Raw genomic sequence first — 144,179 nt, 5'->3', positions numbered from 1 at the left:
GAATCCCATAAAAAAAAAAAAACAAACAACAACAAAAAAAAAAAAAAAAAACAAAGCAAAAGCACATTGCATACTCAAAGGAATCATATGAACCAAACAAACAAACAAACCCCACCCTGACTTAACACAATGAGACAAAGAACCTCCATCAAACTCATTTTGTGCTAGCCATCTAGTGCTGAGAATGGGGCTTACTCTTAACAGTGGTTTCTTTTTCCCTGTTGAGACTCCCTTGAACAACACTAATTTTCATTTGTGAGTGATTGTCAATTAGAGATGGCTTCTCTTAGGGATGGAGTTTGTGTGTCCACTTTTCCTTCTAGCTCTGGAGTTCTATTTAGTGCAGACCCCTGCAGGCCCTGGGCATAAGGCCACAGTCTCTGGGAGTTCATATGTGCATTGGTCTTGTTGTGTGTGGAAGGCCTTGTTGATTCCTTTCTGTCCTCCATTCCCTCTGGCTCATACACTCCTTCTGCCTCCTCTTCCAGGAGATCTCCCTGAGTTCTGAGGGGAGAGATTTGATGGAGACATATCTTTTAGGGCTGAGTGTTCCAAGGTCTCTCACTCTCTACATATTATCTGGTTGTAGGTCTCTGTATTTGTTCCCATCTGCTGCAGGAGGAAGCTTCTCTGATGGTGACTAGGCAAGGCACAGATCTATGAATATAGCAAAATGTCTTTAGGAGTCAGTTTATTGTTATGTTCCTTTACCAGACAGAAGTATCTGGTTTACCGGTAGGACCCTGAGCTATCTAGTTTCAGGTCCTTGGCCACCCAATCAGTGTTAGATATGAGTCCCATCTCATGGAGTAGGCTTTAACTCAAATCAGATATTGGATGGAGATTCCCACAAGTTTTGTTGACACTATTGTGCCAACATATCTTGTGGGCAGGTCATTCTTATGGATTGAAAGGATTGTAGCTGGGTTGAAGTTTCTCCTTTGGTAGTGTGCAGAGTACCTTCTAGTACCATGAATACTAGTCCACAAGGGTGAAAGCTTTAGGCAGGCACCAGCTAGATCTCTCTGTGTTCAATAAGTAGGTGTTGTCTTGAGCAATAAGACTTTTCCATCACTTTGTGAAGAGCCACCAATAGCCTTGACAATAGCCTGGGTTGTTTGAGGATTTCCCCAAGGGATTCCTTTGACTGAGAATTCAATTGTATGTAACCAATTCCTGGTAGTAGAAGCTTCATTTGGTAACAAGAGATGTCCAGCTGGGGCTCTGTCTCCTCCATTATTTGGTGATTTCATTCATATTACCTTCATATATGTATATAAAATAGTATATAAACTGTATTAGGTTCCCATATGATCCCTTAAACAGATCTTACTTTTAGCTGCCTCTCCCTGTATTCCCTTCCTCACCCCCCTCTTCCCTCTCCTTCTCTGTTTGATCCTCCCACTTCAGTCCCCCTCCTCACCCAAGCAAACTGTCTTTTCTAAGTTGCCTTGCTAAGGAGATCCATCCCTCCCTCCTAGTCCCTTACAGTCTACCTAAACTCTGTAGTTATATGGATTATAACTTGCTTATCAATGACTTTACAGCTAGAATCTACATATGAATGTGAATACATACCATATTTGTACTTATGGGTCTGAGTTACCTCATTTAGAATTATTTTTTTCTAGTTCCATCCATCACCTGTGATTTTTCATGATTTCACTTTTTAATGATTGAGTTATAGTACATTGTATAAATATGCCATACTTTATTTATTCATCTATTGACTGATAGCTATATTGTTTCCAATTTCTGGCTATTATTAATAGAGCAGCAATGAACATGGTTGAGCAAGTGTCTCTGTGGTATCTTTTAGATATATGCCCAAGAGTGGTATAGCTGAATCTTGAGGTAGATAAATTCCTATCTTCCCAAGAAACAACCACACTGATTTCCACAGTGTTTGTACAAGTTTACACTACCGCCAACACTCATCAAATTTCTTATACCTTTTCCCCTCTTTTCTTGAGCAGAAAAGACACACAGAAATGTGCAGAAATTCTAAGTAAACTATTGATTATTACTAAGTAAACACAGCTATGTGTGCATTACCAGGTCAAGAAGTAAAACATTGCCAGCAGCCACAGCTCTCTTACTTTCCTTCCATTCTTCTGCATCCTCCTTCTTCCTTAAAGGGGCCACAACTGTGAATTGGAACACCATACATAAGTTTTTCTGGGCTCTGAACTTTAAATGCATAGAACCAAAGTGTCTTACTTAGTGTTTCTATTGTTGCAACAAAACACCATGACCAAAAAGCAAGTTGGGGAGGAAGAGGTTTGTTCAGTTTACACTTTCACATCGCTACAGGAAGTCAGCACAGGGCAGGATCCTGGAGGCAGGAGCTGATGCAGAGATCATGGAGGGGTACTGCTTCACATGGCTTTCTCAGCCTGCTTTCTCTTAAAAGTCCCAGGGATGTTACCACCCACCATGGACTAGACCTTCCCTCATTGACCACTAATTGAGAAAATGCCTTACAGCTGGATCTCATGAAAGTATTTTCCTTACTGAGGCTCTTTCCTCTATGATGACTCTAGCTCTTGTCAAGTTGACACACAAAACCAGCCAGTACACAGATCAACATGTACTTTTTTGGTAATTGGCTTTATTCATTTGACACTATATTTGAGAGAATCACCAATGTCATGTATAATAGTGGTTAGTTTATTTCCATGGAGTAGAGCATTCCATTCTATGAGCAAGCAACCATTTATAATCTGCTCCAATCTCCAGGGCCAGCTGAACTGTTTTTTATCTAGAAACTGTTACAAATGAATAGTGCTACAATGGATGTAGTTTGTGTTTGTTTTCAGTGAACTCAGTTCCTCAGTTCTGCCAGGAATGGACTTTGTACAAACTCTGTTTAGGTTTAATAGATGTGGCAGGTATCCCTTCTCACCCATGGTTGCTCCATTTTCATCCCCATCAGCAGTGTCTTTGTAAGAGGTCCAGCTTCCACATGCTCACCAGCATTAGGTATGGCCTGACATCATCCATTCTTGTTTTTAAGAGAACAAGGTAGGACCTCTTTCTGATCTCCATTTGTGTCCTTGATGACTGACAGGAATAAACAACCTTTTATATGTTCACTGATCATTTGTCCTGGTTAGTTTTTGTCAAGGGAAGAAGGAACCTTAATTGAGAAGATGCTTCCATCAGACTCTCTTGTAAGCAAGTCTGTGGGGATATCTCCTTGACCTGTGATTAATATGAGAGGGGTGTGGTTGCTGCCATCCCTGTGCAAGGTGTTCCTAGGTACATAAGAAACCAGGGTGAGGAAAACATAAGCAAGCTGGTATGTGGATTTCCTATGGCCTCTGCTTCAGTTTCGGCCTCTAGATTCCTGGCTTGAGTTCCTGACTATAGCTATAAACTGAAGTAACCCTTTCCTCCGCCACCCTGCTTTTGGTGGTGGTTTATCACAGAAATACTAAGATTCACTCTGCCATCACCAGGAACCAGCCTATTCATGACTGAGCTTCTGTTTTTTCACTTGGGCTCCCTGTTTTCACTTGTGCAATTCTTCATAGCTCCGAAATAGGTCCCTTTATAGTTATGTGCAACATGAATCTACTTTCCCACTTTGTGTATGTCTGACTTTTCTCACAGCTGTGACAAAATACCACACAAAAGCAACTTCAGGGAAGGTGTATTTGTTTTGGCTCACAGTTAAGGAGTGCAATCATTTTGGCGAGGAAGGCGTGGCTGCAGGAGCATGGAAGGTCTGGTCACGATGCAGGCAGTGGAGAAGCAGAGGATGAATGCTGGTGCTCAGCTCCCTTTCTTCTTTTCACTCAACTTGGGGTGCCAGTCTCTGGGCGGGCAGTGCCCTTATCTGGGATAGCACTTCTCACCTCAGCTAAGCCCTTCAAGAAGTGCCCTCTGGGACACACTGCCGAGGATGACAGTAAGATAAACCCTGACACTCTGTACCTGTCCTTTTTACTTCACCATAATCTTTTGATGAACTAAGAGTTTTAATTTTGATGAAATTGAACTTACAAACATTCTTCATTTTAGTAGATTTTGTGTCTGATTTACAGTCTTTGTCCTTCCTAAAGGGCAAGAACTTTCTTCTTTATAGTTTCACCCCCACACCCATACAACACACATACCCATTTTCTTGCCTCCTCTTCCCTTCCCGCTTCCCTTTTATTTTCTTTCTTTTCTTCCTCCTTTTAAGAGGCTGTGGCATCTGGTGTTCTAGGAGGTCTCTTATCCAAGCATCTGTTGCCATGCAGGCCTGACTTTGCTCAGTTTCTGAGATCTGGAACATTCAAGCAGTTATATTTTAAAAGCTTTAGTAGTTAAATCTACAAACCACACAGAGATTTTGCCTTTGTTCTTCTGTGAGGCAGGGGTTGAGCTTTGCTAATGCAGATACCCATTTATCTCAGCACCATTTACTGATAAGATTATCTTTTCTGAACCTCTATGAAATACTGTGTTTGTCATAAATAAAGCACTTATAATGCACAAGTCTCTTTCTGGATTCTAGTGTCCTCCATTTGTTTCTTTGTTGTAACAATGCCACACTGTCTTAATTACTGTGGCTTTATGGTATATATTGATATCTGGTTGAATTAATCCCACAACTTAACTTTGTTCTGCTTTAAGGCAAGTTTGGCTATTTTAAGCCAGCAATAAGTGAATAAAGGCTCAGTGAATAAAGGCACTTGCTGCTCAGTGAATAAAGGCACTTGCTGCCAAGCTTGAAGACCTGAGTTTGATTCCCCAGGAAACATACAGTGGAAGGAGAGAAGTGATTCCCACAAACTGTCCTCTGACATCCATGTGCACACTGTGATATATGATGTCCACACACAGTAAAATCTGAAAAATCTAATGTCGTCTTATTTCAGTGTGATTTTATACCACCCAGCTGAAACCATGGCGTCTTCCCTACATGTCTTTCTCTGAAATGCGTGAAGTGTGGTCTCATAGCCACACTAAGCACTCCCTGTATGTGGTCCAACCACAGTTCTTCTCAGCCTTCCTTCTTTATCTCCAGATGTCACTTTCTGTTACATCAGACCACAATATCCTGTAAATGTTTCTCACAAATAACCTCTCTTATGTCAGTGGATAAAGTATATGTAATCTTACTATTGCTTTAGGCACTGTGTTAAGTTCTTTACATGTGCAGCCTTACTGGAAACATCCAGTACACTAAGAGATGGATGCCATTTATTCCCATTAAAGACTGTTAAATTTTGCCATAGAACTTGGAGGGTCTAAACTGAGTCTGACCTGAAAGTCTCTTCCCTAAAGACTGATTTTCATGGTATGCAAGCTTCCAGGAGAGGGAAACAACCAATACTTTTATCCAACTATGCTTCCTATGAACTACAACAGCCAGCCTGGAAGGATAATTCTAAGGGTGCAATAGTGGTGCACATGCTGTGCTGGTAACCAACAATGCTCTAATTATACTTAAGAGACACTTAACAGGAGGGAATGCCTAGAGAGGGAAGTGCTTTTCCCTCTTCCGCTGGTGAATGGCAGAGAAAAGATAATCACTGATGTCTCTTAAAGTCCATGCTCCTCTTGCACACACTTCAGTTATAGCACCTAGTAAATGATAGTCCCCCCTGTTGCTTAATATGTTTCCTTCCTGTTTCCATTTAACTTTCTTCACAGGCTCGTCTGTGATGCTAACTGATGTCTCTTAAAGTCCATGCTCCTCTTGCACACACTTCAGTTATAGCACCTAGTAAATGATAGTCCCCCCGTTGCTTAATATGTTTCCTTCCTGTTTCCATTTAACTTTCTTCACAGGCTCGTCTGTGATGCTAACAGCTTCTACTTCCCCTTCTCCTCCCCTCCCTGCTCCAACCCAGTCTTACTTCCTCACTGAAATGGTTCTCTACAAGCCACCTGTCACTTGTACCTTGCCATTTCTGATAGCTTGACTCCTAAATGTCACCTAAAGACTCGCATGCTATAGGGTTGGTAGCCAGCCTGTGGCACCATTGGACGGTGCTGGAATCTTTAGGAGGCAGAGGTGTAATAAAAGAAAATTAGGTCATGATCTTGAAGAAAGCATTGGGAAACCCTGTTTTAGTGCTCTGAAGCCATCCTAAGGTGAGCAGTTCTTCCCCAGTAGGATTATGCACTTACTGCCACGATGTACTGTGTAAAGTGATGAGGCTATGTAACCGTGCACTGTGACCTCTGCAACTATGACTCAAAACAAACATATAACTCGATAATCTCGGAGTTTTGTGTCACAGCACCAAAAAGCTAATGTGAAATATAGCACACCTATAGTTTCCTGTTTCTCTTCTCCGGCATCTCAGTTAGCTTCTACCCCACCTCTGAGGGGTTCACATGTTTTCAGTCACTCCTTCCGTGTCTGTCTTTACACTCCTTTGAATTTTCTTCTGCATCCTTGACTACTCTGTTTCAATGCCCCTCTGCTGGCTTCACGCCTTCTCTCCAAACAGGAGGTATGTACAACCTAAGGTTTGCTCCTTGACCTGGATTTCCATCTACCCACACAGGTCTTGAAGTGATGGCATAGTCACATGGCCTTGCATCTCATGTTTTCTGAAGTTTCTCAAGTTAATAGTTCTGAATCTGACCTCTCCCCTCAGCTATAGACTTTTAACTTCCTCCTTGGCCCTTCCTTTTGGATGTTTTCTTTTTGAATTCTCTACAAAACAGAGCCTGAGCCATGGGTTAAGGCACTGACAGTATGGATGGAAGAATTAAGTCCAAAGTATTAAGGACAGGAAGTGAGGGAGAAGGGTCCAGCTGACCCTTCACCCTATGGTCATCTACATCACCCTCTAACTGCTAAGAGACTCAGAAGGTCACCTAAAATCTTGGAGGGATTTGTTTTTGGTTTTGGGTTTTGTTGTTGTTGTTGTTTTGGGGGGGTTGTTTGTTTTTGTTTTTTGAGACATTACACCTTGGAAGAGGGGAAGTGAAGAACTTACCTGTCTGTCTCTCCTTCAGCTCTTGTTTTCCCTGTTCAGGACTCATGCTGGGATCTAACTTTATACTTCCTATATGCATAACCAACCCTTGCCTCCTCTCAGGGAGCCACCTTGTGGCAGTGTTTCATTGAAATCTGAAAGTGGAAGAGTAGCCTGAAGCTGCTGTAGCAGCGCCCCCCACTCCCCCATGGTGAAAATGGAGCTGGCTGATGTCCATGGACCTGCGCAGGTGTTCCTCTGGTCTGGGAAAATGAGTATGGCAAGCAGATCTCTCCACTCCTTTCTCCCAACCAACCTGATCTGCCCCACCAACGCCACCAAAGACTGCCTCATCTTAGGAAATGGCACCATTGTTGCCAGTGCTAACTCTTAGCCAAGAAATCCACCGTGATAGCCTGTAAACTGGTCCTCTTGCTTCCAAGCTTGTCTTCCTTTGATGTATTCTTCAAGCAACAGGGGAAGTGTAAAAGTGGTCTTTCCATAACTGTGGCTCTGTCCATCATTTAGTTGTCTGCTAAGAAAGGCTTTTCCTGATTTCTTTGTGAGAAGTCACCCCTCCTCTGACACTCTTCCCACCCCTTTTCTTTCTTGCTCTGGATGTGTCCATTGAGAACACCCACACTCAGGCCAAAGCAGGTATGTGGGAGGCACCTTCCCCAGGTCTTCATGAGCCTCTGCTGGAGGGATCATTCTGTGGTTGAATGTGGCTCCAGCACAGACACAAGTTGTAACACAGGTAAGAACACATGGTGTGTTTCTTGAGCCTACACTGAACTAAAAGCTGCTTCTAAGAGGAAAAAACCTGGCTTCAATGTTTATCCCTGGAATCTTCATTCCCTGGGGACGGAGCAAGAAAATGGAGAAGCTGCAAAGCTGACCTCAGCTCCTTTCATGACTGAACCCCATCGGTGTGTGTCTGCTTCCACTCTGCCAAGAGCTCCGCACTCCACTGCCCTGTCTCTCCTCCTCCTCTGTAGCTCTTTGCTAACCTCAAAGCCATCTCTTTCTAACACTTTAGATATTTTTGTTTTAATGGACACATGCATATATAGTGGTTACTAGTTCCCAGGTATGGTGTGTGTGTGTGTGTGTGTGTGTGTGTGTGTGTGTGTGAGTTTGTATGTGTTTCTTTTGTGTGTACGTGTGTGTTCCATTAACACTCACAGAAAATCTTATGATGCAGGAATTTCCAAGGTCTCAGTCTCCAGAGTTGTAGGGACTTGATCACAGCCCAGCTGGGTTACTTCTCCAAGGTTATGCAGTTCATAAAGGACAGAGATGAGAGTACAACCCAGGCAGCCATGGAGAATCAGTGCTCTCAATCATCGCACTGTAACTGTCCATCATGGACAAACACTTATGATCCTCAGTTGGGGTCCTGAGGATTTTAGAAAGAAACAATGCCTTCAGGTGAAGGAACCAAATACTCACCCACAGTGATTCAGGTAACAGGTGGCACGTAAGGCGGGAGCACCACTGCCTTCTGTAAGTTCTCTATCCACATCAGGCTCTGTCACCAAGGAGAGTGATTCATAAAACCCACACAAGCAAGGGTTAGAGTGTCAAACAGCTCTAACTTGAGAGGAGCATTCAAAGGATCACAAGTAATTCTTAGGTAAAAGAATTACTCTGTGCCTGATGTGTGAAGGGCTAGTATACATCTCGTCAAAAATCCTGCAGAAGAGGCAATATTAACTCTCCTTTAGGGATTAGGAAAATAAAGTATCAGTGGAAGACGACTAAACAACCTTTAAGTCACATGACTGGAAAACTATCAAGTCCCAGCCTGTTCTTAATCCAACATTTGCTCTCTTCCTGCCTAACAATGTTGGATAAAGCAAGGTCAATGCTTTTAGCTTTGTCTTCTTTGTTCTGGGCCAGAACATCAGTTCTGCAAATGGAAAAATGAGAAAAGAATCTTCCATTTCCTTACCCATGAGTCAGCCAGTCCCCCAGACTTTATCATCTTCAACGGTGTTTTGCGTAAGTAATCTAGGATTTAACCTTCATTTTTATTATCCCATCTCTTTTTTGCAATTTGCTAAGTGTTGAAATTCTACCTCTGAAATTCATCATGAGACATTTACTTCTGTCCCTTTCCATCTGAAGCTTCTATATCTAGACAGGTGTCTATTGTCCTGGCTACACTGACAGTGTCCTCATAGCATTCTACCTCATGCCACCATCTACCTCCACTTGGAAGGTATATGCTAATTAAGATATGTTTTCCATTGTGTTTCTGTGCTAGTCAAGTCTTCTGGATGGAATTGATGCCACGCTTTAACTCTGTCACTTATTCCAAGAAACAGAAGAACAGGTCACACCTTCCCATACACAAACATCTCAGTGACTGCTCCAGCATTGCTCAACCTCTTCAAGTGGTCCCCTAAATCTCAAGAAGACACCCCCCCTCTGTTAAAATTAGAGCAGTTCATCCCTTCAGAGTCTTAGACTAGTACCTGGCACATATTATGCACACAATGTCTCAGTGCTAGCCTTTGTTGTAGTCTCCATTGTTGTTGCTCTAGTCAATACTCTAAAAACGCATGCCTCCTGATTAGGTAAATGGGATAGGAAAGAGGTTTCATATCAATGTGTGGATCCCAAGAAACTTCTAGAAAGGAAGTTTTCAGAGGAAAAGTAATATGGGTTTACAAACCCTCTTTTCTGCCTTGAAAATAAATGTTATTACTATTACTGACACACAAACAGGCTAATTGCTAAATGGAAATAAATTTTACAATAACAGTATAAAACACATTTCATACATATTTTAAAAAATGTTGTTAAAAGTAGAAGACAGGTCTATATGGTTTCTTGACCCCTTAAGGTTTTCTTTTTCTATAACTTAGCAACAAGTATTTAAAAGTAGTTGGTGTTTATTTAAATTTTCAAGTCTCTTCGCTAACCCAGTGGAGAATAGCTTCCAAAGACACAAGAAGAAAAAGAATAATGATAAATTGATCACTGGATAAGTGATCTAGGAACTGAATCATTAGACTTGATTCATTAAATCTGTCTTTTCATGTGTATCAGTCCCAAGGCTTCAGGCCTAACAGGGTTCAAGGCTGGACTTTTCTTTAAAAACTGGTAGCCAGAGATATCCATCACAGAATTACTTGTCTAATGCTAGGGACCTAGGACAGCCATGTCATGGAATACCATAAGTCATTAAAATAAAACCAGCTAAGAAGTATTAAGACATGTTTAACAATATTAAAGACTTACATTACAAGATTAAGAAGAAAGGTCAAGGCATCTTATGAATGATATGCATTAAAATGTTTCTCACACTAGTACTCATTAAGCTCCTTGGGCCAGCATCATTCCCTGAGGGACAGGAGAAAGTTGAGGCAAAGCTCTGATTACAGCACAATGCCACTGAACCCGAAGGTCTTCCTACTAATCAAAACAATCAGGATGAGAAACACCCCAAAATAGTAATAATGCACACAACTGCAGGCTCTCTCCCTGATCATGTAGACTTTAGACTGCATTTCTGGTGCTTTTTAAATAGCACTCTTGTTTTCTTCTAAAGTTTCCCTGGGAACTTTTCAAAGGCAGCTGCTGTGGCCTGCATCTTCACAGCCTCCGTGCCTTGCGTGGGTCACAGGCTCAACTTTCCTTTGTAAGCTGAGACTGTCACCTCTGACCAGAAGGCTGTGGGTGGGCTGGGTACTGGCCTTGGGGTTGTTGTTGTAACTCTTTTAGTCTGGTAAACTAGCACTTAAGTGTTTCCCTTTTCTAAATCCCCAAATGACAAGTATCTTTTGTGGTGAGGTGATGGTTCAACCGTCACTGCCAACAGGAACAGTCCTGGCAACACTTATTTTTAGTTTACGGTCTAAGCAAATGCCAGACTGTGCATTTGAGGACCTTGGGACTTGAGACTCTTGAGTGTAAGTGTGGACCTTTCAAAGGAAAGGGAGAAGACTAACGGAGAGGTCTCTGGGGATGACTACCAGCCTTTCACCACAACAGCCAGACATGGAGCTGTGATGTTGAATAAGAAGGCTTCATGTTGTCACACACACACTCTACAAACACAGGCATGTTGAGTGCATTTGGATCTATGTGGGTCCTAGCAGCCACAGAGAAGAAACTGCAACAGTAAGGCAGATGACAAACACAGCGACTGGGACAGACATCTGTTACCAAGGCCTGTTCAGCAGCCTGCCGCTCTTCAGCTGGCACAGCCTGTATAGTTCAGTAGCGGCTGTTCTTCTCCTTGCCATACCTGGGCTAGCAGGCAAGCATGTTATCTTCTGCTGCTCAGATCCTTGGCATCGTATCCACTAATGCTTCCCAGGGATGCAATCCTGAGTGACTTGACCCGTGGAGTCTGGATAATGTGCTATGTAAAATCAGGGACTTCAGGTTTTTATTTGACTATATGAGCTACTGTATAGTGTGTTTAATTTTTATTTATTTATAAAAACTCACCAAAGCTTTACTTAGAATCAAAGAACCCCCGTGTGGTGGTTTGAACGACAATGCCCCCCCACCATAGACGTATATGTTTGAATGCTTGATCCCCTAGCTAGTGGAACTGTTTGGAGAGGATTAGATGTGACCTTGTTGGAGTAGGGATGGACTTGTTAGAGGGGGTGTGTCACTGGGGGTGGACTGTAAGGTTTCAGAAGCCCATGCCAAACCCAGTCCTTTCTCTCTCTGTCTCTGTGTCTGTCTCTGTCTCTGTCTCTCTGTCTCTCTGTCTCTGTTTCTGTCTGTCTCTCTCTTTCAGCTTGCTGGCTGTGGATCAGTATGTGAAGCTTCAGTTACTGCTCTAGCATCATGCTGGCCTACTTGCTACCATGATGATCATGGACTAACCATCTAAAACTGTAAGCAACCTCCAAATTAAAAATTCATTCTTTTGTAAGCATTGCTCTAGTCATGTTGTCTGTTCACAGCAATTCAACAATAACAGACACCATCTAAAATGAGTCAACATATTTCACTATGTAATACAATAGTTGCCTGCTCTAAACAGATGGGCCTTCCTCCTCCCCGGGGGAAATAGAGTTTCTGAAACGGGAACTGTGGCATAGTGGGTTGGATGAAATCATTGATGATTTTTTTTTCCTTCTCTTTTCCAAGAATGCAAACTATTTACAGACTAGAAGTATCCAGGCATACCAACCTCAGAGGCACACCCCACAAGAAAGATCAAATGCTACCCCACTGCCTCAAGTCCCTGTGATTCCAGGATCTGCTCATCCTAAGGTTTCCCAGCTATGAACTAGATTCTGTCAATGGCCTCTCAGAGACTCACAATCCCTGAGAGAGGAGCCCCAGATTCTAAGAGGTATTCCATGTAAAAAGCAACATTCTCAATGGGACTAAGTTTTGTCAAAGTCAAAACAAAGCTACGGTAAGAGCTAGCTGCATACAACACAACATGGCTCCTTACCTCACACAGAGATAGCAGAAACTTAAATGCTAAGAGGATGGAGTCTGACACTATTGTCCCCACTGTCATTGTTGCTGCTACTTCATAAAATGTTATACTTGAATCTTCACCAGATTCATATTTTATAACCTAATCAAGGTGATGGCACTAGGAAGTGGTGACTTTGGGAAGGTGATTAAGCCATGAGGGCTTGCTTGTCTTAGAGAATGGGATTAGTGAACTTGCTGGCTGGTTTTCATTGCCAGCTTGCCACAGCCTGGAATAACACCAGAAGAGAGTCTCAACTGAGGAAGTGCCTAGATCAAGTTGGCCTGTGGACATGCCTGTGGGGGGATTTTTGAGAGGATCCAATCCATTGTGTCTGGCATCATTCCCTGGGCAGGTAGACTAAGCATAACCAAACAAGTAAGCAGTCAGCATGAGTGCATTTGTTTCTTTCTGCTCTTGACTATAGCTGTGACATGACTAGCCACTTGAGTTCTTGTTTTGACTTCCCCTCAAAGATGGATGTCTTAGTTAGGGTTAAGATAGCTTTGATGAAACGCTATGACCAAAGCAACTTGGGAGGAAAGTATTTATTTCATTTACAGTTCCATATAACATTTCATCATCAAAAGCAACTAGGACAAGAACTCAGACAGGGCAGGAACCTAGAGGCAGGAGCTGATGCAGAGGGCAGCCTGCTTTCTTATAGAACCCAAGACCACTAGCCCAGGGATGGCACCACCCACAATGAGCTGGGCTCTCCCTCATCCAACAGTAATTGAGAAATTGCCATGGGCTTGCCTACAGCTCATCTTTATTTGCTTTGTTTTGTTTGTTTTTTGAGACAGGGTTTCTCTGTGTAGCCATGGCTTTCCTGGAATTCACTCTGTTGACCAGGTTACCTCAAACTCAGAGATCTGCCTGCCTCTGCCTCCTGAGTGCTGGTACTAAAGGTGTGTTCCACTACCACCCAGTGGCTACAGTCCCATCTTATGGGAGCCATTTTCTTAATTGAGGTTCCCTCCTCTCAGATGACTTCAACTTGTGTCGAGTTGACGGAAAACTAGTCAGGTCAATAATGGACCTGAAATTGCAAGCAAAATAAACCTTTCCCTCTCCTACATTGGTTTTGGTCAGGGTGTTTGTCACAGTCAGTGGTAGAAATGAAATTATAGCAGTGACCTTATCAAAGCTCCAGAGAGCTGCCTTGCTGTTTCTACCATGTGAGAATACAGTGAAAAGGTACCATCTAAGAGAAAGTGGGCTCTCACTAGATACTGAACCAGTTGATGCCCTGGTCTTGAACTTCCCAACCTTTATGACTGAAAGAACTAAGTTTCTATTGTTCATAAACTGGATATTATGTCATATCTTCATAGTATAAATTTATTTTTCAAGACATCACTTACTTATTTTGATACATACCAGAATCTCAAAAGGCAGGAAGGCCTGATCATATTAGTTCTACTTGTGGATGTGGAAACAGTCACACATGTCAGTAGGAGCATCTTAAGTCCTATGGCATGTTTCTCTGAATAACAATGATAACCACAGGTATGAACTTACCAGGTGTCTCTCTCCCAGAATGCCATCAGGTCACAACAGTAATAATGCTTACTGCATCTTCCCTTAAAAGCATCAGATTTACTGAAGTGGATGTAACTGTTCACATTTTAAAGTTCAAAAGATTTGAGGGTCAAAATGATTAAGGAACTGTACCCCATAAATGGCAAGTGGTAGAGCCAGGTTGTGAACCGGTCTGACTCCAATGTCTTGTCCTAGACTAGTAAGTTCTATGTCCATTGGAACATTTGGAAGGAAAATGTCACTAGAATAAACAGACAAAACTCTTGGGCCTCTTTCTCCTTCTCATCTGACTCCCTACTTGCACCTTGTTTTCGTCTGAGAGTAAATGTGTCAGCTCCTCTAGGAGTGAAAGCGGTCCCTCACTTACCTTTCCATCTTGGAAGGGAAAAGGGAAAGAGCTCCAGGGAAGAGGGTGTCCAAGTCCAGCCCACAGGTCCAGATGGCTTAAGAACTTGAATAAACACCCAGCCCTGAAAGACTAACAGAAACGCCAGGCTGACTGGGTGACCTCTACTCCGTTTCCGTTCATGGAGACAACAAAAGCAGCAGCCTGGGAAACGCCAAGGAGTTAATAAATCAGCTGCAACTAGGCCTGACTTCCTTCTGTCATGTTCACCATGCCATCACAGCAGTCTCCCCTAGCAATGCAGATATGAAAATGTGACAGGAAACCCAAGGGTTGAGGCTTGCAATTTATTTCCAAAGTGGTGTGAGGCAGTTGGGGAGGGAAGGCAGACAAACAGAAGATCCGGGTTCTGATAAAGCTTGGCCTCCTTTAAATGACACCACAGATATCTGAAAAGGGCTTTGCTCATGAAGAACGTGAGGCTGGGCGGTAAGTTCAAAGACCACAGTAAAGGGCAGCCTTTACCTTCTTCAGCACTCTCCCTCTCCCGCCCCCCGCCCCCTTCTTGTGCACAGCCCTCAGCCACTACACATCTACTATACTTCGGGGTAAAACTCTGTCCTGCAAGTCACTGGCCTTTTTTTTTTTTTTTTTTTTTTTTTTTTTTTTTTGTCAACTTGACACAAGCTAGGCTCATTGGGGAAGAGGGAACTCAGTTGTGAAAATGCTTTTATTATATTGGCCTGGAGGTAAGCCTACGGGGCATTTTCTCCACTAAGATTTATTTTGGAGGCTCAGCACACTGTGGGTGGTGCCACCACTGGGCTGATAGTCCTGTGCTGTACAAGAAAGCAGGCTGAGGAGCCATGAGGAGCAAACCAATAAACAGTGTTCCTTTATGGCTGCTCCTTCTGTCCCTGTCTGCAGGTTCTTGCCTTGACTTCCCTTCATTAAGGACTATAACTGTAAACTGAAATAAATCCTTTCCTCCCCAAGTTGCTTTTGGCTATGGTATTTATCACAGCAATAGAAACATCACCAATACAGGATCTTACATTTCCCCATGTTTGTTCCCTTCCAAGTTTTAGTGACTGATAACAATGAACTGATTCATAACTTAGATGCTGCTGATCAAAAATGACTTAATAAGCCTGCATCCTCAACAGAAAGTGGGATTTTGATACAATTCTGGGAGCCTGGAAAGATGTAGATGTTTAATGCTCACTTTTATGCCAGTCTGCTCAGCTCTTACAGAGCATCCTGTGACTGTGACCTATGTGTCTTTGGTGTTTAGCTACTAGTGAGTGGCCCTTTTGTAGTTCCACACACAAGCTCAGACAATGATATAGTCAATGTCATGAAATCAAATCAGCTTAAACTGATGGTTAACCAGGTGGAGGACGGGTGTCCTAGAGATCACCCAGAACCTGGGTAAAATCTGGGTGACACAGTAATAAAGTTCCTTTACATTAACCCACTAACATCTGCAATATTTCTCCCTGTAACACAGTCTAGCATACCCTGACACATAAACCTAGTGTTCTGGCTCATATTTGCCAGCATTATCTGGGGAGAGAGAAGCTCAGTAGTGACAATGCTTCCCTCAGACTGGCCTGTAGACAAGTCTGTGGGGGGCATTTTATTGACTAATGATTGATGTGGGTGGGCCCAACCCACTGGTGGCAGTGCAACCCCTGGACAATAAGAAAAGAAGCTGAGCAACTCAAGGGGAGCAAGCCAGTAAGCAGCACTCCTCCATGGTCTCTGCATCAGTTCCTAACTCCAGGTTCCTGCTTGATTTCCTGCCCTGACATCCCTTAGTGACGTCCCTTACCTGAAAATGTAAGTCAAAAAAGTCTTTTCCCCCCCTGCTTGCTTTTGGTCATGTTTATCACAGCAACAGAAGCACCTAGCAACCTTTGACCTCATCAAACCATAATGAATTGTGTCATGTATTTGTTATATGGCTTTGAACAAGTTTTTAGGCTTTTCCACAATGAGTTTCACTGTCATCCTCTGTTGGACAAGGCCACTGATTTCTTCTATGTATAAGATTTTATATAGCAACAACCCAAACCTATAGGGTGCCTGCTTTAAAAAAAAAAACAAGTTATTATATGCTTAGACATACAATGAGGCTATTTGACACAAGCTAATCCTCTCTCTGCAGAGAAGGATCAAGATCAGGATTGCACATTCCTGGTTTTATGCACACATTTTAGATTTGAGGTTGTATTAAAGAGTCATGCGACATCTCATTGTATCGTATAACTGTTCATTCTAGTACCTCTCAGCTTCAAAATGGTCAAATGAGAGCTACTTAGTGTGGGAATCAGCCAGTCTTTCTCAAAGTTGTTATTTGTTTACTTCCTTATTTATTATGGTTTTTTTTGGGGGGGGAAGAAATCCCCAGTTACTATACGAAGACAAGAAGGTAGCATCATCTAAATCAGTGACTTACAGTTCTCATAAACTCTCCCCCCATGTGTGTATGTGTGTGTGTGTGTGTGTGTTTGTGTGTGTGTGTTTTGCCACTGTCTACTGTTTAAAGATATACCTCTTAAAAGTATGTGAATTGTGTTTCATATATTTTTAAATGTCTCATAAATTATTCTATGTGTTTAGACATGTTATGTATGCAGGCTGTAGGCAATGTTGGGAATGTGTGTGTGTGTATACTTATATATGTACATACACATATATGTACATGCACATACAGAGAGAGAGAGAGAGAGAGAGAGAGAGAGAGAGAGAGAGATTACAGATATCCTAACAGTTACCCTCAGCTACTCTAGAGCCTATTCATAACTACCAGCTAAGAGGGTGAACTTAAGAAATATAATTTAAAAACAAAATGAAAACCCACTGAATCCTATATTTGGTTCCCATCTCTTTCTTCTTTACAACCAACCTCTTGATGTGTGTGATGATAAAACACAATTGGGACTACAAAGAAAACAAGAAAACATTAGAGAAACAACTGTGAAAAAAAAATGCTTTCAGGATTGGGTGTGGAGGAGCAGTGTAGTGAAGGAGTCTGTTAGCCCAATATTGGAGCTAAGTCTCCAACAGACAAAAGGAACCAGATCTTTGTTCCATGGCCTCACCTGGTCATTAGCTGGAGTCTTTATGAATGTGGTGTCTTGGGATCTAGAGCTGGTGACAGAGGAGGCTCCCTGGCTACCTCATCACAGCTACTCTGTGGACAGTAACTGGAGAAGGGCCTGAGTAATGTCTCCATTTGCCACACTACACATTTTCTCCTAATTCCATAAATCAATTTGTCCCACAAAGGTTATGAAGACAATATTATACCATATAAATGACACTATGAAGTTTCCTTGAGAAACAGGCTATCTCTGATCCACATGGAAACATAATTACATTGACTAATGGGAAGGTACTCCCAGGCTATGAGACTGTGTTTAGTTTGAGTAGAACACCTTCTGCAGAGGGAGCTAAAAACATATTTCAAATAAGATCAGAGCAGTGCTTGCTGCAGGGGTCTGGCCACAATCTATAATCTATATCATGTATCTTGAATACTGATGACTCACTAAGGGGGAGTCAACTGTGCTGAAGAAAACAAGGCAGTAGAAGGGGGAAAAAGGCCTAGGGAAGATGACATGGAAGGGAGATGAGCCACCTACCCGCCAAGTCATACCTGAGCATCTGGATCTGGATCCCCTTCTCTTAGCCTAGGCAGTGAGAGTATATTAAGCACATGGCACACATAAGAGGCTAGGATGGGTCTAGCTGGTGAGGGATGTCTGGGAAATCTAACCTGAGAGCCAGGCCGTATCTTTTGTTGTTATTTTTGCTTTGTTTTGTTTTTGTTGTTTTTTGAGACAGGATTTGTCCATGTAGCCCTGACTTCCCTGGAATTCACTCTCTAGATCAAGATGGCCTTGAACTCAGAGATCCACCTGCCTCTGCCTCCCAAGGGCTAGAATTAAAGGCATGTACCATCACTGCCCAGACAAGCCAGACTATGTCTTATTTTCTTATTTCAAACACTGAACCAGTTATTCTCCAAAGATGCATCTTTGGGAAGCCACCACAGTGGTTTCCAAACAGCAGAGGAGATAAAAAACTAAAGGAACACAAAGGGCAGGCCTGTCCCTAGCCCTGCACTCAGCCCTCTTCATTTGCCTTCCACATCAGAAGTTTATATAAAACTACACTGAAGAAAGCATCTTTGGTGAGACCAGATGAACAGATAAATACAGTTCCTAGTCCGACTATGAATCTCACAAGAGTTTATGTTTCTAGGAAAGCCAGTCAGTAGCCAAAGAGAGAGGTGGGAAGAGGATAGATAACACATTTTTCAATATACTAATAAATAATGGACATTATAACAACTATATAAATAGATAACAGAAAAGGATAAGATAAAAACTAAGTATAACAAAAAAACGCTATGATCCTTTTTCTTCTATCAAAGAATTATCTTGACTTATCCTTTGTGAAAAGCCACTTGTTCATTGGTGGATTCTCATAGTCTTTCTTGTGATAAAAATGATGTTAGTAAAAGAAGGAATTCCTCACATCTTGTGCATTATGAATCCATCTCCTCACATTTCTCCAGCTTCATGTCTAAAATGGTGGTACTCCCCACCCTCACCAGTGAACGGGGATGAGCACAGAGATGGAGTGAATAGATTACTAAGCTAGAAAGATAAGGAATAAAGGCCTTTCCCCAAAAAATATGTGTTCTTTCCCTGGCTTCCTTTAAACACAAATAAAATCCAATTTTATGGATAGGCAAATTTCCAAGCTAAAATCCAAATTACTTTTCAGTGTTTGAAATTAACCAGGTGATATTATCTTGCTGACAGTTGGAAATGCTATATAGTTTAATGTCGAAAAACAGTCATTAAAACCAAGCCATTGGCTGTCTAGGAGAAGAAGCAGTGAAGGACTTGTCTAAAGGCATCACTCTTTAGCTGAGTAAATGGTCATTGAGTCGGGGTATTTCAGGTTCCCAACAAGCAAAAGTAAAGATCGCCAACAGCCAGGAAATAAGGAAGTATGAGACAGAAACCAGATGTGTTGGTGTCACTGCTGTGACTCAGCTTCTATTCTGAATGCTGATAAATAAAGAACAGTTTCCAGGTAAGCTATGTGTGGTTAAGCCCTAAACTCGAACATTAAGTATAGCCCTCAGGTCACCAAAACAGTATTGCTCTAAGCCACAATCATTTCATATGTATTGGAAAGAACAAAATAAAAGGAAATGAAAGTTGGAAGCATGACAATAGGGGATGAACACACATGGGCTTCCCATGCAACCCCCAAATGCAGTGCGACAGAGGAGTTCTTCTGTTTCAGCAGCTCTTCCAGCTTAAGAAACCCACTTTCAGTACTGTTTCTCCAGTGTGTTTCCCCGCCTACCCTCCACTCACACCTCTCTCCCCCACTTTCTTCTTCTAAGTTCCCATAGGTCAATCTGCCTTTCCAACCCAACCCCACAGGCATGTACAGGCTTGGTCCAAAGACTCCCTTGTGAGCAATATTTTTTTTTCTGGGGGCAGTAAGCACTGACTCACTACCTCCTTCCTACCACAGTTTCCAAAACAGTTATTGCACCTTTGTCTCTATGCAGATCTCAGTCAGTCTGGGCCACCATGTATGCAAACAGCTCTGACTGGGAAATCCCTCCTTGTCCTCCAAACACGCTCTTATTTTTTTAATTGAGAATTTCACACGTGTACACATGTATATAATGCAGTGTGACCATATTCACACCTGCCTCCCAACACACACACACACATACACACACACACACAAGCCTCTCTTGTCTCTTTCCCACTCTAGCTCACTCTCATCTTCCCAACCAGTCCCATCCCTACTTGCTCATCTTTGTTTGTTTGTGCAGGTCTCATGCAGGTAACCATAATTCTGTAAACTTATGATGTACAATGACCATGCCACACCCAGAAGACAGATTTATAGTACTCCTTCCCATCTGCCGGCTCTTCCAAATTTTTCATGGCAAATTCTGCAACATTTTCTGAGCCCTGGAGGGGACAATATGGAAGTTCCATTCAGAGCTGAGCACTCAACAGTTATTATTCTCAGCACTTTAACCATATGAGTCTCTGTGCACTGGGAGGGGGGCAGCTTCCTTGACTGTGGCTGAAGCAGTATTAGTGTAATGGGTATAAACATACACATTTAGATACACATTTAGAAGACAATTTGAGGACGTGTCCACTTAATAAAATGTAGTGAGATATCCACCCTGCCTGCACCTGTTGCACTGACCACGCCCATTGGGATGTGGGCACAGGGGCAGATGTCACCTGTGGGAGGCTAGGTCTGGGGTCCCAGACCCAGCTCACTCTCTTGGTTCCAGTAGGGTCATGGAGAGCAGCCTGGGTGCAGACCCTTGGAGCAGGAACTTTTGGGTCATTGGTTTTTCGTGTAAGTGACTTCACCCAGAATAAAATATATAACCCATATTTTACCCTTAACCACACTTCTGACACCAAATAATCATGCACAGATTAAGAGACATGGGACAATGATAAAATATAGGTTATATATTTTATTCTGGGTGAAGTCACTTACACAAAAAACTAATGACCCACAATAAAACATCAGAAGTATGTGCTGCCTAGGACCTGTGACCTTCCTAGCCATAGGCTTTTGACGGGTTCACAGAGTGGCCCTCTTTTAATTCTTCTGCTCCAATCTTCTGGGAAAAAAAGCAGAGCTTAAGGAGTCCTTCTGTTTTTTTCTGCATCTTAAACTTTTGGCCAGCAAAGGAAAACACACGTTTGCCACTCAATTGAAGCTCCAAGTTCCTTAGAGAAATGACATCGAAAAAGACAATGTACCATGAATTTCTTCATCTCTTCACCATGTAGGCAGGGGAAATATATCTGAAAGACACACTGAGACTTGCTTTAAGTCAGGTAGCTGAGTTCTATTCCTTTCCCTGTGAAAAAGAGAAGAGACTTAGATGTGAGTAGTGTTAAGGGAAGGAGGAAATTCATGTCTTGAATGCATAGGACATGAATATAGTCAAATCATCATATTAAATGTACATAGACGTATGCCTTCTCTTACCCAAATCCATCCAAGATCTAATCTTTAAGATCCGGCAAAGTAAGGGTCACCAATTTGATGCTGGTACCTTGTAAACAATGAGGATGTAATTCGGCAAGCTCAATCAGGTTCTATCCTTAAATGTTCCCAAATCCTTACCTGTGTTTGCCCTAGTTTGGGTCTTCAGTCCCCCAGACACTCTTTTCTCTGGACTGATTCTTTGGTGACCTCCTGGGGTGGTAAATTGATCTCTGGTGACTCGATGAGCTTGGAATACTCTCACTGTATCCATGTGTCTCTGTTCAGGATCCAACCCCCTGTCAGTGACTTCCAGTGATAACCCTTGCATGCTCTAGCTTTCACATCTACTGTGAGCTCTAGGATTTGAATACAGCAGGAAGCATACTGTGTCCTCAACTATACGTAGGTGGCGATCAGTTCAACTCAGCCTTTCATAAGGAACACATTAAGAACTTCAGTTGGTCACACCTCACTTCTCAGAGGAGGGATGCTTTATACTCTTCTGGAGCCAATCCGTTTAATTTTTAGAGAAAATGTCGTCTATAGGATTTAGTAAAGGATTCTTATTCATGCCTATCACAAGCCACTGAAATGGGATACTCCTCACTTTAGCCATGATTTGGCCTTCTTTGGACAATTCTGTCACAGTAAATATACCATTTCTTTTTACAGCTATCGTTTTCTCAATAAATGCATGTTTGTATATGTCTTCCAATAAAAAGTGGCTCACAAAATACAATATATTTTAAAAACTATAATAAAAAAGAAGTTTTGCCTGCCTGAAATGCCCTAATTTTCTATGCCACTCTTCTTAAAATGTGGGTTATGTATGACCTTATATAAGGTCATGTAACTGAATGTAGGGGGTTCTGAAAAATCTGGCAAGAATCAAAGGTTTCTGAACATGTCACAAGCAAAAGTTAATTCAAAACCAAACACACTGTGAATCCATGCTGTTTCTGGTGATGCTGACCCATGATGCATCCCATGACTTCTCTTGGTTCTGAATACCCAGTGTGTATACCTCACAATGTGTAGGCCATCTCATCACACAATGTCAACAAGCACAGCCTAAAAAGCCCTGGCATAGATTCAAGATGTTTGTTTGTGATGAATGCTGGCTTCTCCTAGGATCATTTTCTGCTCTTCTAGAAATGTAATGGTTTAGTTATAAAAAACAAAGACTTCCTACTGTCCTGCCATTATTCCTTAGCATATAATATCAGATTCATATAATTGAATTTTGATGTTTGGTTTCTTAAGAACTTCAGTTTGAATCTTTGATTTAAAATTTATTTTATAAAAAGAAATCATTAATTTTGATTGGGATTCTGATGGGATTTTCAACAATTTCTAAAATGACTTTGAGCAATATTCTGCCAGTTTATACCACATATTCACAGAGCTACATTCTCAGCATCTGTGCTTATACAACCAAAGTGTCAATCAACTGTGAAGAACATTGATATTGCTCTATGTCCTGCAGCATCAAATTTCATCCAAGATGTAATTGTTATGCAAAAGCAAGTAAACATGTCCATCTCATTAGCATGTATATTTTCATTTATCTTTAGTAAATGGTAAAATTTTAGGCCTATGAAATAATTGTTTTTAAAATAAATTTGTTTATGACTTATTTTCAGTAAGTTATTTATATACCTCTACACCTGAGCTTACACAAAAATTGCTTGGGTTAAAGGATGTTATAAGAGTAAAACAGTTAAGATTCCCTGCTCTGTTGGATGGCCATAACTCTCAGAACATCTAAGGAAGGGGAGCTAAACAAGCAAGATAAATCAATCTACAGTTTTGTATTTTCTTGGTGGGTCAACAGAGTCTTTTGCTAACAAGTGAACACTCCAATAGGTTAGCTGATGCCCAGATCTTAAGCATGGCAAATGTGTATTTCTAACAAGCAAGAACCAGGTCAGGAAGAGGTCTGTCGTCAAAGGGGAGATTGGCAGGTGGTTGAGGCAGGAGCACAATGGGCAGATCCCAGGAAGAGCACCAGCAGCTGCCTGCTGGTTGGTAAGTTCAAAACATCAAAGAAACCACACAAGTGGTGACACAGGGTGGGGCTGAGGTCAGGGAACCAAGCTGGGCTTTTACCTGGACCTGTGACTTCTGCTTTCAGTGGCCTTTAGGTAGGAAAGCAGGAATGGTCTTTCAACATTTCATAGAACCCAGAACACCCAAAATAACAGCTCTGAATCCTCACTTACAAATAAAACACAGGCAGAAGTTATGTTTTCAAGTGAGCCTTTAAAGCAATAAGGTGGGGGCAGAAGGCTGAGTTCTATGTGAATCCAACTCTTCCATTAACTAATGGTGTGACAGTGGACAATCCAAATTTCTCAGGGCCTCAATGTCCTTCTAAGAACCAAGAAGGGTGGGTTACATATTTCTGGAGGATTTTGAGCTTTGTAAATGCCCAGATCATGAGCACATAGGAATATCTGCATGTACACAACACATCAGGATGATGCTGCATCTACAGTAAGAGAAAAGTTACAGTAATAATGGTCACAGCCTCTCTCTTCTTCTTAAGCTGGCTCAGGGAGAGAACACTTCCCCAGAAACCACAACTGTTGAAACTACTCCAAGGGGCTGACACTTAATTCTTATTTTGTAACCTCCTGCCTAGGGAGCCCAGAAGAACAGATAATGGGGGCACTTCCCCCAGATTCCAACCACAAACTGAAAAAGGGAAAACCTCACTACTCAGGACCTCTGTAGCAGAAGGTAACTGTGGCCAGAAACAAGAAGCCTGCCTGTGGCTGGCGGGTTCTCAGCTCTGGCTTGAGGATGCAAGGGGTTGCCCAGCAAGAGTTTTCAATTTTCCCAGGATAAACCATGCTAGTGATGAAATCTTGGCTGTGGCTAGCTTCCCCTCTACCCACAACCTTCTTCCCAAGACTGCATTCCATCAACAAGTGGAATTTTCATAAATCTTTGAAAAAAAATTTCCCACTCTACGTTCTAAGTGACATGCAATCTTCAAATTCTTCTATAAGTGACCCCCTGGGTGTCTATGCACCAGGCTCTGTGCAGTGAGTCTGAAACCCCATGCTAAACACTAAACATGACCAAGCCATATGAGACTTCACAGTCTAATATAGGAGACTAAAAACATGCAAATAAAAGCAAATGCAAGTATTAACTCTAATGGAGAGGGTATAAAAAGAAATAGGACACACTGTTGATAGAGAATAAAGAGGTAGGCTCAAAGAGATATTTTTGTGTGGTATTAGAAAAAGTTTGCCCATAGCCCTTGACATGAAAGCTGAGACCTGAGGATGTCCAGGAGCCAGTTTTACAAATAAGGCTCAGACAGTTGTAGCATCTAGAGTGCCAGTTTGTGGAGAAGAGGAGACAGCTGATTTCCTAGATGAGGGGGAGTCAGTTGGCAGAAAGTGCAACTGATTCCAGAAGCTGAACAAAGTCCTCTCTCCGTGAAGCAGAAGAGGAAAATGAGAGAGCCCAATCTGATAGATCTAAGACCACACAAAGATTCGTGAAAATCCAGTGTTTTCAGGTAAACATTTTCCTTCTGAATTCAGTAAGGAAAGCATTAAGCATTTCAAACAAGGGAGCAATATAATCTTATTTCTATTTTTCTATTTATTTTTTGGACAATAAACTAAAAATTGGAGTAAGTGTGGAAACAAAAAGGTTAGGTGGAGAATTAGAGTGTAAGTCAGGGAAAAGGTGATGGAGGCTTGGACAGGTTCATGTCTTAGCCAGTGTTCTGTTGCTGTGAAGAGACACCACGACCAAGGCAACTCTTATAAAAGTAATAATGCATACAGTTTCAGAGGTTTTGTTCATTGTCATGGTGGTGAGCATGGCAACCCACAGGCAGACATGCTGCTGAGGAAGTAGCTGGGAGTTCTACATCTGGATCCCCAGACAACAGGAGAGAGCCAACAAGGCCATACCTCCTAAGCCTCCTGAAGTAGTATCACTCCTTGATGACTAAGCATTCAAATATATAAGTCTATGGAGGCCATTCTTAAACAAACCTGTGGTGATATCTTGCTTGTACAAATAAAGCCTGTCTGAAGGTCAGAGAGTGGAGCTTGCCACAAGCTAACCATAGAAGCCTATTCCCATATATCCCCAAGACAAGGCAGTCCAGTCCTTCAGAATATCCTGGTTCACAGAAATGCCTGTCAGATATGATAGGCCTCTATGGTTAGCTGAACTTCATTCCAGGAGTTGGAATCCAGCCTTTTACAAGGACTATGGGAGTTTGCTAGAGGAAGAAGTCACCAAGCCCATGGGCATCCATGTTCACCATGAATATACCTCTGTCTGGCACAAGAAGTTCAAACAAAAAGATAAAACTTTCACCAGAAAAAGAAAAACTTTCCCTTCACCACAAACATTTTCTCTGTAATTTTTCTCAGGGTGAGATGGTTCCTAACTTAGGCCCTTTAAATGCTTTTCCAACAGAAACCTAAAATTTTGGTTTTATTCTATAGTTTCTTAGGTCGGGATTCAGGAAGATTATGGGCTTTCAAATCTCAGCTCCAAGTCTGCCAAACTTTCTAAGCCTTAGTGCCCTTATTTATGACTTCAGGTGTTTGCGTGTTTTTAGGGGCTGGGAAGAAGCTCACTCAGTGAAGTGCTTAATTCACACGAGTGAGAACCTGAGTTCTAATTCTAGGACACACAGAAATCCAGACAGATTGGCACATGCCTGTGATCTAAAAGCTAGGGAGATGGAGAGAAGGGGTTGCCATTGACCTGCCAGACTAGCTTAATTAATAAGCTGTAGATCCCAGTAAAATACCCCATCTTAAAAAGAAACGAAGGAAGGAAGGAAAAAAAATACTGTTAGGAAGCTTAATCCAGCCCCACTCCTCCCATTCCAGACCCTGCCCCCAAGAAAGCCACAGATCTGCCATGTGCTCTCTCCCTCCTGCCTTCCTGAGAGTCACCTGGGAGAGCTCTGCTTTGCTGTTTATTAAATCTGGATTTATTAATTCAGTTTGATTTGGCTTATTACATTATCAGAAAAACCCAATAACTGGGGATACAATACTTTTCATTTATATACATATATATACATATATTCATATATGTATATATATGTATATATATGGAGAGAGAGAAAGAGAAAGGAAAGAGAGAAGAAAGAAGAGAAAAAGAGAGAAAGGAAGAAAGAACAAAAATGTGAAAGATTTAAAAGACAGGAGGGTGCTCTGGCTATCTGGCTGGAGAAGAAAAGGTATCATCATAGATATTGTTGGACTTCTCCAGCTACATACCCTAAAAATCAGCAGGCCAATATTTATGATAGCATTTGACTTGTTATTATCCATGGTCGTCTGCCTGGTCCATGCTAGTCAACAACTCAAGGTCTGGGGAGGCTGTAGGCATAGGCATAGGTGGGAACTTATTACTGTTGTTTAATTACATTGGCATGGTGTCACACTGCCTTCTAAATATCTATGCTTACACCTATAGACTAAAGCTTCTCCTAGCTTTAATCAGAGATGCCCCTCTTTACACTGAACAGGGAGCAGAGACCCATGGCTGCCCTAAATGTTAAGAATGAGTGAGAGCTGGGTGTTCAGCCCCAAACAAGGCATTTACAACGTCCCTCTAAGGCTCAGGGAACATGTCTAAAGAAGGAATTAAAAGGATAGAAGAGCCAGAAGACAGGGTGAAGACTTGAAAATGCCATCCTCTGGGCTTTAAACAGTCATTGCCAATGTAGATACAACTATGTGAAATTTCTTTGAATGCCTTTGTGATGTCATACATGATGCTAACTGGTGTCCTAAGGAGATGCCACTCAGCTGTACTAAGCATTGTTCTATGTGCAATGACAAGATGTGCTATGCTGTGTCCTGCTGCATGTTGTTTATGGTAGGAGAGAGGTGACAGTGCCCCCCCCCACAAACCTATGGACATGTCTTCCTTTCCTAATGAAGCCTCCATTTATCCTCCCTCTTGGGAGGAGGGGCCCAGATCTGCCCCACTAGAGACTGACAGGAGAATCCTTCCAAGTACCGTGATGACTGACCTCATGGGCAACACTGGGTTTCTCATTTGACAAGACAGGAACAACACCCAGGACTGTCCTGGTGTACCAAGTGCATGCATACTCAAGTAAGCTCACTGTGTTGTTTATTTGTTTGTTTCCTCTGACGTTTAGGCATTTGCTACATTTTCACCTGTTGAACAAGCTATGCAGGCTTAATATAGAGAAATGTAACATAGAAAAAGAACAATGGGGGTTGAAATAAAGCATAAACTGTTCCTTTAAAGGGAAAGTTAGCAACTGTGAATACTCTTCCACTCTTGTTTATTTAGTTATGTACATCTCTAAAATGGGATTCCCTTTGTATGAATGGTGTTGATTTCTTTAAAACTAGTTCTGTTTTTAACTGTTCTTCCTATTGCCACTTGTATTGGAAATTGTCAAGTAGCTGTGTTAACTTAGCAGAGAGGGGGTAATGTCTCATTAAAATGTGGCTGAGACTCTTGGGTTAAAACTTATTTATAGAAGTTCACCACAGTGAATGGCTCTTGATAACAAGACATATACATTCATGGCCCACAGCAAGAACATGAGATAAATGGCTCCCCCTTCTTTAATGTATACAAAAATACTGGCTGAGAGGCATCAGCTATGCTCAAGCACAAGATTAGAGAAATAAATGTCATTCATTTTAAGAACTAAGAGCCAAAGCCAGAGAACAATCTTCTGGGTCAACAAAACTCACCTTCATTTGAACAAAAGTCGATGGCTTCTAGAAGATTCTACTTAGAGCCATGGGTTGCCTGTGAGATTCTTTCAAAAACTGGACAACCTGGGGTTGGGGAGACGGCTCAGCCAGTGAAGTGCTTGCTGTGTTTACCTGAGGACCTGAGTCGACATTCCCAGCACCCATGTGAAGAGCCATGTATGCCAGTGTGCACCCGGTGCTGGGGAACTGAAGGTAGAGGGATGCCTGGGACTTGCTGGCTAGCCAGTCTACCTGTGTCAGCAAGCTCCAGGCTCAGTGAGAGACTCAGTCTCAAAAACTAAGATGGAGAGCAATAGAGGAAGACATCCAACATGGAATTCTACACACAAGTGCAAACATGTACACACATGTGCCTACACACTAAACAATAGCAACAAAAACACACAGCCCAATGTTGGTGATATCTGGTCTTATAGTGTTTGAGTTTGTGAAGTACAGTGACTCTGGTTCATGAACACTAATGTTTTGCTGGAAAAAAAAAGTCCACATCAATCATAAAACTAAAGTCTCTTTTCTTGAGCATATGACTGATTAATTGCTTATCGTCATTAAGCAAGAAGAGTCACACTGGGAGAATGCTTGGGGGAAAACACATACAACAGAATACAGAGAGTCAGTGATTTAATTATTTCTCACATTCCCCTCTCCTTTGTAGTTAATTATACAACACCCCCTTCTCTACCTTATCTCTGTTGAGGTCATATCAGCTATTATCTGCCCTCTAGTTTATTTTGAATCACCTGAATAATTCATTATACCAAGCAGTTTATCATCTTTCTTCTATGTCCCATTGCTCAAGATAATTAGTGATGAAATATTTCAAACCCACAGAATGACAAAGAGGTAAACAAAACCACCTAGATTTAACAAAGGTTAGCCCTCTTTCATAGTTGCTTAATACATTTTTAATAAAGCTCCCCAGTCACTTCTGGCACATTTAGCCAGAATATGTGGTCTTCTGTACATAGTCGTGTATGTGACTTATATATTTCCCTGAAGTAATTGCTCTATCAGTCAGCTAATGGTCTTTACTGTTCCAGTATGGCCCACTTCATAGGGCAGGGCATGAAGCTGAGGCTTACCTAGTTGCAGTATGGCTTCGAGTAACACAGACTCAAGCTCCAATCCTTGCTTCCTAGCTGAGAAAATGCAGACAAGTGTCTATGTCTACTTTCTCATGTTAAGGGGTGAGGTAAGCAAAGCCTTAGACAGTGTGGGGCACATGGTGAGTATTCATTAGCAGCATGCATGTCTGTTATATGAGTTGAATATTCCTTGTAAAGTCCTAGCTGGCCCAACTGAAGCTGTGCTGGCCAAAAACTAGTTCTCTTACATGGAAATTCACCAATATATTATCCTGGTAAAATAGCAGTCTGTTACTTAATTATCATCATCATCATCATTTTAAACTTGCAAGTAACTTTTCTCCACGCCTCTGATTTCCAAAATGGATGGGATTTTTATAGTGTTTTGTTGTTGTTATTGATGGTGGTGGTGGTGGTGGTGGTGGTGGTGGTGGTGGTGTGTGTGTGTGTGTGTGTGTGTGTATGTGTGTGTGTGTGTTCATGTGTTCAGCCAGTGTGTATTTACCAGTAAGGCTAGAGGTCAAGCTTGACTATTATTACTGAGGAGCTGTCTACTTTATCTTTGAGACAAAGTCTCTTATTGGCCTGGATCTCACTCATTATGCCTGTTTCTGTCTTCCCAGTGTTGAGATTACAAGTACATGACACCATGACCAGCTTATTTATGTTGGTCCTGGGGATCAAAAGCAAGTTTTCATGTTTGCAAGGCAGACACTTATCTACTGCACTCTCAGACCATGGATTGTATAGTTTTAAAACACTAAAGTTCATACAAAGTCTAATGAATCCATGAGATAAGAGAAGGGCTGGCCATAACCATGAAGAAAAGCCTCCAGGAACACAGACACTATTTAACTATCTACATTTCTCTATCTTCCCTTCTTCCTAGCCTTAGAATCATCTATTATTCATCATTAAAGCAAATTGCTTCTGAAAGATCATTGTTTTTAATTCCATAGTTCTCAATAATAGTTAAACTTCAAAAATCACATGTGGTGCTTTACAAATGCATGTGAACATATGCACATGCACAAGCTACCCCCCCTCTGCCACCGTCTCCCACACACCACATGACCTCATTTATCCAAAGCATTCTAGATCTCTGAGAGAGATGGGGTAGGCAGTATGGAGGTGGGAAGGGGTGGCTAATGTTTTATCAAGGCAGGTTTATAAACCTAGGATTGAGAACCACACTGGAAAAACTACTTGAGATGGGATCTTAATATCTAAGGATTTCTTCTTGGGGATTAAGTGGAAAGTCTTCTGTTCAAAAGGAGTAACTTTGTAGGTGGCATGATGCTAATCCAGATCTTCTGCTGAAAATGACATATTCCATAGGAATGAAGCACACCATGGTCCAGCCAAGCACTATATAAATCAAAACACATGTCCACAGCTGGGACAAGAGCTTTAGGACCACCTAGTTGGATTCTGTTGGAACGAGTCTGTGTGAAACCATGCCAACATAATAGTAAACAATCTCCCTAAAGAAGTTAGATGAAGGGGAGCCAACAAACCAAACATCAATAATAAAAACTTCCATGGGATTTAACTCAGTTTTCCAGAAAAAAAATTACATAATATACACACTACAAAGCCTTGTGAACAAACACTGGCATGTATTAGAAACTGGAACTGAAGATGTTAACATGAAGACCCTATTTTACTTGATCATTGTTTCCAATTTTTCTCTCCCTTCTTCTTTATCCCCAGGAGTTATATCTTATCTCAGGTATGAGGTAGGGATATGTTTACTGATTGATCTCATAAGCCATGTGTATCTGCAGCTAGAGACCTTTTGAAAATCACACTTCTCTGTATTTATTGTGGTTTCCATGGTGAGAAGAAAATAGAAGGAATCTGTGTTTAACAGCAAAGACAATAAAGGAGCCACAGATCTCAGGCAGGCAACAGTGGAGTGTAAGCTAGCTTTCCTTTTGTGAATAATGCTGTGTAACTTGTACCAGCCAGATGGTGACCCTGGCAATATGTACAGGTAACTGTACCTTAGGAAGCTGAGTGAGAACTTGGGCGTTCTTTTAGGTTCTTGTTGCCAAGTTTTCTATTCAGTGGACCTCAAGAAATAAGATAGCTAAGCAAGGATTTCAGGCCTATTCAATTTAATAATCAGGTTCTAGCCCAGGCCATAAGCCTGGTTGATTTCTTTTATCAAACAGGTACCTGGAATTTGGATAACCAAGAGACAATGATGGCTCTGTCCCTTAGATTGGAGTCAAAGGTCGTATTCTAAAATACCCTGGATAGTGAGGTTGTCTTGAGGTTGTCTTGTGTTTATGGCAGACATTTTTAAAGCTGGGCCACTCCTACTCTGAAAAATTTGAGATATCACCTTCATTATTGAAATAGCAGTGTACTTTCCAAGTCTTTATTTTGTCACCTTGCATTCTGATGTCTTGGCTCATGTCAGTCACAGCCTTGTGACTTCCCTCTTTATAGAGGCACCAAGTCCCAAATGACACATTCTCACCACCATCTGACACAAGGGTGGCAGTCTTCTGGGTCAGCCTCTGACGGTACCCTGTTCTCAAGGCCCTGGAGACCTGAGTGTGGGAAGAATGGTAAGGGCAGTAGTTTCTAGCAATTTGTTTCACTTTACTTTTTGAGGGAGGGAATTCCCTCAATGTACTTACTTAACACAAAAAATGGTCTTGACACTAGACTCACCCTTCATTCTTGATGGTGGTACTTTTCACACAACTTTTTATAGCAGTAGATTCCTCTCTGTCTAAAACATGGAGGGAAAGCCCCTGATGCTTTAGCATCTCTGAATGCTGTCTTAGGTGACTCAGGCTTAAAGCCACATCCTAATTCAAAGGAAAGGGGCAGACAGACCAGTTGGAAGAAAGCACCATTTATTTCCCAGACTTTCTAGGCTCAGTAATGAAGAAAAGGTAACAAATTGATAAAAATCTTGTAACTTCCAGTCCCCAAGAAGCAGAAGACATTGTCAAGGAAAAAAAAGAAACTCTAAAAAAAGAAAGTGTGTGTGTGTGTGTGTGTGTGTGTGTGTGTGTGTGTGTGTGTGTGTGTGTGTTAGAAGACAACTCGTATTGCTTTTCTCCTTCCACCATGTGGCTTCAGGGATCAAACTCAGGTGATCAGACTTGGTAGCAAGCACTGTTAACCATTGAGACACCTTGGAAGCCCAGAAGAAACATTTGATGGGACAAACCAAATAAAAAAATGTATTCTATAGATTTTCCCAGGAGGGTGGGGATGGGCAGCTGTCCTTAGCTTGGGAACTATCTAATCAGTAAGATCAACAGTTACTCAGATAAAAACCCAATTCTTCTCTGCCTAAATTTGATCCTGTGGATGGATTTTATCCTAAGGGTGATTTTTAATTCCTTTATCTCTGTCCTGAAGGTTCATACAATGACACTCCCCACCTCCATCACCCTTTACATGAAGGTTAAAGTACATTTAATTAATTCAAGGGCAGTTCAGAAGGAGAGGAGGTAGCATGCTAGTGCTGGCTATCGGTTCTCAAAAAATTTTATCCTTTGAAATTCTTATTTACTTTGGAATTTGTGGACTTTCAAGTTGGTAATTGTCTTAGTTAGGGTTTATATTGCTGTGAAGAGACACTATGACCACTGTAGTTGGATTGTTTCCTTCACTGTCTAAGCTTGGCTGTCCTGAACCTGGATCTGTAGACTGGACTGGCCTTGAACTTAGAGATCTTTCAATTACATCTTCATCAGTTTTCTGTTTTTGGTAGTTTCCTTAATGCCTAAGCTTAGCTGTTCTAGAACTTGCTCTGTTGACCAGGCTCACCTCAAATTCAGAGATCTGCTTGCCTCTGTCTCTGGAGTGATGGGATTAAAAGTATGCACCACTATAGCTAACTCTGAGTTTTCTTTAATCCCTTTTCACAAGTTGGAATTTTAGCTAGGTGGATTCTTGCCCTGAGGTCACACTCCCTTTATTCCATTTCTTAATCTGTTTATATCCTGGAACACAGGATTTAATTCATTTCACTCCCTGATGCTCCCCTTCTTTTCAAATTGTACATTTTGTATTTTACTTTCTCAGCTTACTCCTTTTTGTATAAACCCTCATTAGAGTTACCACTCACAACTACATAACAGAGTCAGTAATAGGCTATGTTGACATTTCTCTGTCAATAGAATTTATCCCAAACTCTGCACTTTATTCTCAGGCAAACTTTCCAAATAAGGGCAAAAAGCAGCCACATTCTTCACCAAAACATCACAAGAACAGTATCTTGGCCACATACTAACCACTTGGGCCAGGCCCTCACAGTTCAAATAATCCTCACCATCACTGTCTTCCATGTTCCTACTAGGGTGGCCCATTATGCCCCACTTAAGGCATTCAACTGCTTTCCTAACTCACAGTCCCACAGTCCATATTCTTCCAAAAACATGGTCCAGTCTATCACAGCAGTAGAGTTTCCATTGCTGTGAAGAGACAGCACAACTACAGCAGCTCATATAAAGGGAACATTTAATTGGGTGGCTTACAGTTTCAGAGATTTAGTCCATCATAGTGATGGGCAGGCAGACATGGGGCTAGTGAGGGAGCTGAGAGTTCTACATCTTGATCCACAGGCAACAGGAAGTAGAATATGACACTGGGTGTAGTTTGAGCATAGGAGACCTCAAAGCCCACCCCCACAGTGACACACTTCCTCCAATAAGGCCATATCTATTATAACAAAGCCACACCTCCTACTAGTGCCCATGAGCTTATAGGGGCTATTTATATTCAAATTATCTAAGTAATAAAGGGTTACTGTTGTTTTTGAGAGAGTCTCTCTTCATTTATCAGGCTGGATCTATCTGAACTCATGATCCTTGAGCCTCAGCCTCCTGAATGTTTGCATATTTAGTAATAGAGTTTTGTTTTGCTTTGCTTTGTTATATTTTAAGAAAAGATCGCATTCTGTAGCCCATACTAAACTAGAACTCACTATGTAGCCCATGCTGGTTTTGATCTCTCAGTGATCCTTTTGTGTGAGCCACCATAACTGACATTGACATATTGTATTCTTAAAGTCCTTATAAAGCATAAGCAAGCTGGACTAACTTAGGAAGTAGCAAAGTTTGTCTATAGAAACCATCTCTTCATTGCCCAACATGCACCTCTGAAAAGTTAATTCAGGTGGTAAGTTGCCTGTATGAGATAGTTTTCCTCCATTCTTATCAGCCAAATGACTTTGCAAAAAGACTTCTCTTCCATGTACTTTAATTTTCTTGTCTTTAAAAATGAGCAGCTGGTCAACTGAGCCATCGTGCCTCTTCTAGATATATTTCTAGGCTTTGTACCTAACTGTAAATTTGACAATCAGAGAACTTGTGGATGTCAAAAGGACTTAAAAATGATACTATTTAACACTTAAGAATTTTACATGCATTGATTGATTTAATGTCCTCAATAACTCCATGAAGTAGATTTTACAGTTATGACCTCTACATTTTAGATGAGGAAAAGGGCATAGAGACTGAGTTATGACCTGTGTCATATGGAGCTGGAGTTGGACTATGTACGTCTACCCACCAAATACACTCAATACAGGATAATTAGCATATTCTGGGATTAAGCTCTTAACATTTGCAAACTTAGAATGCAAAAGAACTGTGTGCGACTCAGTTTATCAATCAGAGGACAGTATCTGCTGTGAATCATGTCCAAGGCTACAGTTGCCTCCTCTCCTCTTAGCAGATTCACTCACAGTATCCAGGGCACAACAGAACCATGGAAAAACCCAAGTTCTTTGGAGAAATGGTACAAACTGGGATGGCTTGAGTTCAAAGATAACATGATCAGTTTGGGGTGTCTGTCATCTACTGATCCATCTGTGTAATGACATGCTCTGAGGTGGATGAGGGAATATACCAGACCAGGAAGAGAAAATAACCCAGAAGATATTTGAAAAAAGAGTGGTCTCCAGGGGATTCTCAGCTCAGCCACTGTTCTGACTACCAACCTGGGTCTCTTAGAAGCACGTACCTTTCACTGAGCCTGATTCCAGCAGAGCAAGATCTTGGCAAAAGAACACCAACCACCCTTGCTCATTGTAAAACCAGGCCAATCAAGAATCTGCAAACCAAACACAACTCTGTTTGGAAAGTGACTCGCTAGAAAGTGACTCGCTAGGCACTTCAAGAGAAATGATGAGAAGTTGTAATGCTGTCTGGATTCTAAGTCCCTGACAGTGAGGACCACACCCTGAATGGGACCTTTCATCCTCTCTCTCTCTCTCTCTCTCTCTCTCTCTCTCTCTCTCTCTCTCCTCCTCCTCCTCCTCCTCCTTCCTTCCTTCCTTCCTTTCTTCTTTCATTCTCATATTACCATTGACGAGTTTTGTAGAAACAATGTTCAGTGTCATTCAGTTCTGTACCCTTGGGCTTTTTCAACATTAATCCTTTGGCATCAGGGTGGAGCTGCTGGGTACAACACCATATAAACTCTGGTTATTGCTGCCCTTATGCAACCTAGCACACCTCTAAGTCAACACCACTCTGAGGGAAAAACAACAAGGTAGTGCCACTTGATACAGTCCAGGCTGCTGGTAGGCACTGACACATACTGTTGATAACTCAGAAGGAATTCTAGATACTAATTTTTTCTTTGATCCTACCAACCCATATACTACTATACTGACTGAAACACCATGTTTCTTGAATTAAAACACCCCATAAACTGTATTGTTTGCTACTATAGCATTGGTTTTCTGACTTTATTTCAGTATCCAAAAGTTATGAATCATCCCTCCTAATTTCTGAGTCTAAAAAAACAGATTTTTTTTTCATATAATCTCCCCTTTATGTGGATTTATTCATGCTGGAGCCGGATACATTGGCAGGCCATGGTTTCTCTCTGAAGACTACATTCCCTTGCTGTTTGTTTGATGATAGCTTTTCTTATAAACACTTCCTGTCTGCCGTCCTTTTTCTCAGCTTTGACCACAGCTGAGTCACTCTGGTCAGATTCTTAGCACTTAGCCTTCACAAGAAACAAGAGGCCTATTTTCTTGCCTTTCTCCTCTCTCATGGACCAGGGCACTCCTAATGTTCTGCTTTCTTTTGCAGTAGAGTTTAAAAACAATGCCCATCCCAGTTCTTGGCCATTTTAATATTGAGTAATGTCAGAGATTTCACTTAAACCCCAGTTCAGGAGCTATCACATTCTTGGCACTTTATTGAGTGCCAGAGATGCTAAGTGAAGAATCTTGATGTATTCTCAGGAAGCTCACAACATGGTACATAAGAGAGGTTATCAGGATGGGAAAATGGCTCAGTTAGTGAATTCTTGTCATGCAAGCATAAGGACCTGGATCTGAATCCCAGCACCCATATATAAGCCAGGCATGGCAATACATATCGGTAGTCACAGTGCTACAGGAGGTGGAGACAGACGGATTACTGAGTTCCCTGGCCAGTCAGACACAAAATGGATAAGTTGCAGGTTCATTAGGACCCTGTTTAAATAAATAAGGTAGCCAAAAAATTAGTGAAAGCAACTGAGGAAGACATCTGATGTTAACCTCTAAACTCCACATCCATAAACATGCACCTGTATGCATATTTGCACACATGAAAAGGTACATTCACAGGTGTACAACACATACACACAGGTTATGCTTAAACATAGCTAGAAGTACTCTAAAGAAAGGTAAGCATGACATTTAGTTATAGGAGCAGAGGAGAGTCTAGTCCCACCGGAAAGATGCCATAATAAATATACCCTCAAGCCAAAAGGGGTCATAATTGGCCTGGACCTATGCTCCAGTCCTGGGGCTGGAGCTTAGGTGCAAACAATGGATGGGTTAATGTGAGTGCAGACAAGGGGCATAGAAAGAGTCAAAGCCAGGTCAATGAAGGGTTTTGCCCTTTGGCTAGAGAAATTTGAAGTTTGTCTTAAAGTAGAAAGGAACTAGCCAAAGAGAGTGTTCTATCTAATATTTGTCAACTTGATACAAATTACAGTCATCTGAGAAGAGGGCACTTCCATCATTATCCTGTGGCTATGTATACATATAGGGTGTTTCTTGATTATTGATGTGGGAGGATCCAGCTACTGGGGGGGGGGAGCAGTACCATCTTTAGACAGGTAGTCCTAGAAGGCATAAGAAAGCAGGCTGAGCAATACACGAGGAACAGATCGGTGGGCAGCACTCTTCCATGGCTTCTACTTCCGTTCTTGTCTTGAGTTCCTGTTCTGCCTTCTCTTCATGGTGGACTATAAATTGTAAAGTATACCTTTCCTTTCCCAAGTTGCTTTTGGTCGTGGCATTTATCATAGCAACCAAAAGCACACTAGAATGCATTGCATATGGCTGAAAAGGATCTAATCCCTGCACTAAAGGAAGATTGTGAGTCCCTATTAGCACTATCTTACATTACTTCTTGCCCTCAGTAGCAGCATCCCAGTACTGGGAGAGTCTGAGCAGATAGGTTGAAATGATGCCAATTCATGGAGAAATTCAAGAGACAGCACTGACCTTCAAGCTCTCAAGAAACTATGCTAACCTGGAACGGTGGCATATGCCTGTAATTCCAGGACTTTAGAGAAGGAGGCAGGGGAATCAGAAGATAAGGGTCAGTGTTGGCTACATAGCAAGTCTGAAGTCAGACTAGGGGGCTCCATGAGATCCAGTCACTAGGAAAATCAACAAGATCTGTGCTTGTTCTGTCCTGTCATCTACTGTTACAAGCACTTTCCCACCAGCCTGGTCTCATAGCCACATCAGCTCCAAATAACACACAAAGACTTGTGTTTCTTATTAGCTAGCTTTGTCTTAATTATTAACCCATAATTACTAATATATGTGTTTCTACATAGTCTTATCTTACCAAGAATGCCAGACTCATGTGTCCTCTCCTCCTGAGATCACATCTCTACTCCTCCCTACCTCTTCCAGAAGCCACCACCTCTCCTAGTCCCACCTATATTGCTTCCCTATTGGCCAACAGGGCTTTATTCATTAACCAATAAGAGAAACATATGTACAGAAGTCTTCCCCCATCAGTCTACAGGAGGTCAAAGGGCAGTGTCCACTCTGGAAGTTTCCTGGGACAAGAGCACTTGTACAAGGTCATGGAATGAAGGACTCAGATGATGGAGAACACTGTAACTGATATTTGTAGGTAGGATGAGGCATGGGACAGATCAAATATATTAGGGATGATACAAGGATCACTATCACTATACCTGTTCCATGACAGCATCATTGTGCAGAACATTATAGTATTTCTAAACTGAAGAAGTTGAAAAAAAAAGATTCAACTGCCTAAGCATGAACACAGTACACAGTGTCAACTTTATAAACCAATTACCAGCTTTTATTTTTTTTTTCCTACCCCTTCTATATGCCCGAGTCACCATTAGACATTCTCCCTTTTAGATCCTGATGTCCTGAGTTAAGGATGCTTTTAAATGTAAATTCACTATAGAAAGAAAAGAAATGAAACTCCAATAACCTCAAGCCATGCTCTAATCACATCCTATTGTGACTTGTAAGTACAGCAGAGCTCAGGGGCACCTGAGTGCATAGGCCATGGCAATCACTTAGGCAGACAGCTAGATTCCTAGCAGCTCCCCATATATTCTTCTTATGTATTCCTCCAACTATTAGTCTCCTTATTTTTCCCTGAGAAATGTTAATTAACATTTATATAAGTAAGTAAAGCAAATATCAAATAAATAAAATAAAATAAATGTCAAATTAATTAACAGTACAGAATTTAGGGCTGTGTTGTCCTTTCATCTGATGTCACAGCATAGTAGCGTCCCTGCTCCCCAGCAACATATAATATTTCCCCTTACATACATATTTCATGATGGACTTTTTAGGAATTTAAAAGGAATTTAAAACTCTCACTCAAGTTAATATACTTAAGTTTCATTAGTGACTTTACTAGTCAGGATGTAGTGAAGGAACCACAAAAGCAACTTCAAAAATTACCAGCTCAGTCATACTGTCCAGGACCTCTGAGCCTAAGAAGTTGTTGGCTTTACTATATAACATATACTTTCCCCCTTTTCGTTTGCATGTATGTAGAGTGGTAGGTGTGTACATGTGGCCAGAGGTCAACATTGGCTGTCCTCCCATATTACTTATTCTTCACCATATTTTTGAGGTAGTCTCTTATTGAACTTGGAGCTCAATTAGGCTCCAAATTATTCCAGTGAGCCCTCAGAACCCTCTGGACTCCATTTCCCAGCTCTCGAATCACAAGTGCATATATAGCTATGCCCAGCTTTTTTTTACATGAGTGCTGGAAAATTGAAATCAAGTCCTCACATTACTAACTGAATCATTTCTCCAGACCACGATTACGCTCTCAGGATATCATTTAGCCCCAGTACTCCCATTGAGCCACAGTTTCTATATTATGATTAGAGACAGACTCGGGATGCTATCTGTTGAATATAGGTCTGGTTTGCAGTGCATTTCTGAAAACATCCAAGAGTATTCCTCTTTTGAGACAGGGTCCATGTTGTCCTGACTGTCCTAGAACTCTCTATGTAGAACAGTTATCTCAACCAATAGAGATCTACCTGCCTCCCTCTCAAATGCTGGTATCAAAGGCATATACCATCAATCCCAACCCCATGCAAGAGGATTTTTAAAGCAACATTTAAAACTATCTAAAGGGTAGTTTCTAAGTAACTTTCTCTGGATATTTTCATAATGAAAATACTCTTGAAAAAAACAAAAACAAAAACAACCATTATCCTAATTTCATATCTTCCAACTTTAGGTGGCCATGTATTAATTTTAAACCATTAAAGAAGCCACCATTCTTTTCATTTGGTGAACAAGCACCACACCAACACAAAAGCCAATCATGCTTTGCCCTTGAGCATTATTAAACAATGACATAAAAATGTGGGCTGCTGATAGAGAAAACTTTCCCCATGAGTCATTAACCAGCCTCAGCCAACAATCTCACAGTTCCAGCTAAGTAGCCCGAAGCTCTTCACATTCAGTTCTGCTTCTTTGGTGGCCTCTGTCCCCAACTTCTGGTTAGGAACTGAAACTGGATTGATTTTGTTGTTGTTGTTGTTTTATTTTGTTTTATCTTCTGTAGGATAATAGTGGTGTTAACAAACACACCCTGTGTCAACCGTAATGAAACAGGGAGCTAAGTCCCAAGGTGTGCTATAAAGAACCCTTTTCATTATCAGTCCCTTTCCATTCTCTATCCCATGGTGTCCCAAAGGAGCCAATATGTGCAAACCAGACCAGAAGAAGAAAGAGCCTATCATGAATAAGGCTCTTCCCTCAAATCCTTTCAGTGCACTCTGATGATCCAATGTGGCTAGATGTTTCTAAATGTGGTTGCCCAACATGACTCCCTGAAGAGGTTGGGTTTTGTTTTGAAAGATAGCCATGTCTCACCTTAGATTTACTTCCAAAGGTGAGGCTCTGAACTTCTTTATCAAAGAGAACAATACAGAAGCAAATGCTGTGTTCTCTTTTCCCTAGCACCATGGGGGAAGTTGGTGGTTAAAGTTATTAGCAAATGTTAAATGACATGAACTTAGGATTAAGCAAATCATATAAAAATAAATACTCGGAGTTATTTAATTGTTTTGTATTAATTGTGTTCTTGATCAGTTTTACATCTATTGGATCTTTGCTTATATGTGAATACTAATTTATTTGCCCTATTACACATTCAGTAATGCCATGTTGGGAGCTTGAAGGCAGACATTTACACTATGGGAATGAGTTAGTGGAGGGAGTACATCAAGGCTTGAAATGTTGATTGCCTCTGGACTTAAGAAAATGCAATAGTGGAGAGGCTACTTTAAATTCCCTTTCCTGGTAATGAGATTGATGACTATCTTATACACCATCCTAGAGCCTTCATCTAGTAACTGATGGAAGCAGAAGCAGATACCCACAGCTAAACACTGAGCCAAAGTCCTGGAATTTAGTTGCAGAGAGGGAGAAGTGATAAGCAAAGGGGTCAAGACCAGGCTGGAGAAACCCACAGAAACTGCTGATCTGAACAAGGGGGAGCTCATGGACCCCAGACTGATAGCTGGGAAACAGCATAGGACCGACCCAGAACCCCTGAATGTGGGTGTTAGTTAGGAGGATTGGGCAATCTATGGGGCCTCTGACAGTGGAACCAGGATGTATCCCTGGTGAACACACGGACTCCAGGAGCCCATTCCCCATGGAGGGATACTTCCTTAGCCTAGAGACAAGGGGAGGGCCTAGGCCCTACCCCAAATGACTTGACAAATTTTGATGATTTCCTCATGGAAGGCCTCACTATCCCTGGGGAGTGGATGGGGGAGGTCAGTGGGAGGGATGGGAAAATGGAAGGGAGAGGGAACTGGGACCAATATGTAAAATAAGAACAAATTTAAGTAATAAAAAAAGAAAATGATGAGGCCATCTGAACATCAGGCTGAGATACCGGAGTCCAGTTGAAGAGAGGGAGAAGAGATTGTATGAGCAAGATCATGATGGGGAAACCCACTGAGACAGTTGACCTGAACTTGTGGGGACTCAAAGACTCTAGACTGATAGCTGGGGAGCCTGCATGGGACTGAACCAGGCCCTCTGCATGTGTAGCCTGTTCAGTTTGTGGGACCCATGGCAGTGGGACCAGGATCTATCCCTAGTGCATGAGCTGGCTTTTTGAAGCCCATTCCATTTAGTGCGTATGTGTGGGGATGGACTTAGTCTGGCCTGAAAGTGCCAGGCTTTGTTGACTGCCCATAGGAGGCCTTACCCTTTCTGAGAAGTGGGTTGGGGTGGTTAGGGTAAAGGGAGAGAGGGGGAACTGAGGTTGGTTTGTAAAATGAATAAAATAACATAAAATATACAAAAAAGAAAGAACATGATGAGTCAACTAAGCGCCACAGCTTAAACTTGAAGACGACATTTGAGGAAATTTTCTTCATTGTCAACTTCAGAAGAGTACTCTCTTCATTGATGAATAGAAGTCTATCAATCTTTCCTGCTTCACTGACTAGCTGACATCCTTGCCAAGAAGGCAAACACCAGCAGATATTCCTGCCAGGAGCCATAGTCACTCAGCAGATAGAAGGCGCCTAGATGGGCTGAGTTCTGAACATGAGTTCTATAAAACCAGGGACACAACCTGTGAGAGTGACCAATGCAAAATGCCCGATAAAGAGAATTGCTCACTCTACTATTTGTAAATTCCATTGGCAGCATCTTTCTTCCCTAGAAACCTGCTTGCTACACACTTGGCACCAGACTGCCAAGCCAAGAAGTGAAACAAGTCTCTGGCTGCCTCTACGCTCTAGATCTACACCCTCACCTCAACTCTCCACCAACAAAAACACAAAACATTACATCAAAAGGCTGTTTTCCTTAAGACTCAAAGTAGACAACTTAATCTGCTAATCCATCCCTCTTTACTGAGACTGTCTGTCAAGCAAAGGATGGCTTTGGGTTGGTCTGACCCCCCCCCACACACACACACACGTGGGAAAAAATGGATAGCCTCGGTGCCATAGTCCAATGAATACCCTCGCCTGAATGTGCCCCCATTTGTGAGTGGAACCATTCCACAGGCTGGGGTCCTGGGCTGAATACAGAGAAGAAAGCATCCAGCAGCCTGCTTCCTAACTACAGATGCAATGTGAGCAACTGCTTCCTGCTGCTGTGGCTGTGCCTTCTCACCACAGCCTTAACACTATGAGCCAAAACAAAGCTTTCCAGCCCTAGGGGGCTTGGTCATGTGTTTTGTTGCAGCAATGAGAAGAGCAACTACTGCTGAAAACTGATGCTGGCTGCTCAAGGACTGTGAAGTTGAGGAATCTACAAAGAGAACAAAGGAACTGGAATATCCCTGTCAAATCTTCAACTTGTTTCTGATTCAGAAAAGTGAACTCTTCCCCTTCCGATGGATGAAGTGCAGGTTAGTATCACAGTTTCCACCACATTATGTTTTTATTTAAAAATATTTTAATTTACATGTATGTTTGTTATCTCTGCTTTAATGTTTGTATCTCTGAGCACTGGTAACCTCTGGGGCCAGAACAGAGCATCCCATCCTTGGAGCTGGAGTCACAGCTTGTTTCGAGATGCTCAATGTGGGTGCTAGGAACTGAACTCAGGTCTTCTCAAAAGTAGAATGCATTCTCCACTACTGAGCATTCTTCCAGTCCCCACATTTATTTTAAAATCTCCATTACTTGTGGTTTGAAGATATTTTTGTAAAGGTAAATTAAAATCCTGTTACCTGTTTGCTAACTTTAGGCAAATGTCAATGACCAGCCGTAACTAAGAAGAGGTCCCTGCAGCAGAGGAAAAGGAACGGGAGTGAACTTTCGCTTTTAGATAGCTAGTGCTGCCTCTAATGCATTGCTGACTCTTAGTTATTACCCATGTGCCTACTCAAATGTTTATATGTTCACGATATCAGAAAATAAATTGCATGTTCAATATTTTTCAGGAGCATTTTGTGCATCTCATTTTCCTTCTTACTTTCTCCTTTATAATCTGCGCCCTCCTCTTTTTAAGGGTAGGAGCTGAGGAGATGACAGTGGGTAAGTGCTTACTGTACAAGCATGAGGACCTGTCTTCAGATCAGCCCTCGAGTAAAGTCCGGGTGCAGTGGTGCAAGTCTGAAACCCCAGCACTGGGGGCCTGGGAAGGGGGGGCAGGGAGACAGTCATTCATCAAACCCTCCAGCTGAAATAGCAAGGGTCAGTGACTGACTGTCTCAAAAAAGTAAAGTGGAGAGCAATGGAAGCTGCCTGATGTTGGCCTCTGGCCTTTGCAGGTGCATATCTGAGTACCTGCTTACACAGGTCAGCAGAATATCTTGCTACTATCTGAGCATTAGGGTAGAAGTCTCTGATTAAAAAGTCATCCTTTGGCTAAAGAAGCAAACATTTTCATTTATTAAAAACAAAACAAAACTGCTACAGATAAAAGGAGTCTGCTGTGAAAATTTTAAAATAATATTACAAAAAGACTTTCCTAGACTCCCAGGAAGATATAAACTGATGTTACCACATTAAATATCCACATATCAGTCCACCAATAAAGAGAAACTAGCCCCCAAAAATCTGGGTGCATAGTATCTACCTTAGCAAATAGTGCTTTAACGTAAATATATAATACATGCTGGGAAGAATTGCTCCAACAGAAGTCCCCCAGTCCTTACAAAAGGACTGTTTGATGAAGGTCAGCCTACAACATGGGTCCTGGTGTTGGGGAGTCAGAGCAACCTAAGAAGCCTGGAACATTGCCAAGAATGAGCCTATTATGTAAAGATCTATCAAGAAATTTGCAAAACAATTTGAGAAAGTGGAGATATATTCCTATCTATGAAGGTCTGATATTTTCATTAAAGTGTATACTTTCAACCACAAAGATATTTATTGTGCTATTATTATTATCATCATCACCATCCTTATCAACACAAGATTTTACTGTGTAACTCTGGCTGGCCTGGAACTTATTGTATAGATCAGGTTGGTCTCAAACTTAAAGAGATCTATCTACCTCTACCTTCCAAATGCTGAGATTAGAGGAGTGCACACAATGCCCAGTTTAGTTTTTAAATGTTGTTATTTCTTTTTCTGTAACATGTTTTTCCTCAGCAAAACTAAAACAAAAAAACTTTTTGACCACTGCCCAGCAACTTATCTCCTAAATAAAAACAGATGGTCCTTTTTTTTTGGTTTGACCCTAACCTTTATTTTATTGTTATGTACATTGGTGTTTTGCCTGCATGTATGCCTGTGTGAAGGAGTTGTATCCCCCGGAACTGGAGTTACAGACAAGCATGAGCTGCCATGTGGGTCCTGGGAATTTAATCTGGGTCCTCTGAAAGAGCAGCTAGTGTGCTCTTAACTACTGGGCCATCTCTCCAGTCCCAAGCTTTAAATTTTTTTTAAAAAAATTATGAGTGTTTTGCCTCTATGTATGTCTGTGTGTAAGTATTATATGCTAGACATATGTACCTTAAATGCCAGAGGAGGAAATAAGGTTCCCTGGAACTGGAATTACAAATGGATGGAGCCATCATGTGGGTTCAGGGAAACAAACATCCATCCTGTGTAGGATAAGAAAGTACTCTTACCTACTGAGCATCTCTCCAGACCACTTAACAATTATTAACCCATACCAGCTATCTCCCTTTCAACTGTGAGAATGTTAAAGAGGCACATCATTCATGAATATAGAATTCAGAGACTGCCATAGGAGATGCTACTGGGTAATTCAACAAGCTGTTTCCATGCTACCAAAGAGAAACATAGCCCTACTCATAAAAAATCTTGTTTACATGATAGTCTAAACCCCAGAATTTTCCAACAGTTCTATGCATTAAAAAGAAGAATCTGAGGCCTGGGCAGTCTACGGGACCTCTGACAGTGGAACCAGGATGTATCCCGGGTCCACAAAAGAACTTTGGGAGCACATTCCTTATGGAGGGATACTCCCTTAACCTAGAGAAAGGAGGGAGGGCCTAGACCTTGCTCCAAATGACTTGACAGATTTTGATGATCCCTCTGGGTGGAGTGAGTGGGCAATGGTGTGGGAGAAGCGGGGGGGGGGGCAGATATGTAAAATAAGTGAGGGGGGATCGATATGTAAAATAAGAAAAAGTAACAATAACAATAACAACAACAACAAAAGGAATCTGTTTTGAAGCACTAGGACCAGGCTATGGGCTGGAATCCTGCTATTGTAATGAAGGGCGCAGACCCTCACCCATGACAGGCTTCATAAAAAACCCAGGAAGATGTAGGCCCCTAAACTCAGCAGGACATGCTGAGCCCGTTCCCCCCCCCCCCTTCAACCTTGCCCTATTTTCTGGGAAGAAAGTGCCAGATACCCTGTAAGTGTTAAGAAACCAATCAGAAGTTAGCTGGTGGGTTTTGCATGTGCTTTACTGATAACAGTGGAATGCAGTAGGTAGCAAAGGCCCTTGGATGGCTTCCAGGCATAGCAACCTTCCTGCAGCTGCAGCTGACCCATCAGTTCAGGACAGGTTCACCCAGTACGGAAGTGCATCATTCCTGAGACTGTTACTATACAACTAGCAGACCTCCAGACACCCCCTTGCTTCACCCACAATATATGCCCTGTCCCACTGAAGCTTGGGGCCCCTCCTACTCCACCCTCTATGTTGGACAGAGGAGGACTCATTATTAGAAAGATCTGCTTTTGCACAGTATCTGATCTTTTAGTGGTTTTGGGATTCTAGACTTTGTGCATAGCAGTAAGCTGTGTCATCTTGAACAAGTTATTTTCTTTTGTGACACTCTGGTGGTAGGTAACACCTTTGTTACTGGTTGTGGTGGATATCTATGAGTCAATAGTAAATCTACAGGGTTCACAGCAATGCTGTGAGCTCAGTAAATCATCCATTGCCTTACCAATAAAGATTTGGTGTCATGATGAAATACCCATGTACATCATACTGAACTTAGTGACTAAGTCCACTCATTTTGCAAGATGCAACTAAATAACTTGAGCCAAGTGCACAAACTTGGCTTCCACATTGCAAAAGCTCATTCTGACACAACCCCAACACAGAATTTAGCATTAAAGACAGTGAAGGCTAAGATGAAAACCTAAGAGCTTGTGGTGCAGTGGGCAAAGTCAATCGGCACCAACCCTAAAGACCTGAGTTCCATCTCTAGGATCTACATGGTAGAAGGAAAACTGACTCACTAAAATTGTCCTTTTACCCCCATCCATGTACCATGGCTTGCATGTACCCCAATAAATAAATAAATGTGAAAACAAGCAAAACCAACTCAAATCCCCTAAACCTTAATTTTATTTGCTTACATAAATTTGCTCTAAAATGAAAAACCCCAATGGTTATGACTGCCTGAAAACAAATGTAAGTTGTTACTGTAACCCCAGCATCCGAAGGAGGAGGATACCCTGGGCTACTTAGTGAGTCAGTCTCAAAAAGAACAAAAATTTATCAGATTGACCCTTGATAACAAAACAATAGGAATAGAGATTCCTAAAATATATATTTGCATACACAAGTTACGATCTGTTCCATGAATGGGGCAAAGGCCTAGAGATTAAAATAAGAGACAAGACAGTGGATCATTTGTTCAATGGCGATGTCGGAATGCCAAATGCCACTTATTGAGGGGATGGAACGGGTTTAAATACTGATTTACAGCACAATAGAAAATAGCAGGATTTCCAGGCTTGCTCCTCCCTATGAGGAGTGTGTCCAGGTGTGTGTTATGGAAACAGGAAGAGTACCAGTAACAGCTTTGGGCAAGGAATTCCAGCCAACAGCTTCAGGCTTGCTCAAGGTGCCTCGGGGATCCATGTGGGGCCCCACAATACCCCAAATAATTTAGAGGTCGGAGAAAAAGCAGAAGTGTGGAGAAAGTAAAAACACATATCAACTAAGCAAAGAACAAGTGTTTATTCCTAAATGAAGCTACCTTTCTTTAGGACCCCGATTTGACCAAGACATTTTCACTGTAATTGGCAAGGCAGAAAACATTTTCCCCCTGGAACTTAAGTTATTGAAGTCATAGCTACTAAGGTCTTAGAAAGCAAAACGGTACACTTGATTACCAAAATTAGAGAAATAAGAAAAAAAAAGGAGGGGGTGAGGGTTGTTGTAAACAATAATTTAAAAATCTGCCTCAAATGTCACTTCCTCTATTAAATCTTCTCAGTTGCACACATGCTTTGATTATAGAACTTGCTAAATTATCTCCAGGAACACATATGCCACTTACTGTTTAAGCTGACTTCAGGTAAGGGCTGTTAGGCAGGCACATAGATATTCACAGGTGCTAAATGAAGAATGTCAATATTCACATTTTACTTATCATTTCACAAATGTCAGGTCATACTGTATTGAAATAAATAACATTGATTTGTTTTGCCCCCAATAGTAGGTTGCCTTATTCTCTTCTTGTTGCTATAATAAAATACACTGGCCAAAACCAGTAGGGAGTAGTAGAGAGAAAGGGTGATATTTGGCCCATGATCCCAGGTTATAGTCAGTTATGGCAGAAATGTCATATCACATGTAGCTTTGAAGATGATGTCTTAGTTAGTGTCCTGTTGCTGTGAAGAGACACCATGACCATGGCAACTCTTATAAAGAAAACATTTCATTGGAGCTCGCTTACAGTTCCAGAGGTTCAGTCCATTATCATCATGATGGGGAGCATGGCAGCGCGCAGGTAGACGTGGCGGGGGAGCTGAGAGTGCTACATCTTGACCAGAAGGCACCTGGAAATTGACTGAGTGGTATGCTGAGCAGAGAAAATCTCAAAGCCTGCCCCATGGTGACACACTTCCTCCAACAAGGTCATACTCACTCCAACAAAGCCATATCTCCTAATAGTACTACTGCTACTTATGAGATTATGGGGGCCAGTAATATTCAAACTACCAGAGTCACCACGGTCAAGGTAATTCTTATGAAAGAAAGCATTGAACTGGGGGCTTGTTTATAGTTTTAGAGTGTAGTCCATTATCATTAATCGTGGGAGCAGGTGGCATGCAGGCAGATGCTGGAGCAGTGGCTGAGATCTACATCTTGATCTGTTGGCAGAGAGAGAGAAACAGACAGAGAGAGAGGCAGAGAGACAGAGAGACAGATACTAACCCTGGCTTGAGTTTTTGAGACCTTAATCCCCCCCCAATATATTAGAACAAGGTCACACCTCCTAATCCTTCTAATTGTAGCAAAGAGGTCCACACCCTGGTGACTAAGTATTCAGTTGTAAGAGCCTATGGGGACCATTCTCATTCAGACCACTACAGATGGCATCCACAGTTAAGAGCAAAGCTCAAGGAACTACTGCATGCTAGTGGTCAGCTTGCTTTTTCATTCAGGTTAGCACCCAGCTCATGAAAGGCCATACATAGCCCACATTTAGAATAGGTCTTCCCACTTCAGTGAACCAACTACAAAAATCCTTCATAGGCATGCCCACGGGACAACTAAATCTGAACAAGCCCTCATTGAGACACCCTTCCCACGGTGTTCTAGACTGTCTAAAGTTGACAATTAAAATGAACCATCACATCTATAATGTCATAGATTTAAAATCATCTTACCATAATATCCTACTTACTGCAAATGAATGGCATTTCACTTTTCTTTCCTATGCCAGTTACTATATCAATGTCACTCAGTCTCAAATTTACACTTAAATTCCTCCTGCTTTACAAGTCTGAAGCATACTTTCTGGCATTTTTCCTTTACAATAAACCTGAAGCTAAAGTTCTCCAGAGGAAGACATCAGAAGGATGGCTGCAGGATCCAGCTGCTGCATGGCTCATTAGTAGAGAAAGTGATACTAGCTCCGCAGGGCCCAAAATGGCAGCCCTAGCTTGGCGTGGTGATCACCAACTGATGTTCTGCCCAGCACATATACCATGTGCTCCAGGTTCCTGCCCTCAATTGTGTCCTAGAGGATTGCTTACTTATTAGGTGGCTATCTACATATCTGGTCTGGGTAAGCTAATGAACTCTGTCATCAACTAACCTTTAACTGATTGGAGGCCCACAAACTAAGGTAACTATTTTGGGTTCTGAACACAGACCAAATTGGGGTCTGAACACAGACCTTTCTGATTTTATTTTAAAATTGTTTTTCTTTTTGAATATGAAACAGGATGGTATTATAGAGCCCAGGTTGGCCTTCAAGTCATGATCCTTTTGCTGCCACTTCCCAAGCACTGTGTGCTATTACACCTGGCTAAGTTCTTGTTTTCACTCTCATCTTGTTGCCCAGGTTGGTCTCTAATGTATATTACATACTCCGGTGACATTCCTGCATCTCCATCCTCAGTAGCTGGGGCTACATGCAAACACCACTGTATTTGGCTCATCTATGTCATATTTTTATCCCTAGAGGTGCTAAGCCCTTAAAAAAACATTGGTAGTGGGAAACATTTACTCTGTTTTCTCACGTTACCTCTTGACCACACCCCCTCCATTCCTCCCACTCCCCATCTCTTCCACTCCATCTCAATTTCCCTTCAAGAAAAAGATCTCCCATGGATATAAACCAAACAGCATAACAAGATGCAATAGGACTAGGAACAAACCCTTAAATCAAGGCTAGATGAAGCAACTCAATAGGAGGAAAAGGGTCCCAAGAGCAGGCAAGAGTCACAGACATGTCCCATTCCCAATGTTGGGAGTCCCACAAGAACACCAAGCTATACACCATAACATATGCAGAAGACCTAGCTCAGACCCATAAAGGCTTCTTGCTTGTCACCTCTGTCTATGAACCCCTATGAGCATGCTTAGTTGATTCTGAGGACTGTGTTCCTATGGTGTCCTTGACCCCTCTGGTTCCTATAATTCTCTGTCTTCCGAACGGTCTCCAAGCTTCACCTCATATTTGGCTGTGGGTCTCTGCATGTGCTGGATGATGCCTCTCTGATAACAATTGGACTAGGAATAATTTCATTGCTTTTTTCCCCTCCCTCCCTTTCTTTTTGCTAGTCATGTTTGGGTTTATCCTAGGTCTCTGGGCTATCCAGGCAGTTATCAGGCATGGCCTCCCTCTCATGGTATGAGGTTCAAGTTGGACCAGTCATTGGTTGGCCATTCCCGTAAGTTCAGTGCCACCAATACCCCAACACATCTTAAAAGCAGGACAGTTTTAGGTCAAATATTTTATGTCTGGGTTGATGTTCCTGGCCCACCACTGGAAGTCTTGTTGGCTTACAGAAGATGGCTGGTTCAGGCTCTGTATCTCCATTACTAGGAGTCTTTGATAAGGTTTCCCTTGAAATTCCACAGAATTTCTATTGCACTAGATTTCCACATTCTCAATTCATTATCTTTCTCAGTATTCTCTACCTCCATCTCTCCCTGCCCACTGACTGATCCATCCTGGTCCCCACCTGCTCCACAGTTCATCCCCTAAATCTATTTCCCTATGCCAAGGAGATCCATACATCCCCCAAGCCCCAGAGTCCTCATTGTTTCTTAGCCTGAGTCTGTGGATTTTAGCATGATTATGCTTTACCTAACAGCTAATGTCCACTTATGAGTACATATCATGTTTGACTTTCTGGATCTGGGTTGCCTCACTTTCTAGTGGTTTTTATTCATTCATTCATTCATTCATTTTATTTCTATCCATTTGCCTGCAAATTTCATCATGCTTTTTATTTGTTTATTTTTTAACAGCAGAGTAACAGTACTTCATTGTGTAAATGTACACATTCTTTATCCATTCTTTGGCTGAGGGACGTCTAGTCTGGTTACTATGCATAAAGCTGCTATGAACATAGCTGAACATGTGTTCATGCGGTAGGATGGAGCATCCTTTGGGTATATGCCCAAGAGTAGAAGCCCTTAAAAAATGTTAAGCTTTGTTTTTTTCTAAGGCTTTCATTGGGCATTATGTGTAAATCATGATACTTAATTCACTACTTCATATATTTTATTGAAAACAAGACAAAAAATCCCTCAGTCTCTCTTGTGCAACCCCCCACCCCAGGGTTTCTCTGCAGATTTGGAACCTGTCTGAACCTCATTCTGTAGACAAGGCTGACCTCAAACTAACAGAGATCTGGCTGCCTCTGCCTCTTGAGTGCTGGGCTCCTGTGCAGTCTTACTAGGACACAGAAAGAAATTATAGTGATACAGGAGGTACAGGAAGTACATGAAGTGACTCCTGGAGAGCTTCAGCAGAACCAGCTCAGCCTATGTCAGAATTCAGGAGGTTGTGTAACATGTTAAGCTTTGTACCACACAAGCTCAATCTCTGGTGCAGCTTGTCTGAGATCAGCTCTATGTAATCTCCAGTCTGTGTGTACAATCTGTGACTGTGCAGGAGGCCTGCAGTAGAGCAGGATATACCTCCCACACAGAGCTGAAGAGATGGCATAAGATAAGCATCTGTCAGACAAACGAGCTTTCCTGCCCTCCATAGATAAGCGTTATTAGGGTACAGAATAAACTTACTGCCAAAGCTCTAGTAATTTGAAGCCAGGCTGAACCTAGGCTTAAATTACTCCTAATGAAAACACGCAAACTTGAGTGCCCACTTAGAAAAGGATGGACCCACGGAACTGAAGCAACAGCATTGGGGAGGGTGGTCCCACAGAGCTGAAGCTATGCCGTTGGGAAGGGTGACTATCAAGCTTCATTCTATAGCTTCCTAGTAAATAGTATTCTCTGCCAAGTAGACTGATGAGCCATAGAGAGAAAGTTAAGCATGGGCCAGATGCTTGTGACACACATGCCTTTAATCTCAGCAGAGGAAGGTGTATCAGCCCGGTCTACAAAGCAAGTTCCAGAACAACTGAGCTATAGAGTAAGACCCTATACAAAGTTTAACATACAAGTAATAATTTAATACCTTATGTTCACACAATTTATGATTTATAAAGGCCATGAATAACATTATTTGCCCACAACAGACAAGATCTACCTGTCTGTGATAGGAACAAAAGAGGGTATCATAAACAAAGAAACATTTAAAATATGTTTTGATGCGAAAATCTTGACTGATTGTGCTAATATTTTCTCTTAACAGAAAGAAGCCTATATTTTCCTTAAATTTATGTCCTCTATGGTATAGTTTAAAGCTTTGACAACATTCACTTTCTCAGGATGAAAAAGGTGGCTTGGACTTCCTTGAAAACCAGAGAAATGACTTTAAAAAGTAAAAATAAACTATAATATATATATATATATATATATGTATATATATATGAGAGAAGCCAGTAACCCTCCAAAGCTCACCTCACATGAACTTTGTACATTTCAAGTAAGGATGCTTAAGAGTTGGCTCAATGGTTAGGAGTATTGGCTGCTTTTGCTGAGAATCCAGGTCAGCTCCCAGCACTGACGTGGCAGCTCACGATTGCCTGAAACTCCAGTTTCAGGTGACCCCACAGCCTTTTCTGGCCTCTGCAGACACCAGACATGCATGCAGGTGGGGAACTCAGATGCCTGAAGGCAAGTGGGTTCATTGTCTATAACTAACTAGATAAAGCACCCTGCTCCCGTTGCTAATTCCAAAACCAATGCAGATATCAGAAGAACAAATAACCAGACAGAACTATTCAAAATAACTTTATTAGACTATTCTCTTCATTTATAAGCTTAAACGCGTCCTGAAACATACTACTTGCTGTAGCGCTGTTCAGCACCTCACTCCTTTTCCTATGGCAATGGTGAGCCACCAGATACTGTGTCTTGGAAGGGAAATTCCACTCTGTTTATGGCACTGTCATGGGAAGGGTACACCTACCTTCTGTTCCTAAAACACACAGCTGCCTGACATGGTGCACACGCCTCCTCTTCCCTTTTTAAAAACCCCGAGGTAAAGCTGATCCAGATTCAGTCATGCTTCAGTTAGCACAAACCTTGCAGCTGTTTCCTGCTACCTAGCATCCTCTGTTGTAACCTACATGGCATCATGGCCAGTCTATCTTAAAGTCATTCTTTATCATTACTCCCTTCTTCAGAAATCTAGTGTTTACCATTCATAGCACTGGTTAAAGTGGTATTTTTAGCTGCATCAAACAGTTCATTCATTTCTTCTCTATGCAAAGGGATCTCAAGCCCATCATGACGCCACCTGGCAGAACAGAACATGGTAAACCACATGATTTCACCCCTACTCGAATGACAATATATTAACACATAGCACCACCTACCTTTCAGAGAAAGGGGAGAAAGCAAGGCTTATTTTCCAGAGAAGCCCATGTGGTTAACTTATGGTAAAGTTAGGTTCAAAGTGGAAAAAAAAATTAAAAACAAAACAAAGGAAAAATTCAAGTTCCATTTGTTATTATGTAAACACTGTAACAATGTTTATAAATTACCTGGAAATGCTTTATTCAAGCCTGGCCAGCAGTATCCAAATGATTTAAATGCAGTACCAAATAATGGACAAACTGTATTATTCTTAACTACTAAGCACAAACTACAGTTAGAGAGAACAGCCCATTTTTACTAATAGAAGTAAATATTCATTGATACTTTTTCAATTAAACATCAACTAAAATGAATGTTGTTTCCCCTCAGAATTTTTTCTATGGTTAGATTGCTTCCCTTGTTTAAACAGGAAACAAACAAACAAACAAACAAAAAAAGTGACAAGGTACAACTTTCTTTTTTTTTTTTTTTATTTTTTTGCCTTCCAGTATATCAGTCTGTTATAAACAGTAGTGTGGTATGGGAAGGGCTTGCTAATGCACATATATATACTTCAGACCACGTACACAAATTCCTTCAAACCAAGATCACTCTTTGATTTCATGCTGTGATGGGGGATTCTTTCCATAAATGACAATTTTCTTACATGAGCCCAATCATCTCAGAGATACTAGGGAAATTACTTTTGATCAAAAGGGGCAAGCATCTGTACCAATTGTTACCTAATTATTAAAGGAGTCAAACCATGAGAGGCAACTAGGTTTGTGTTGTTGCCCTGGCATCAAAATGGCTTTGGTTGAAACAGTCCCTCTGTGCACGGTATGGGTGAGGATCAAGGTCCTTCATGTCTACAGGAAATGAAGGCACTATGCTGATGACACTGCCCACAGAAGACAGAGTACAAGTAAAGAGTTATTTATGGCTGTCTCATGCTTTAGTCCTCAGGTGTAAAAATTATAGAAGGGGGCTGAGGAGAGGGCCCAGAGGCTAAAGCATTTGCCATGCATGATGAAAAACCCAGGTTTGGATCCCCAGAACCCTCGTGAAAGCCAGACACAATAACCCTACCTGTTTTCACATGGGGATGAGAGACAGAGACAAGAAAATTGCCAAGAGCTAGCATGTCAGCTAGCCTGGTGTACACAGCAGGGAACCAGAGATCATGTATCAAACACAATGGAAAGCAAGAATCCACACCCAAGGCTGCTCTCTGCCTTCTACACATGCACCAGGAAACACATGTCCACACTCACACAACCAAGCACACATACATTACCCACACATATGACCTTGAAAGTAATGCAACTTATAAAAGTTATTTTGAAAATGGTGTTTGGTAATAATATTAAATTAATTTGAAGAAAGTTTTGAAGAGTACATTTTAAAATGGCCTGTTAAAACTGAATAGCTGAATTAAGTATTTTCTTAGCAAGTGATATACTGGGGCACTAATTAGTTTTGAAGGTTCTTTTGTTAGGACTATAGTTCATCATGTCATACTTAATACAACTTGTACTGTATAGTCTTTCTTCTGGTGGATTTATGTCAGCTGACACTAAGGAGAGCCTTTCTGTGACTAGTGAATTAAATTACCATTCATTACCATCTAATTTAAATTTCGTTATCTTGCCAGACTTGCCAACTGAGAGAAGGTGTCCTAACATTAATGATAATAAGGGACAATTTGGTTCAACAGATGGAATAAAAGAAGGCTATTTCCCCTCTGTTCTGCTTCTTAGGTCTTCTAGTCTTTTGAGACAGTGTATTACTCTGTAGCTTAGGCTAGCCTTGAACTCAAGGGAATCCTCCTGCCTTGGTCTCCCAAGATTACAGGTATGAACTACCATGCTGAGCTTATCAGCTACTTTTCTATTTTGCATGTTATATTAAAGTGAACTAGATTTGTTTTATTTCCTCACATTTGATTATACATTACAAAGTTGATTACAATGCTTTAAGAAAAAAACACTTTGCATTTAAAACAATACAAACTTACAATGTGCACAAAGAAAGAACACAACACATTTCATTTCCATTTATTCCAAGTCAGCAGGAAGAGCTCACTGCTAAAGTTTAGATCAACTGTAGGTTTTCATGCAAAAACTTCTTTCAGTCCCCTCTGTGAGATGAGTCTCACTGTGTAGGCACACTAGCCCAGCATTCAAAGTTCCCCTCCTTTCTCAGTCTCTGAAATGCTTGAGGTGACTGGTGTAAACCCAGTCAGTCCCCCAACTTTGATGAGGTAGGGTCTCTGAACAAACAACTCTTGTTATTTTCCCTCTTTCTTCATTTTTATTTTATTTTTTAGAAGTTCACAGTGTCATAGACGTGAAAAATAAGACTGGAAATATATATAGCTAAGACACCTAGCTTTATATACACAAAAGTTTAATAATGTTGTCACAACCCCTAGTAAAATGTAATCCTTATTTACTAATCCAGAATAAACTAACTGTACATATTAAATTTTTCAAGTATATCAAGAGCACTGGTTATAAAAAAAAAAAAAAGAGAGAGAGAGGTCCCAATATGGACAGACATCTCTTTGAAGCCCATTTATAACTTCAACACGATTAAAGTAGAGTTCTATATATTTTGTTTTAATTTTACAATATCATACATTCACTACTATTCCCAGATTTCAAATGAACCAAACATTGGATGTGGTTTATATCAGTTTAATACCCTTCTATACAGCACCAGAGGTAAAAATGGATCTGACTAACCAAATGTTCTTTATTAGTCACAGTTTATCATCACACATTTCTACTTAAAATAAACATACAGGGAAAATGAAGACAGCTTAGGCGAAAGGTTTTCGCCTTATATAAATAAAGCATTTTACCTACTTCATACTTATACCCAATTGCATACCTGGTTAACAACTACTCAGTAAACATCTGGTCTTTGAAGACTATGCAAGTCGCATGGGATTCTCTAGGTTTTCTTTGAAACTTTCAAGAAACTTGGTGGCTAGTTCGTCATCAACCACTCGGCTGTCACTTGACATTGTGACAGTTATAAGCTGGTGCTGCCGCAGCTGGGGGTTCCCCTCTTCGTCCTCAGCGAGCTTTAGCACTGGTCGGAATCTCCCAACTGCCAAAATACATGCCTGAGGAGGGTTGATCACTGCAGCGAATTCATCAATGCCAAACATCCCCAAGTTGGAAATACTAGAGGGGGGGGGGGGAAAACTGCTGAAGTTAGCAAGGTCCAAAATATATATATTTGTACTTTATTTAAAAACTGTAGTGTTCTACTGAACCTTAAAAATGCTACTTAAAGACAAAGGATATGTCTAGCAGCATACACATGAATATTACTATTTATTTTCAGTCAGTACTAACTGGATCCTAATCAGTGATATACTGCAAGGAAAAGAAATATAAGGTGTGGCTAGCGACAGAAGGAATTCAGCTGTTAGGATATACAGATGAACTGATGGTCTATGCAGAAGAGCTAAAACTCAACACAGAAACACAATTAGTAAATGAATTTATATTGCCAGGCAAAAAGTCAATATCATTATATTATATATATAAATTATATATTATATGTAAGTTATTAACATTTAACTGTGAAACCTGAAAATAGTATCATTTAGCATAATGCCACAAGAGAGATATTGAGTGTAATGAAGATCTATGACTTCTACAGAGAAAGATATAAAACAAATGAAAGAAACCAAAGCATGCAGACACACTCAATACTGGTTGAATCACCAAATTTAATGCAGAACCACAATCAAAATCTCAGCTAGGCATATGTTGTGTGTCTGTCTGAAAAGTGACAAAGGGACCCTAAAATTTGGGGAATTGTTGGAATATGAGGAGCCAGAAAAGATAATCACGGGTGTGAACTAAACTGGGCAGTTTCCTTACCAAACATATGATAGATGTGTTTTAGTGCTGAGCAACAGCCAGGCAAACAAAGAAAACACAACATAGAAGCTAAACAGGACAATCAAGTCACCTTCCCAGTGCTAGTGCTATGGGGAGAAAACTTTCAGTATACAATCCTGGGCTGATTTCATGTGTTTATGGGAAAGAAAGATCCTTGACTCCTACTTTAGACGGCATGGAACTCTAATTCCAGATGCACCGTGATCTAGCTTCACATAAAAAGAGAATGGCAGTGTCTCTCAATGACAACCCAGAAGAGCTTCACTTGGAAAGATCAGTCAGAGTTCCCACCAGAAGAAAAACATGGGCATGGAGGAATTCTTTAAAATGAAGAGGCTCTGTTTGTGGAAACATCACCAGGAGAGCCAGAGGCATGGGAGGGATCTGAGGCCACCTATACATGCATTCCACGGAGGTGGTGCATCCTCATGTGCTAAGTCCTACAGACTGGCTTTAAAAAGCAGATGCAAGACTTAACAATGATTTTATCTGATGAACTACAGGTAAGCAAATAACAGATGGATAAAAAGGTGTTCATCACTGTTCATTGGCATGCTCCTGACCACAAAAATCATCACTAACCATCTCTCTCAAGCAATGGTAAAATTTAAAGCCTAACATTAAAATGCTGTCAAGAACATAGAGCATTAGGACTCCAGGCAACGAGAACAGAAGTGCAAATCTGTATAACCAGATTGGAGAATGCTTTACAGAATCTAGCAAAGCTTATAACCCAGAAATTCTATTTTTAGGACCACACAATAAAACTATGCACCATAAGACAACGGTAAGCATGTGTATGTTGTCATATTTGCAAGAGCACCAATCTGGAAAGAACTTTAATACCTATAAGGAATAAGACTGACATGGATACACTAACACAGAGGTTACCATATACTACAGCAGTGAACAAACGACTGCTTCAAACAGCAATCACAGTGAAACTCTCATGAACACAACACCAAAAGGCTAGACAAAGATTACTGTATTTATACAAAGTATCATTTATATGTCTTTTAATTATACAAAGATTAAGCACCAAAGTGAAGCTATGCTCATTTTCACAATGACGTTACCTTTGAAAGAGGGATGGCAGGTATTACAGTACTTTTAGAATTTGCCTAGCAGGCTTTCTGACTTTTGTCATACCCCTCAGCCCTCCCCAAAAGAAAGAGAGATGACATTAGTTAGGAAGGATAAAAAGTGGCATTTGGGATATGTTCTGTAAAACTTTTTTCTTTCTTTTTTTTTTTATTTTATTTTATATTAGTGACACTTAAAATTGGTATTGGCAATGAAATTATTTAGGTGATAAAAATTAATAATAATAAATCACAATAAAGGAAATGACTATTGTTTATAAATCTACCTTGCTTAGGAAGTAACTAAAATATAAAAATTTAAGAACTGGGGCGTCATTTTATGATTGCTAAAAGCTAATAAAAAGTGTTTATTTAACAACCAATAGCTGTGATAGGAAAGCTGAACTACTTTGAGCAATACTTCCACATGTCCTGGTATTTAAAGGGTATGATACTGAGCCTGCATTTTTAAAATATCTTAAATAAATATACAAAAAATGGATGACATGGACTGAGTAAGTCTTGTTCTATTTGCTTGATGCTACTGATAATTCCAAACTTAAATCTTACCTAAAAGATCCTCCTTGGTATTCCTCAGGTAACAATTTTCCATCTCTTGCTTTCTTTGACAGAACCTGAGGGGGGAAAAAAAAAAAAAAACAGAGCACAACAACAAAATCATGTTCTAGTTAACTGTGTCACTGGAAATATTTATACAGGGTATACTCTCCTAGTTCAGAGCAAGTGTTAAATGTTTAAGCTCTTGTTTAATGCAATTACAGAAAGCTTGAGAACAGACAATCTGAGAAGTGAAAGCTCAACGAAGTTCCTTGAAAAGCTTTCGAGCTCTCAGTTTGCCATGTACCAGTGCTGTGCAATGGTTCCCTGCTTTCTACACATAACACTTATAAGCTGCCTATAAAGCTTTTTTTCTTGTACCACAAAAATATTAAAGTAAACATTCTTCTCAATCCAGTAGGTTTTGGAAAAATTATAGTATTGTACAAGCCTTGTTGATTATAAGGAAAAGCCTGCCTCTGCCTTTTGATAAAGAAATAAGCATAGGACCTAGGGTTTGCTACTATATATAAATATAACTACATATAATAATACTAACTACATATAATATATATGCAATATAGTAACTCTCTGTAAAATATATACAAATGGTGCAGTATACTCTGCACATGTGAATTTAACTGAAACTTGCCTTTAACTCCACACTGACATCTGAGGGATGACTTGGGGTCAAGAAGTAAGTAGCATAGGTTTACTTAGCCAGAGGTCCACAGACAGGTTTACAGGGATCCACAATCCCTTGAAAAATTATCAGCAAGTTTTATTAAAGAAACAAATTCATTGAACAACTAGTGCATTCCAATAAAATTGGACCCATGGCCATGGATAGGATAGTTAACATCAGATAGCAGAGAACACAGAAAGGTCAACAAATGAACATGTTGCTTTGCAACAGGGTCATGGAACACAGGACAGGGAAATGTACAAGCCATTGATGCTACAGAAGGCCTGTGATGGTAGCATTGGAACTGATACAAACACTGAGAAAAAGCCAGCCAAGTGAGGTTCCAGGAGAAGCTGTACATTGCCAGCCTGAGTCCTGGGCCAACCTGCCCAAGATCCAGACCCCCCTCAGAAAGTGGTTCCCGCCTTCCCAGGCAAAGAGTGCCAGTCTCCTCAGAGTCTAGCTGACTGAAGCCCTGATTTCGCATTGCTGCATGGCCTTTACTGTTTCTTTGTTGGATGACTGGTAATTCAGGCCTCTCTGTTCTTATCTTTCTGTCTGAGGATCTCAATCCTGAGCCACTAGATTGGTCTAACAGCTAGAACACTGTACTTGCATGGCTGCATTCCTTTTCTTTTATGTTGCCAGTCAAGTCATTGCCATATATGTGGTGTAACTTGATTCTTCAGGTATTTCCACCTGTTCATTTCTTTAATATGGATATGTTTTTGTTTATTTTTTTTAAATGTTATGATTTAGAGGAACAATGGTATCATCACTACCACCAAACAACTTAGTGGGAAGTGTAAAGCTTAGCTGTTGTTAGCACAGGCTCTACTCTAGAGCCCAGCTGATAGGGTTGAACAAGAGACTCATCATGTCACAGCACAGGGGCTTACACAAATTATTTAAATGTATTCCTTATCAGTTTCTCATATTATCTTGTCTCTGATAGGATGTCTTTAAAGAGAACTAAAGAGAACATACACACACACACACACACACACACACACACACAGACGCGCGCGCGCACACGCGCACGGCTTATAACAAAAGCTGACACACAGGTCTAGCATGGTGGACTACAATTTTTCTTCCAGCACTTGGGAGGAAGGCAGAGGCAGGTGGATCTCAATGAGTCCAAGGCCAGCCTGGTCTACAAAACAAGTTCCAAGATAGCCAGAGCTGCAGAGAGAGCACCGTTTCAAAAAAAGGGGAGAAAAACAGAATGCCAGCTGCTGTTATTACAGTCACTGTTATTACCTTTAGAATTCTAAAACAAGATTGCAAAGCACTCATTTAAGAGATAGCCATATTACTCTATATAGTCACAAAATGGTTTTGCTTATAGAATTAATATCATTCTAAATGATTTCTTTGGTTCAAACATAAAAGCATTATACTTCTGAACAAGACACGGTATAAAAACTTCACATATAAATAGTAACTGTAAAGTGCCATTCTTACAGAACCAGAACTTAACTTGCTTACCTTTCCCAGGGGGTAAGGAGTCATAATTCAACAGGAGAACACAGGCAAGTGAGTGCATTGATTACCAGAGAGCTACAGCTGAGTCCCCTTGAATGATGAGATTAGGCACAGCTTCTAGTTTAGTGCCTGGCTAAACCAGAGTGGCATGCTGACCTGGGCTGAAGCAGCTGTACCTTCAGGCAGAGCTCAGTAACCCCGAGAGGTGCTGGGATGACTTCCTCATCTCATCTCTTAAGCCAAGGTTCTTTCAAATACAAGAACTAGGGAATGCTAGCATAGCTATCTTAATGATGTGGTATTATATAGTAGTAAAAATTGTCAAAATGCTCAGAACCAACGAAGCCTATAATAGTTAAAGTTTAATGCACACAAAGATGGGGGAATCCCAGGTCTACAGATCAATAACTTCTGCCTAGTATTTTAAAAATGTTATTTCAACACTTGATCTCATTTCACCTTCACAACACTGAAGTACATATTTCTCAATAGTTCTGAAAACCATGGATGAATAAAGTTCATGACCAGTATTCCCCTTGCCCTGTAGCTTTACTTTGTGGATGGCATTTCAGTCACCCTGTGGTTAACCTACAGGCTGAAAACAGTAAATGGAAAATTCTAGATACAAATAGTAACTTTGAAGTTACATGCTGTTTTGAGTAGCACGATGAAAGAATGGAGCTATCAAAAGCACGTACTGCCTCTCTGGTCCAGTGTTTCCATGATGTATATACTACCTGCCCATAAGACACTGAACAGCTCTCTCCACCAGATCCATACTCACCACATGCTCATGTTCACCTAATTCATACTGTACTTACAAATGTTTCCAATGGGCAAGAGTAATGATGCTGGCAATTTTATTATATAATAGCATTATAACTGTTCTACTTTGGTGTTAAGCCCATCTGTGCCCTATTCATCAATTAAGCTTTACACAGGCCTGTATGTACAGGAAAAATACATGAAGATTGTTCTGGGGCATCTATGAAGAGGCCTTGGAATGCATCCTTTGTGGACAAGAAGAAACAACTTATGCTATATTCAAGAAAACCAGTCCATTAACTTTGACTTTTAAACTGGCCTAGCTAGTACAACCTTCAAATTAAGAAAAATAGTTGTATTTTAATCCATATAAGATATATGCTGCAAATCTTTTCAAAGAATAAAGAACTAAAAATGTTAGACCCACTAAATTCATCTTTAATTATGTATAATTCTAAGAAAGATTTTTTTAAAATGGCTTTATGCTTAAAAACAGCCAACTTACAATGTTGACTTTGGGCAAATGAAACTGTGAGCTCCCCAAGGAAGTCTTACCTCTGCCTTTTATATAATGTATAACTTGTTCTACCAATAAGAATAAAATATATCCTTGCTACAGAAAAAATGAAAACAATCAATCAAATGAGTATCGAAGTTTCAATGTGAACACTTCAAGACCTGTGATACCTGTGCCAAGAAATGCCCTTAGGAATTACAGGGCTCAGAAAATGAAAAGCTGTAGATTCCTTTCAGACTAACATGGTTTGATCAAGCAAGACCCCCGAAACAGTGTTCCTGGTGATCCAACATCCAAAACAGCTGGGACAAGGCAGCCTTGCAGACTACTACAATTTCTATGTCTTCTCAGAATTCCCATGGTATTACAGCATCCCCAACCATCAGGAAGCAGTTTAGAAAGAACACCCAAATTTCCAAATATAGTCTACAAATGTTTGTTTTCATTTAAATGTGGCTCGTTATAAATGGTTAGTGATCACAACCAATCTCTTCTTAAAGGTAAAAAGGGGATTATGGTATAGAAATGAATACTTTATTTTGGAATGAATTTTCATTTATCAATACAAATTTAAGGTCAGTTTTGTGATAGTATATTTCTCTTGTTTAGGTATTGTGTTTGCATAGATCATTTAAAAATGTAATGTATAATTAAGTACAGATTGTAGATAGTTACCTATAACAGTCAAAACATATAGTCAGGTTTGTTAGGTATTTATAGATATATAGAGATATATTTCAAATGGATAGACATTCTTTAAACCTTTCAAAGACCTACAGAATATGGCATTTAAAATGCTTTAAGGTTTTTCTTGACAGTGAGACATAAATGCTCCCGGCAACACCACCTGGGTAAGAAAGGAAGATGGACATTGAAGAAACTCGGAGAGGATCGGGTTGAATTTCCTGGTGTTCATCTGTCTAGGTTGTAAGTTATTTCTCCCTGAATAAACATCTATTCGGCCTATTTGTTTATCCTGATCCTTATTTACCGCAATAGAGTTTACTCCCAATATGGCAAGACTAGCCATTTGGGCAAGATACTGCTCTTGTCTGGACTGTTTGACTTTATGGTGTACTGGACATGAGGACCCACAGGAAAGTGACTGCTGAAATACGACGGACGTTGCTACAGGGTTTCTGTTTCATGGAAAAGCCAGACATTCTACAGAACACAGAGAAAAGTGACTGACAAACTGCCAACACAGGTGGGACAGTTTGAAATTTCCTGCTGAGTAGTCTGCTGGATGGATAAGGCAATTTACAGAAGAACTTTGGATGACTGTCCAGGTATCGAGATGTCTCTGTCATTTCTAGAGTTTATATATTACCCTTATATGGTCTTTGATGGATGTAAAGACAGATAGCTTTTTATGGTTATAGTTTTCCTTAGGATTAAAGGTAAGTTACATATAAGACTTTAGACTCACAAAGATAGGATGATGGAATATTTCCTTTAATTCTTGCTAAATGTTAATGGACTAAATATTGTTAACTATAGTTCTTATTTGATAACTGTTTTGTCATATGTAATTAGACTATGTTAAAGTTAAAGCCCATCTTTTTTATTTTAGACAGAAAAGAGGAGATGATAGGAGATGTCATTCTGTAAATATGTTTCTCTTATTGGTTAATGAATAAAGCCCTGTTGGCCTATAGGAAAGCAAGTTAAGTGGAACAAGGAGGATTCTGGGAGATGTAGTATTGAGGAGTCAAGATGTAGGACGTGAGAGAAGAGGTTCAGACCCTCTCTCCGGTAAGATAAGACCACATAGAAACACTTAGATAGATATAAATGGGTTAATATTTAAGACAGAGCTAGCTAACAAAAAACTCTAGTAACAGGCCAACAGCTTTATAACTAAAAAAAAAAAAAAAAAAAAAAAAAAAAAAAAGGTATTACAGTGGCTGTCAAAGTTTACCCCTATGTATCACTACTTTGTAATGTGATATGCTTTAGTGACAAAAATTTCTTCATATTGGAACTTCAAAAATTGCTTTTGAAGAGATTCAAGAAAGCTAAAGTATCTTTGCCTTGGCTTCAGTGGTCTTAATTTATAACTTTAAAATTTACCTGAAATAACATTGTTGTGCTGGCTAGTCTATGTCAACTTGTCACACAAACTATAGTTATCTGAAAAGAAGGAATCTTAATTGAGAAAAATGTCTCTATAAAACCTTGCTGTAAGGTATTTTCTTAGTAATTAATGGGAGAGGGCCCATTGTGGGTGGTGCCATTCCTGGGCTGGTGGTCTTGGGTTCTATGGAAAAGTAGGATGAAAAAGCCAGTGAAAAGCAAGCCAGTAAGCAGCACTCCTCCACGGATTCTACATCAGCTTTTATTTGCAGAATCCTTCCCTGTTTGAGTTCCTGTCCCAATTTCCTTCAATGATGAGCAGTGCAGTGCAAGTGTAAGCTAAATAAACTCTTTCCTCCCCAACTTGCTTTTTTGGTGTTTCATTGACGCAACAGAAACCCCAAGATAATCTTTAATACTGAATTTTTCATTTTTAAAAATTAAGGTTTTTCCCAGAACATGAATGAAGTTGACCTCTAATTTAGCTATATATTATTTTTAGAATTTTGAACATTAAATTTCTTTAAAATAGGCAATACCTTGATAAAAACTGAAAGCCTAAATATTTAAAAGAAACACTTGAGATCACTCCTCCTCCTCACAAAAACCACAGTGCAACCTAACCATGTCAGGAATCTCGGAAGGGGGGGTTGAAAGATGGCTCTATGACTAAGAATGTGTACTGCTCTTGTAGAGGTCTTGGATTCATTTCCAAGCACCGACATTCATAACTATCTACAGCTCCAGTTCCAGGGCATCTGGATACCTTCTTCTGGCCTAAGGGCATCTGTACTCACACATGGACATACCCTCCCTAACATACACACATTAAAAACAAAAAAGCCTCTCAGCAAATGCCAAGATGAAAGTCTAGCAAGTACACATCTGGACACATACCTTCACAGAGTCAGCAATCTCCTGTACACCCTTAGCAGCTGCATCTTTTATGATTGGTGTAATTAAACCTTTGTCAGTTGCCACAGCCACTGAAATGTCCACAGAGGGCAGCTGCTTTGGGCCTTCTCCATCCCAGCTGACATTAACCCCAGGCATTTGCTGCAAGGAAAGAAACATGCCATGAAGATTAAAGTAGTCAGAGAAATATGACTTATATTGTGCATGTGAATAGAGCTGGACAGGAGGAACTACATAAGACTTTGCTTTGGGAAAAAATGGCTTGGATTACCATTGATCACTGTTCATGTTTGGGAAGAACAAATACTTTTCAGCAGTATGACTGAGACAATTCTGATGATATACATACATGTTTTGAACTACATGACCAATATGAACTTGAGGGGGACAATGTAGCAGAATATAGTAGTGACATTCAATTATTTTCATTTGTCATGAAAACTCATCTTTTTAGCACAACTCTGTAATATATATTAACATGTCTTTAGTAAATGAGTCCTCTAAAAGAAACTTCCCAAGCATCACAAACAGGAGATAGACATTACAGATGCACGGGTATAGATTTAACATTAAGAGAACTACTCTGAAGGATGAAAACAATATACAAAATGACTAAATGCCTGGAAGGTGTGTATTAATGTTGTCAAGTATCACAGGACAAAAGCAGGGCAGAGTACAGAAATCAAAAGCTAGCTTCTCTTCTCATAGATTCTCTGCTTTCTTCAGAGTAAGGCTGGTGTCCAGGGTGCCATTTAAAGGAAAGAGCAGCTTGCCTATGCTGTTTCACTGCACATGTGCCTCTGCTAGGATGCATTTCTCACTTACATTTTACTCCTTTACACTGTAATTAGTCAGTCATCCTTAGAACTTCTCTGTACTATCCATTCACAGCAATGTCACAATGTTAAAATAGTACAACACAAAGTCCTAATCCCTCAAAAGATCCCAAATTCTTCAGATCACACAAAATACAGAAAACAAGGGGCCAGAGAGATAGCTCAGGGCTTGATTCCCAGTGTCCACATCAGGTGGCTCATGTCACTTGTAACTCCAGCTTGAAGGGATCTGAAGCCCTTCTTCAGGACTCCATGGGCATACACATGTGTACAAGCCCATATACAGAAACACACGCACACACAAAGACACACACAGGCACACAAGTAAAACCCCCAACATGGAAGACTCTTGGAATGATATTTAATTGATAACTACGTAACGAAGACCCACAGGATATGATCAAAATTCGGTTCAAAACAATAATCATAACCTTAACCCTCTTAACAAATTACTAAAATGAATTCCACACTCAAGTTTTCCAACACAGATCTAGTCAAAGGAAGAAACACATAACACAAAGTAAATGGAAACACATGTCTGCAACAACACAAGAAGGGCATTTAGAACATCTCAGACAATATCAAAACTGAGGAATCACAGCAGACACTTAAGGCTAACACGTGTGGGAAATTGCACGAGGAGGGCAACTTTCTGGGAAAATACTTCAAAAATAAAGAGAAGGGTAAAATTCAGGCAAACAGTAACTATGAAGGTAAATGAGACAGCACCAAGATCTCATCAAAATCAACTAGATTCAGTGAATTCTATAAAACTATAAAAAGAAAAGCCCCTTTAATTACCTGAAATGAGTGCAGGGAAAGTTAAAGCAAAGAGCCAGAATTCATTTCATAAAGTCCCGACATGGCTGGAGAGTGACATGACAACACAGGACAGAGCACCCGCATTTTGCATGTTCAAGGTCCTGGGTGATCCAGTACCCAAACCAAAACAGAACTCCATAAAGTCACAACTGCAGAAACCATGAAGGCTTTTGTTTATGCGGTCACTCATCATCACTGCTAAGACTTACTCTTCATTTAGTACAACAGGGGACGAATTAGCGTTTACTGAATAAATGATCTTTATTGTGCTATAATTACTTTGGGAGTCCTTTTGATTTTCAGTTTCCTGTAAAGCAAGCAAAATTAAGTAACAGGATATTTTTTAGCAATACAATTATACACATCTTAAGCCAAGAGACATTTAGAAGCCATAGTTATCTTGCTTTGGCCACTTACTTTAAGAGTAACAGCTGCTGCTTTGATGATAAAGTCATTCACCGAGACTTTAATGTCATCTGAAAGAAAAATAGGCATATGATTTCAACTTGCAGATTATGGACAAGTCTTGTGCAGAGTGATGAAAAAACACCAGATCAATATTTGCTTCATGAAACGGGTCTCATCACTTCAGCAAAATGTGCATTACACGAAGTCCTAACAGAGTAGAAGTCATGGATGCAAAACTCACTATTCTAGGGGCTGAGGGACAGCAGCAGTAACCTGCTCTTCCTATGCTCAGAACCTTGCATTCCATTTTCAGTGCAATTCTTCCCATCAGAGCTCACTTCTAAGCCTTGATTACCATTTTGTGAAGTTATTCAGAAGTCATGCACAAAAACTTGAAGAACACATTATAACTACAGTCAAATAAAAGGCTCAACTAGCACTCCACTCAAGAGCAAATAATCTCTGCATTTGTGCACAATTTTTTTTTCATTTCCAAATGTCTTTAGTCTACGCACATTTTATAATATATTGATTATACTAGAAGAGCAGTGTATGTAAATACATCAAATAATTATTATATTTATAAAAGGCACTTAAATTTCCTTTTTTACTAACTGAGTATACAACAAAAATAATTTAAGACAAGCACGTTTAAGCATTAAACAGGGGCTTAAATGGAACCTGCTTTTTAACTCAATTCCAAAGATGAAGTGATGCTGACACGGGTCCAGTGCAAATGCTGAGGGCCTCTGTAAATTCATGGTAAATCCATGTAGCTAAATTTCCTTGCAGTATACATAATACTTTAAGGGCAAAGCTGGGTCCCTCCCTTTCCATGTCACTGATCATAACTAAACATCTGACTTTTCCCTCTGCTACTGACACTGGGTATGATGGCACCTGAGAGGGTAAAGCACACCACTTTCTTCCAAAAATTTGTAGAAAGACTTAAGGTCATGAGCCAGTGAATAATATATGAAAAGAAACATGTATCCTGCTACTGCAGCATCATGGAATTCTCTGTGAACAACAAATAGCTCACTACTAATGTATAAGGAGATTTTAAACAGAGCTTAGGCAAACTGCACTGGCCCGTACACTACAAAACCATGCAGTAAGGGTCATCAGTCTTCTAGTCACATAGCCAGAAATATATAAACGTTCTGTCTGGTTTGTTTAAAGTCTCTCCTAGGAGTAGAAATCTAAGTGCATTTCTAGTATTTGGAGATACTATAAGGATAACCACAGGCTAGACATTTGGTCTGCAGAAATCCAAATATACGGTAGTCACATTGGGAACTCATTCTGTTGGCTTCACCTAGCCCTCTCGGCTGCTTCTATAGGCAACCAGTGACAACCCACAGTCCTATGGCCATAAGCCCCAGCCAGTGACACCACCTATGTCCACAGCACACACCTAGAATTCTGTCCTCACTGAACTGCAGCCCTCAGACCACCCTGCACATGACCACTTTCTTCACCTAGAACACTTGCACTTACTGGCAGTCCTCTCCTCCTACTTCTGGTGCGTTAACATGATGATAACTTCCCCCAATTCCATTTCTAACTTTCATGTTCAGACTGTATATCCAGCTTGACATAAGATGCTTCTATCTCTAAGGCTACAGGTTTCTCAGATCCAACGTGTGCAAAGATGACTTCATCAACTATTTTTATTTTCAATTCTTTACTATGGGAAATTTCAAGCACTGATGATAGTTACTAAACACATAGTTAAAAAACTGCATTTGGTAAAGTTCACCTATAAACTTATGTGAAGAGCTAGGGATAAAGGGTAATCATGAATCTCTGTGGGCTACAAACAGAACTTAACTGAAAATAACAAACAAACCCCAAGTATCAGTTAAAGTCCCTCTTAAATTCTATCAACATTAAAAAAAGAGAAACCTATTCTACAAAACACTTTCATAAAGTAAAGGAGGAAGAAACATTTTCCAACTTTTTTACAAGATCTGAAAACAATCCCTGGAAACCCAAGGAAAGAAAGCAGAAGGGCAGTATTTATTACCAGCACATGTATAGTTATATAATAAATATAATTATATATACACAGACCAGCTTGGAACTTACAGTATTCTTATCCCAGCCTCCTGAATGCCACTGACACCCAGCCAATGGAAAGATTCTTGACAAAATGTTAATAAACTCAAAGAGTACATGAAGAAGCTTTGTGTGAGGAATATTGGGTTGATTTATCAATTGAATTTCAACCAATGTAATTTGGCATCTTAACCAAAAAGGAAAGGTTCTCTTAAAAGATGACCAAAAACTTTATGACAAAAATTCAGCATCCATTCATGCTTAAAATTCTCAGAATACAGACTGGGAACTTCCTCAACCTGAAAAAGATCTATAAAAATAACTTACTGTAAATGTTAAAGAATGAATGTTTCTCCCCACCTAAAACACAAGAACATGTGAAGAATATGTTTCTATACTACTGACATTTGTCATGGTACCAAAAACCTTGGCCAGTGCAATAAGTAAATAAAAAGCAAATAGATTAGGAAGGTTGAAATAAAATCTTCATGCTAACAATCCACACCTCTCTGAAACTTTATTTTGAAATGTGTTTGGAGAGACAATTCAATTTAATATCAGAAAGTATTTTCAAAAATACAATTAAAAATTGCATAAAGAAAGGTAGTACCCACATGATGTGTAAAATGAAATGTACTAACCACCCAAGGCACTCTTAAATCAGTTAAGGGTTTTGTTAAGATTGTTGTTTGTCTACCTAACACTATTAAAAGAAATTCAAAATTAAGATAAGCATTTAGCCTGAGCAAGTCAACCATCTATCCTTACCAAAACAAAAAAAACACAAACCAACCAACCAATCAACCAACCAACCAACCAAAAACCACCAAGTTAAGGGAAACAAATATATTAAGCTTATTTTTATTTATGAAAATAACCGCCAGCCTGTAAGTGACACTATAATAGTACTGGTAGGGTGAGTGTGAACTGGAAACATCACAAAGGAGATTTTGGAAAGAAAGCATGGAAGAATAGAAATCCTTATTGTACAAAGTAATAATCTGTGATTAATTCAATATTATGCATCCAATCTGTTTCAATTAAGAAAAAAAACATTGCCTCCCCAACCTATCCCTGTGCTAACACAAGCCAGAGTAGAGTGCAGTCAGGTTATGAAATGATTAAAAGAGATACAAGGTGCATTTTATAAAAGACTTGATCGTCAGATTAGCATGCATTCTGCATTAAGTAAATTCAACTTTACTGACCTTTGACCAGATCTCGTCTAACTTTTAAAACTGCTCCAAGATCACAGTCAGCAGTAGCATAGGCATGAGGCACAGTGCTTTTTGATTCAGTTAACCTCTTGGCAATAACTCTCCGAATGTTGCTGGCAGGAATTTCAGTGAATGTACCCTACAAAGAAAAAAAAAAAAAAAAAAGCAATTTGTCCATTAAAACATAAGTAGAATGGAAGAAGAAAAAAAAAATAAATAAAACTACCTATTTGAAATCCACTCTTAGAGACCTAATAATTTATGACATAAAAGATTAATTTAAGAAAAGTACTATTTGAAATCTTTATAGAAAGGGAGACTGTAATAAATCAAAGTATCTGGCTTGTGTTTACACAACTATAGACAGAAAAAAATAGAAAAGTTTAAATTTCAGTTATGAATAAGACATCTTCTATTACCATGTTTAAGACAGCTAGAAATAAACAAACCCACCATCACCACGTACTTATGTAATATGTACCATGTGTGTACACACAAGTATATATAGGCAAGTTGAGTATGGGAACAACATATACATATGTACAATGCAAATATGTGCACATATGCACGGGTATGTTGAGTATGAGAATACAGAAAGAAATCTCTACCTATCCATCCAGTCAGTCTGAAGGCAGTTTTTGTTACAAATGCTGACTATCAGCAAGTCTTATAAAAATGGTATTCTGTAGAAAAAGGTAACACATTACATAATGGATAATCAGTCACAGAACATGCATTTCTGTCATGTAAAAATAATCAGGAGTATCTTATTTCCTAGGAATTCAAAATATAAAGTATAAATGAGATAATAAAAATCTTTCTGAAATTTTAATATAAATTTTCTTGTAACGGCATGGGCATCCAATTACATTTAATCCCTTCCTCACCCTTCATTCTATTCTAGGATGGAATTATAGCCACCAAAGGATGATAATAATAATAATAATAAACACCAATAATTTATTTTTCCTTTACAAAGGATATTTTAAGGATACTTTCTGTTAAGAATACATGCTCTCCCTTACCAGCAGGAAGTAATTTTGAAAGAACAACGCCCAAATTCCCAAATATTGTGTATAAATGTATGTTTTCATTTAATTGGACTTTGTTATATAAAATAAATTTTAAAAAATACAAAAAAATACAAAAAAAAAAAAAAAAAAAAAGAATACATGCTCTCCATATCTCCATATCCTGTGATTATTTGAAAGATTTATCTTCCTACTTTGTGTAACCTCCTACACTCACCCTAAGGAAGATCTGACACCATCAAATTTTTATGCAGACAGTACAATGTTAATGTGCATTAAAAAAGTTGTCTGTGAAACTTAGTCCTCAGTTCTTTCCAAGCATGATAATGAAAAATCTTCTCCATTAGTGGGAGCAGTATGCGTTTACTTCCCTGATTTTAAAGGGACACAGAAAAGAAAAACAGGATAAACTGAAGAAGAAAAACACAATAACTGCCACACTGCTTGTCTCCGAGGAAGAAAGTGGACTGTGTCATACGGTAAATTCTAAGTAGCTCTTCATTCCCTCAACAGAAAACAAATATGCCCATAAAAAGGAGCTAAGAGTCATGGCTACAGCATACATGTACTGTCGTGAGGGATTAGAATTTGTGGTAAAATGAAACTGAATCACAGTTCTACTTGCAAGTCAGTACCACACAAACAAATCCATTTGGGGTACTCTCTACATTTACAACTTGAAGCTACTGTTAAAATGGATTGATTAAAAAGTACTTATACAAACTAAAAAGTACTTATAAAGCACATAGTACCTGTTTTTATTTTCTTTCTCATGTGTATCTAAATCATAAAACCTTACTGAGAAGACCTTACCGCTGCGTTAGGTTGCCCAGGGATGGACATTGGTGGGATCATTGGCCTTGGGTAAGATGGTCCAGCTGTGGCCTGAGGAGGCACAGATGCAGAGAGAGTGGGGGCTGGTCTGGATTCTGTAATCTTGCCCATCTGTTTCAGTTCAACTAACTTGAGTGCATCTCTGGAAATGAGAGGAATATAGACAGTCTTAGAAAACAGTGCTGAGGTGTGAGAGGAAGATAAACACTAAAAACAAATACTACAAAATCTAAGCAAATCTTTCCTCTTGACCAGCGGTTCTCAGTCTATGGGTCTCAATCTCTTTGGGGTTGCATATCAGATATTACATTACGATTCATAGCAGTAGCAAAATTACAGTTATGAAGTAGCAATGAAATAATTTTATGGTTGGGGTCACCACAACATGAGGACTATATTAAAGGGTCGAAGTATTAGGAAGGTTGAGAACTACTGGTCTATTATGGTCTTCTGATTCTTTTTAGATATCCAGTGGATAGTCAAACATTTTCAAAAGCCAATTAATAATTTAAATTTATAATAATTAGAACTCATTGGGCATATCTGAGATAATTTTTTCCCAAATAAAGCTTCTTGCTTAGCTTAGTAAGTACCTTATTCAACATGATGAGTAGAATTCTGTGATAGGTCTACCAATATGATCCTAGAGTGTACCCCTCAGTATTGGGTAAAGACAGTAATTTTTATTAAAAAAGTAAACTTGTCTTTTATTGGGAGACAAGTGTCACTAGTTAGATGAGTTCATGTTAGAGTTTTTACATGGCATTCAGAAAGTGCCATGTACATAATACCTATGGCTTTCATAAAAATACTTGCTAGATTATTATCACTTAGAATGAAAAGTAATGATCTACTTACAGACCTGTGTTTCATACTACTTTGTAAAACAAAGGTGAATTTGTTTACAAAGAGATATAATTAAGACTATAATATATGTTTAGTCCTGAGTTTAGTTTGCTAGGTTATAGACAGCTGTCAACTTGACACAGCCTAGAGTCATCTGAGAAGAGAGTCTTAATTAAAGGATTGTCCAGGTTAGACTGGCCTGTGGGCATGTCTGTGGGGGACTATTTTGATTATTAATTGATATAAGAGAACCCAACCCACCATGGGTGGCACCAGTCCCTGTACAGGCGTTTTTGTGCAGGTGTTCTAGGAATATTTTAGATGAGAGATCAAACTGACAAAGCAATTAAAATGCTTCATCATTCTCGATTCCTAAATCTGAAAGAGTGGGGGAAGAATAGGAAGGTGAGCCAACCAGTGTTACATGTTATATAACTCACATCAGTTAGGTGGGAGAGGTATTACTCCTAACTTAGACACACGTAGCCTCAAAACAGTTAACTCAGAATCTAACTCAGTCTGTCTCAGCACCCACTCATTCCAGGTGCTGGGAGAAAATGTCATTAAACAAGACTCTTCCCACCAAGTTTTATTCTACAGAGGAGTCATCCATCAGTCACATGAACAAACTAGAGCAACGGAAAGGCATCCTTAAAAAGGAATACAGCAGAGTAATGAGACAGAGCAATGAGTGAGAAGACTGGTTATTTTAAGACAGACAGCCTGGGCAGATTGGACGTTTATGAAGAATGGTGTAGTTAGGCAGGTTAAAGGGCTGGGAGAAGGCTGTACCTAAGCAGGAAACATGTGGCTTCCAAGAAGAAGAGGTTTCTGAGAAGGAAGGCCAGAATGGAAATGTGGTGAGCAAGGTGGGGAGGAAGGCAGCTAAGTACAGCCAGGGCTGAGACCACTTGTGTATGCCCAGGTTCAGAGCCAGCAACAAAGCCTGTGTATGGTTTCTACCTTTCCAAAAACAGTGGACATGCTAAGCAAATTAAATAAAGTGAAAGCAGAGCTGTCTCCCAAGAAGAGACTAGCTAAGAATTAACCCACAATGAGCAGAATGCTAGGGCTGAACAAGGAATTGGAATGTGCCTAATCTAAAATTACCAGTAGGACCTTCTGACAAGGGCTCTTTACTCACTCTACACAAAGTCACAGAATAGCTGTTGGCAGCACTGCTTCTTACAACCTGGAGATGGTGACAGAGTGGCAGAGGAAGTGAAGGGGACAGGTGTCCAATGGAGTTATCTGTGGACCTTTAGGGTTTTGTTTTTTAACCAGCCTACTTCTACTTGGAAATCAAATTTAACCCATAGTATTTATAACCTAAATCCAAATTGTGTCAAAGTCAATGACAGCTGACACAATTCCTGGAGACTGCTGTCATGAGCCCAAATGCCAGTTAGATGAAAATGTAAGCACCGGTACAAACTAAAACCTTATAAGTTACAGTCCAACGTTATAGTCCCTTCCCATTTTATGTCAAACAATTAAATACTTATCTAGAAAAGTGCATTATCCCCAAATACCAGACACATTTTCTCACACAGATTTTTCGTTTTCTCAGTCATCAGATGAAAACAAACACAAGGACATAATAAACATCTAAGTATCTGATTCTCCAATCTAAAAACAAGGGTGGTGGTGTTAACTAGACACAGCCCAATCTCCTTGTTGGCGTGACTGCTTTATCAAGGAAGGTGTGATTTGGTTTTACACCCAAAGTAATTAAGATGACTGGGCAAAACAGTGTTTGGTGAGGAATACAAGTCAGGAGGAGCCATTAATCATAAAAAGTAAGCAGAAAATAATTCTGACCAGTGATTGGTTGCAATAAGCTTTTATTATTGATCTTACTATTATATATAGCTCATGAAGTGTAACTGTTAACTGTTGTTTAGTAACAGCCAACAATTTAGCTGTGATAATGCAGCAATGATTTTTAATAATTTCTGCCCATTAAAACAATCAGATTGAATTGGAAGCATTGACTGGGCATTAAAGACTCTAAAATAGAAGAAAACAAGTGAATTGCTTGGAAAACTATCTCAAGTAGATCCTTTCCCACCCCTCAGCGGTAGTTAACTCTGGTGAGTCATCAACTAATTTAATGACTATTGCTTAAAATTAGACAACTGCCAACATGCCAAGTTTTGATGCTGTGGTTAACATGAACAAAAACATTAAGTCTAGTTCTGATTTAATAGTTAGATGTACCCAAGGTAAAATTCTAACTGCTCATAAGCTCCTGAGTGTAGCCTGCCACTTGTCATGAAACAGTCACACAGAAAGGTTAGCTGATGACTCTATGCTTCTGCACAACATGTATCTGGAACACTGCCTTCGTTTTAAGATGAGATTAAAAGCCAGCTCTGAGCCTGTGCTTTTCTCCACAGACACAATGGCTCAGCAGTGCTGCTCAGTGGCCAGGACCACTACCATAGCACTTGCCCTGCATCCTCAACTGAGGAGGAGCAGATGGGAGATGGCACTCATCATTTCCAGGGCATGTGCTAAGGCATACTGTAAAGCCTTAAGCTTTACAACTGTTTCAGAAAAGGGCATTTCTGCTGAAGTCACTGGGACAATGCCTCTCTAAACTTCACCTTAATGTCAAACAGCATGCAAAATCAAAAACCCTATATAGTACATGCACTAGGGATCGTTTTTTTCTCATGAAATCTGTAAATGTTCATATTCAGAAGACTCAAATTGACTTCCTTCTGGTAGAGAAGGCAAAAAGGTTGGGGAAAGAACTGGGAAACAGTGGGAGAAAGAAAGCAAAAGCATTCTAAGCATAGCTCTTAATGAACACTGTTTCCTTAGAGCATCAAGAAGATAACTGTACTAACACAATTTTAAATCAATTCTTGAAAAGAGCAGAAAGTTCCCTATCTTTGTTTTACTGCTGCCTTACCATGAAGCTGCTTTCCCAGAGGGTCTGTAGTCACTAAATTCAGGAATCTTTCCTCTGACCCTGTGTTCCTTGATTTGTGGACCATTTCCCAATACTCTACCACAGAAATTTAGTCTTCTAAATGATGCAGCTGCTGATGATCTCTAAGACAACCACTGCTTCATGACCTACTCAAACTATCTCCTTTATCTTCATCATCTGATCCCTGGAAGGCTTCTCAGTGCTGACAATAAGCTTGGACATCAGTTACTCTGCTAAGGTGAACGCTTCCTCAAACCCCTTATTCAGTCTACTTATGGAGCCAAGTTTTCCATTACCTAGACCAGGATCCCAGACACAAACTAGCTGTCTCTTGCATGCCTTCCAACCACGTAAAGGGCAGTATTCATTATCTCCTGCCTGTATTACTTGATGAGACTTACCTCAATTGATTCCCTTACATCAGAGGCTTTATCTGCTGCAATTTATACTGCACAAACTTGACATGTTGATCCTTCTCAGGAATATCTATAATTATTTTGCATTTCTTAAAACCTTCAGTGGCTAATGAATTAAATGGACCCTTTATCTTATCCCTTAGATAACAGGCAAGGAAAATCTGTCTTATGATTGTTGTCTTAATTCTTTTTTTTTTTTTTTTTCCTTCTTTCTTTTCTTTTCTTTTTTTTTTTTTTTCAATTTGGGTTTTTGAGACAGGATTTCTCTGTGAAGCTTTGGAGCCTGTCCTGGAACTCAATTGGTAGACCAGGTTGGTCTGGAACTCACAGAGATCCGCTTGCCTCTGCCTCCCGAGTGCTGGGATTAAAGGCAGGCGCCACCACCTCCCAGCATCTGAGTCCATTTTTGTAGAGTTCTACTAAGGTACAGACTGGTCGGTGACTAACAAATTTATGATATAAAATAGTGAAAACAAAAAAGGCCAGAAGCACCACTTGATTTCTGTTTGTTCTACCTAAATTTATAAAAATTCTAGCCAACACCATCATTTCTAATCAATATTCGCTAATCTTAGAGTAAACACAATTCTAAAAACCTGAACTCAGTCCCAAATATTCAGCAACTGCCAACGGTGGCTCTACATGTGGTCGCAGGCCCATTTGATTAGCCTTTGTCGTAACTTTATTAGGCTAAGTCCCAGTAGAGAAAGGCTCATCTGTATTAATAGACTCTTAATTAATAGATAATTTTAAACAAAGATGCACCAATTTCTTGAGTGGAAAGTCACCCACATACAGATAGAGATTAGGTCTTCCTAAGCTAATTCAACACATCCATAAATGTTCTCCCCTCAGCCCACAGAACCCTAAGAACTTCTTTATATTCAGGAGGAGGATATACCAATACAGCTACTTTGTTGAAAAAAAAAAAAAAAAAAAAAAAAAAAAAAAAACAAGGGAAATCTGATGTGTGTGTCAGACGTTAAAGCATACTATAAATATTTATAATTAAATGGTATCAACTCACAGACAGATCAATGAAAGAGAAAAGGGAATCCCCAGAGAGAGTTAACTGCAGATGGAGACACCTCTGGAAAAAGTGAGCAGTCTTAAGAGTGAAGAATTAAATTCATTTAAAAGTATATCGCCATCCTGGGAAATTTAAATGGGATTGGTGATGATTTTATGCAGTTGAAGTATGTTTCTCTGCTCTGTGATCTAATTTTCTACACTATCACCTGTTCTAAGGATGTGGCTTAGTTACTGAATAAGACCTAATTCTTAATAATGGTACAATTATTAAGAAAACAATCCACACTAATAAAAGCAATTAAAACCACAAAAGAATAGTGTATCTCATTTTAAATTTCAACATAGAATAAACTTTTCAAATCTTTTCAGAACAAGATGGTGAAGGGATTGATGATTACAAAAGCACACACATACTCTTTAGTGAAGATCCCTCGAGGGCCTGTGGCTGTGCCCTGGCTGGCATCCAATGAATGCTTTTCCAGAATGTTGCGGGCAGCTGGACTTAAGCGGAACCTAAGAATAAAAACATGAAGATGAATGAAACTAATTAATTCTTAATATTGATTCATATAGATCTAAATGGCAAGAGTTTTGCTAGTAATGGGAAAGAGAAATCTTAACACTGAAACTAAAGTGACTCTCAAAGATGGCCACAGTCGTATAAATTAATCCATATCAATCTATTTTATTGTCAAGATACTTTTGTAAAGCAGTAAGTAGCTAGCAATTCAAATAATCTTTAAATAAGGGTAAACGTTCACTAGGAGAAAGAGCATCCAATTTGACTGATTACGTGTCGTATGTCTCTGTATCACGGATACCAAGAGGGAACCAACCACGGGCGCCTTCATACACTTAGCACAGTACAACGATAAGCTAACTTTCTACTCCAAGCACTTTTCAGTATGCAATGTAGCAGCTCTGAGTGCAAGGACGCTGCTGTGCAGGCATCATGGCCAATTTTACAGGCAAAAAGCTGAAGTAGGTCCTGGTCCTATAGCTGAAGTGTAGACTCTCTTATCAAGACCTTTAAGCGAAGTAGCCAGACAAAGGAAGTAAAATAAGCTGGGTCAGATGTCTATGTACTCAGACAAAAGAAGTAAAATAAGCTGGGTCAGATGGTTTAAAAGGAGAAAATAGAGGGGTTCAATTGTGATGCTCCCTAGAATTTTGAAGAAGTCTTATATTACCAAGTCTTTATTATTTAGATTTTTCAGGACTCTGAATAAAACTGATTGATTGCAAAGCAATTTTGAAAAGTCACAGTGCGGTCAATACTGTGTCGTTCCATGGGTCAGGTGGTTTTAACAGGTCATGGTAGGTTCTTAAGAGTGTCTAATCATGACTAGTCTTAGCTAGACAGAGCACACCCAGTGTGTGCTCTGCAATGAAGAGAGGGCTGTGAAGTACAACACAGGTGACATGGCTTCTGACTGTTACAGGTCAGAGAGGTGAAAACAGGGAGCCCGGGCATGGAAATCAGAACTACTCTGTGGTAAAGGGGACTGAAAAATCATTAGTGATTACCCAGATCCGATCATTACACACTGTTCTTTTTGCTCAAATCATCACAGTGTGCTTTGTAAGCAGTAAGGCTGGGGTTGGGACATGAACACCTCAGTTTGATCCCCAGTACCCACATCAAAGCCTAGTGTAGAGGTGCATATTGTGCACCACTGGCGTTGGTGAGGTGGGGTCAGTGTTCACAAGTACCTGTTCTATCACAAATGGTTGGGTGGGAAAAAATCTACCCATCAGGATCTCAAATGCAGAACTGTTTGAACAGGAACACATGCCAAAATGACAACTCCACCTCATATCAATTATACTCCAGAGACTAGAATTCACATTTTAGTAATCAGAATTCTGTGAATGGGAACAAACAAAATGAAGCTTGGTCTCAAGAGTGTTATTCTGTAACCTTATTCAATATTAGGCAAGCAAGGCTTTCAGAAGGCCCAAACAAAACAGGTATTCACTAATATTTATCAAATGAAGAAAGATGTAAAGTAATCATTGTTAGCCTTCATTATCCTAAGAGGAAAAAGTGCAAGGCTAGCAAATCCCAATGAGAATGCTTGGACAGGATACAGATTTCCAACCTCAAAATAATCATAACCATTTTTACATGATAATAATCATGTCTGATGGAAAATACATGCATACTCACCGTGGTGTCCCTACTGTGTGTTCCTTCCTGGCAGGGCTCGAAATCTGCAGCTGTGGAGAGGGCTGAGGAGGCACTGCTGGCTGTGAAACCGGAGGTGGAGCACCCACATCTTTGGGAATTTCCACGTGTTTCCAATCTTCTCCTTCTTCAACCATCAAGCCAATGAGTGAACCCAGCTTTATGTTTTTAGCTCCTTCTTCAACCTATTTAAAAAGATAAATAATGGTCAGAAATGGAAAGACCCAGGATCACAGAAAGTCACTAGTTGTGTTTGTGAGAAAGACTGAGCAAGACAGGGGTTCCTCTTCCAACTTCCACCTTCTGCCCCTGCACCCTCCCTCTCATTCCTCCTCCTCTTCCAGTACTAATGCTGCCTTGGGAAACGAGCAAGACCCAGGCCCATTGCTTACAACCTTCAAAACCAAGGCTCCCCTTACTACTTACTACTTCATGGAGGCTGTGGTTAGAGATGGCAGTTACTTGTCTTCACTAGTTTCTATAATAGTTTTGGAATTTTAAAAGCTCATAAGGGATTAACATATCCAAATTAGTCCTATCTACTAGAATATAATTTTAAGTAAACCTTTCCCAGTATATTTAGTCTGTGGGGAGAAAGTGTCCTATTACACAGATACAGCTAGTTAACAATTCTGGTTAATTTAAGGATAGGTTATCTCTTTCCCCATAACTTAAGTCTTTTCTGGAATATCTACTTAAAACCCAGAAAATATCTCATGAGTTTTTCATGAGTGCATCAGTGACACAGTGATGTCCTAATGAATGAAACAGTTTTCAGACAGTATCTGTCAACTAAAAATCTAAGTTACATAAAGACTTCTTTATTTAAGACAAAAATATTCTAATCATGTCAACAGCAATTAATTTATTACAAGATGACAATATTGAGTAGTTTTGGTAGTGGGAGACAATGACATTCCTTTAAGATTTCTGCCTCTTCCCTCACCAATACTAATATTCATTACAGGTTAGTTTCATGAATAGTATGATAGGCTGAAAGATGTTCACGGATGTAACAAATACCATGACTTGTGGAATGTGTGACATTTCAAAGTAACACTAATTTTGATGTCTATTAGTAAGTACATTATCCTTAAATTTAAAATAAGTATAAATTCTATGGGTTAGGAAGCTTTCCAAGCTTAGTAATTACCAGTGGAGAAATAGAAACAAAGGTTTAATGAAGGCTTTCATAGATGTGTAAGACTGGAGCAAAAAAAAAAAAAAAAAAAAAAAAATAAATAAGGAGGTATTTATAAGCTTTGGAAATATTAATTTTTTAAAATTTAGTTGCTTAGCTGTTTGTCATACACTAAAACATTTCACTTCTGTTGATTATTAATTTTCCTTATAGCACTTTTTATTTGTTAAGATTTATTTATACTAGTTTATGTGTTTGAGTGTTTTGCCTGCATATATGGCTTGCCTGGTGCCCATGGAAGTCAGAAGAGGATGTTGGATTCTGATGGGTGATGTCCTTCTGTATGCTATGAATATGTATTTCTCTTATTGGGTTAATAAAACACTGATTGGCCCATAGCCAGTCAGGAAGTATAGGTAGGACTACCAGACTAGGAGAATGCTGGAAAGAGGAAGGCAGCAAGTGAGTCGCCATATAGCCACCAGGAAGGTAGGATGCCTGGGCATTCTCCAGTAAACCAAGGCCATGCAGAGATACACAGATTAATAGAAATGGGTTAATGACTAAGAGAGAACAAGTCAATAAGAAGCCTGAGCCATCAGCTAAATAGTTTATAATTATATAATCATTAGTGTGTTTATTTGGGATTAAAGAGCTGCAGTACCAGGCAGGACAGAAACTTCGATTACAGGGTTCATTGGAATTGCAGTTATGGATGGCTCAAAGCCACCATGTGTGTGCTGGGAAATGACCTTGGGTCCTCTGCAAGCCCAACAAGTACTCTTAACTGGGGAGGCATCGCTCCCGCCCCACCTTTCCTTTTTCAAAAGATGAGTAAAAGCTGTAATGGGTTTGTATCTTTTCTTTTCCTATCTGCTGATGAACTGTTAACTGAACATCAGAAAGTAACAAATAAAAAGGACAACAAAATAAGCAGTGTTATGAAGTATACTTCCTTTCAAAACTGAACCAGATAAAAATCAATGTCTATTTATGCCACATCCCCAAAACAACCAAAATTTCTACCCCTGCCCCAAGGAACGTAACAAAACAAAAAAGCCAAGATTCAAATAAAGAATGTTTTTTGGGGGAAACTTCCACTTTGAGAATATAAGTAGATTTCTAAAAGTTGACTTGGACAATATCCTAACCCTGAAACTGGCACCTCACCTCTTGTTTCACTTACTACAAAGCACTCCACACACACCCTACCACAATGACAGGGACATGTTCAGTCAGTTAGTAGCCAACTATATCAAAATATCGAATAAAATTTACAGTACTCACGTTTTTCCTCATTTAAAGGAATGACAATATGAAACATATAATGGAAAAGGACAGACAATATGCCACTTTATAATCGACTATATAATAGAAGTTAAAGAATGGTCATAACAGTTTCACTTAATGCTGATAAAATCTTGAAATGACATTTACACATCCCCTATTCCCTTAATGCAGTAAGAAGTATTCTCCAGGCATGCCAGTTTGGTACATTTACTTCTGCTGCAGTTAGCAAACAGTTAAAGCTGGTTCAGACACAGTAACAGAAGCATAAACAATATTCTGCAAAAACCATACTAGCTTGTTGCTGTAGCAAAGCACTCAAGGTCTGAGAACAATAAGCACCCAAGATGTTCTTACTGTCTTAATCAAAAGCCTTTATTGCCCTTATGCCGATGTGTTTTAATAATAAGTCAAGTATTTTTACACTCTGTTCTACTTACAGCTGATAAATAAGATCCCGACTCTTGAGTCTGTTCAGGTCAACGGTCTTCCCTCCCATGTACATAGCTTCCTGGGTTTCAACACTGGTTCTATTACAACAGCTAGTAACAACTGGCTATGTGAGCATAGTAATGATTATTTCACCATGCCTGTTTCTTGATCTGTCAAGTGAAAACAGCAACAGGAGCCATTCCACAAGTTTCTTAGGAGGGATAAATGGAAGTTCCAGATGTAAGGGATTTAGAACAGTGCCTATCATTTCACATAAACAGCAAAAGTATAATTTCTGTTTACCTTCAAGTTATTAATTTTTAAAACAAATATACCCAACAAGGATCAATATTAGACTACAAAGTAGTAGTAAGGATTGGAAAATCATGCCTAATAGGTCAGCCCATACTCAGGAATATAATAAGAAATAAACTGCCTCCTGATAAAATTCAAATAGAGGTTGAATTGCATCCCCCAGCCTTGGCTAGCTCAGTACAGGCTTCTCTCTCTCTCTCTCTCTCTCTCTCTCTCTCTCTCTCTCTCTCTCTCTCTCTCTCTCTCTTTTGCTCTCTCTCCCTCCCTCCCCTCTCAACCAGAGATACTACTTAAGCTGATACTAAATATGGCAAATGTACTAAATCCAGCTCAGGTAGGCTTCTAACAGAATCAAAGGACAGGATGCTGAGATTAAGAAATAAAGTGTGTACAAAGGATGCCCAGCTGAAAGAGTACTTCAGAGTCCACTTCATCGAAGCCACTAGGTAAAGGCAAGTGTGGTGGCACACCTGTAACCCAGCATTCTAGATATTCAGCTACACAAAGAGTCAGAGGGCAACCTGAGCTACTTAGGACCTTCTGTCACTTACAAAAAACAAGTACAACAAAAGCTAATGATAAATGCTATCTTTTTAATTTTGGCATTACAAAATGACCAGCACACCAAGTAATTAAGTATTTTTATTCTTTTGAAACTGAACTGACTATTGAAGTTCAAACAGCAGTTACAGCAGAGGAGTTGAGTCACATAATGGATATATTGGCTCAGGGTCTGTGCAGTTTGAAATAGCTCTTACCCTTTAGTATTACCTTCTTAGTTTATATACACATAAACCCCAGCTTAAAAGGACATAATATAAGAAGTACGAAGAGGAAAGCACATCAATGACAGCTAAAATGTAGATGAGACACTGAATCCAAGTAATAGCTACCTGCCTCCCCAGTGCCAGGCAGGGTTCTATTGATGCATTCAATGCACCTGAGAACCCAGGAGGTAAATCAGTTAAACAGACAGGAGCCTGAAGCCCAAGGTTACAACCTGCTCAGGATGCCACAGCTAGGATTTAAATGAACTGACCATAATAGACAGGATGACTTTAGATCAGCACCATGCCCACACTTCCTGTCATCTCAAGTTGGTGCCAGCATCTATATAGTGGACATAAATGACTTAGTTTTTAACTAACAAAGGACATCCTCAAAATGTATCACTAACCAATTTCAATATGAAAAAGATTAGAACTGAGAATGTCCTCCATTTGGCAGAATTTTCTCTGAGCTTTCAGAGGGCACTTTCATAATTACAAATATCATGATTTACAGGGATTAATCCAAGGTTACACAGGTTCAAATTCTAAGTATAAGCCTTCAGACTCTAATATGCATTTATGAAAGTAACTGTGGGCAATTTAATGAAAACAGGAAAGGGTAAAATAACAAAGTTGAACTGAAAAATACAGTCCTAGGAAAATGGCAATGTCAAGGCTTTAGAGAAACAGCTGACACTGTAGAACACAAACAGTGTGGAGAATAACTGTTCAGTTCTTTTTAATATCCAGATGACCAAGTCTTTTCTTAATTGCTTTACAGTTCATGCAACTTTGTTTTAAGATGGTGTTTCTATATATATAGCCCACCTGCCCTGGCTTCTAACAAGCTATGCAGGGAACTATGACCTTGGATGTCTGATCCTCCTGTCTTTGCCTCCCAAGTGCTAGGAGTACAACCATGCACCATCACAACTGATGGTAGTGTTGCTTCCCCATGACTACACAGTATTTAATATACATACATGCATTCTTAAATAAAGACTTACTGTTATGGAAAACTATCAGTGGAATCAGTGAGATGGCTGAGTAGAGACACAACCAAGCTTGGATTTCCAGAGCCCACATGGCAAATGGAGACACCCAGCTTACACAAGCTATCCCTTGACTGCCACGTGAGCATCACAGCAAGTGCTCATGTATGTACACTCACAAGTACACATACAGAATATAAATTTTTAATTTTAAAATATTAGAAAGTGTAGTTACATATTTGGATTATATGCATATACGCAATGTTTGCCATTGGAAACTAAATATTGTGGAAGCAGGGTCAGAGAACTTCTAATAAATCCTCTTAATATGCCATTCTAATCCCAATCTGCTGAATCTAACCTGAAGACTAAGCTGACAAATTGATTTACATGTATAATAATTAAAATTTTCTGCACAACTTACTATGATTCAAAGGAAATTTAAAAGTCCTTGTACTAAATGAAATAAATTGGAACTAGGCCACAAAGTTATTCACACAACACTATTTATTCTTAATTAACATATTAGGAACATTTAAGCTTCTTCTGGTTCTAATTAAAATGTAATAAACATTTACATTTCAATGTAATTTAGATACAAAAACTATAACACTGCTTACAAAGATAAAATTGTGTGACAGAAATTTCCCAGCGACCAAGGAATTACATTTCCAAGAGTGAACAAGTTATACTTTGTAATCTTGCCAAAATTGTGACTTCCAACTACACTCTTCTGCTTTAATGATAATAGTTGCAGGATGTATTTATTAGTACCTCTACCTTTAATAAGCTCAACCATCTCCTAGAAAATCATTTTATTATGTTTACTAACACGAGGATTATTCCACAATGAAAAGCAAAGGCACAGCTCTTGCTTGAACAGAGAAGGATGGAAGGAAAATAAGACTGGAAATACCACCTTAGTGACTTCTGCTCCCATTTGCCTGGTAAAACTGTACACTGGCAGCAATATACTTTTACTATTCCTATTACTCAGAAAGCATTAGGATGCTACTAAAGTCACAAAGACCTAAAATCTATGTACAATCCTGCCTCTGGTGGGAAAAATAGCAGTCACTAAAGCAGCTGCCAACTGTATCTATTTCCCACCTCTTTTCAGGGCATTAGGACTAGAAAAACAGACACTACTGACCCATTGGAATGGCTAGCAATTTGAAATGCATTACTGAGCAGTTAAATGGAAAGTGCTATTATCGTGGAAAACTTACACAGCCAAACAATCAAGAGCTGCAGCCAAGAACAGACTGCCAAAAGCACACACTGGAAAATGTAGTTGAGTTTGAGGCATATGGTAAATCAAGCAATCTTTTTCTTCTGCAAAACGCCATAAAATTATTAAGCAAATTACTTTCAGTATGGATTTTTTCCAGTTAAAAAGACAGAAAAATATTTACCCTTTAATTCACATTTTAAAGTGCATTAACTGTATGTTTATCAGTGTGCTTTAACTGGGACACTAATAACATACATGGCAAGAAATGAATGTTGGAAATACTACAGTGTTAAGAAATAAAACATCAAAGGCTAGGAAAAATAAGCACCAACAAGATCATTTTATAGTAGGAAACACAAATGACAGAAAGAAGGTCTATTTCACACAGGAGTATAGAATCCTAAAGTACTGTGTATGCGAACAGAACAGACAAAGGCCAGGTTATACCTAAGCTTCACCTAGAGATGAGCTAGGGTCTCAGACCCAAACTCCCATCAACAAAGAATGGCCAACAGAGAGGCAGCTGGCTTGTGCAATTCAAGTGGTAGAGGGTAAAATAGATGCTCATTGCCAGTCATAATCAACCAATACGACATGGGGCTAAGAGTTACCAAGAACCAAGTAAACAGTAGCATGGACAGATGCAGCAGTACTACTGGAATTCTGTAGTGAACATTTATGTATGTTCTCACTTAATCTTCCCCACTTCCATTTTCTAAGAGAAAGACTCCAACAAAATGAATTTGCTACTCATTATACGTCATGTAGAACTGGCAGCATCTTTCAGTTACTGTCAACTGGCAGTGATTGTGATGCCCACAGTTTCAGCTGCTATACCAATACCATACTGTCTGCTGTAGGGACATGGTAATGGGCTCAACAATGAGCACATGGCACAGCTCAAAAGCCATGCTTTACCCACACACAGCTTTGAGCTGGTTATCTGCCTTTTTATAAATGATCTAAAGTTCTATCCTAAAACCATCATATACATGACAAACATATATATGTGAAAAAGGCCACTAAAATTTGCCACTAAAACATTGTAAATGTGATTTTAAAATATATTATACAGTAAATAACATGATAAACAGGAGGGACTTTATGCAGGGAATTTACATGAAGAAAGACAAATCACGTCTTACCACTATTTTGGCTAAGATGCCATCGTCATTTGCATCTAAGGTGACCACAGCCTTGTCTGTCTCAATTTCACATAATGAGTCTCCAGCACTCACAGCTTCACCTAAAAAACAAAACCAGGTTTGTTTTGTTGTTTCGCTTTTTGAAAAAAAAAATTTTTTAAATTACATTTTATTTATACATGCATGCAAACCATGGCTCATGTGGATGTCTTGTGTCTTCTAAAAGCTCTATGCTAGGTATATTTGCTATAATAAAAATGATTACAAATATAGACTGAATATAAAAATTAATTCCTACTAATAGAGATAATAACAAATGCATTTCTTCTCTGGGATCAAGATTCCATGTCTCTTTATTTTTTCTTTTTGAAATGAAGCTTTATGTTGTCTATGCTAAGTGTGAGTAGACGAGGATAGTCTTGATTCCTGATCTTTCTTCCTCTCAGGTGCCCTTCCCTTTTTTAAAAGCATAATTGACTACTGCATTAAGAGAGAAGTTTTATCAATACAATACTTTTTGGTTAACACTTTAGGGCAAATTCAGAAACCCTAATAGCTCTACATAGTACAAGAAAACAAAACATAAAAAGCATAAACAGAAAATAAAATACATTTCTATGCAACAGAAAAGTGATGAAACTCAAAATATAGCCAGGAGCCAACACTGCAGGTTTCTGGGCTGAGGAGCATGGAAAGAGATGCTGTGGGGCTGCAGAATGAGCAAGCAAGGCTTGTTGACAGACTATGACTTTCATCAGGAGCTGAAGGATACGAAATGGGAGGACTGAAACATATCTCAACAACATGAGCTATGGCAAGCTACCCCTGAAGACAAAACATGAACAAAACCCAGGCAGGAGGGACGAGATGGAAACAACAAAAAACTGCCCATTCAAAAGCAAATCACAAAACAAGGTTCTCAAGCACATTAAGAAATCTAATGTAATGAAAACATGATACACAGTAATTGGAACAGAAACCAAATTTTAGAAAAGATACTAGAGCAAAAATTTTCAAATAAATATTTTGAGGTAAAAATAGCCATTACAAATACCAGGGATTTAAAAAAAATTGCAGAAATGAAACAAAACAGTGTCAAGAAAAAAGTTAAAAATTGTGAAAAGAACTCAAGCCACTGAACTAAGGTCCCACTGAGACACAGCAGAAGCATGGTGATGAAAGAAGCACTAGCGGCACTAATAAGGCAAACAGAAAATTAAAGAAGGAGTAAGCAGGTGAGGGACAGTCTGGGGCTGATGTCTTTCTCAGGAGTTTCAGGGAGAGTGGCTAGAGAACCATTGGGAAGCAGGTGGGAAGAGGCCGCTTCTGAGATGTTCCCAGTACTAGACCAGTGAGTGTAGGGTAAAGAATTCTGAATGGCTGCACTGATTAGAACGGGTACATAAAGGAGTCGTGTGGCATGGAGGGAGGCTCCAAATAAGGGAATATGTATACATAAAAATTAAATAAGTTTCAATTTTATAAATGCTTTACTTTGATGAAATATTCAGCAGGAAACAAAAGTATATTAGACTGTATAAACAGGAATCCACATTTGGGTACATAAAGGAGTCCTGTGGCATGGAGGGAGGCTCCAAATAAGGGAATATGTATACATAAAAATTAAATAAGTTTCAATTTTATAAATGCTTTACTTTGATGAAATATTCAGCAGGAAACAAAAGTATATTAGACTGTATAAACAGGAATCCACATTTGATAACCAGAGAGACTGCACACTATGAACAATAGAAGAAAAAAAAATTTAAAAAGCTATCAGAGGAAAAAAACAGATTACCTCAGTGGAATGACAGACTGAGAGCACACTTCAGCAGTTGCACGATCAGAGGACAAGGAAGTAACATTCACACCGAAGGAAAAAAATCTTCTACAATCGTAGATGCAGCCAAACCATAAATTAAGAATTAACTGTGAAGTATTTTTAGGGACATGCAGTGTAGGAAAATTTACTAGTAGTGATTACTTACAAAATGTAGTTCAAGAAAAGCAGACACAAACAGGGCAGATGGACAGGACGGATGGACACAAGAAACAAGTTACCACTGAAGACGCTAATACTCATTGTCCATTTAAAAATGTAGCACTTGAGGATTTTAAAAAGTAAAACCAAACTCCAAGAGATAACAGGATAGATAAGGGGAAGTTTCAGTGGGCACTAATTGCTGGTACAGTTAGAAGATAAACAACTCTAGATCCAACTGGCAAAATTTAAGGGTTTAAAATCTAAATACAATCTACAGGGTTCAAAACTCAGGAAAAACAGAAAACAAAATGATTGTCTAATAGAAAGGGGGCATATAAGGAAAAGTAAAATGAGAATAAAACAAGAAATATCTGGCCAACAAATATTTATTGAAAAACGTGTTTATCCACTGAGGATGCTGTAGTGGGAAACAAGAGCAAGTTTGTGTTTTTGAGCTTCTCACCCCAAGAAGCTCGCTGTGCACCTAGCAAAAACACAACCGGAGATGGCAGTAGGGTAAGAAGTCAGAATGCCCCGAGAATATTCAGGAGGGTATCTAATTCAGTTTCTAGAAGGGATGAGAAGCTCTCTAGAATAAGAGGACGTCTCCTCGAGTGGACAAGTGCAAAGGGCAGTGATGTTCTACTTCCAGTGAGACTTTACCCCAATGTTTCTGTTGGAGCAATGGGAGAAGTTACTAGACTAAGCAACTTTTCAAATACTTCTTAGATGCAGACAATAAATAAAATAATGTACTATTTTTCACACTCATTTAAATTCCAACAACCTTTAAAGAATCGTGTACAAATCTACTTTGGCATGTGAGTTTCTGAGTCACTCACTGACTCACCTCTGCTTTTCTGATCCTTTACTAACTTGAAGAGAATCACAAGCTACCCCAGAAAATGCTTCACTGCAGCCGCTGATACTTTCTCCTAGTCACCAGTCACAAGGTTCTTCATGACCCACCATTCCCCAAGTCTCAAGCAGTACTCCCCCACTTAACCAGATCAAAATCCTTTAGGAAAAAAACTGCAGTACTTCAGAAATCATTGGTTCCTCATAAGGAAACCATTAAATTGTTCTTTACATTTACTTGGGTATAACATCTGATTTGCAGCAAGTTTCTTTTCTTTCTTTGTGAAGCCACATCTCTATACACATAGCAGATTAGGTCAGCAATACGAGCATGCTGAGAAAGCCAAGAGAGCATGTGACCAACAGAGCAAGACACAGGAAAGCCAGGCAGTTGTAGAACCGCAGAAGAGTTTAAAATAATTACCACACGAGGAAGCACTGTCCATAATGATCATGAGACTAAAGCTCTAGCAACAATCACTTTGAGCGCATGCAGGACATTTGAGACTGAGTCATGAGTCCCAAAGATCCAAATCCAGGGCTCTAGTACCATTCAGCATTGAGCTGCTTGGCAGAGTGATGAGGAGGAGCTTTTGCCAACCCTGCTCAAAGTTTCTTCCAACCCCAGGCGCTAATGGTACCCACCAAGTTACACATCTCTCCAACTCAGGAGGATTCTGAATGTAGCTATGAAAAGCAAAATCACAGACCTGGGAGTTTTATGGTAACAAACTCCCATACACCTTTAAATAACATATGCAACATCTCCTGCTAAAAATAAAGATACAGATATATTGCTAGCTAATAAGTCACTAATAGAGAAGTAGCCTCCCTCATTCCATAGTCTGTCATTTAGACACATCATTCAGCAAACATTCATGTACAATGTACATACAAGAATGGAAGGCACTAAGAAAGCACTGGCTACAACAAAGGGTTCAGTTCTGCCCAGCAGTTTATGCTCTAGTGGATCACTGGTTCCACTGGCTGAGGTTCACTGGTGGGTTCTCAGCACCATATGGTTGGCTGTAGAAGATAGCAGCTCTTCTGCTTCCTGTACCATCTCCTCCTGGTCCATGTCAGTGTTGGAGGTGGAGCGGGCCCGGAGCGAGAGTGCGGACCCCAGGAGGGGCCAGAGCAGAGGCCTGCCCGGGAGCCGCTCCCCGGCACCGAAGCCAGCATCATCATCCAGGTCCTTTGTCCAGATCAGCAGCTGACAGGATTGAGGAAGAGGTCCACAGAGATAACCCTCTCTCTTAAACATGTCTCAAATACATTTAACTATGATGTTTATTTTATATACAAGCACAATCCCCTACCACCTACAAAACAATTTTGTTCTACCAAAAATGAAGACTAGACATGTTCGAAGATGTGTGTGGAGGACAGCCAGCTGTTTTCTGTAGAGCCAGTAAGTTAGATTTCTATGACGATGAAGGAGAATGTGTTCTTTAGTGATACAGTGAGTAATGGAGACCACCAGTGTGATAAAAGGAGCCAATCAAAAAAGCCCATTTTTCTCCTATGTTCTACAAGAAATGTCGAGAAAGGCAAAAGTTTAATGACAGGACAGGCTGGCAAGAGCTGGTGAGGAAGTGGTTGCATCAGACAGCAGGTATGTGGGAAAATCGACTGTTGTTATGGGAGTGTAAACTACCTCCTTGATAAACTGTCAAGGCAGTGCTGCTATACTGAACAACAGTCACTGTAATTTACTTCCCAAACTTTTCCACTTTAGCACTGCAAACAGAAGCCACGGCCTCTGCTACACTACAAACCATCCTGACAACTCTGGTGGCACCTACTCGGAGAATGAAGATTCCCTTCACACAGAGTCCTTCAGAACCCACCCCTGCTTCAGAATTTTACACAGTAGCATGACCAGTTCCAGATGTCAGTCACATGAGGAAAGGAAGGGCATGAGCATGGATCCTGAAGAAACACATCCCCCACTTTGCCTGAGCAGACCAGCTGCTCCCAATCTTTGCACCATTATCTCAGATTGGTTTTCTTCCACAGAACTGCATCTCAGAGCAGAAAACAGACTTTTACACCAAATGGGAACCAAGAATCTTATATATACTTAATTTTTTGACAGAAGAAAAATAAACTATGCTCACTTTATACACACACACACAAAACAAAAAAACAAACAAACAAAAAACATTAAAACATATTCCCCAAATAGGGAATTTTCACTCCAGCTCAACTCCTCTTTCAATAGACTAGAAACGTGGATACATTTTCAAAGCACCAACTCTAATTTTATGGTATTTCTATTCCAGTCTTACAGTGAAATTAAATATTATAATATAACATACAAAACCGTTCTGACTCACTCATTAAAACAATGGAGCTAATGTATATGCTCTTATCTTACTATTTTTGTAACTTAGAAAATAAATGAAGATGAGTTCTACTAGAATTCTAAAGCCAAGATTTCATTCAGTTAACTCATTCCCAGAGTGGACCTCAGAGTGAACAACCATGAATCTTAGGGCAGGCTTCATCTGGCTACATCCTCTAGCATCTAACACACATGTAGTCAGACATGGCTGTAATTACAAAGCCTCAGACTTCAGGAACACTTATGAAGATCACACTCTGCTTAGAGGGTATCAGATCATTATCTAGTCTTTCCTTGCAATTTCAACCTCCTTATATGTTTTAAATACTAAAATAGTTATTTTAAATTATAATGATTATTGTCAATAAAGATCTATCGAACAAAAACAGTGAATAAAAACCATTATGTCAGAATATAAATTTGTTTTCAACACAAAAGGAGTTAATGAAGTTATTATAGATGTATTGCACTCAGCACATTAGATCATATTGTCAACAATCTCTAAAGGATTCCTGAATTACCAAGAAACAAGGATTAAGAATGGTCTCAATTACTTCCAATATATTACTAAACAACACCCCAACACACACAAGCTGGCTTAATGCATGATTTTAAAAGCAAACAGCAGGGAAATATGTTTCAGAAGATTAAAATATATCATCGCCTGTCATACATGAAAGGAGTGCATTGTAGAAAAGCAGAACAGATGGCTGAACGGCACTCATCCTGCCTCTTGATCTCACTGTCCAGCTCCGTTGGGAGCACCTCACCAGACTGCCAGTGAGCCGCGGCACTCACATCTACAGGCCTGTAAATCATCAGAGGGTGAAGAGACTTCATCTTTCCGAATCATTGTTTAGGGGTACCAACTTCCTGCAGTAATGGATATGGAAACAGACAAGGCTCTACGTCATGAGAGGAAGAAAGCTAAAATGAACTTCCAAGGATCACATTACTTGTAAACGTGGGACTTCCTTAGTCACTGATAATTAAACAATGGTAGTAGGCAGGCAGAGCCAGTCCCCCAAGCGGTTCAGAGAGACATTGGCTTTGGTTTACATGGGTTGGAATTCTAGAAGGCACTACTAGATGTGTCTTTGGATGTTTTCTGTCTTTTGTCCTTTAGCCTTACTGGATGTCATCTTAGCCTTCTCTTTCTAATCTCCCACTGCTTTACCTCCTTGTGTGGCATAGAACTCGTTATTCAGTTCACACATGTGTTCAGTTATGTGATCACACTTTCACCCAACCTTCAACCTCATTTTCCAGTTTCATGCTCAATACTTTTCTTGACTAGAACTTCCATTTGGTCTTCTCACTGCTTGATGTTTTTGCATAATGTGTCAATGTTGTCATTTTTAATTCCTTCTCTTATATGTTTAATAAATTCAAATTCACATCTTTTGAGTTTAGTAATTCCAGCTAGTGCAGATGCTAGGGGCGTAGCCTCTGCTGGTTGTGCTTCGGAGTTTCACTCCTAGATGACAGCTTGTGTGCACATCATCACGTTTGGGACTGAACCCTCAGCAAATGGTATTGGACCCTGGAATCCTACATGAATTATAGGCTATGTCCTACCAGGATGGCTTTGGCCAGGTAATTCAAAGGTATCCTTTGCTTCAGCCATTGATTTTTCCCTCACAGAGTTCCATTTGTAAATTTAAACACCAAGAACTCAAAAGATTAGCCCATTAGAGGAAACTTAATGGAAGAGGTGTTCTTATTCCACACAGATTGCCAACCCAACAATAACTGTGTTATCACACAGCACTGAACTCTATCCATATGCTAATGACTCAACTTCTGTCAGCAACCCACTCCTTATGTTCTATAACACACTGAGCATCCTGCCTTCAGAGTCTAACAAGGACCTCAAAACCACCCATACTCAAGCCTGAACTAGTCTCTGACTTCCCACCTCTCCACCAGCTCAAATCTCTGTTTCTTCCTCTGCAGTTCCAGAGCCACAGCTCAGGCCCAGTAGGGCACACTGCTCCATTTTTTTGTTTCCCGCTCTGGGTGGACTCTTGGGGGTCTCTCTCTCCCTCTCTCTCTCTCCCTCTCTCACCCCTCCCCCCTCTCCCTCTCAAGTCCATTTATCCTATAGGGACTAGCTCATCTTTAAAGACTTCAGAGATTTCTCTTTCCAGGCTTTTGGCCCTACCCAAGTGCTCACTAATTAACTGCTTATAGCAGCTACCCAAACTGCTCATAACCAGGGAAGAAAACATACTACTGCAAAAACCCATTCCCCACAAAGAAAAAGAGCTAAGCAATGCTACCAGTCAAAATAATATCCAAGACCCATCAGCTATAATATACCATACTCCTTACCTCCATTCCAGCCTGATCTTTATGACTAAACTTCTGTTGTGAGGCCCATTCTGTCATGCATCTTCTTGTCTTTCCTAGCGCCCAGGTTTTTCCAAAGAAAGGCAGTCCTGCCCTGAACCACTGAGCTCATTTAGCAAGCTCACTTCTGGCATGAATCACATGGCAACCATTGCTGCCTCAAAAGTTCCAGAATTTCAACTTTGTGAATCAAATTCTCCAGTACCCCTTTACTTTCATTTTTAATGATTCTCACATGTGTTATGGGAGTTCTTTCGCCATCCAGGCCCCACTGCTTGGAGCCATGGCACGCATGTCAGGCAGTACCCTGGCTCAGTACACAGGTGCAAAGGTCCCTTTTTCTCTGAGGAAGCAGCCCTCTCTATCTCTGTCTGTATCTTTCTCTCTTTTTCTCTCATCCCTTCCCCCAGTAAACTTTCCACGTAAGTCCCACCTGATGGCATACTTGTCTCTCACCTGCCACGGGGCTTTCCACCAAGGTCCCTCCTCAAGCCATATTCATAACAAGTTCTCTTATGCCTTTTCTTTGGAAAACTTTGTGTGGACTTTGAAGGATGAAATACATAAAATTCTGCCTTTTTCTTTTTCTTTCTTTTCTTTTTTTTTTTTTAATGCCCATCCCCATAAATGGCAGCTTCTTTAAACAAAGTAATTCTTTGGAAAAAAATCCCCACCACCATGGAACTACATAGCATGATAATTCTGCCTACTCCCGTATTATTTAACACCAAGCTGCTAGAAAGTCTAGATAAGATGCTTGATAAATAAGACATATTTGGTAATCAAGATTTATAGATTCTTAAGGTCTAATCAGGTGCACAGTAATATTTGTCTAGCCTCATGTTTGCTCAATTTTAAGCTTTAGCTATTTGGATAAACCCACTCCCCCAAAATGCAATATTCTATAATGAAGTGTCTGGTCCCCAAAGAAAGTCTTTTTTCCCAAGGTCACACATTTAAACAAAAGTCCACATTCCCTTGAGGAAGATTCTTGCCAAAAAAAAAAAAAAAAAAAAAAAAGGATTCATTCTCATCTCTGGCAAAAGGAATTATTCGTGTCTCTTCCATTAACATATAACTGGTGTCTATTAACTTGTCAAGATCAATGTAGCTTTTTCAATCTCTGACAACAAACCACACACCAGCTCACATGTCCCCTTTCGCCCATTTAATCCTTTCACAATTATAGAGTATAACAGGTGTAGCCTTTTATTTTTTTCAAATAAAGGGGCAGCCATCCTGATTCTCAGATCATGTCAGTCTCCTGCTTCCCCTCACTGATTCTACACCTCCTCTTTGGGACTTGAACCCTGATGGACTCTGGCATCTTTCTTCACTAAATACCTGCCCATTCTCTTCCTGGTCTTCACACTTGTCATCATGGCAGAAGTGGCATCATGAATCCTAGACCTCCAGGAGTCAGAATGTAACTGTGGAGTTGCAATCTCTGTCCACACCCTCAACACTGCATGTACTATTCAATAAACACTAGATAAAACCATTTAACAGCAGCGTTTGCTTTAAAGACATTTGTGCTCACCCTCAAAGTCCTTGCCAGAGCTAGCCACTTTTGCTCTTCTCTCCTCTGTTCTCTTCCAACATTTGCTTGGCCAGCCCTCAAGACAAACTAGGGAGAGTCTGCCCAATTGCCTAAAATTTCTCTGTTTAGCCAATGATTTTGAATACAGACTAAAGTCTTCCTTCCTCCAAATGTTGGAGCAGGAATAAAGAGGAGGAAAGGATGGCTAGACAGCATGTAATAATACACTTGCCACTGGCCAATATCTGGAGGAATTACTCTTAACTACCAATGGGACAATGACCAAAAGATGGAAAAAGGAAAGGGAAAAGCAGAGCCCAGAAAACAGGGTCTTTCCAAGCTTCCTTCACACTGATGGTATTCTTTTTCCTTGTCTGTCATAAGAGTCATAGCATACTCACCTGCTTGGCTTGGAAATTCAGTCTTTTTTTTTTTTTTTTTTTTTTTTCTAAGCACCATGCTAGACACTCAAGGTCTGATAAATTGATTGCTACACACAACTCTAAAGACCACTTTGTACCAAGTATTCTTAATAACTTAGTAACACCAACAATCAAACTCATCTGATGCTTTAAAAAACTAAAGAGTGATTTCTCACTTTATTCTCACTATATTCCAGAAGTACCAAGCACAATTTCTAAAATATATGCATTATTACAAATGTTCAAATATATACAAAAGTGGCAAGGAAAATTCATAAAGTCACATCATCAAGAGGCTCATAAGCAGTCTTGTTTTACCCATCCCTGTTCCTGGCCTTGAAGCTCCTACCACTGTCATCTCAAAGCTAATCATAGTCATAGCATCATTTCATACACAATTGTTTCAAGTCCTAGCTCCTGGAGAGAACTACTGCACCATTAATCTTCTAAAGCAAATGTTTCCTTCATAGCATTCAAAATCCAGTCAGCTTTAAAATGTCTCTTCTGTTTACTTGGATCATAATCAAAATAAAGTCTGCACACAGCCTTAGTCTCTTAAGTCTTTTATGGTTTAGGTCAGCCTCCCTGCATGCCACTCTTGAAATTTATTTGTTCAAAAAACTGGCCTGTAGCATTCCCCAGTCTATGGCTTGTTGACCATTCCTCATGGTGTCATGAAACATGTTCCACTTCTCACTGGTATCCTGAACATGACAGGCTTAAATTCAGTACATTCAGCTCATGACAGGTGGGGTTTATTAACACCAGGAAGCACAGATTACCTGGCTGCCTCTCTTATCGTAAGCTAGCAGACACTGAAAATCACTAGCTGCATCTACTATTTCACAACAGACAGTAAAACAGTGACACACTGACATTAGAATGACTGTCTTTGGCTCCTGAAGTCTATACAATGCCCTCTTAGGTTTCTGATCATGTCCTTGCTTCCTGAACTAACTGGGTATTGTAGGTTCACAGGCATACTTCCTACTCTAGCAGTAGTCATCTTCAAGGAGCTTCACTCACTCCAGTGGGAACTGAGACTACAGCAGGATGCTTCATGGCAGTGCTCATGCCTTCTAGGCTGGTCCCTGCTTCTACATATTTCCAAGAAAGACCTTGAAAATTACTGTTATGGCGCCTTTCTTTAACCTCTGCTATTGTTCACCTGTTTTGTCTGTGGCCCACAGCAATGGGGGTCCCAGATTCACAATTTCAACTACTCCTCTGATTTATTCTGTAAAATACATATATGAGCCTGACATTCACACCACCAATCCAACCATCACTCACCCTTAGGACTGTTTTTGGAGCTCCTACAACTAGACTCTATTAAGCATTCATAGGCAAATTTACTGACATTTAAAATAGCTTTACCCACAATGAGATATATGATCAGGTTTACCTGTTTCAACTTGTCTCAACATTAGGGCTCTTCACATTTTTGTTTTGTTTTAAGATCATGCAAAATATGTACTTTTCCAAAGTCAAGGAGAAAAACAGAGCTCTATTCAGAGACATCCACCTTTCAGTCTTTCTGTCTCTCCCACCCTGTACTCTTCATCACAACCACTTGGTGTTTTTAAACTTTTCTCTTAGCCTTACCCTGGTGCTGATTCAGGGCCTCTCATCTGCTGGAAGTGCTCTATCACTGACTCTATCCACAGTCCTTGGATGCTAGAGCCTGGGCTCTGCCATTCCTGTTTCTGATAAATCACACTACCCTCTTCTCTACCCTGCTATTTTTCACTGACCATCACTCCACAACAGGAGGTACTGTTCACTTCTTTATACCGTTATAGACATAGTAAAAGTTAATCAATAGCTCACAGGGCTGTAATAAATAGCTTCACATGTGGTATGTTTTGTCTTATTTTTACCAGTGTAACACCAAGGTAAGTCCCTGGAAATAGGGAGTAAATATAAACATAATCTTTCTAGACATTGTAGATTCTTGGTGTGTAGACTATTCTGCACTCAGTATTTGAGAGTACCCACTTCCACCATTCCACCCAGAGATCAAATGTCACACTTCCACATTTCTTTATATAACGGTGAAACTTGTTTGCTGACTTTATCAGTACACAGATTAAGCATCTCTTGATGTACATTTAAGTGTAATTTGGAATCTTTTTTTTTTTCTGTAACCCACCTGTTCATTATATTGAATTTTTTAGGAGCATTCATACTTCATGATACAAGCTACAAATATTTTTTTTTCCAATTTGTCACTAGATTATTTTTATGTGGCTTACCATGTTTTCTGTTATATAAACTTATTTTTTATTTTAATATTATTATTATCATCATTATTATTTTATATGTATATGTGTTTTGTCTGCATATATGCACGTGTGTCACTTGTGTACCTGGTGCCCACGGAGGCCAGAAGAAAGTGTTGGATTCCCTGGAACTAGAGTTACAGATAGTTGTGAGCTACCATGTGGATGCTGGGACTCAAACAAGAGTTCTTCCCCTCGAAGAAAAGCCAGTGCTCTTAACTGCTAAGCATTTTCTCAAGCCTTACAAAATCGGTTTTTTTCCCAGCAAATTTAACACTTGTCCCCATTTTTGCCTATGGATTATAAGAGGCAGGGAATTCATAACACTACAAGCTGTAGAGAAATCTATCAAACTTTTTCATAGAACATGCAACAAATGTTGTTATTTTATATGGTATCTGACTTATTTGTAATTTAGTTCTGACACAAAATAAACAATGAATCTAATATTGAGTGGTTTTCAAACCCGGAACACCTGTGAGTATTTATTGTCCAATTTTTATTCTGTTCCACCAGTCTGTGTTTTGAAGCACCTATCACATACAGTTTATAGAGCCTAAGGGCCCAATAGCTAGCAAACCATACTCTTCCCTATTACTGTTGTTCCTTTTTTAAGAGCTTCCTTACATTCTTATTTATTTGTTCTTTCTAATGAAAACCCCTCTCAACTTCCCTAGTTCCAGGAAAACATGCAGACACAAATGTCCAATAAGGTTACAAATTAAGCAGAATGAAAACGGTTTTGAAACCAAAGGCCACGAAAAGGACTAAATGTTGAAAGGGAAAGTCTTGAAATGTTCACCACTATGTGAAAGTAAAAAGATATGGTTTAACTCAGAAAACTCTGATACCCCAATATAGGAAGTTTTTATTTACATAAATTTATACTAACCAGCAAAGAAACACATCTTCTTCCTTTATATCATGAATTAAATCAAATCATGGTGTAATGGGAATAAAATGATCAAACAAGCAAGCTGGGAAGACATTGGCAAACACTGCTCACCTTCCTTTTTCAGCCATTTCACAATGTTCCCTTGTTCCATGGTAGGAGACAGTGATGGCATTAGGATCTTAATAGGGTCAGCTGAAATTGAAAATAGGAAAGATTAACCAAGATACCCACATATATCACACACACCCACACACTCACACAAAATGTACCTCACAGTCTATTGAGAAGCGACTATGGAAAAGCCAAAATCTTAGGTTTAGAATATTTAGAATACTTTCAGCTCCTTTTTCATGACCAAAAGACATGAAACAAAATCAAGACAGAATTCTAATATCCTATAAAATAATAACCAAGATAAGACATTAAGAACCTGGTTATCTTAATTTCTTCTAGTACTATGCTATTCAATCTGCAACTGTTGTAGCCAGTAGGTATGAGCAGGAACATGGGCCTTGTCAAGCAGATTGGGCAAGAAAACCTAAGGGGATAAGCAGACCTCAGATCCCAACAGGTGATTTAAAAATGTACCCTTGGCCCATGAGGTCTCTCAGTGAAGCATAAGCATAGCTAAGGAACTACTTTCTCCTTAGACATCTAATGGAGACACTGCCTGATCATGCAGCACCCTTCCCAAGAGTCCTCACTGTTTAGGACCTCATTGGAAGACCATTTGCACTTTACATTACAACTTATATGAAAGTTATTGCAGTAGAATACCAGAACATAGAACATCCTCTGTCCCAGTGAACTCTCAAACACTGCAGCACAACCCCCACATTCCAAATGTGAGCTAGAATATGGTTTCCTTTTTTCTGCTGATGGTAGAGGGTTTCAAGGAGAGGATTTAACATGAATGTTTAAGGGGATCAGAAATTTCCTTTTGGAGACCTAATTGGTTTTGCTGTAGTTTCAAATGGAGAATGCCAATGGCTTCATGGTAAAGGAATTTTCAGTCCTTTCAAGTCATATGGACAGGGGAAAACATAAGGAGGCACGTGCTCATTTCTTTGAAGTTTTCTGGTTATAGAAAATATGTTTTCCTTTTGGGTCTTCCATGGGCTGGGTGGTAATCAATCATCTTTCAAAGACAGATCCACAGGTACATTTCTTTCTTCTCCAGTCACTGGGGTTCTGTGGGCTTGAGACAGCAATTCACACACAACTTCCTGCCCACAACCTAAAAGCCCAAAGTCTAAATACAGGGCTATACTGAGAAGTTCAACACAGATGGCCTCAGATATTAAGCCATTCCCTATTCCAACCAAGCCATCAGTGTTTAGACTCTACCTATCAATCTAATCTCCATTTACCTGACTTTTACCTGGTATCACAGTGTTAAAGAGCTAGAAAAGTGGAATGACTCATAACAGCCCAACGATGAGTCTCATTCCCTATTGACATTCTTGACATTCCCATTTCCTTTCTTTCTTTTCCTTTTCCCCTTTCTTTCTTTCTTTCTTTCTTTCTTTCTTTCTTTCTTTCTTTCTTTCTTTCTTTCTTCCTTTTACCCCTGGCTGTTCTGGAACTCATTGTGCTGTGTAGATCAGGCTGCTCCCAAACTCACAGAGATTTGCCTGTTTCTGCTTCCTGGGTGCTGGGGTTAAAGGCGTACACCATCATCACCAGGGCAACAGTCTCATTTTCAATGCCAGAATTGCAGTTCATAGTAAGAGTTTAGTCTTCCTGCCTAATTCAAGGCTAGCCCCCCCCCCCACTATGCTACCTCAACTTTGGGTCTCTGTGTTCCTTAATGTCCCTTAAATTCAACTCATCATTTAACCACAGGTTATGAGTAGCTTAGCCACCAAGAAGTCAACCACAGGAAAACAGTCATATCCATTCCACATGAGCATTCCTCATAAGTCTAACAAAATACCTAATATTCCCATTCCTTGTGCATAAAGAACTGCAGTACTAAGAAAGCACTTTCACAACTGATAAAGAGTATTTCAAATGCACCAGAGAGCAGCTAATCTCAAATGTATTAGGACAGATATAATATGGGCTGCAGAGCTAGCTCAGTGGTCAAAAGAACTTGCTGTTCTTCCAGAGGACCTGGGTTTATGTTCCAGACCCCACATGACTGCTTATAACCATCTGTAACTCTATCAGTTCCAGGGTATTTGATGACATCTTCTGGCCTTGTGGCTCCAGGTATACATGTGGATACAGACATACATGCAGTAAGAAAGTAAAAATATTAACAAGAAATAAAAGGGGGGAAATAGATTCAATGGGTCTCCTATTCCAAATTTATTACTAAAGCATTGTTGTTTGGAAAGAGCCTGGAGAACATAGACCATTCAACTTCTGTCCACTTGAACTTTCTTCACTATCACCAGCAATTTCATTTAATTCCCAACTGAACACTACTTGAGATGCAAATTATAGCTACACAACAGTTCTAAAAGTCTTTTTCTTAGAAAAACAAACCTGTGTGCACTAAAAGCAGCACATTAGGGTTCTAAATAGGTAAAAATAATACAACTGTACCACCTCAATACTCTTGTTATCTTAAAAGGTCATCAAAGTTTTAAGTCAGCTGGAAGCAGGAATTTACTTAGAGAAAACACACACACATACCTAGATGTATGTGAATGATAACCTATTGAAGCATTAGTAACGTAAGTCTAATTCCAAATTACAATGACTGTACACTCGTAGTTACGAAAAGTTCAGCAAGTGTTCAAGACTTAATACATGAAACACATTTTGAAGTAATGAGTTTTTAAATCTCGAATTATGTTGAATATTGATTATCTTTTCACAGCTTGCTAAACAAATGAAGACATCTGCCTAAAGCATGTTTATCAAGCTCAACTCTCAACATTTATTTTTTAAACTCAGGGACAAATGTGCTTGTAAAATAAGAACACAAAGCCACCCTTATTTCTAAATAGCACCATGGTAAGATGCAAGTCACACTCTAAAAAATATAGCTTCAAAAAATACAAACCACAAACAAACAAACTGCCCCCTCCCCTACCACATATTGCTCTTATAAAAAGTTCAAGCCTGGCACAATGGGACAGGATGATGTCATGATCATACAAATGTCAATCTGCCACCTATAATTCTACTTCAGAGAGATGAAATAAAAGGACACAGTGCTCCCACAATTGGATCATGACTTATGATAAACATTAAATTAGTTCTCTCAAAACAGACTCTCCAGTATTTCTACACTTGGTTCAGATGCCATAATATAAGCAATTCTTATTATCTCCTATGGTAATCTCTCACCCAAGAGACTACCACTCCATCCCCACTACTCCTGATGTAAAAGACTATATTATTAAATGTCTGCATTTATTAAGCATTATTTTTCAAAGTACAACATCAAGAACTCCAAAATTCTTGCTTTGAAAGTAAAAAAAAAAAAAAAAAAAAAAAAAAATACCATAACCATTCTTCACACAGTCACCCTTCATGGGTGAATTACAATTGCTTCTCTGAAGGATGACAATAAAATGTAAAAATCCTGCAGTAGATCACTATCCTTATACTCTGTGAAGCTGACAAAAAGCAAACAAAGCTATTTTGGACATTGTCATTACTCAGTGCTATCTCTTGACTGATTGTGCTGGCTTACTACAGATGTGCCATATTCTCCAATTCTAACCAACCTATCTATAGACTTTCTGGCTAGAAATGCCATTTTAAACCATGTGCATTAACTTATTAACAAGAATACATGTTCATCTAATAGATCCTCTGTGGATTGGAACATTATACACTTCTTTTCCAGTTTTTTTTTTTTTCTTCTGATGGGGAAAAACATACAATAATAAACCAAGTCTTTAGGTATCAGGCCTAGACATACTACTATCTGCCCTTTGTGGCTACTATCAACACTATGAAAATAGTACATGCTTCTTTAGCTCCCTGGAATGGGATTAGCTTGCACCTATGCTATTTCATTTCCATTAGATAGTATTTACAGTCTCCTTCACCCCAGTAAACAGTACATTTCACTGAGAAGGCTGTGAAATGTGCACCATTTCCTACTAATTTCAACTCACCTAACTATCAATGAGAATACAGGAAATATGAGGATAAAGGAAGTCAAGCTTAAACACATTTAATATTTTGCCGGAATTGAACTTTTTGTAGCAGTTTAATGCTCATTTCTTTTCATAAATAAGTTAGAATATTCCTAAATGGTTGGCAAGTGAAGCAATATACAAAAGTTATAAAACACTAAGAATATTAAGATTACAGTATTGTATGTTTCTAGTATTTTCTTTTGAAACAGTAATCTTTAAGAGTAAATGTCTTACAAACCATTAAAACTATCTTACTGTCTTTCTGTCTCATAAAACAACACAATGAATGACAACTGCTTAGAATGCTGCTGCTTGATGTACAATATGTGTTATATGAACAATTTATCACCAAACTGAAGTAATTTCTCTAGTTCCTCAAATCTGTTCTGTCATTTTTCCTACAGTTATATTCAGCTTTAATTTTAAATGTGGCATAATAATCTAATTCTAATTTCTCTTCCTAATGTAAATATTTATCCTGGCAACAAAACTCATATTTTAGTTAGATCGATTATACTGAAGATTTAAATTCATGATAGATACAGGAATGATAAAAGGACATTGGATTAACAGAGAAATTGCTAGAACAAACTCTTAAAATACAAATACAGAAGAAATTGCTTTGTAGTGTTAATGTGAAGCAGATCTAAGCTCCATTACAATAATGAAAGTAATTAAGGACATTGGGCAGTTTACATATGGTATAGACAAATGGCACACTCCACCCCATTTACTGAACCATTACTTAAGCAAACAAAAACCTTGAAATGAATAGGCAAAGACAAAAGTAAATTGCTGAGTACTTTCTTAGCTCCAGCACAGGAACTCACTGATAAAATGCATCTTCAAAACTGCTGTACAAATAAAGCAATCCTGCCATCTGCAGGCTGAATGGAATACAGCAGAATGAAGGGCATGTGATTTAAACCCAGCACCAGGGAACAGAAAGAACAGTAAAACTGCAGCAGAGCATGAAGGCAATTTCAGTGTCACTTTAAAATAAATGACTGCTTGCCAGCTCACTATTTTGCTGTGGTGCTGGTAGAACAGACTGAGACATCTACACCCAGTGACAGAAACAAATATACCACAGTATGTATGCCTGGCACGCTAACAAACACTCCAAAGACAATGGTAATACATATATCCAGTTGCTACCTACTGTTTGCACATAAGCAAAGACTAAAACAATGTACTCTAAAATGACAACATCTATTCAGTTCTAGTCAGTACTGTTATTACAGGTACTTTTAATTGTTCCTTTTAAAGTATGTTTTGAAATAAATTGTGGTAGAATATTATTTTAAGGTTGTTTGTTTGTTTATGCTGCATTTGTTTAACTCTGTGAAGCTGTGATTGTGCTTGTCTAAAACACCTGATGATCTAATAAAGAGCTGAATGGCCAATAAAAAGGCAGGAACAAGGATAGGCAGGGCTGACAGGCAGAGAGGATAAATAGAAGGAGAACCAAGGAGGGAGAGTTGCGAGAGAACAGGCAGAGGAGAACATGGGGCCAGCCACCCAGCCAGCCACGGAGCAGGAGTGAAATGAAAATAAGATTTACAGATAAGATTTACAGAAAAGAGACATTGAAGCCCAGAAGAAAAGGTAGATGTGTCAATTTAAGATAAGAAAAGCTGACTAGAAACAAGACAAGCTAAGGCCAGGCATTCATAAATAATAATAAGCCTGTGTGTGTAATTTTCTTGGGAGCAGGGTGGGAGGGCCCCTCAAAAAGCCAATACATTTACAGAATTTCACTTCCTCCCCCAAAACTTACTTAACACTGAGGGAAAATGTCCTTGTTTTTTGTCATTTTGAAAACAGAAACCAATTTAGAGAGAGAGAGAGACAGAGAGAGAGAGAGACAGAGAGAGAGAGAAAGAGAGAGAGAGAGAAAATATAATGGCACACAACTTGGAAAGTAGAGAAATAACAGCTGCCTGAAAGGGAACTAAAAAGACCCTACAAAGCTGCATCTTAGGTCAGGGAGGAGTCAGCGAGCAGGGAGGAGTTGGGTGCCTACTTTCTCAGCCCAGAGCTAGGTAACAACCCCATCCTGGTTCAACAGCACACCACAGAGTCCTTTCTCTGGAGGGGATTTAGAAGGGGTCTTGGAATTTAGGTTCAACACACCTGGCTTGGGATATGCAGAAATGAAAATTTAAAGTCAACCAAAACATTGACTATGTGCTTTTATGAAATCAGAAAATTTTGCAGGACAGCAGTTCCTGCAGGAAATGTAGAACAAAGGTAACAAGCTTTAAAATATGGGTTGGATCATGGTCCTCAGGGGCACACTGTCTATGTTTAGAACAAGCAATGTCTATGAAATAAACTAAGAATACAAAGTAAATACACTGAGTATCGAAAAGAGAGGACTCTACTGACCAGAAATCAACCACAAAGGATGCCTAAAATGCAAATAAGAGGATTGTCTAATGCCAGAGGAAGGCTTACAGTCAAACCTGTGGCTTTTAAGGAAGATGACTGGAGAGGTGGGAGACACGGGGCAGATATATACTCCAGGGCTATAAGCTTCTATCAGTATTTGCTATATGCATTATTGCACTCATATGATACTACTACAGTGTGAATTACTATACTAAATGAAATGTTTTCTGATTTAACAAGTATATGCCTACTAATAAAATATTTAACTTTTAGAGACAAGAATAGAGAGTAGGATGGAACTACCTGGGTCAAAGTGCAGTTCCTTTACCTGGAAGTTGATTTATTATTCCGTACCTCAGTTTCCTCTTTTGTAAAATTACAATACAGATTTTCATAAAGAAATGAGGCAATATATTAAGTCTTTACACTGGGCCCTGCAGAAGACTAACACAACTATGTATTATTGGCAGGCAGCATATTTTCAACAGGCACTTAGAAAATGAATTCACTTGGAAAATGAATTCTAAAGGTATCTGGATAGTTGACTAAATGTACTGAAATGTCCTACAGTATTCCAATATATCACCACAATTCCTTCCTGGAGTAAAGAGAGGGAGTCCAGGTGCCTTTCTCGCTTCCCAGCCTAAACTCTCCCCATCATCCAACCTTATTCTGTTAGCTAAGGTACATTAACTTCTGTACCTGTCCTATTTCCTCTCTATGCTAACTGCATCTATCATTAAAATCATTGACAAATGTTTTACCTTCAACGCTATCATAGTACTGCATACCAGGGCTAAAACCCAAGTAGGAGTTTAACAAATGCCAATGGAGTAGTCTGTTTTGCCAGGCTAGACCTAAGCAAAACCAGAATTCTGACCTCAAAAGGACTATATATACTTTAGATAGAAATGTAAATGCCCAAGTAATTGGGTATAGTAAAAAGTGTCAAGGGACCAGAGAACTATGACATCTGGGATTCATCAAAAAGCAAACCAACTAAAAATCCAGTGCTATTTAATATCAGTGCCATTAGGATGGGAAATGGAAAAAAAAAAAAGTTGCCAGGCAGTGGTGGCAAATGCCTTTAAAATGAAAACTTTTATGTTATATATACATGACAAACAACCACCCTATAAAACATCAAGCCTGTGGTCTGTATAAAAACACATACCAAGCTTAAACAAACTTTTCTCATCTGGGCTGACATCGCTCCCTCCAAGAGTCAAAGACCACACTACCTAACAAAAACTCAACACCAGGTATGAGAAAGCCCTCTTTTGAGTTGTTAGTCAGGGTTCTTAGGGAACTGCCAAAACATTACAGACTTGCTTCCGCCTTTGGATCCCCTCCCCCAGGGATGGAAAGTAAGTCCCTATTGCTGAAGACAGCATGTACTTTGAAAAATGCCCAGAGGCCTCTGAGCTGGAAAGCTTCCTCCCTGATGACTAGCATTCATAATACCAGAAGGTGGCATGAAAGCTTCCAAAGGAGGAAGCAACCAATAGTCCTCTCTCTCAGCACCTATGAACCACAGCAATAACCAGCATGGCACAATAACCCTAAGGGTGCAGTAGAGGCATGCATACCTTAGCAGTCAGCAGCTTTTTAATTAGACTTAAGACCCATTCAATAAGAGGGAAACCATATCTGATACTGGAAACCCATTACTCAGGGCTAGTGAAGTCATGGGTCTAGGAGAACCTACAAGAACCTAAAGGTACAGTAGTTCACTTGAGCATGTGGCTCTGGCAGGCCCTGGCCCTCTCCCCATTCCTTGCCTTGCTAAAAACCATTAGATTCCATTCCTAAAGCTAGTCCCCATGGTCCATTCTCTTAGTTGGCCAACCCCTCTCCTGACGTTGACTACCAAGATTCAGCTATCAAAGTATTGAAATCATCTAATTATTGGCTCATCTAATTAATATGCACAATTAAAATTAAACACCTCATCCTGACACAGGGTTTCCCCCTTGTACCTTTATGAACTGCCTTTTCCAGGTCTATCTCCTCTCTATCCAGGGGCAGTCCTTTTGCCTCTGGGGCAAGTACTCCTTTCCTTTCCCCTGTTCCTTCCCTTCTCACTCTTCCTCTATCTCCTGTCTTTGTCCCCTGTTCCTAACCTCTGTCCCTCAGGGGCAAATAAATCTCCTTTGTGCTGATAACTTGGTCTTTTTCCTTTCAAAATATACTTGTTCCCATTCGTCATCAAGGAAACTTCTCTTTGCATCTGACTAAAATCATTATAGGAAGCCACCACCAATCAAAAGGCAGAGATTTGGAATCCAGTCCCAGTGCATACATCTACAAAACAACTCCCTAACCTAAGGCTCAGAGAACATTTCAGAAGAAGGGTTAGAAAGATTTTAAGAGCCAGAGAGTCAGGGTGTTTTGCTATGAGATGTATCTCCTGGTAATATCAGAAGCTATGCCCATAAAGTCCCACAACATGACTGTCTAAACAGGAGCCAAACAAGGACAGCAGATGTGCCAAAGTGGATGGAGGAAAGACCACGAGGCTTCAACCATGCAGGAAGAGCTACAGACAACTAAGGAATTCTGAGGCGAGGGAATTATCTTCCTCTGGAGAGAACATATTGATTGCTTATCCAATACCGAACGGTCAGCCTTGAAAACATTCATATGAATAACATTAAACAGACTAAGCTGGTTATATTTAGGATTGAATATATATATGTATGTATGTATGTATACATACATATATATAAAATACACACATATTTATATACACATACATATGCAGCTAACAACAAATAATGAAAAAAGAAATGGCATTTGAAAAAGAGCAAGGAGGGGTATATGGAGAATTTGAAGGGAGGAAAGATAAGAAAACAAAATTATAACAAAAGTAAAAGAACAAAAATAAGAGTCAGGTGCTGTTATGGAATATTTAACTGTGTAAAGGTGTGTTACATTTGTTTCTGCTGCCTGTTTAACAATGTAAGAGCATGTTACATTTGTTTTTGCTGCATTTGTTTAATTATGAAAAGATGTGTCGCTGTTTTACCTTGACTGCCCAAGGCACCTGACTGATCTAATAAAGAGCTGAACAACCAATAGCTAGGCATAGAAAGGATAGGTGGAGCCAGTGGGCAGAGAGAATAAGAAGGAGAATTCTATGAAAGGATGAAGGGGAGGGGAGGAAAGAGGGAGACACCAGGGCCAGCTAGGCAGCTGCTAGCCTGTAGACACAGAGTTGGGCATACATAAAGAAAGGTAAAAAGCCCTGAGACAAGCCAGGCGGTGGTGACACATGCATTTAATCCCAGTACTCAGGCAGGCAGATCTCTGTGAGTTCGAGACTAGCCTGATCTACAAGAGCTAGTTCCAGGACAGCCTCCAAAGCCACAGAGAAACCCTGTTTCAAAAACAAATAAACAAACAACAACAAAAAAAAGAACAAAACAAAACAAAGCCACGAGACAGAAGGGAACCTAAGAAACCTAAAGCATTTCTTGTGCAAAATAATAATAATAATAATAATAATAATAATAATAATAATAATAATAATAATAATGTCCTGAAATAGTTCAACTCTTTTTCTTCTTGAACTGGCCTTTTGGAACCTATGCTGGATTGCCTTGTCCACCCTTGATGCAGGGGGAGGAGTTTGACCCTGCCTGAACTTGATGTGACATGTTTTGTTGACTTCCATGGGAGGACTGCCCCTTTCTAAACAAAGGAGGAGGAGTAGATGAGGGAGTAGATTGAAGTTGGGGGTAGGAAACAGTAAGAAAGGAGGGAGGGAGGGGAAACTGTGGTCAGTATATAGAATAAACTAAAAATTTCTTAATTAAAAAAAATACAAAAAGAAAAAAGCCCCGAGACAAAACATAGATGGAGGAAAACAGGATAATTTAAGTTATATGAGCTAAGATAAGGACAAACATTCATAACTAATAAGCCTCCATGTCTTGATTTGGGAGCTGGTTGGTGCCCCTCCTCCCCACAAAGCCTGGTACAAGATGCCATGGCACATGTTGTGACCCCAGCAATAGAGCTATGAGAGACAGAGGCATTTCCTTGAAAGGCTACTGCCACTGGTCTAGTCTATTCAAAGTTCCAGGCCAGTAAGACCCTGCGTCAAACATAAAAGAAGTATCCTGAAGAATGACTGAGGTTATCCTCTGCCCTCCACATGTTCAAGTACTCATAAATACCCAAATTATAAAGAAATTTATTTTAAAGTATGTACATATTTTATCATTTATTAAAGACAGAAGCAAAGTATTACAGAAGATGAATGTGTTTGCTTACTTTTACATAAAGAATAAATTAGTTCAAGGCCAGCCCGGGCTGGCAGAGTAAAATCCTGTCACTGTTCTGCAGATACTGTTCTACAGAAGCTACACTTGACGTCTCCAAGAACAGACATTATATTTGGATTATTCTACTCTTTAACATGGGAACTTTTATACATACATCTTCATATCTCTAGTCTAAATAATAAAATGATGGGAGAAATGAAGTGTATCAGCTGAGGGGAAGAAGTCAGTGATGTAGGGGCTGTCTTTCATTTTTCTTTGTCCATACTACACTGAGTAGACGACATAAACTGGTTTCCTTGCACTTGACCTCCAGTTGGGTTCAGCCAATGGGCATTACAGTCAGGAAACTGAAGGAAGACAAGAGTGAAGTTGGTACAGCTCTTCTAATGCACCCTGAGTCCCGTGGGGTCACCTCTACTCTACAACATAGATAACACTTCAGAAGGCTCCCAACAGGCTCCTTTAGGCAGTAGGGACAAGCATCTTGTTCTAAACAGCATCTTGAATTCATAAAAATGTTACTTACTAAATCATCCTCCAAATACCTTTCAGAAAGCACTGTTTCCTGTCTAGATGTTTAATTATATGGAAAGACTTGGGAGAGGCATTTAAATGGTGAGGAAAATTCTTCACTTGAGGGAAGAGTCTGAGCAAATGAAAAACACAAAAGTATTTATGTTTAGGGACAAGTGGTCTCATGATCCTAGATGCCACACCTAGATCTGAGTCAAGACTTCCAATTACTAGCTTACATACATGTTTATAATTGAAATTTCTATACTAAAAAACATCTTTCTTGTTCTCAGATTTATTGAGTATGTTTACAAAGCAGCACAAATACTTTCTACAGGAAATAGCCAAAATGTCCTTGGAAACAGGCTAGATGGTATTTATGGGTAAATTGTGGTGGGATCCAGGACCCTTTGAAATATAAAATTTTGCAAATGTACGGTTTTTTTTTGTTTGTTTTTTGTTACTTTTTTTCTGAAAATGGGGGGAGGGGCTTTGTATCAGTGTTCAAAATGATATGTGCCCCTCTCAAAATCAGTTCTAGTAAATTCCACCAAAGCCTGTCTTGAATGCTTGCATGCCAGTGTCAGTTCTACCCTAGAAATGTTTCTGTAATGGAAGAAAGTTCTCATCAGTTATAGAAATGTAGTGAGCAGATAGCAGACATGGTAAATATACAGCTCATTTCCTTTAGGCAATCTGTTGATACCCCCAGCACCATCCCACAGTACAGGGAACTAAACCCAGGCCTGTGGGTTATTCATCCTGGCCCCTGGTTTTTGAGAGAGACTCTACCTATGTACTCCAGGCTGGCCTCCAACTCCATCCTCCATCTTCCTGCTTCCACCACCAACTTACTGTTACACATACTTTCAGGAAGTAGTCAATGAATATTTCAAAGAAGGCTACTAGAAAGGTCACAGTTTCATAGAGTAGACTCTCACACTGAATACTCCAAAGGCTCCAGAAGAGCTCTGTGCTGGGCCACTTGACATTAAACTAGAAAGTAAAAGTTTATTTTCAAGATTGCAACATGGACAAAAGGAAATCATCATTCCACCTACTTTAGCAAAAGAAACGGATATGTGTGTCACAGTCAAGGGGTCTATACATTTTTCTGTCAAAAGCAAGTAAGGCTTAAGGGAACACTAAGAAGTAATTTGCTACTACTCATGTAGTCTAGAATTGCATTTATCCAAAATTAAGCTAAATGGTAGTTATATCAGGACTGTTGCTAAACTACTGTTTCATAGTACTGCTATTAAAGTATATCTCACTCCCAATACAAAGACAATACACAAGTGTTCACTTAGGATAGACACACAGTGAATAAAATGTCAGCATGTTTCTAGATCTACCCTGCTGTCTATGACCCAGCAGTCCCTTGATAGGTAGCTTTGGTGTCGGCCAGATGGTTTGAAACTGATTATCATAGAGCATATACCATGGGTCTGTGAATACCTGAGGAGTTAATTCATGCTAACTATTGAAAAGACTGTACAATGTAAGGAAAGTTCTCAATAAATAATATATTACTTCTGAACCCACTTCCTAAACTTCGCTATCCAAGGTTCATTTTTAAAATACATTTTGTATTAATATTTTGAGGATTTTAAACATGCATACAATGTATTTTGAACATATTCACCCCCTATTCTTCCCTCTTAACTCCCTCACTGTCTACCCCTCCCAACATCAGGTACACCTTTTTCTTTAAACCCATGGAGTAAAATTGGTTCTGCCCATGTACACATGGGTGTGGTGATATTCACTGGATTGAGGATTTGTGTGTTTAGTTCCCAACATTTCACTGCAGTGAACTGCAGTGTACCTGAAAAGAACAAGTAGAGGTGATTGCAAAACACAAGCAACATTTCACCTTGATGCTAAGGTAATACCTTAGTAATTCCAAGTCTCTGGCTGAAGAGATGGCTCAATAGGTAAAGGAGCTTTCAGCAAAATATGATGACCTAAGTTCAGTCCCTAGAGCCCACACGATAGAAGGAGAGAACAGACTTCCACAAGCTGTCCTCTGACCTCCACACACGTTCTGTGGCACTCCTAGCCCTACCCAAATAAATGAATAAATATAATAACAATAACAACAACAACAATAATAATAATACCTAACCCAAATCCCATCTGGTCTAAAAAGGTAGAAACAGAGAGCCTCCAAATGCTGTGTCATTCTGTAACACTATATGTAGCTTCTGGGGGTTTCTGCTGTGCCTTTGCCTGGAAGGACTGCCACTTCTTCCTCTAGGAACTCCTTGGTTCATCATCATAAACTTACTTCTTAGGGCTCACTACATTTCCACTGAAATCCTTCCGGGCTTGGGCTTCATTGTTTATCTTTCCCAATTAGCCCATAAAACTGTAAAAATAAGGATATCAAACAAATTCAGGATTTCATGTTCAGAACTTAATATTACTGAATGGGCCAGGTGGCAGAATTCCAAGAATGAGTTCTACTCAGTAGATCACACTCTGGAAGTAGGGCTGCCACGTGCCCATTACCTGATAGACATTTGCTCCTTTATGCAATCAGGCAAGTGACAAGTAACACTGCCTTCTCAAAAAGCATTTCAGTTCAAAGAATGAAAGGATCAGTTAAACACAGAAACACAGAGAACGTTCACTTACAGTTCAGCTACATGGCCTTCACCACCCCCCCCCCCCAGGCTTTTGTAGTTTTACTCAAATAAATAGCAATAATGTCGGAGTTTTAGATTAGGAAAGTTAATAAATTCTAAGATGTACTAACTAAGCACACAGCATGTGTCATAGCTCACAAAGGCAGCCAACAAATACCTTTTAGGGAAAATAGAACAAGAGTACTTCCAAATTTACAGATTTTAAAATCCTGTATAAATGTGTTAAAGAGAAATGGGTTCGATAAATGTACCAACTCATGGGAATTTTTGATTATCCACAAAGCAATTTAGTTATATTAAAGTACAATTTTTACTCATGGAGAAACTTGGAGATATACCCACTGCCCTTCCATTGTTTAACATGTAGTATACAAAATGGCAGGCCTTTCTTACATGTGTTGCATATGGCTGGAGTTTAGGATGGGGGCAGAGAAAACATTTTTAGGAATCATTAGACATTTAAGTCATCATTCTTGGTACCAACTCTTAGAGAAACTCCTTATACATAATGATGAAAAGACAACCCTGTAATTTCATGTTTCCTAAAAAACAGTTCAAAAGCCTATAGGAGATTTGGTAGATAATTTGGGCTCCATGTATAGCATAATATCTCATCAGAGGTCTCTGTCATAATTTCCAAAACCTATGAGAATGTTACATATATAACAAGAATTATGATGTATGTGGAACTAAGGTCATTCTCAACTTAAAGATAGAGAAAACATCCAATATCCAGGTGGGCACAACATAGTAACAAGACTTCATCCTCCTGATGGAAAGAAGGCAGGAGAGGAAGTGGCAAGAGAGATAGACTAGCCATTACTGAGCTGGAAGGTAGGTAGGAATTCGAAGCCCAGGACTCTAAGAAGCTTGGGGGGGGGGGCAGGAAACAAGGAAACAGACTGTCTACTAGAACCTCCAAAGAAGACAATCTCCAAAGCTAGACAACTTGATATTAGCCTGGTAACATCCATTTTATGCTTCTGATTCTAAGAACTTTAAAAAGATGAATTTGCACTTCAAGTTGACAGTGGCAGCAATGATAAGAAACTACTCATTCAGTACCATCTTCCTTACAGATGATGCTTAGAGACTAGTTGTTCAAGGTGTCTGTCTGGAGGTAGAGGGTGAGGGACAGACAAAATGTCAAGATTTATCAGATGGAAACTGCCTATGGGAATTTCTAAAGGAAGAAGCAATTGTAAGGAAATCTTGGAAACTGCCCACTTTTGTGTGCAAGCACATATACTCTTTTCTTTTTACACAGGGTTAGGGCATTCAGACTTCCAAAAAGACCTCACAAGCAAGGGTAAGACCCTTCACAAGCACTTCCCCCAATTCTAAACTTTTAACATTCCATGTTTTAAGGCAGGGAGTCTCAAAAATGTGATCTATCAAAACTTACAAAGTGTAAGGAGCAAATTCCTAAACAGTACCTGAGTCAGTGTTTCTGCTAAGGGTAGGAAAATTCAATCTTAACAAAGGAAGATGACAACACGGCAGAGAAAATATTATATACTAGATTGTTAAAGACCACTATTGAGGGGCCATTTATTAAACATTATTTCAAAAGAGACTTACATATTGTCCCCATTACCCACTCTTTTAGGAGCCCCAAAGCACCCACTTTGCTATATAAGATGTGTTTTTGTTTCTTTGTTTTCTGGGCCTCAGACAGCTTAGAAAGTGTGAACATTGCCTACTGCAATAGGGGGGTGCTAAGAATAATGACTTAAATGTCTAATGATTCCAAAAAATGTCGTCTTTGTCGCTCTAAACCCCAGCCCATACTCACGCATGTAAGAAAGGCCTGCCATTTGATGTACTGTATGTTAAATAATGGAAGGGCAGTAGGTATATCTCCAAGTTTCTCCATGAGTAAAAATTGTACTTTAATATAACTAAATTCCAAATCCAATACCATTACTTAAGAGCAACTGTATGAATGTAAGAGACTGTATGAATCTCATGCTACATGTTTTACTTAAAACATTTTGGTCATGTCTGTGATTCTGTATTTCTAAATTAAGTTTTGTATGTTTCAAAGGAGCCATTAAATGGAGTTAAGATTTAAGGTTTCCCAGTAAGGTCAGGCCCTTTGAATGAATAAGGATGGGTAGCAGTGTATAGTCATCTTTAATACGTTAGAGGTGAATGATAAAACTAAAGCAATCTGACATGTGACTGAAAAGGGTCTAAAACAGGGGATTTAAAACAGATCCCATCTCGGTAATATCTAAATAACTCACATTCCAAAGCAAGGTCACAGAAAAGCCATATAGCCTTGGAGGCCAGGGACCGAATCAAGCTCTCCCAAGTCCGAAGACGGTCCTTTGCCACAAGCCATAGGCTAAGTCAGAAGACCCGTTCCTCCAGGAGGTTGAAGGGAACGGGGAGACTTGGCCCTTACACTCACAAAAGCGGGTCCCCAAACAAGAACACCCTGATCCAGGCCCCTTGCTCAGCTAAACAGAAAAGTTCAACGAGCGACAGCCACTCACCCTGCAGCAGCTGAGTGCCATGAAACCACCTCCAGCTCGCTGCACGGCCGACAGGCCACGCTGCAGCACCCTGAGCCAGGCCCAAGCTTCGACGGCTGCCAAAGCCCAGGAGGCATCGTAGCAGCGGCAGGTCACAGCGTAGCCTCCAGGAGGCCGCCATCTTCCCGGCCTTCTCCGGGACTGCTCGCAGCACGGATAGACCGGCAACCTCAAGGCCCGCCCAGGCCCCGCCTTGCACGGAATAGCCCCGCCCACAAGGCGCGCTCCGCACCTTAGGACTCGAGGACCAGCCCTTCTAGCACCGCCTCTAACCTTCATGGGCACGCCCACTGGCTGGTCTGCGCCGGCGCAGGTTCTCCCAATGGGCGAGGCCCTCTCAGATCCCGCCTCTGGCTCTTGCCCCGCCCCAACTCTGCCCGCTCCGCGACGTAATAGCGTTCTTGGGCGGCGCTTTGGCCTGGAAATAGCGCGCGGCGGATAACCGAGCGCTGGTCTGAACCATGTCTGGCTGTCACGCTCAAGGAGACTGTTGCTCGCGGCCGTGCGGCGCGCAGGTAAGGACAGTGGTTTACGACACTCAGGGTGGGACTTCGGTCGGGCTCTCTAGAAGTCTGATCCCCTGCCTAATCCTCGCCAGTCCGGTGGGGCTGCTCAACCTGAACTGTCCCGGTGCCAGGAAGACAGCAGCCTTTTTTGAGCAGCTGTCCCTTCCTGCCTTACTTGACATTATGAGGAGGGACATCATGGAAGTGATTCTTCTTTAAAGCAAATGGGCCTTCGGTGTGCGTGGGTTTTTCTTCCAGTTAAACACGCCACAGACTCATGAAATGCCTTCTCCGTGCTAAGGCAGTGCTTAACAAGAGAACTAAAGCCCTGCGGAAGACTAAGGGGAAGTGCACGAAATTATCTTCTTTTATTAGCCTGTCTTCAGGCCTAGGTTCTCAATTAAAAATAAAACACGGAAATTTTTAGTGCAGACCATTTGTGAACCATTATTGTCTTTGAATAACTGGATATCCCCAAATTCATAAAGAAAACCTTGGCTTGGCGGTGGTGGCGCTTGCCTTTAGTCCCAGCAGGCGGCAGAGACAGAGGCAGGTGGGTCTCTGTGAGTTCAAGGCCAGCCTGGTCTACAGAGCTTGCTCTAGGACAGGCTCCAAAGCTATAGAGAAACCCTGTCTCGAAAAAAAAAGAAGGAAGGGAGGAAAGGAGGGAGGGAGGGAGGGAGGGAGAGAGAGAGGGAGGAAGGAGAGAGAGAGAGAGAGAGAGAGAGAGAGAGAGAGAGAGAGAGAGAGAGAGAGAGAGAGAAAGGCAGGAAATAAAGAAACCTTGAAGTTACTCAAGATTGAGAGGGAGATCTTGCATATAGGACACAATCTTTGTGGCCATCCCTAGGCAGGTGTATAAGGAAAGTAAAAGCAATATGTAAGAATCATTGCTAAGATGTCTTGATAGCAGACGTGTTTAAGTCTGCCGATTAGTAAATCTTTGTGAAGGTCATCATAGACATACAGATTTTTATTTTCATCCTAAATATTGTGCCAGGTTGGCAAGTGTGAATGAATTTACCAAGACAAAAAGTAGCCACACACAAAAAAGAAGCTGAAGGTATTTTTCATAAACAGAAGAAGAGGAAGGTAGTTTCAGATAGTGATTCATGAAAAACTTTATGAATACCTAGCATTTTAGAATGATCCAGATTTTGAGGAAACCCACCTTGACTGGAGATCCTATTACATGTCTCTAGCTTTTTCTTGCAGTGAGTGGGTAATGAACTCAAAGTTAAATTCTGCTTTTTTTGAGTGAAACTAGGAAGTCACATTTTGTGTGAAACCTTTTTGACTATAAATGTTGGCTTGGGCTCTAAGTATTGTACAGATCAAATAAACTACTTGTGAGTCTGATTGGGCCCATGTCCTAGTTAGGGTCATTATCACTGTGATGAAACACCATAACCAAAGCAACTTGGGAAGGAAAGTGTTTATTTGGCTTACACTTCATATCATGGTTCATTATTAGAGGAAGGCAGGACAGGAACTCTTAACAGGGCAGGAACCCAGAGGCAGGAGCTAATGCAGAGGCCACAAAGAGATGCTACTTATTGGCTTGCCCCTTGTTGCTTGCTTAGCCTGCTTTCTTATAGAACACAGGACCATCAGTTCAAGGATGGCACCATTCATAATGGGCTGAGCACCCCCCCCCATCAATCGCTAAGAAAATGCCCTACAGGCTTGCCTACAGCCTGATCTTATGGAGGCATTTTCTCACTGGAGGTTCTCTCCTTTCAGATGACTATAGCTTGTGCCAAGTTGACATCAAACTAGCCAGCACAAACACCTAACTACTTTATCTCTTGGTTAGAATAGAGGTCTGTCCCAAGAGATACAGCAGGATTCCCCCTCTTTGGGGGTTCTGAAAAACAGAGAGAAGACCCATGTGAGTAGTAGGCATTTGCTGTAAGTTTGCCTCTGATTCCCTGGACTGAGGACAGGGGAAACATTTGGCCGTTTATAACTTCACAGTCACAGCAGAGTGCTTGTCATTTCCCTATGGCCATGAGAATGATGGCTTCACTGTAGGTGCCTGCAGGCAGCTATGAGGTGGAGGCAGAGGCAGCTTCAGGTGGACAGTGACCCTGGTTCTTTCTGTACTAATACCACAACCAAAGGCCATCAAAATTCCTGCCTCCTGTTTTCCTTGTTCCCAGCATTCTGCCAACCTTCACCTCTCTTCACTCAGCTCCCCCAACTCCCAGCCATATCTGCCCTGACCAATCCCTATCTGCTCATTGCACATACTTTTCTTTCTCGTACCTATTTTTGCCCCTATGCATCCTCATCAGAGTACCCTTTATACTGTATGGCAACTAGTGCCTTTTCTTGAGTTTTTCTTCCCCAAGCTGCTGAGAACTCATAAGAGGGAAGGATAGGTCAGCCCTATGAATCGGTGAGTCTACATATATCATAGTGTCCTGCCCTGTGTGCTGCCCCTCTGGGGAGCTACCTTCCATGCTGTTTTAGGTGGCTATTCCAAAACCTTACTATCTCTCTTCATCTCATGCCCAAGCCTGTTGCCCTGAAATTGCAATGACAGGAAAAGCTGTTAGATAGAAACATCTTGACCTCTTCTTTTTTCCATCTATAGTAAGTACAATTTAAAAGTAAAGGAGTGTGTATCTATGTCCATATTGCCCAGATTCAAACCTTGGCTCTGCCATTGGCATCTGGTGATCTTAGACAAGGTCATCTTTTAGTGTAATAGGGTCAATATAAGGATAAAGTAGTCTATACAGTTCTAACAGTCACAGAACAAGCACCCGATAAATGCTGGCAATTCCTATAGTTGGTAGTATCATGTATTTACCTGCATCCTTATTCTTCCCCTGATTGAAGGCAATTATGTTCCTGTTCTCCTTATCTCCTTTTCCCCCACAAGAGAACCTATCTATTAGGCCATAGTTCTCCTATGCCTTAAGTCTCTTCTTGACCTCTAACTCTGCCTCTTTAGCATATGCTATCATTTGGATGTTGAGTGTCCCCAGACACCTATATGGTAAAGACTTATTCCCTAGGTGTGCACCATTTGGAGGTCGAAGCACCTGTATAAGATGGGGACTAGAGAAAGATCCTATGTCATTGGGCATGTGACCCCAAAGGGCATGGTACACCCTATGTACCTTCTTTCTCTTTTGTCTCCTGGCCATTTGGTGAGCCATTTGTGTCACTGTGTGCGAATTACCATGAATACCCTGTACCCTATCAAAGTCCTAAAAGTAACAGACCCAGCTAATCATGGACTGGAACCTATAAAACTGAGCCAGAATAAACCTTTTCCCATGATAATTACCTCAGGTAGTTTGTTACAGTGTCTGAAAAGCCATTACTACTACTACGTATTATAGGAAATTGTTTGTATTGACTTATTCAGTGTTTCCTTACCTAGGACTCCCTGCCATAACAACATTACTGAATGAGTCTTTAGGATTTTACGCCTGCAGTTTTCATTTACTTCTAAATGACATGAGTGAAACCCACTTTGGCCTGGCTTACAAATCCAATTCTTCAAAGTATTTGTTTCTTAGGGGGGCCAATGAGAGGGCTCAATGGGGGAAAGTGCTTTCTGCCAAGCCTGACAACCTGAGTTCTGTCCCCAGAGCACACATGGTAAGATAACAATTCTTTAAATGTTACTTATGGTGATGAAGGCTGACTTACAGACACCCTTGGCCTTGTGCAGCCCTCAGCCAGAAGCCCGCTGTGCTTCCCCCAAGGAGGAGCTGAATGTTGTTAGGGAATGTGCTACAGCTGTGCTTAGTCTCACTTCATCCTGGTTACTCCACCCTCCCAAGGGTCCCCAACACTGCCGGCAGCACTTCTGTTTCCCCCTAGTCTCTAGTGTCTCCCTCCCCACAGTGACTACTGTTTACCTTCATATGCTGTTCCTGGTGCTAAAGGTCAGGATCAGATACTTCCGGGTTCTTCACTTCTTCAAGCAATTGAAATAGAAGTCCACACTGATTTGCAAAACTAGCAAGGAAATGCTAAAGCAAAGCAATAGGAAAGATCAGAACACACTACCCTGGAGTGATGTTCATATGCATGAAGATACTCCAGGACCTTGATTAGCAAGGTTCAAGGGGAGATTGGCTCATATGTTTGATAAATTAGATGATGTCGCTTTTCTTTTTTTAATTATTTTTATTTTATGTGCATTGATGCTTTACCTGCAGGTATGTCTGTGTGAGGGTGTCAGATCTTGGAGTTACAGACAGCTGCCACATGGGTGCTGGGAATTGAACCCGGGTCCTCTGGAAGATAAGTCAGTGTGCTCTTAACTGCTGAGCCATCTCTCCAGCCCCTGATGTCATTTTCCTACTGTGCATGCCCATTAGCATTCTCACTCTTAAGATCTTAAATCTTCCAAATCCATTGCCATTGTCACTCTTACAGTTTCACTTCTGAAATATTTCACTGGCCTTCTTACTGGTCTCGTCCAGCTGTCATGTTCACTACCCTTCAGTGTCTTTTCTCCACTACTGTATTCAGGTATCTGAAAGCAGGATATGAGGGTGGCAGAGAGAGTTCAGTGAGCTCGGTAGACACTGCAGCATGCCTGCCTAATTTGGATCCTCAGCATCCACGTAGAAGTTGCATGTGGTGTCACATTCCTGTAATGCTAGCCCTGGGATGGATGAAGATGAGAGAATCTCAGGACCTGCTGGCCAGTTAGGCTAGCTGAAACTGTAGCTAGCCTGCAGACTCAGAAAGAGAGACCCTGTCTCAAAAATAGTCAGGGAGACGACTCAGTGAGTGGCTCAAAGCACTGGCTACTTTTACAGAGTGTCATTACTTGGCAACCACATGTTGTTCCTTAATATCAATAAAACTACCCATGGGCCTGTGAGCTGAGTCAGTGGGTAAAGCAATTGCTTCATAAGCCGGTTGACATGCGTTTATTCTCCACATAGAGGTAGAAGGAGAGAGCTGACCCCATGAACTGCTGCTTTGATCTCCACACTCGTGCCCCTCCCCCAACTATTAAAGAAAGAAAGCCAGTGCTGAAATTCAGAAGTCTAGGAATCACTGATCCATATAAGAAAACCAACACCCAGAAAGCATCCTTGGGTCACATCTGGACCCTTGCTTATGCTAAGAAACATATGCTTTACTATCAAATGTCACCCCTCACCTGACTGTTTATGTTTGGTTCAGAGCCTCCCAGGAAATCCTGGGTCCAGGTACATGCTGGTGTTTTAAGTGAAAGAAAAACAAAGGAAGGAAATAAATGGAGCCCCTGTTAGGCATAAGTAGTTATTTTTGTGATAGTCAAGGCTGAAATTTCTTCCAAGTGGAATGGAAGCTTCCTACACTTTAATGTCTATAATATATTCAGAATGGCACCGAGTTTGTGTCTGCCGCACCAGAGCTGCACTTCTGTAAATACTTCATCATGGTGGGTCTTTAGCTTCGTGTCATATAGTTATGCTCTCTGAAAGGCAGCTCTGACAAGTACTTTTGGCATCTGGGAGAGCAGCTAAGCCATCCCTTCTTGCCAGTTCCGAAGATAGTATTTCTATTCTCACACTCTTGGGCTGCACAGGTTAAGTGACTGCACCTTCAGCAAATGTGTCTCTGCGAGGGCTCCATTACTTCCCTGTAATTGTATCTTGCTGCTCTGAATGACTGAGGGAGATGCAGTAACTGAGCAGCCCTGTCATTGATACACGCTGTAGCAGGAAGCTGGCTAATTGCTCTAATACTTCAGTACTGGGCAAAGACAAAAGGGAAGGGGGAATCTATAATAACAGACCATTTTCTGTAATGCTTGCAATTTGTTGTGCAAATTTGGTCTTAATGATTGGAACACTGCAGGAGTCTTCCCATTAGCTGTATTTAATATGTAATTAAAATGTCATTTATGCTTCCCCCCCAACCCCCAAAAAAGAAATAGCAAATTATATGGGATATAAAAATTTTTGGCTAGTTTCCTTGAGAAAAGTTAAGAAATCTGTTTTATTATTAACCTAAGTAATTAGTGTTCAAGAACTTTACCTCTGTAAAATGGGAGTGAGTATTGTGCCACACTGTTCGGCACCAAGTATTTTAAATTTTATGCTTAAATATGTTATATGTGTGTAGCTCTAGTGTGGTATGTGCACATGAGTACAGGTGCCCAAGGGCTCCAGCAAAGGGTGCTGGGTCCTTTGGACATGGAGAAACAAGTGATTGTGAGCTGTCATCTGACATGGGTGCAAGGGACTGAACTCCAGCCGTCTGCAAGAGGAATAGGCCTTAACCTCTTAAACCATCCCTCTAGCCCCAGGTTTTGTTAAAGTGAGTGTGTGTGTGTGTGTGTGTGTGTGTGTGTGTGTGTGTGTGTGTGTGTGTAGATAGGTAGGTGTACATGCAGGTCCCTGAGAAGGCCAGAAGCTTCAGTATCTTCTGTAGCTGTTAGAGGTAATGTGAGCCACTTGATGTGGGTGCTGGGAACTGAACTCTGCTCTTCTGCAAGAACAATACATGTGCTTAACGGCCGAGCCATCTGTCTCTTCAGCTTTGTGCTATGTGTTTTACCTTCATTTTATCTCATTTTATTCCTCAAAGTGTTCTCGTTTAATGGCTGAGTAAAAGAAAGGCTCAGTGCCTTAGTTAAGGTTTCTGTTGCCATGATAAAAGACTGAAAACAAGCAGCATGAGGAGGAAAGAGTTTTATTTCACCTTACAACTTGTTGTCGACCATTCGGAGAAGTCGGGGCAGCAATAGCAGGCAGGAACCTGGAGGCAGGAGCTAAAGCAGAGACTGAAGGGGTGCTGCTTCCTGGTTTGCTCCTCATTCTTTATGTAACCCAGAACCACGGGTCCAGGGGCAGCCCCGCCCACAGTGAGCTGGACCCACTTCAATAAGAAAATGTGCCACAGTCTTGCCTGCAGACCAATGTGGCTGGGACATTTTCTCAGTTGAGGTTCCTTCTTCTAGCCTGTGTCAAGTTGACATAAAAACTAACTGGCACACTCAGCAATGTGTAAACAATGAATTAGTTATAATATAGTTTGTAAGTTCTGCTAACTCTTAAATCTGTGTTGAGCTGAGCTTTACAAAATGCCTGGCTTTCTCCCATGCTCTCAGTTTTATATTTTGAAGGCTACTTCATCAACAGTCATTCATAATACCTAAAATTATATCTATCTATCTATCTATCTATCTATATCTATATATGAACACTGAGACATGGAGAAAGGGGAAGAATGAGAAGCAAATTTGGGAAAGCACTATTTTAGCTACTTGAGGATCCAGTCTTTTGAAATGATTTTTCTCTGTCCTTGAGAATGATTTTACCCCTTTACTGAGGGCTAAGGTCAGTAAGTAGCTCAGTAATTTTCTGTGCTTTCCTCTATAGCAAGGAATTCCTGTTTGCCTTTTGCCTGAGAATGCAGCCCACCGAGTCTTGGGTTTATATGGGCATTTTCTGTGTGGTGCAAGTCTGCACCACACAGATTTCTAATTCTTGTCCAGTTATTACAGTAGAAGCTTGGAGTCACCAGATTTCTTTTCAGACGCCTTGAAGAGAATGCTGGCTTTAGGCTTCCCTGATACCAAAATGTCCCATTTATCGGAAGCTGTCTTTGTGGGGCTGCAGTCGAAACCAGCTGAGCGGCCCAGGGTCCGTACCTGAGTGGGGGAGTGTGGATGAGGGAAAGAAGTTAATACTTGAGTGGGGGAGTGTGGATCGCTAGCTATAGACGATAAAGAAAAGACAGAATAAAAGACAGGAGGGCAGATCAGTCACTACTGAAATGCCACAAGTTTATTTTTCACCACTCTTATATACCTTACCACAAAAGAGAAACACAGTAGCATGTATGTAGCATGTATATGGAACAGATTTTTCTTCCTCACTGATTCTAAGGGTTCAGTTAGTACACCTTAGCTTCAACTTCTTGTTCCCTAGCCTTGAGGGTCAAGAGTAGTCACACCTCAGATTCAACTTCTCATTCCCTAGCCTTAAGGGTCAGGAGTAGCCAGCCACACATCAGATTCAGGTCTGTTATTTAGAATAAGACAGCCAAACATCCTTCTGTAGCCACACCTTTGACCTTTAAGTCTTATGACAGCTTTGAACACTCTGTCCTTGTGCTAAGATGGAGTGCAGCCATCTTTATGGGCACTGACACCATTCTCTTTTAGTTTATCACTCCTGTGATGTCTTTCCACGCCAGCAATTTATTTTGAAATATTTATAAAAATGACTTAATAGCAGTGTTCATTCATTTAAACTACTAGGAAAAAAGCAGGGGGAAACAAATGACATCGTTTTGTTATTGTTATTTTGTTTTTCAAGGCAGGGTGTCTCTGTGTAACAGCCCTGGCTATCCTGGAACTCTCTGTAGACTGGGCTGCCCTCAAACTCACAGAGATCTGTCTGCCTCTGCCTCCCAAGTGCTGGTATTAAAGGTGTGTGCCACAACCACCCCCCGGCCAACATAGTTTTTCCAAAGAGGTTAATTATTGGAGTTACAGATATACAGAAAGCTTGGTGGTAACTTAACCTTTATTTATATACTCCTTTAAACAATATGCCTTCTTAGAAAAGAATCATGGTTGCTTTTGAGTAGGATTTGCTTATTGCTATTCTCTTGATTTAGTTTTCATAGTGAGTGTTTATTGTAATTGTAATAAGAGAAGATATTAAAATCACTTTGGGAAGCAACATTTTTAAGATAAAAATGAAGCTGAGCCAACACAGACTATGTTGGGCAGGAAAACTCTAATGTCTAATGTATGGTGTTCTCGTGGGTGTTTTGTAACTTTCCTGTGTATCCAGATGGATCCTGTGTATCCATGTTTCTTTTAGCACTAGGTTCCGCTGTCTTTCTGCCGACACTGTGTCATAGACCCCTGGTATTTCTCTGCCTTGTTCTCACAGCCTGTTCCATAGATTATAGGCCCCTATACTGACCAATCCCAGGTTGCCAAATAAGTAAATCCATTTCTAAATATTAGGAGCAGGCTGTGTTTGTTTCCTTAACTACCTCTTTTCTTAGGTACATTTCCTTGAATGTCCTTTGGTTCCTTGTTAGAAATGCCAGCTGGAATACACCATTTAAAAAGAGTCTGATTAAAAAAGCATTGTCTTCTGTTTAAGGACAAGGAACATCCCAGATTCCTGATCCCAGAACTTTGCAAACAGTTTTACCACCTGGGCTGGGTCACTGGCACCGGAGGAGGAATTAGCTTGAAGCATGGGTAAGTGTCCAGTTGATTTCAGTTCTGGAGTTGCCCATTTCAGCAAGCCATGGTTGGTGTGTCCAAACCCAGCTGATAGTCAGTGTACTGTGATACTGAAGCTTTTTACTTTCTAAATGATTGATGGGTGTTTGCATAACCCATCGGAACCCGGGAGCAGAAGCAACAGGCACAATGAACACTGAAGGCTTTTGGATCCCAGTTGCTAATTGGGATAATTTGGTTTTCTCTCTTTGGAATAATGAAGGTGGGTAACAGTCCAGCAAGTAAGTTCATGTACCAGAACTATTACAGGATCTTCTCTAGATAGTCGAAGATGTACTTCGAAAGTTCAGAGACATATTAAATACAGATTATCAGTCATTAAAAATTCAAGACTCCATGTTTACTGAGTTCAGAAACAGGCCATGTGCTATTTTCAGCAGAGATATCACGATTAATGGGCATAGCAACTGCTGATATTTACTCCGTTGAGGAGGTTTAAAGCAGAAAGAAGGAATCATTTTCTATTGCTCATTGGATTCAGGGACTGTCTTGTCTTTGAGCAGATGAGGAATAACAGCACTGGCAATGACTCTCAAGGTGACACCTCATTCATCCTCCCGAGGCTTTCTGAAGTAGGATTAATGTTTCCCTCCTGAAATATATGAATATTGTTGTCTGGAGGCAGAGTGTTAAACTGAGTGATGGTGCTTTGTTTCTGTATTCCAGGTTACCATTTTCTTTAGCAAAATTAGGTTATTAAGACATTTATATGTTGAGTATGTATATGTACCTGATATGTATGTGTATATGTATGTACATATACATGTATAACTGTATGTACATATATACATATAACACACTCACATAGATAGATAGATAGATAGATAGATAGATAGATAGATAGACAGATCGATCCCAAGGAGTCTGCTTTTCATAATAGTAAATGGATTGTAAAATAAAATCAGAACATTTTAAACAAAAGGAATTTTATTACATATCCTACAAGATGATGATTTTGTAATTTCATCTGCTTCAAATTACAATGTAATTCATGAAATATTAATTCAGTAGTGGGAAGTACAAAGGTATCTTAGTCAACAACCTGTACAGTTGTGAATGTAAGGATTCTCTGAGTACAGATACAGTGGTCCCTGATGGGTCTGTACATCCGTCTGCCCCCTCTCCATCAGTCACTCCAGCTCTAATGTGTCAGTTCAGGATTGTGCCTAAACATCCAGGGTGTTTTGCCTAAATTTTCTAATTGTCTTATTCACAACATATCCAAATTATTAATTATTTGTTCCTGTTTTACTTTTCTATTTAAAAGTTGAGTGTCTATAATTTAATTTCCCTGATGATGGTTTATAATAAATCATGTTCTAAAAGCGTTAACTTATATTTATTTTTATGTGCAGAGAGTGATTTTTGTACATAATAGAGCTCCTACCAAACTAAGCTAAAATAGTCATTTCTGGATATATGTTAAAAAGAGTAGAATGAAAACCCAAAAAAGAATTTTTTTAAAGCAAGAAAGAAATTGTAAAGGACTTTTCTTTCTAGAAGAACTGTACTAGTCTACATACTGATTGTGTGTGGCCAACATAAACCATTTATAGGCACATCTCTTAATACGCAATGGCTTTTATAGCACTACAATCAATTTATAGGAAAGTTGCATCATATGTAGTTTTTTCCTTATTTTTAATGGGCAAGGAGCTCCCCCTAGAGGCCACAGAGGGAAGGAGCAGGGTTTTAAGGCATTGTTTGGCTTGGAGTTTGTGCTTTACAGACTAAAATGGGTATTTTTAGTAAAATGTTGAATTTTACCTCTAATATTTAAATGAATTTATGAACCCCTATTACTCATCTTCATGTTTCTGGTAATAATTTTGTCTTCTGTGTCTGACTTTTGGTGCAAATAAATTTGAAATGACATATAAATATATAGGTAATGTCCTAGAATCATACACACAATGAAGTCTTTGGGGTATAGAAGTACTGACAGATTTCAAGGTTTGGATAACACCACTCCAGCTTACATGACTAGTGTATGATACCAGGGTGTGTGTGTGTGTGTGTGTGTGTGTGTGTGTGTGTGTGTGCGTGCATTTGTGTGTGTGTGTACACATATATACACATATGTACACACTCATACACATAAACACATATGTATGTGATATTGAGGACACACATAGACATTGAAAGTGAGGACACACATAGAGTCACCAAAGTCATTCAATGACACTCAGCAGCTATTGCCTTTAGGCTTGGTCTGTGATGTTTAGATTTACTAATTCCTATTTTCATCAGTATGTGGCAGCCACACTAAGCTTGTTGCATGCTACATACTGTTAGGAGTCATATTTGATGAGCACATTTTGTAGATGAGCTATTGAGACATATCTCAGTGGTCTTTAATGACCAGAGCATAAGTAAAAGTAGACATACCTGAACACAGATGCAGTATAAACTCTTGTTTTTCTGCCCTTTTATTTACCATAGAGTGAAAAAGCAGGAGTATAGAGAAATTCTAGAACTCATTCCCTGGAACTTCCAAGTTCTTTTTATTTGTGGCTTACAGAACCAAGCAAACATTTTCCTTCAGTCTTTTAGTGTTATCTCCTAAAACAAAAGCTGTCATTTTGTATTCTTCCCATATTTCTCTTTCTGTGTTGGTATTGCTATGTCAAAAACTTACTTAGGTTATCTTTGAATTGCTCAAAGAAAGTTAATCAAAGTGTAAATTAGCTCCGACTTACAAAGACAACAATACAAATAGATTTAGCTAGAACACCATCTCTTATCACAAAGCTGTCAAGTAGATCTCTGGGACTTCCGGACCTGGAGGAAGGGTTGCCACACTGTTGCCCCATGCATCTGAGAATGAGCAGTGAAGTGGCTTCAGGAAACCTAGTTACATATGAGTCCACTGCTTCCTGGATTCTGCTCACCTACCAGGCGTTTATCTAGACCTGTAGAGTTTTCCAAGAAACTCTCATTTCACTGACATACTTGTCAGTCCCAAGTCTGTTTGTTCTGTAGTAATCTCCTTGACAGCTTCATGTAGGCCAACTTTGTTGTCACTTTGAAGCCACTGATATTTGTCTACTGTGCATATCTGTCTCCATGGCTAAAGCTTTAGTCCCAGGTGCTCATGTTCCGGGTTTCCGTTTTTGTGGTAGCTCATTAATGTGCTCTAGCAACTGAAACTGGGAAGTGAGAAAAAGGACCAATCTATGTATGGAGAGAATGGGGACGATTTGACAGCACTGTAGAGGGCCTTGTGGGAAATGGTACAGGGCATATAAGTCTCAGCTGACACTCATACAAAAAGCACCTCTCTCTCTGTGTCTGTCTATCTGTCTGTCTCTCTCTCTCTCTCTCTCTCTCTCTCTCTGTGTGTGTGTGTGTGTGTGTGTGTGTGTGTGTGTGTGTGTGTGTTATTTTGCTTCAGATATTTACCCACTGCATTTCCCACACTGGTCTTGAACTCACGATCTTCTCTGCTCGGCCTCCTAAGTGCTATGATTATAGGCATATGCAACCACACTCAATATCCTACTTTCATTTCTTTTGTGATTGCTTTATTGCCAAATAATTTCCAAGATTTGCATGTCATAGAGGAACCCACTGTTCATGCTGTAATTTAGCAAACTGTCCACCAGAGGGCTCTGTGCTTCATGACTTCATGCAATAAATTAGAACCTCATTGTTTACAGTGCAAAAATGTTCTCAATCACCCATACATTTTGCATGATTTTAGATTAACTAGCAACTGTATTTTACATAGGGTACTGAAATTCTGTTCATTCATTTCAAAAGTACTGAATAATTAATGTGTTCAAATTTACCTTTCCTCTAGATAGTAATTTGGCAACCACTAATTTTTTTTTCTTTTTTTACCCCATGAAAAGAAATACATATATGTGAAAGTAGGAAAGACAAAAGCAACTACCTCGAGTTTTCTTAAGCCACTAGTGTTTCAAAGTAGCTTAGAACTTTCATTCTGTGCACTCTGACTCCTTCATTCAATCAAGCAGCCGTTTGGGCTTGGTCTATAAAGGACATTAATAGTTACACCACAAGGATACACTTTATTTGTTCAAAACCAGAAATTTAGCTAAACAAAAACCAATTTCTATATTTTGTGTTACCAGCAATGAAATCTACATTGCTCCCTCAGGCGTGCAAAAGGAACGCATTCAGGTATGCTAAAGGATCCTTCATATGCCCTGTCCTCTGTTCGTAACTGCTGTACCATGAAGTAGAATTGCTTCTAAAAGGTTATGTTAGTCTTGAAGGGTGGTTCTGTTGCAATAATTTAAATAACTAATCAATAAACATTTGCTAAGTAACTGTTAAATATTTGTTGAGTAATTATGAAATGGTTTTTAAGGTGGTATCTTCCGTGTATCCAGCATGGGTTTTAAACTCCAGTCAGGGCTGCAGAGAGGGCTCACTGTTAGAGCACTCACTGCTTTTCAGGGGACCTGGGTTTGGTTCTCCGTTCTCATGCACACAGTGGCTCACAGCTGTCTTTAACTCCAGTTGCAAGGGATCTAAAGCCCCTCTTCAGACCTCTGAGATTATCAGATATACACTTGGTGTACATGCATGCATGCAAAACATAAACATAAATCTTCAAAGTCTCATTGAGAAAACTGTAGCAGGCAGCAGTGAATAGCACAGCCTCATCCCACCGTTATCAGACTAGTGAGCTGGCCCTACTGCTAGCTTCGGGTCACACAAACCGATCCATATTTCCAATCGCAAAGCTGTTCCAATTTAAAGTGGAGGGATTTTGTTTCAAAATTTGGAGAAGTGGCATTGTATATCAATGCTCAAATAACACCCCACATCTAAATAAATGCATAAAACTTTGACCAATGGCAGGAAAAAAGAAAAGTGGCTCTCTTAGTGAAAGTTTATATTGTAGTCTTTGGGAGGCCCTGATGTTTGGAAGTTGCAAATTAGGACTATGCAGGCATCACTGAGAAAAAGCTAGGTCAACTCACCTGAAAACTCGGAGAATAACATCATTACTATGTTTCTCGGGGGATAAGAAAGTTTTAACATACATCTGGGCGTGCTGATTTCTTTATATGTTTCCCAGAAATGTAGTTGTGAAATGGCAGGCCTAAGTCTATGAACTGTCAGCAGCATCATTACATAGTTGTTTCTACATCTGATTTTATCCTTCAGATTTTAAAATAAAGTAACTTTTTAACTCTCAAGTTTTTGATATAAAACTTTATCTTTTTTATTTTATTAAAGTTTGTGTATATCAGTGTTTTGCCTACATGTCTATCAGTATACTGTATGCATGCAGTTCCCATGGAGGCCAGAAGAGGGCGTAATGACCCCTGGAACTGGAGTTCTATGGTTGAGAGTCACCATGTGAGTGCTGGGTAATAGACCCAGGTCCTTTGGAAGAACTGTCAGTCCTCTTAACCAATGAGCCATCACTGTAATCATAGTATAAAACTTAAAAAAAAAAAAAATTCTCGGTACTAAAAGTTTGGGGACTCAAAACATGAAGTTGAATGTTAAACATGTTATACTGTATAAGTACACCAAATAGAGACATTTTAATTGTTATTTTTTTAAGGCCTTCTTTTCTTTTTCTCTCTCTATAAATAGCCAGAAGATATGTTTGTTTGTGACATCAATGAACAGGACATAAGTGGGCCTCCAGCATCTAAAAAGCTCAAAAAGAGCCAGTGTACTCCTCTTTTCATGAATGCTTACACCATGAGAGGTAATTGGTCTAAAGAACACTTGAGCATTGGCCTCACTAAATAATAGTCATAATGACTTTACTTAACAGCTCTCGAGTATCTAACTTGCACAAGCATTTAGTTTCCCCTCATTCCATTCTCTTATCAGCCTCTGAAGAAGGTCCTCTTTCCCAACAGTTAGTTCCCATCAACTGGACACAAGCTGAGGTTTCCTGGAAAGAGGAACTGCAGCTGAGGAATTACCTCCATCAGACTGGCCTGTAGGCAGGTCTGTGGAGACATTTTCTTGATTAGTGACTGATGCGCGAGGGTGCAGCCCACTGTGGATAGTGCCACAGTGGCTGGTCCTAGATTGTAGTAAGTAGGCTAAGCAAGCCATGAGAGCCAGGCAGTCAAGAGCATTCTTCCATGGCCTCTGCTTCACTCCAACCTCCAGGTTCCTGTCTTGAATTCCTGCCCTGACTTCCTTCAGTGGTAGACTGTGATCCAGGACATATAAGCCACATAAACCCTTTCCTTTCCCAGGTTGGCTCTGATCAACATTTTATCTCAGCAACAGAATCCAACTAGGACAGCATCGTAACCACTACCAGTTTTTCCTATACATACGTTATGTATGTATAATGAAACATATACATACATAAAATGCATAGGTACTGGTGTTGATTTTGTCTTTAAGTCTAAGTTCTCTTCACTGAGCAACCGACTCTTCATCCCACAGGAGCAGGCGCCGTGATTCATACCCACTCTAAGGCTGCTGTCATGGCCACCCTTCTGTTCCCAGGACAGGAGTTTAAAATTACACATCAAGAGATGATCAAAGGAATAAAGAAATGTACCTCAGGAGGGTATTACAGGTATAATTTCATTATTAAATTATTTGGCATGCATTCTTCCTTCTCTTTGGTAAGTTGGGCCATGATCTTGTTATGCATATAATGAGATGCAGTGGGATCTGTGTTTAGTAATACCCCACTTAACAATATGCTTTGAGATGTGTTCTCAGCTACACAGACTCCTCCTCTGTTCCCCTGCCATGGTGAATTATTAGCAACATGAATAATGGAATGTTTGCTTCATCAACATGAACAGAAGTCTTGGCTGGAATTTCTATCAAGATGAATGAGGGCAGCCCCTTTTTAGCACTAAGAAAGAAAGATTTCCTCACCACTTTGTCTTCAGAAAAGTTGAACTGGGACTACCAGTGAAGTTTATTGATTTAATGTGTTTCTAGAATATGCTGATTATGAAAAAAATCTATTCATTTTAATTAGATAAATGACTCTATTTCAGAATTTGTGATGTGGGTGGCATAAAAGTATAGAACAATGACCTAACTAAATCTAGCCAGCCTGCAAAACATATAACCATTATTCATAAATCTATACTTGAATGGCTTGATAAAACAGGTTCCCAGTGTCCAGGTACAAGCTGAGCCTTGCGTTTAGTTGGTAGCATTTTTCTTAACCTTTGCCCTTCCTAATTTCTGGAGCCTGGTTCTCCCTTCCCTTCATTGGGAAGTGCTCCATGTTACTAAAGATACCACAGCAGTGTCTTACTATGACTGCAGGAAACAGGCTGAATGTGTTTAAACCGGTGTGCTGAAAATTCATCTCATTTGATTTCCTTATCTGTTTATTGTGTGCCTAAAGCCTTCCTCGGCACTATGAAAATGATGTAGAAAAGATAAAAGTTAAAGCATGGGAGCATGTGCTGAGCACTCACCAGGCCCTGGGTTCAGTCCTCAGCAACAGAGCTAAGCAAAATAAAGTCATTGTTAAACACCCTTTGTTTCCAGGTGAGGTGAGCATGCATTACTGTATCTGCTGTTCATTTTGGAAGCCACGTGCCTCTGTTATAGTAAAAATGATACTGACAGTCATTCAGAAGATGCTAGAGTGCAAAGGATACTGACAGTCATTCAGAGGATACTAGAGTACAAATGATACTGACAGTCATTTGGAAGATGGTAGAGTGCAAAGGACTTCCATGGCTCTGTTTCGATTTAACTTGTCAGAATCAGTATCCTGTTGGTGAAATGAGGGATTGTTTGAAATTGTTTTCTGGTTTCACTGTGCTTTGAAATTATTTTGCACCTGGAAATATTTCTGACTGTGTGGTGAATGCTTAGGAAAATATGCCTGTCACTCCTCTGGCTAGCTTCAGGAAAAATGTGAGAACAGCAATTCACTCCTTTACACTATGGTATTATATAATTACTTCTATCTCAACTACAGTGGAGGCACGGGCAAGTCTATACTACTACGATAATGGTTGCCCAAATTAGTAGGCACATGACAGCTGCTTAGTCTATGCCTGTCTGAAAGAGGTCACTTCTGATAACACTGAGCATTTTTGTTGTTAAGTGTATTCACTGCTTTGGTAAAAAGGCAGTGTGAGAAGAAACCATGTATAATGGAACACTTGTTTGAGTTGTCATTGGTTACAAGTGACATAAAGAATGGACTTAGTGTATGAGCTGGCATTTTGAAGCCCATTGCATATGGTGGGATGGCTTGTTCAGCCTTGATCCGGTGAAAGGTGGGGGTGGGGGCTTCCTGCCTCACCTGACTGTGCCAGGCTTTGTTGACTCCCTATGGTAGGCCTTACTCTTTCTGAGGAGTGCATAGGGGTGGGTGGAAGAAGAGGGGAGGGAGAACTGTGGTTGGTATGTAAAATGAATAAAAAATAAATAAGCAAATTAAAGAATGGACCTAGTTTTACTTGTAGGGAAGTCACTTGCTTGAACATTATTATGTTCTGACTTTATTTCATGAATTTACTGAGAAAAAAAATGTGGAAACAAAAATTCTAATGCAGCATGTTTTTATCATAACCTTGGTAATTGTTGCTAGATGATTCTTTCTATCCCATTGCCACAAAACAAACCTACATTGATTGGTTTGCCTATGAAGACATTTTGGTATTCTGCCAAGATGAAATAAATGATTTTTATATCAGGGAATAGTCCCACTATGTAATATATGGCTCTGTGTTTCATCTCATGTTTAAAATGTTCTGATTATTCTTGCTTCAAGGAAATGCTTGTATGATCTTGATTTCTTTGTTAGGTTCTGTTACACTGTATAGATTTCTGCCATTTAAACTCAAGGCTGCTTACCAAATCCCAATGGTATCTTTTTGTATGGACCATGTCTTTTTATACAAGATGTACAAAGTGAGTTGTAATATCTTGTTTTGAAGTTGGAGACACTGAGTGCTGTTTAGCTATAATGAGTATTTGACTAGTTACTAACAGGAAAAATTTCAAATAAAATATTGATGTTTTGGTGGGAGTAAGTATCTTGTTCTGTTTATAGGTATGATGACATGTTAGTGGTACCCATTATTGAGAACACTCCTGAAGAGAAGGACCTCAAGGAACGAATGGCTCATGCAATGAATGAATACCCAGACTCCTGTGCAGTGCTCGTCAGGCGTCACGGGGTGTACGTGTGGGGAGAGACATGGGAGAAAGCAAAAACCATGTAAGACTGAATTTGAGAATATTTGGTACAAATCACACTTAGAATGTGGAAGTGAACTCAACACAATTTAGGATTTAGAATTAAATATGAGTTTTCCACGTGCTTGTTGGTCAACTGGTTTCAACTTAAGAAATCTGTCATTGTTATTTATAGAGACGTGATTTTTACCTTGTTGGATCATCAGGACGTATTGATTAGGTCAGCTCTGATTTAGGAGGACTCTGTGACGTTTGCTACAGAGAAAGAGAGCCACAGATCTTAAATAATATAAAATTTTATTTAAAAAAATATAGCACACAATAAAAAAAAATATAACTTCATGTGAGTAGTATGTCTCCTGAAAAGTAAATGATGTAGTTACACCATTCAATGTGATTCTTTTGAATGTTTGAAAACTGTTGGGGTCAAAGTTGGAAACTTTTGGTATGAACTCAATAGTAGATGTAGCAACAAAGCAAAGCTAATGTTGGGAGACATGGCGGTGAGGACTGGAGAGCTTTCACCTGACACACGTTCAGTCCTTTCTGCCTTCTTTTCTGCAGGTGTGAGTGTTATGACTACCTGTTTGACATTGCAGTCTCCATGAAGAAGATGGGAATGGATCCAGCACAGCTTCCAGTGGGAGAAAATGGAATTGTATGAGCCAGGTGGATGCCTAAGTATCTTCAAGGAGAAAACAAACTTAATTATGCCTTAAATAAAGCTTGACTGCTTTTAAATGAGTTGGAAATGTTCTTGATACCACTAATTTGTCACTGAATATTACCAATGGTCACACTTAATCTCCTCTACACAGTTTTAAGTGGCAGAGGTAGAATAAAACTTTTTTTTTTTTAACTTGGTATTTGCTTATTTTAAAGCATGTAACAGCAAAGTATTTGCCTTTAAGTTAATTTCTTTTGTATCCACTCTTAGAGAATTCTTTTTCATCTTTAAAACACTGTTAGTAGAATTCACTGAGTATTTTCCACTTAATTGTGCAATGAAGGAATGAACACTTTTTTACTTTAATTTGATGCATAAAATTTATATGAAAAATTATGACTAGTATATCCTTCATACTTAATGTAAAAATACTTGTATAGATTTTCCTAATAAGCTGTAGTGCTTCCCTGTAAAGGCTAAATACCTATAATCTCAAAAGTCCAGAGTCCCAAACTTAGAGTGCAGACACAGTGTCATAGCCGGAATCTACACTCACTTTGTGGCATGTCATAGTGAAGGAACAGATGCATTAAAAAATGTTGTATGAAATCCTCCTGTCTCAGTTGTTTGTGAAACAAATGAAGTCTGTGTTTATCCTTCATTTCCATTCCCAAGATATCTCATTGTATGCATATATGCAAATATCCCAAATTAAACACTGCTAGTCCCAAGCATAAAATGAGAGACAATCAACCTATAACATGATATAAGGCACTGACTGTATATTGCTATCAGTTATAAGATTCAAATTATGATTTGATACCCAATGCAGGGTTTCCCATGGACTGGACAAATACTCTACTGCTGAGGTACACTTCAGCCCTATGTCTAATGAGAGAAGAGTTGGTCACCACCATTACGATATCTCTCAGGTCATCATCTTCCACCTCTTGAGCTTATTTACCCCAGATCATTTCCTTTATCCCTTTTTTCACCTTACCCAGACATCCAGACTCTGTTTCTATCCATTCTTCCTTTATATCCTAGCTTCTAAATAAATAAATAAATAAATAAATAAATAAATAAATAAATAAATAAATAAATGGAATAGTGCATGGACCAGTACTTTTACTACTTCACGATAAGCATCCTAACCCCTTGACCTCAATCAGATTCCCTTGGGAAAGATCTTACTCTTGGTTAAGCTACTTACAAGGCATCTGACCTAAGCAGCAAGGCCTTGTGGGAACAAAATTAACTACCATGTTGGTGACCACCTATCTCAGGTGAGCACTGGATATTGACAAAACAGGCCACTTGCAAATCCATAGCATTGTTCCAACCTCCTTACTGTTCCCCTAGCTCACTCTTCTCATTTGTTAGATCTCCACCATTAACAACTCTCACCTCACTCCAAGAGAGAGCAAATAGATTAATCCATGAGAGAAATATCTGGTGATTCTGCTTCACAGGCCAGTCAGCTTCTGTGGCTGTAGCCATCTTTACCATTTCTTTCAACTGTGTGATGTAAGACTCATCTTCCCACTATGTCTTGGACCTGTCATTGTCATCCTCCAACCTTCCCATAGCCATTGCTTTTGCCAGGATTCTTAAAACACATGTACCACACACTGGGCATGTGCTTGCTACCTTGCCTTCAGCCTTCATCCAGCTTTAGCATCTATCTGCTGCTCAGCTTAACAGGTCTCACCAAGAATAGCCAGATCTCCTGTGTGCTCCCTCCCAAAATGCTGGTTTGCCTTCCATTCTGTAAATAAAACCAGTCTCTCCTTGAAGACACTTGAAGCTGCAATGATGCTTCCTTCTGCTTCCTCTCATCACTGGGCCTCAGAGTAAAATGAATGAATTCTTTGAATGTCAAACCTCTGTTTCTTTTTGTTGTTCCCACAAACTTTAATAGTTCCAGTCATCCTCTGTGCATCTTAGCAAGGCAGAAGAAACACTGCTATGTTACTGCCAAGTGGGCCAGTTGGTGCCAGGGAATTTTATCCTCATCCATTCACTACCCCCTTCCAGACAGCTGTTTCTTTTCAAAATTCAAGCATTTCCCTGTATACTCATTCTGCTAATGACACTGACTTCTGGTTCACTACAAAGGAAAGACACCATCAAGAGAGGGTATGCATGGGCTTTCCACCCCTACATGTTCCACACAGGACAGGCAAACTGACCCTGCTGCCCACAGAGACCATATCTCCCATTGCTGTGTTCATCACTGAGCTATTTCTGGTCTTCTGTATCATCAGTTTTGCTCTCTCTACTAATTCTTCACCTTTATTGCATGAGGTGGCTGTTAGGGCTTTTGAATGCCTCATACTCCACTGCGCTTGGGATACTGCCCTGCTACTCTGCTTTCTGCTTTAGAGTTTCTGGTACTCTCAAGGACTAGTCCCACTTCTCTCCCAGGCTTGAGTTGAGCTGGCTATTGTCTGTATCACTCGACTGGAAGTGGCGGTATAGGCAATCTCCCATGGTGATTACACAGCTCCACACAGTGTTGTCCCTCTTCAGCTCTGTGATCTCAGCTGGTCCACTGTAGCATCCCTTGAACAGCCTTTCTCAAAACTCACTGATCTCATCTATATTTTTTTTTTGTGGATTTAAACAACAGTTGTACCTAGCAGATCACACATTTGTATCTTCAGTCATCCATTTTTCCTATCTCCAAAACCTTACCTGGCTTCTGCTGTTGCCATGGCAATGTCTCTATATATCCTAATAGATTCAAAACTACCCCACTGAAGTTTCCCCCAGTTCCTTCCAGTTGCTCGGGCTGAGACTGATGGTGGAATGACCAGTCTCATACAATGTCTAGTTGATCAACACATCTCACCAGCTTCACACTCAAGAAGTATTTGCACTCAAATTTTCCACCGCTTCACCTTTGCCACGTGGCTCAGCACCCATATTTTTTCCCCTCAACTCAATGTACTGGAGATGTTCCTTAACAGATCTCCTTGCTCCAGCCTTTGTCCCAGCCCTTATCCCAAAAATCTAATAATCAACAGTAGCTCCCATCATCCCATTATCATAGAGGTCAGCTAGGATCTCTGCTCCAAACCCTATCTCTGGACAACAGCTCCATACACTTTGCCCATTCCCCTCCAAGGCCATTTGGTGAACTTTTCATGTACTCTGCTCCAGTCACTGGAAACACTTGAATTTTCAAGGCACTTACATATTTTCTTCCCTCCTTTAAGTACATCTATTCCACACATACTTAGCCCCTCTACTCATTCATGTCTTAATGTCACCTGGCCTCCATATTTGGAACTGTATCATATCCCTCTCCACATAGAGTTCTACTTCCTGCTTTTTGTTTTTTATTTGTTGTTTTTATTTTTTATTTTTTGATACTGTGACAGTCTGTAGTCCATGACGGTCTAGAAAGCACTAGCCCAGGTCAGTCTCAAACTCACAATCCTCCTGCCTCAACCTCCCCAGTGCTGATACAAGTAAGAACTACCACCTAGCATTGCTTCCTTGCTTCAGTTTTCTGTGAAGTGCTTATAACCAGCAACTATGCTACAGATGAATTCTTTGGTGTTTTTCCTTCCTGTGGAATCTTTACTTGTGTTCCATGGTATAGCCCTACTCGCTCAAGCAATATTTAATAAAGAGTTGATAATAAATATTTGTGGAATAAAACCAACCACCTTTCCACCAGAACTTGAGGTTGTTGCTTTGTATTTTACACCTCAGCTGAATTACTAGTGGTGGTTTCTTCTTGGAGATGTTTCTCTAGCATTCTACTATACCAGATACCTATGGTTCCCTACTTACTTCTTAAGTAAATTCTCTAGGCTGAGGTATTGTCTCTCCCCCATCACCCATAGACTTCTGTTCTTAATCATGCCTCCCTTCTATTCTTTTCTCCTAGACAACCCTTCTGTGAATAGCTTTAAACAGCTCCTATCTGTTGAACATGTGCTATTTCATCAATAGCCTCAACTCCTCCTTTACATTCCAGACAATTATCCTCTAACCCTACTCATCATCATCCTTTGGCTAGCTAATACTAGCATCTTAACCCTACCTACCATGACCCCACAGTGCCATTGACTTTTCTTCTCTATACTCCATCAAGTCACTTCATCTTCAGACATTTTTTGGGTAACTTGTGGCAAAATCCTTTTTTGAGGTATAATCTATTTTATTCATTATAAGCAAGAAAAATGCCTGCCATGTCATAATTACTCACTAAATATTTTCTGAATTCTTTTGGTTTTGTTTTGTATTTTGAGACAGGGTTTCTCTGTGTAGCCCTGGCTGTCCTGAGACTCCCTCTGTAGACCAGGCCAGCCTCAAACTCAGAGATCTATCTGAGTACTGGGACTAACAGCATGCACCACCATTGTCTAGCTATTTTCTAAATTCTTGGTGGAGATTTCGCCACTGGGGAACACTTAGATCACTTCTGCCTAATTTCACTTGTCTTATTTTTAAAGTGGGGCTAAGGATGAGATAACATACATGACTTAATCCATAGTAGGTGTTCTATTAATTGCCTTCCTTTCTCTAAATCCCAATAAATCAAGACTAGTTTATTTTTTTAGACTAGTTTATGAAGAGTTGGGGCTCATAATATTTCAAGATAGAAATTGTTCTGTTTTTAGGGGAAATTGAAGCTTAGGAAATAAATATGGAATTTCAGCAAAGCAATTTATATAGACATCTTAGCACAGCAGCTATGAGATATATGGTTTGAACTTCAAATACTAGCTTCCTTCCCAGGAAACCCTAGCCTAGCTTTCCTCAAAGTCATTGGCTTTCAGATAAACCATGGACACTACAATGCAGCAGCACACCTCCAGTGAATCTGGTCTGGGATTAAAGAACTGGTCCATCACTTTATCCTTTCTCTTTGAAATAATAAGACCGATTTTTGAATTGAATGAAGTTACAGGCCAGGAGGCTGATTCCCAGCGTTTGGCATGGTAGTATTCAGTGATTTGAGGAGGCAATAGGCATTCTTCCTTTTGACATTCTTCATGACCTTGAGTTCTTGTTCTCCCCACAACTTCTTCAAATAGGATGGCAAAGAATGGTTACAAGTGAAAGACTAAGCTGATAAGAGCTCTAAAGCAAACCAAGTTTTATTAAATGAAGTGTAGTGCATACATTCACCTTCCAACTGAGTAAGAAACATTTTAGTCAAAAGATTATCATATGTTTCTCAAATTATTTTAAAGGCCATTAATTCCAATAAATTATTTTGAATCTCAGGAAATGCCTGGCCTTATGTTCAATTTAGTTAAACATTTCCCTTTCAAGAAAGAAAACCACCAGAGTCTCATCAGCAGCTCTGGTCAAAGTAGGCTGACAGGATATTTGCATCACTTCAATGTGTGATTAAAGTTTTCTCATAGAACTTCTTTAAAATGAAACAGTAAGAGAAAGAGCTCCCCCAAAGGAGCTCCTGTCTTAAGGGCTTGGCTCCCAATGCAGGTAGTGCTCAGACATGAGCCTCAGGGAAGTAAGTGATTGGATCAATAAATACTTGGATGAGACAGAATCAGGAGGGTGATTATAAATAAGTCAATAAAATATTACAAGTAAAATGAAGAAATTTGGAGGAATAGGATTATAAAACATTGACCCAATAAATTGGTGGATTCAAGATTTGATGAACTATGATGGCCCTAAGAAACCTAACATTCCCCAAAACTAACTACTTAAAGAACTGTCTACTAAGGCACATTGGATTTTCATTTATTATTCAGCTGTGTGACTGATTGTAACCTGTTTAATGTAACTGCAGTGGTGTCTTACCTCTGTTTTTACATGTGCTTTCTAATGACTGTCTACTTCATCCTACTTTATATATCTTTTTGCAATAAAGATCCTATCATTTCAAATGAAATCCTCTTCCTCTCTTCTCTCCAACTCTTCCCTTCTCTTTTTCTTTTTCCGTGTGTGTCTGAATCTGTGGATGTTTATGTGGGTGAACATATGTGAGCAGGTGTGTATGAGCATGGTGCCCAGAGGTCACCTTAGATATTGTCTCTTAGGAACCATCCATCTTAATTTTTTTTTTTTTTTTTGAGACTAGGTATTTCTTTGGCCTAAAGTTCACTGAATTAGCCAGCAAGATGTGACTATTTCTTCCTCCCCAGTCAGTACTGAGATTAGAAACATGTACAGTGGCTTTACCTGGGTTCTGGGGATCAAATTCAAGCCCTGTGTGTGTGACAAGTACTTTACTAACTGAGCCATCTCTTCATAATTCCTTCTTTTCTTTGGCTTCCTTCCTTTCTCTTTCTTTCTTTCATCCTCCTTTCTTCCTTCATTTCTTTCTTCCTCCCTTCCTCCCTTTCTTCCTTTTGTAAGTGGGATCTTGCTGAGTAGCCCAGGCTAGTCTCAAAAGTAATATTTCCCCCCCCCCCTTTTTAGCTTCACAAGAGCTGTGGTTATAGGCATGAGCTGTTTATAGATGGTCTTGTACACGTTCTTGAAGATGATTATCAAGCTGTCACCATCATTTGCCTATTTAATGTGTTTTTAAATCATTCACAAATTTCCCAATTCGTTTCACAAATACTCATGGTTTCAAGGTTAATTCTATCCACTGCTTTCAATACTCATACATTAAAGAGGATACTGTCCTGGTATGCAGTCCCTTTGCATAAATGTTAAGTGATTCAATACTATATTTGATACTTATTAGTTAACTTATTACCCTTTTCTTTCTTCATGCATAAACTTTCCTGTTCATATTCACTTCTCCTCAAGCTTTGAATGTAAAACTGAATATATATATATATATATATATAATTTGTGCTTGAGTTATTTTCTAAAAAACAAATCAGTTAAACTACTCTAGAACAAGAAAATGCAATCTATAAATCGAAGCTAGTCTCAAATGAAAGGGTCCAGACCAAAGCCTTGATGACCCTCTGTAAGCTCATCTGTCTAATGCAACTGACCTAAAAATACCCACATAAGAGAACAACAGGAAAGAGAATGGCAATAGACATTCTCAGCACTTAATGTTCCTGCCCAAGCCTTGGTAGAATGACATTGTTGTGAACTTGGTAAACCTATATCACCTTTCCAAAGAATCAAATGCCAGTCAATATTGAATAGATGACTCTTGGCCTTCCAGCAATATTAAAAAAGGAAGAATCAAATGAAATGTCAACCTTCCAATTTTACTATGAGAGAATTGAGCTTAGGGAAAAAATGCATGTCATGTTAACTTTTATGATTACAAAATGAAATATTGTCACTATAGATGATGACATAATTGGTCATTGTGGTTAGTGGAATAGTTTGAAAAGTATTTAATCCTTGGTTGGGACAGAATTAGGAGGGAGAGTATAAATAAATCAATAAAATATTACAAGTCAAATGAAAAATTTTGGAGGAATAGAGTTATAAAATCTTATTGACCCAATAAAGCTTATCTGATATCTTTGTTAGATGTCTTTAATTTTTATGAGTCCTCCCATTAGCCATCATGAATCACTTAATACAATAATAACTATAATAATGATTGCAAAAAATCATGCAGTTTAGCTAGCACTTTGACTTCTTAGGTCATCTTTTTAAGAATCATGTGATCCAGAGTCTGAACCAACAACCAGGCAGCCTGCATAGGACCGACCTTGGTTCTCTGCATGTGTGTGACACTTGTGTAGCTTGGTCTA

General features: G+C 39.9%; 2 protein-coding genes and 1 non-coding gene across 3 annotated transcripts; 2 read left to right on the top strand and 1 right to left on the bottom strand.

Moving 5' to 3' along the window:
- Positions 1–56,418: 56,418 nt before the first annotated feature.
- Positions 56,419–117,122, bottom strand: Pdhx (pyruvate dehydrogenase complex component X). The gene is made up of 11 exons (XM_051184077.1): positions 116,910–117,122; positions 100,567–100,647; positions 87,776–87,876; positions 80,442–80,644; positions 78,686–78,784; positions 73,016–73,178; positions 71,163–71,310; positions 67,903–67,961; positions 65,810–65,968; positions 59,394–59,458; positions 56,419–57,012 (listed from the first exon to the last, which is right to left on the bottom strand). The coding sequence occupies exons 1-11, from the start codon at positions 117,067–117,069 to the stop codon at positions 56,754–56,756; spliced, it is 1,497 nt and encodes a 498-aa protein (XP_051040034.1). The 5' UTR covers positions 117,070–117,122; the 3' UTR covers positions 56,419–56,753.
- On the top strand, positions 58,836–58,894 carry LOC127222911 (U7 small nuclear RNA). Its single transcript, XR_007834591.1, has one exon. It is a non-coding gene; the product is annotated as a U7 small nuclear RNA (small nuclear RNA).
- Positions 117,123–117,396: 274 nt separating the features above from the next.
- Apip (APAF1 interacting protein) lies at positions 117,397–136,583 on the top strand. The gene is made up of 7 exons (XM_051184095.1): positions 117,397–117,463; positions 126,553–126,653; positions 130,796–130,844; positions 132,279–132,396; positions 133,098–133,233; positions 135,697–135,864; positions 136,407–136,583. Exons 1-7 carry the CDS (start codon positions 117,410–117,412, stop codon positions 136,504–136,506), a joined length of 726 nt encoding a protein of 241 aa, XP_051040052.1. The 5' UTR covers positions 117,397–117,409; the 3' UTR covers positions 136,507–136,583.
- Positions 136,584–144,179: the final 7,596 nt, after the last annotated feature.

This window comes from Phodopus roborovskii, unplaced genomic scaffold, assembly GCF_943737965.1.
Source record: "Phodopus roborovskii unplaced genomic scaffold, PHOROB, whole genome shotgun sequence".
Lineage (NCBI taxonomy): Eukaryota > Metazoa > Chordata > Mammalia > Rodentia > Cricetidae > Phodopus > Phodopus roborovskii.
The sequence above is the reverse complement of the archived record's forward strand: the minus strand, read 5'-3'. Positions and strand labels throughout refer to the sequence as shown.

Excerpts from the sequence above, each read along its gene's own strand:
- Apip (XM_051184095.1), top strand. The coding sequence starts at position 117,410 with ATGTCTGGCTGTCACGCTCAAGGAGACTGTTGCTCGCGGCCGTGCGGC. Across the intron at positions 126,654-130,795 it reads GGAATTAGCTTGAAGCATGG|CAATGAAATCTACATTGCTC; the intron begins GTAAGTGTCCAG and ends TTGTGTTACCAG. Across the intron at positions 132,397-133,097 it reads GAATGCTTACACCATGAGAG|GAGCAGGCGCCGTGATTCAT; the intron begins GTAATTGGTCTA and ends TTCATCCCACAG.
- Pdhx (XM_051184077.1), bottom strand. The coding sequence starts at position 117,069 with ATGGCGGCCTCCTGGAGGCTACGCTGTGACCTGCCGCTGCTACGATGC. Across the intron at positions 87,877-100,566 it reads GAAATGGCTGAAAAAGGAAG|GTGAAGCTGTGAGTGCTGGA; the intron begins GTGAGCAGTGTT and ends TTTGTTTTTTAG. Across the intron at positions 65,969-67,902 it reads CAGCAGCTGTTACTCTTAAA|CAAATGCCTGGGGTTAATGT; the intron begins GTAAGTGGCCAA and ends CTTTCCTTGCAG.